Source organism: Pinus tabuliformis, chromosome 1_2, assembly GCF_031772625.1.
Source record: "Pinus tabuliformis cultivar Carrire ecotype Pingquan chromosome 1_2, CPIR1, whole genome shotgun sequence".
Classification (NCBI taxonomy): Eukaryota; Viridiplantae; Streptophyta; class Pinopsida; order Pinales; family Pinaceae; genus Pinus; species Pinus tabuliformis.
The window spans coordinates 877,654,521-877,798,699 of record NC_142298.1 but is presented as its reverse complement, the minus strand read 5'-3'; the positions used below and the strand labels follow the sequence as shown (position 1 = coordinate 877,798,699).

Sequence of the window (144,179 nt, the reverse complement as noted above, 5' to 3'; positions counted from 1 at the left end):
AATATCTAAATTTTTACCACATTATCAGTGGGATTTACCTTAAATATGGAAAAAATTTCAACTTCTAATATGCCATAGAAGAAAAGGTATAACAGATATGATAGAAAGATCTAAAATTTAACCTTCGTTCTTGATTTCACCTATGATAGAGCCCATCCAGTCCAAGTGTTTGAACCTGAAAGCTCTGATACCACTCTGTAACACCTTCTGGGGTAAATTTGCATATAAACAACATAATAGGAACAAAAACACAATAAACATATCAGCCATCAAAATCCATATATACATCAATACACTTGCACATGAAAATCAAGGGAATGAATTTTTTTCATTAATAATGCAATGAACCAACTGGTGATGGGACTACCACATTCCACCTGACCATATATTGGCTAAGCGAAGTCTCTCTTCAGCCAATCACCCCCATGCCATATTCCAAGCATGAGTGTGGGACTCATAAAACACATCAAAAAACACCAATCAATGTGGATGCCATCGGAGTTCTCCACCTACATCGTGAGGAATTTGAGTCCCTCCTAGTCTCTCAGGCTTTACCGTGCATCCGCAATCTGATCCAGGGATCACTAGGCCCTACACTGAGACATACTCTCTAGGCTTTACCGTGCATTCCATCCCAGAATCACTAGGCCCAATGGAGAGAAAATCCACCTCTTGGCTTTACCGTATATCCCGTCATTCACCGGCAAGGATTCCTAGGCCCACCAAGGCACACAATCCGACTTTGCTGCAACCCAAAGTCTGATTCAGGGTTTACTAGGCTAGTGGATTCATGAATCCTCAGTTTGGTTTAGGTACCACTACCACCATGTGTTTGTAAATTCGGAGATCCACCCCATTCAGCTTCGAATCTAATCTAGCCATCCCCCACAAAACGCATGAGAGAACCCATCTCATCAATGCTATAAGGAAATGGCAAGGCTAGGCTGAAAATACTGTCACACATGGCAAAACCCATTCCATGGTAGCAAAGAAACACATGCAATCCCATGCATGCCAAATCTAGGAAAGGAAAATACACATGAAATCCCATGCATGTGAAATCTAGCAAGGAAAATACACATGCAAATTGATACCTGCAATGAAGTCTATTGTAGCTGCTTGATCCTTCCTTCCTCTTTCCTTCTTTTCTTTTCTTGCTCCAATTCCAAAGTGCTCCAAGAAAACTCTAAGTGTCTAAGGGCAGGAGAGAGAGAGAGAGAGTAATGAGAGAGCTCCAAAACTGAGCTAACCATCTCTTGCCCACTGATCCTCAAAAGACTTTTTATTAATGAGGCCTCTATTTTCTTCATTTTCAATTATTTTCCTTCATTTTTATCCTCACATGCAACCTATGACCTTTTACCTTCCTTTTCTCCTAATTTCCATTATTTTCATAAATAAATGTGCCAAAACACCTTTTTGCCTCTTTAATGCCTTAGCCATTGCATTTGCAAATTTCCTTAGCCATAAACAACCAAATGAACACCCCCTAGGATGTCTTGCCCACCTTCCAGCTTGTAATACGTGTCCCATCATTCGTGGTATTTATATATTTTTACATGGAATTTTCACTAGGGTTGTTACACGAGCAGCGGCTTCGACATCCCACCTCTGGGGTTATCATGTATGGTGTACTGATGTGTCTTGGAACTTTTGCTTAATTCAAAAAACGGATAACCAACCATCATGTTTTCACACATGTATTTTAGTTTTTTGTAAGGCTATCTTGGAACACTTGTAATGCATGTTGCTTTAACCTATGTTAAAATAGTTGAACTCTTTCAGTTGTTCTAATACATATGTTTATGAAAATGTGTTGTATAAGTTGCTAACATTGTTTTGCCAACATGGGCTGCCTCACTGGACATCAGACAAAACCTTTCCCATAAACTTGTTATAACGATAATCACATTCACGCAGACTGCTCCACTGGGTGTTGTACCTACTATCTTCCTTTGTGTGTTTTGACTAATGCATCCATGTGGACTACTCCTCTGGAAGTTGTGCATCTCCTAATGTGTTGTGTGTCTTTGATAGAGTTGGGACTTCTTCCTTTTCGACTGGAGACTCACCTCCACCCTCTCCCTCTATGGTGAATGAACCTTCACACAAGTAAAAATAACACTCACCAAGCATGTGAACCTCGTTGTACAAAGACAAAGCATACCATTCTCACACACTGACAAGCAAGAGCTAAGGCATATATTTAAGATAATGGAAATCAAGCCATCATACCAAATGGGACTCTTACACCAAACGGTATGAGGTCAAGTTGGGACTTCATATTAGGGAGATGCCCTGAATGTTGGTGGGTCCAGAACCGTCAACATTTTGGCACTAGAAGGAGGGCCAGATGACAAGTTGAGTCCTCACAATCTGTGTTGAATCTTTGCACATCTATCATGGAGTTTGTTATATTTCACCCTCCGAAATCTATGTCCAACAGACATATCTTTCACGTCGAGAGGGATTTCTAGGATGACTTGTCACAAATCAAGTATGATGTTGAAGGTAAAGTGGCCTGGCCTGAGCACTTAGATGACTTCCATGTGCTCATGGAGAATTTGGAAGGTTTTGATGAAACAGAGGTTTGTTCGATACTCGCACAGACACTTTGCGACCACCCATTGCGATGGTGTAGCATACTGTCTCATAACCCTGTGGACTCATTCAAAAAGTTCAGTGATCTAGTTGAATCTATTTTTCACCATTTTGATCTTGAAGCACTTGATAAAAAAATTTTTAAACAATGGAAGGCCTCGCATGAATCTCCTATGGACTTTTCTTAGCGCTTCGGTCTATTCATCTTTGAAGCTCCGAAAAGTTAGATGAAATTCCAATATCTTATGGACAGACTTGAATATTTCCTTACCAAACCACTCTGTCCCAAGATGAAGTTGAATTTCAAACCCCACTTAGCATACTTTGGTGATGGAGTTGCCAATCACAAGTGGACACAGTCATTGTCTTAACTGACTGTCTGCCTTCCCCTCATCAAATAGCTCCACCATTGCAAAGTGATGTGGTGAAGTATGTGCACACATCTGTTCAACTGTCACATCATCCCACCCTAACTACTTTCAATATCTACGCAGATTTGGTTGGGAAGCCCATGGGTTTTCATAAACACGTGTTACCTCCATCTCCGTGTTCTGTTGATCCTCCAGATTGCACTATCTTATGTTCTTCCATTCTGGACTCTATAGCTATTCTCAACGAGGATCAAGCCATTGACAGAGTTGATGTTGCACAACTAACCTGCACTATCATTCACGAAGAGTATGACTGACCATCTGAGCATGAACCCATCGTGAAGGATGACCTCCTTCTATCTGCGCCTCCTCCGCTCTTCCCTGACATCATTGGTGATTATGTTATCCCTGATTGTCTTTGTGTTAATCCATCAACATATGCATCTTCTTTTGATCATTCACATAACACACTTGATGTCTTTCCATCATTTGGTAATGGAGAGGACAAATCATTCATTAAAAATCCACTTGATCTTTCATCTACTTTTTCCAGAAACGCAGAGGGTGAACATTCTTGCTTCTCATCTACCCCTTTGTATGATTCATCAAATCATGAGGATGCTGAAAAACATCCTGAATTTTCTGATCATGGTTTTCATGATCTTTGTACTTCTTCATCTGATCACTATGTTGATTCACTCATTGTTAATCTACGTAAGCCATTAGCCTATAATGATTTATCTATTGACGAAGTAGAAACCCCGAAGGCTTTCGAGGCACTTTAGCTTGAGTTGATGATTATGTCAGGACTTCATAGTCTTGAGGTTAGTTCCACTTTTGATCAAAAAATTTGAGAAACACTCGAGGCTCCTCATCACTCATATGTATGCACTAAAGATCAATCCAACGCACATATTTCACTTCCTCCACCAGAATCACATGATTCCATCACCTGCGCACTGGAGGAATCATCTGGAGTAAGCACACTTGCAAAGCGTAAGTTGTCTCTTTTTCTCATGTTTTCTTGTCTACCATAGTCAAGAGAGTGCATATGTTTATCATTTGTATGCAGAGTGTCATAGCACCATGGAAAATCCATACAGAGTTTTTCTTGCACTTTCACTCTCTTCTTTTCTGTGAATGCGTTTAAACTCGGAGTGTTTTGGTCTTCATTGTTATATCTTTTATGTTTTCTGGTTCACTTGACTGTGTTTCTCGCGAACCATGCCTTCACCAACATGGGCCAACCAATGCATCAGTGGCTACATTGGAAATGTCACTTCACGTAAGTAGGCCCATGCACTATTAACATAGTTGTAGGAGTAGTTTTTTTTTCATGCTTGTCCTTGTTTTCTGGTTTGCATGTTTGTTTACTTGTTGACTTGGTTTGATTTGTTTGCTTTCTCACTTTGCTTGATTTTTTTCTTGTTTTGTTTGCTTACTATGTTTGTTTAGTTTTGTTTTTTTTTCTTGGTATCATTCTAATTTTAGTTTTGTAAATAAGTTATTCTATCTAATGATTTCTGGCTTGTGAATGAGTATGTGGCTGAGGACCAAAGAGTCTTGTGACACTACAACACTTGGCTAGTCTCGTTTCCATCTTCTATGTCCTTGGTTATCAGCTTCAACCGATGAAGTCTTGACAGAAAATACAAGCCATCTACAAGGGAAGCTTGGGTCCAACCATGAACCTATGTCCACATTGGGAAAACCCATGCCTATATTCAGCCTTCTACTCTGTGTGTTCAAGCTCATCCAACTAGTAGAAACGGAGAAGGGGAAAATCAAAATGAGAAAACCTATGTTAGAGGTCTTACATGCTTCTCTAAAGGAACAATCTCTTCTGCTCTCAATAAGTTGGGATCCCTCTTCCACCCCAAAAATAAATAAGTGCCTATGCACAGTCCTCTTTAAAAAATATATACAAAGGAAAAAGAAACACAGAGAGGTGAAGCATGCAAATCCACCGGGGTACTGAGCAGGCTTGCTGGCAGGAGCAATGCGTGTGTTCCTACATGACTCTGCCGAGGTACTGTCTAGGCCTGCTATAAGCAGAGAAACAGCAAAGATGAAAACTTATACTCTTAATTTTTTTAACTCATGAGCCAAACTACCCTTCCCGATTTCGAGGCACTATGATCAAGTTGAAACTTGTTGTTGTGTTTGACTAAGTTGGCGAAAGGTGAACCATGTCTATCCATGGGGTAAATGGGGAGGCCTAAGTAACCCACACATTGATTCAATACTCTCTAAAATACCAAGGTCCTATGCTATCAATGGACCAAAACAGAGAAGCTGGAGTTCAACTAGTGTGTCGCCAAGTGTTGTAGTGGTTGCAACACCCTCCAGAATTTTGGCCTACATTGAATTTCCAATTTCAGATCCTCCCTTAGATTTTTAATTAATGTTTGCAATCACTCGGGCTCACCCCATGAGCTCATGTTGAGTATTTGCACCATCCTCGCTTGACCGTTCAATGAATATCCTTTTTCACGTTGGTCGAAATGTCACGCTTGCATCCATGTTTTGGTCATGCACAAGGTGTTTCTTCATTTGTACAAGTTGTATTTGCTATATAAATATCAATCGCACTCACACATGAACTTGTATGCACTGTCGTGCAAGCGTCGTCGCGGTCATTCAATGATCTATCACAAGCGTCCTGTTTGTTGCTCGCATCATCGGTCAGTCACAGTGAATATATGCTATCTTGATGGTTTGAGGCATCTTGTCATCGAGTCATGTTAAGTGTGTGTTCGGAAGATCACATATGCCCAAGTTTACTCACTCACACACTTAGTAATTTTGCTGAAGTTCTAACAACCAGATCTCTCTCCAATAGCTAGACCCTCACTCAGCTCTAATATTGCCTAGAATTGTGTAGAGCTTGAGGTTGTTTCCCAGACATCCTGCACTATGCAATCCTAGAATCGACCGAACCTACTGTCACCCAGAACAATGCAGAAGTTTATCAGCAAGCCATATCAATCTGCATTTCCCGCAAGTGAATTAACCAATCCTCCAGCTGGTCAACTAGAGAGTTTGACCGAGCAGTGACCCCGAGACTCACTCCGCCAAAAATTTGCATGAAAGTTACAGACCTTGCCCACTCCACTAACTGAAGAAATTGCGCTAACATGTCAGACAAACACCTTGTGTCTGTTCGTCTCTCCCTCAAAAAATTGCGCAGTTTTTCCAGCTAGTCACCTAGATAGCTGGTCTGCTTCTCACCTAGAAAACTGCATAGTTTTTATAAGCAGTCACCCAGCTACCCAACATCCTGCTCAACTCAAAAAATGTGATGGGATGTCTAGTAGCTCAACATCCCGCTCAACTCAAAAATTGTGATGCGATGTCTAGCAGGCCAACCTCCTAGCATTTGCATAGTTTTCACCAGCAACACTCCTATAGCCCGGTGCCAGCCCCCTAAAAAAATGCACATTTTTTCTCGGCAAGCCTCCTGCAACACACTGTCAGCTCCATGGAGGAGTTATGCAGTTTTTGTTGCCTCAATGGACATGAAACATGGCCTTCCCCATAAAAATTTTATAACGACCATCGCACTCACATGGACTGATCTGCTGGTTGTTGTACGTGTTATCTTCCCTTGTGTGTTGTGACTGCTGCATCTGTGTGGACTGCTCCTTTGGAAGTTGCGCATGTGATGTTGTGTTGCATGTCTCTGAAATAGTTGGGATTTCTTCCCTTTCGACTGGAGATTCACCTCCACCCTCTTCCTCTGCATTGAAAGAACCTTGACACAAGTAACACTAGCACTCACCAAGCATGCGAACCTTGTTGTTCAAAGACGAAGGATACCACTCTCACGTGCTAACAAGAAAGAGCTAAGACATATATTTAAGATAATGGAAACCAGGCCATCGTACCAGATGGGAATCATACACCAAACAATGTGAGGTATAGTTGGGACTTCATACTGGGGAGATCCCTTGAATGTTGGTGGGTCCAACACCATCAACACCAACTTAATTGGCTTGCTACAGTATAGGCCAGTAAGAGCAGAAGGTTGCGCATAATATACTTTAAGCATGATGTCAGAAGTCTTGACTTTGGGGGTCCTATTTTCCTCCAAACAGATTTGGACTGATACTGAAATTTGGAAAGAAATAGCTGATGGTAGCCATGGGGTAACTTTATCGAAGTCGAATACCATTAGGAGATAATCGTCTGGGTCAATTGCACGAAGAGTAGAAATTAAGGCTTTCCATTGGGTTGGGCATGTTTGCAGGACCTCTAATGTTGAAATAGCTGATGATGATTGTGCGAAGTCATCGATTATGCTCTAACTATGAGAAACATTTGAGTTATGTCTTGTGCGCTGTAGAGGTCCATTGACTAGCTTACGCACATGTTCTATAGAAGTTCAAGGGATGGTCAATGACCCTATAGGTATTGTTGTGGTTGAGGTGGACAGATGGGGCCCCACGGGAGCTTCATAAATTCTATTTCTTGTTTCCAAGAGGACATTTTCTCCTGCAATGAAAATTTCATGATTATAATTTTTATGGGGGTTCCCTCTAGATGGATGAGAGTGGGGTGACTGTTGCTGAGTGTTAACCACTCCCTGATGGGGGAAATGGTCTTGCATTATTGCATTTTGTTGATCTCCTTGCCACGTATTTTCCTGTATCCTTTTTAACTCATGGATTTGAGGACAATCATGGTTATAATGACCATATTCCCCATAGATAGCACATGAATGATTTTTCCGTAGACTTGTGTTCTTGCTTTATTTCTATGGGTTATTGTTGGTTGCTCCCTGGTTTTGATTCCAGTTATAGCTACCCCTTCCTGGCGCCCATGGGGGTTGCTGGTGGTTGCTTCCCCCTTGTTCAGATTCTCCCTTTGGCTTTCTTTTAGATTTTTTTCTTAGAAACATTAGGGGGCTTGTTGGATTCAGTTGCACCTCTGATTATTGTTATGAAGCGAGATAGGGTTGCACTAGATTAACCCTCATGTTATTTTGCATGGGTGGTGATGAGGCTCATCAATGGGTAAATTATATGGACCTTAATACAACTCTCCAGCTTACTAAAATCAATTTTTTTCATAATTCTTTACATGTTTTATTATACTTTTCTTAATGAGAAGGGTAGACATGAGATGTCATTTCTAGTGGTCTAATGTGCATTGATTGCAGGTTTTGGAGCAAATTTTGGCTAATTAAAGTGAAGGAACTCGAAGGATACAAGAAAGATGGATTTTAGCAGATGGGATCTCCCTCCTTAACTCCTCACTCACTCGAAGATTCCTCCATCGAATCTCATCAGGTCGGAGTTCCAGGCAATGGAGCCATTAAGATCATTGGCATCCAAGCCAATGATAGTTGAAGACTAGTTGATCTCGATATTGGTAGCCAATCCTCCCTAAATTTAAGAAAGTTGTTCGTAACTTCAGTTGTATAAATAAGAATGCCTAGAGCCTCATTAGGATTCACAATTTTTTTCATTGTAGCCAAGAATAATTTTCGAGTTGAAACTTTGTGACTGATCACTCTTGTGTATTTTTTATATCTTAATGAAAATGAGAATTATTCCCTTGATCTAGCACTGAGTTGACTCAGAGGGCTGAAGATCTTGAATTAGGGCCCAAACCTAGAAACAAAGGTTCCTCTTCTTCTATATGTATGCTTAGATTACATTCATTGTTAGCTGTTGAACTGGTTTTGGTGTTGTTAATTTGTAAGTATTGGTATGATTAAATAGTTCGCTTCCATTTGCGGATAGTTGCAACAGTGGTATCATAGTGATAGAAGGCATTTGAAAAAAGCTGGTAATAGTGGTTTTCACCTCATCTCAATATTTTGGGATCATGACTTGAGGAACACTTCCATACAGTCCAAAATCAGAGTTCTTACTTTACTACATAAACTAGGGTTTCTTGATGAGTATGTCATTATCTTTAAGTTTCTTACGATAAGTTGAAATTTTCATTTATGATCTCTTAGGTATTGTATTTATTTCAAATCACTTTCATTCATGCACTTAACCATTAGATGGTAAGAGTTATGTTTTCTTCGATTTAATAAATATTTCCCATGTAAGCTACATTTGTGTATAGATGGAGACAAGAATGTGTGCTTATGCAGGAGCTTCTACATTACAGGGAGATATCATCTTGATTGCCTCATCTAGACCTTATCCATCCATTTTTCCAAAATCCACTAAAATCTCAATCCGAATTCTTGTTTTATAAGCAAAAATTTCCATTCCCATTAAGAAAATCCAACCATCTTGAAGTACTTGCTTGAGATTTGGGTAGTTTTCACCCCCTTGATGCCTTATTCTACCATTATCTACCTTTCCCAAGATTCATTCCCCCTTCTAAAGCACTTCCTAAGATTTCAGCCTATTCCTGTAGTAAAATAGGGGAGCCTGTAGGAGAACTGGGACATCCTGTAGTTTTCCTTCAAGAAATCTTGTAACAGTCTATTTTGAGCCCGAATTGAGAAAAATCATCACTGAAGCTAGGATTAGGCCTCTACTTGACCTCCATGCCATCAAGACCATTCTAACCCTTTTCCTTCGTGCCTGCCTCCCCTGCCAAAGGACAAGGAAATATTAGCATTTTCATTCATAAAATGAAAAGATAAATAAAAAGAGTTCGTTTTTATTTCCTAATTAGCACATGCATGCAACAATTGATACTCCCTAGGTCAGATTCCATGCTCAAATAGGTTAAATCATCACATGTGATAAATAGGGTTAAACTAGGTTTCTTTTGCAAGCAAAATGTGTCAATGAGTAGATAAAGGATTTCATGTTACTTTACAAGCATCTTTCAATTCAGTCTTTCATTCTTTAAAATAGGCAGCATTTCTTTTCTTTCATTTAGGATAATTTTCCCTTCTCCAATTAGTAGTCAGACTTCTTCTAGTCAATAGAAGACTGGTTTGAGAAACCCTAGTGGTATATCACCCTAGTTGAATAGTGACAAGGGTAGAGTGTTACATCTATTTGCGTATACAACAATGCAGGGGAAATTTTAAGAACCACCCTAAATTTATATGTATAATAAATGGGCGAATCCACATGATACATAGGAAAAAGGGGAGGCGATTTTATCACTAATATAATATATATATATATATATATATATATATATATATATATATATATATATATATATATATATATATATATATATATATATATATATTTTGGTGAATCTCTCACCAGATTATATTATCTTGTAAAGTCATGGTGAATCTTTCACTGAATTATAAAATCTTGTAAGATCTTGGAAAATCTTTCACTGAATAATAAAACATTGTGAAGTCTTGGTGAATGTTTTGTTAAAGTATGAAACCATATATGATAATAATAAAACATATTCATTAAACTGTAATATACTGACATACATGTTTGGAAAAAAGAAACACAATTTTCACTTCCTACAAACAATGTTGCAAGGTTTAGTGGCCATGTTTGTCATGGTAGGAGAGATTAATGTTTTCTCTACCACTTTTGTCAAGCTACCACTTTTGCCAAGCTATCAAATTTCTTTCTTATTCCATAGACTCCAACTGCGAGATAAAAAAAAAAAAACACATAAATTTTGTTTACCCCAACACGCCAACAAGTAGCAAGCCCCAACTATACAATATAATGAAGTAGTAGGTATCCCAAAGGCCTGAAGGGGATCTAATGGAAATAAGTGACCGTTGTTAGAAGCCTTCCAATCAATATATAAATATATAAATGTAGATTTATTATTATTTTAACTGGAAATCTTCAGTTAAATAATAAAATTTAATTACGTCTCTCCCAATCTAAATTTCTTATTAGCATAATTCACTACCTTCATAACATTTTTAACAACGTTGTAACATGTGGATTAATTTCCCTTTTGGTGTACAATCTCTGCCTTTTAGGACAACATGTGGATTAATTTCCCTTTTGGTGTACAATCTCTGCCTTTTAGGACAATATAGTGCAGTGACCCAACCCCTACAGATCATTATGACAAACTAAGAATAGTAGAGAAGATGTAAGGTTGTACAAACCAGCATATTTTTCAAACAACTAATCCATGATCAGTACCTTAACTTTTTCATGAAGATATCATATTGAGAATGTTTGAAAAATGGTGGGAAATCTGGGTAGCGACTATCTCTCTTCTACGAGGGTGATGCGAAAAGAGTTAAGATTTCATTGTTTTGATTTTTTTTGTTAAATCAGAAAAACCAATATTAATGGAGATATCAGTATTTTTTACTAAATTTTGTGAAGTGAGTAAATGTAGCTTTAACCATTCACCTTAAGATTTTTTTTACAATGTAATTTCCTAAGTCTATTTAATATATTCATTATCATAAAAACCAACCTATATCCATCTTTACTCCACATCTACCACTCTTAGAGAGATGAAATCTATTTATCCCTCCTAGCTCTTGGTAGACCTGGAATTAAGATGGATCTAAGTAGATAGAATTTCCCCAGTCTATGCTCACATGAATACCATGGGTCAATACCATGGGTTATCATAAACCTAGAGCTTAAAAACTACTATTAGTAATTTATAAAAATTAATAAAATTAATAATTGATTTTTATTTTATTTTTTTATTTTAACCAAGTTAAAATGTTTAAGTGACATTAAATTACAAGATCCATTTTTACTCTTGATCTACCAAGCCCCGAGAGGGATCAAATATTTTTTCACTCTATGTGAGTTTCATATCATGATATTTGATGCAGAGTAAAGATGGATCTATGCTAGTTTAATTCCCCCATTTAAATAGGTTGCATTCCATGTGAGTACCATGGGTCAATACCATGTGCCATCTTTATTTTTATTAATACTAATATTAGGGTTAATAATGGTTTTTTGCATGGTATTAATAATAATTTGGCCCATGGTATTTGGCCCATAGGCTTCACCTAAATATAACACATTTTTTGAGTGTTCGTAAATATAAGGTGGGTTATGGAGTAAATATAAAAAATGTTTTATTTATTTACCATACCTCTCATTTATTTATATTTTTATTAATTTACAATACCTCTTTTATAAATATGGTATTTGGCCCATAGGATTCAATTAAATAAAACCTCTGTTTTGAGCCTTCTTAAATAGAAAGAGGGTTATGGACTAAATATAGAAAGAGGTTTTATTTATTTACCATACCTCCACTTTATTTATATTTTTATTTATTTACACACTTGCGTGTTCATAAATATAAGGTGACATATGGAGTAAATATAAAAAAATGTTTTATTTATTTACCATACCTTTGGAGTAAGTATAAAAAGAGATTTTGTTTATTTACCATACCTCCATTGTATTTATATTTTTATTTATAACTATCATAAATACATTTTCTTGAAAATGAGGGCGAATGGAAGATTGTAACTCCTAATTTCAAGGGCTAAATTTACTTTTTTTACCCTCTCCCTTAACATAAGGTGGGATAACCTCCATACCTATTTTTTTTATAAAAAAATTTGAGGCGATTTGTAACAATGTACTATGATACAAAATATTCGCCCAATAAAAATATAAAACCCCTTAATTTAGCCCAAGGGCAAAAATTCGCCCCTAAAATTTTCCATGCAACACTGTCACCTCCAAGTTTGTATGAACCCTCGGTTGATGAAGTAAAGTTGGTAGCCCCAGGATTTGCAACATTCTTGCTGCAATATTGCTGGTAATCAGGAGGGTTATTTTATTGTTGTGCGGGGAAAGGAGAATACTATTTTCCTTGTCTCTGATGGGTATAGGGATTCTGGGAAGAGCACATTACATCCATATTCCTAAAGGATTATTGGTTTCCTTGTGGGGGAGGGTATGATCCTCCTTGAGGGGGCTGATATTGGTTAACCCTACTAACTGTATTATAAAATAGTTTCGGTTGATCATGGTGGTATCCTACATGTTGCAATGGTGGTACGTTTTGTGTAGAATCATTTTTTCTCCGTTGAACAAGTATCCACGATACATGTAGTTATTATTGAGTTGGTTTTGGGTTATGGACCCAATCAATCCATCAACAACATTGGATGCTCATGGTGTCTCTTTATAAGTTTTCAGGTGTGGGGCATCTAGATGCACATGATAAATGTATCCAGACTGGGTGTATATAAGCTCCAACTATTGAGCTTTACTAATTACTTCTTCCTCGTTATGCCGGGATGAATTTTCTATGTATTTTGAGACTTCCGTTGTGAGGGATCTCAAAAAGAAGTCAAGGAGGACTTTATGTTCAAATTGAGCTTTACAAAAGCTATGAAATATCCACCATTCATATATATGATCCGATATGTGGGTAGCCGGTGTTTGTTTGAAGTGAGTGAGGAGTTCCATTCCCAAATCATGACGAACTGGGAGCTGAAAGAAGGTGTGGAAAGTTGTAGCTAGTGAGCTAAAGTTTCCATGTGACATAGAAGGCTAGTCAACATACCGTTTCATTATAGGCCCAGTAAGGGTGCATTGCAATAGTTTTAATATAAAAGTATCATCGATGATACCATTAGATGAACACCACAGGTAAAAATTCATGACATGGTTTCCTAGGTCTTCGCCCTATTTCCCTTCGAACTTTGTAATGTCTGAAGAGAGCTTGGTGGGAAATGCTAGCCAATTCTAGCCATGGGCGATTAGATCATTATTTAGATTTCTTGGATATGGTAGGTTTAAATAAGCTAAGAACGAGATCTGTGAGTTATCCACCATTGTAAAACAATTTTGGATAGCTATATGCAAAGGGGTCCTCTGTGAGGAAGCCTCAGAAGAACTACCTCGATGGGTGTCTTGCGGACTATCTGGAGGAGTGGTGTGTGGGCTCCCTAAAGGGGTAGCATGAGGGGAACCTTCTAGGGTGGTGAAGCATTTACTTTAATGGGGAGGGGTCTTGAGAAAAGATGCACCAATAAAGGAAGATCAAATAATGGTGGTTGCATGATGTCCTCTACGCCTAAATGGCAGGAGTCCTGGCACACCTGCCAGTAATGGGGGGAGGTTTAAAAAACATCTAGATCGACTTGGAGTTGTGGGGTCCCCTATGGTGTCAATTAGAGTGTGTGAAAATTTGTGTATGGTGAGGGAAGGAGATAAATATGAATGCAATAATATTACATACATAAAACAAAAGTGAAAATATAAATGGTTACTTTCCTTTTACAATTAAGCTATGTGATCAATCAAACAAAAAATGGTTTTTGTTTGTTGCGTACGATTAAAATCCTATGTAGAACTAATCGTCCTTACCACTCTCAAAGTAATTGTGCCTTGTGAAGATATCTTCTTATGGATCCTAGGGAAAGATCCTGAAATAACTGGCAATGCCTTCTAGCAGCTGAAGAATAAACCAAGGTAATGGAAATGAGGGTCAAGTGCTACCTCCACCATCACTTATAGGGAAAGGATGCCCTAGATTTTTGCTACTAAAGCACCTTCATCCCAGGTGATCATTCGAGTCTTTAGCTTCTTGGTAGTTAGTTACCATTACGAAGTACTATATGGGTTAGGTATCCCCAAAGAGTACTGCATGCACTGAACCTCAATTGAACCCCCTCTGAATCGAGTCTCTGCCATGCTCGGGTATTCCTTTTTGTGGGAAGATTGAAGTATTTTAAGCTCCCTGAAAACAACTATGTTTCAAAGGTGTAACATGACCATGGCGGCTTATGAGATGCCTACCCCCAATGGTCCTAACCTGAACTATAAATTTTTTAGTGGCCCTTGTGGGGAAACTTAGTTGGTTGAATTTATGGTTGTTTTTAAGGAGTCTTAATTCACTTATGGAGTGATTTTGTAAGAAAAAATAAACTAAGTACACAAATATTTGGAAACTTGATGCTTTTTAGTACAAAACTTATGGAAGCTTATTTTGTCATGCAAGTGAGAATATAAAGTTTGGTAAGATGCGGATATGCAATGATCCTTTACAATATCCTTCTAATTACACTAACTGATGATTGTTCATGGAATTGAAAAATTAATATGTTGTGGATCATGGGCCACTTACTCTTTTCCTATTAAATTATGTGAATTTCAACAAGGGAGATGGAAATTGAAATGTTTTAAGAAATTTTTCATATGCAAACCCAGGTTCATCTAAGAGACGCAAGGGAAGCAGAGATTACTTACTTTCTATAATAACACCTTCTCCTAGTCCCAAAAATGAAGAAATGAATGGTTTGGTTAATAGCAATATTTGTGGGTGATGGGCCACTTCTTTACTAATTAAGCTATGTGATTTGCAGAAAACTTTAGCAAAATAGTTTGAAAAACATATGTGGAATTTGGCCACTTACTTCTCTCCCTAATTAAGTTATGTGTGTATTGCAAATACAAATGAAAAATACTATAATTTATCCACCAATTAAGGTTAGTAAAGAAGCGAGACATACTAAACAGAAAATACAAAATGCATAGGTGAAGGAAATTCACTAAAGGCTACCAATCACAGGAGGAAAGAGAAAATACAAGGCTCTTTTTTTTATTTCTAGTGACCATGTGTGTTTAGCCACACAAAGATGCGCATGCACATCTATGAGAGAGAAAGCCACAAGTGCGAGAAAAGAAACTGAAAAATCAATTTTGTCGACTCATAATAGGTCCTTGAGGTCCTGCAAAAATTCCATAGAGGTGTTGAGCACCTTGTAGAATAGTTATGAAAAGAGAAATTCCTACAAACACATTCTTTAGATTAATAAAAATACAACAGTATGGTCGCCATTCTTGTAGTAGTGCTTTTTTGGAGATGGTGTACCAAAAGACGCCTCCTTAATACTTGATTGTTCCCTGCAAAGGATCACAGGAAGAACTGGAATTGTTAGTGGACAAACTTAAAAAAACACAACATTGTAAATAGTGGAAACAATACATACATAAACATAAACTAAAACAAAGAGATAAATACACAAATAATTCTCAATGGAGGAAAAAAGTCAATAAAATAATGGAAAAATCTCCCTTTATTGACTGGTGGTAGTAGAGCTTGAATACAATATATGAATCTTAGACACTTGAAGAGAATTCTTTGATCTACGGTGCTAAAAAATCCTCAGCAAGGGGGTTTTTTTCCTCAGTCTCTTTTCAAATTTCTCCTCTCTCTTAAATAAGTATGAAGACTCTCCAATGGTTGATTCCTCTTTTCTCACTAATATTATGGATTACTTAGAATAAATATTCCCAACATGTTAGTACTCTTCCCTTCTTTGGCTTTAACAATGGAATGGTAGTTTGCTCTGATAGCAATTTGGCCAGCATAACAATGTCTCATATTTTGCCTCTCCCATGGCCTGTTTCTATATAATTTTTGAATCCATATTCCCTCTCTTGGTTCATGTATGATAATGACAAATGAGTAGGACCAGATGATTCCATTGAGGGTTGCATATCTTTAGGGTGACTTGAAATTTGGTTGTCCTTGACTGAGATCATGTCAGAGAATTGACTCCAAGTGTGTCGAGTGGTCCTGAATCACAGAGTCATCCATTTCTTTGACCGCATAACTTTTGAAGGATATTTCGCGCGTGCATAGCTATCAAAGAAATAGTTGCAATGAACTCAACTATTTATCTTCATAAACTTTGGACCTTAGGAGAAATTAGGGTTTTTAAACTTCATGATGTATTCAACTAGAAAATATTCACTTGTGCATTCTGATGGATGTCATTTAGCGTCTTCTCGATTGTTAAAACATGTGTACGATTTTCTGGTGTTAATAGTGTGTGGAAAACTACCACCAATTATTTCAACTAGACCATTACTATCCAGATATAAGCTATCTACATCATTGGTTTGGTCAAAATTTACATCTTCAAAAAATAGATTACCCAAGTAATAAGATTCTTCTAACTGAGCATCCAAGGATGGATAGATTGGACAAATCTCATGAGTAACCTAAATAGTAGATTTTTATTGATGCAAAATTTGAAATGATAAGGAATGGAATGGGTACATGATAAGTTTCTTACCTTCTTCTACATCACGGATGACCTTACTATATTTTGTCAATTCAAATTATAACTCATTAGATGATGAACTTGAAGAGAATGGAGTATCTTCTTCACAATTTGGTGCATTACAAAGAATATAGTGCAAATAATAGTGACATGAAGATGAATTTTCCATAAAAACATCTTCTTTGACTGAATCAAGCTTGATATGTAAATCTTCCAAAAAATAAATTTTGAGAATCTAAAAGATCTGTAGGTGCACTTTTGCATTCATCACCATGCACATGAATAGAATCATCACCAATTTGATGATGGTTGCCCAAGAATTTATATTGATTAGGAAAATCGATTTCAATTGATTCATCATTGATATTGCTAGATTCAAAATCGACTAAGGATGGAAGAACATAATATTGACATGGAGGATTTTGGAAAGAAAAGAAAGTAAAAATAATCCTCACTTGCTTGCTCCTCTACATGTGACGAGTGATTTCCTTGCACCTGATCACTGTTTGAATTTGAAATAAGTTGATCAAAAAAATCACGGGGCAAGGGATCATGAGAAAGGGATGATAGAAGATGACATGAATTCAAATCAAATTTAAGGCTAGAGTTATGAGTGTGAATACCATCTTGATAAATCAAGGGATCAGCCTTCACCTTGGGCTACATCAACCACTCCAAGGTTTCCTCCATTGGATTTGAATCATGAAAAGTGGGAGAAGGTTGAGAAGATGGATTAGGAATTTGATTTGTAGATCTCCCAACTTCAACATTATCACAAGGAGGCACCCAAATTGGTACTGGAAAAGGAGGAAAAAAAGGGAAAAAATGAATATTAGGTTCCTCGTATGGAATTATAGGTGTCTTACAATTTACAAAAGTTGGGGGAACATAAACATGAGGGGGTTTATATTCGTCATGTGAAGAGATTCGAACCAAACTTTCAAACTTCCTTTTAAAGAAACCAAAATCAAAATCTTCCCACGGAAACTCACAACATAAGTGAAGGAATGTATTAGAAAATTTCTTAATTAATTCATTAGGATTCATTCTAAGATGGTTGATTATTCTGAAAACATCTCAGTAATCATACCGACTAAAATTTTGATGAATCTCCTCGAGGAATTGATCAAAAGAATGGATGGAAGCATATGGTAAGGTACGACACCATCAATTAATAGGACCTTCGAGGGTGAGGAAGAAAATCACAGAAGGAATAAATTCATCTTCAATTCCATGAGATTAAGAAAACTTGAAAAACTGAAAGAAATGCTTGACTATGGATATTTTACCCTCACCATCAAACTTGAAATGAGACAAGTCATAATTTTTTTTCTGCATAGATGAAATGTTTACTAGGCGATAAGGTAGAAAAAAATTCCAAGATTATGATTTGAGGATAAGCCATTAAAGATAAGATATTCAAAATTGACTCAATTGGGGCAACTTGTCATGTAGCCCTCCTCTTAGTGCTAGAATGTTGACAATGCTAGATACCTCTGACATATAGGGTGTCTCCCCAATGTGAAGTCCCAATTAGACCTCACACCATTCGGAGTAGGAACCCAACATAGAGTATTAGCTTGGCCACCATAACATAAAGGTTCATCTTGGTTTCAACGGATAAGATAAGAGATTATATAAGCAAGCCTTAAATAAGCAAGTAAGTTTACATTGTGAAACACAAATTGTAATGTCTAAAAGAAGACCTTCACAAGTGGGTGACAAAAAGTGAGTCTTTGGAAGGAAGTAATAATACTAACCTAAGAGAGATGCGTGAGAGAATAAAAATATTCATTAGCGAAATAGTTTACATAATGATTCTAAAAAAAATATAGCACACATTCAACAAGATAAGTACCAAATCTACTGAAATAGTTCAATTTCTCCAGTACATATGAACACAATATATACTGTAAGCATCCCAAGAGTATTCCTAAAACATTTGCGATACATGCATGAATATGTGTTGGCTCATCGAATTCAATTATAAGGTGAAAGATCCAAGTACACAACTACACAGATGAGACACTATTTCTAATAATGGAACATTAAGTCACTTCTTACTTCTCCAAAGAATAATTTTCTCTCCTATGCCAAGTATAGAAGCCAAGATTCTGTCTCCAAAGATTAAGCCTTCAAAAGCCTGTTTCTTGAGCTATGAGGTTGCTTTTATATTAAGGGGAATGACCTTTCATATCCCCATGAGTCTTGAATTATGCTCATGAATATTGGACTTCTAATATGTCCTCTGGACTTCTGAACAACTCTTGAACTTTAATGATTTTTGGACTTCTCCTAAAGATATTTTGTCAATATATGACTAAGTTACTTTTCATATTCCACGTATGACTCTTGGAATTTCACACATTACATTTTTCCCTTTTATTGATAATACATCATTACATTCCACATGATAATGTGGCATAACACATGGATGCATATTGAATATTATCATGACACTTATAGAAGTTACAAATTGTCAATGATGGCATGGACTTCATGATGAGGTGGCAATGCCAAGTTATCTTCCTTGTTTCTTCATCTTGCATTCTTGATGATAGATTTGGTCTATAATTCATTTTCATGAAATATCCACTTTGTTGCTCATATTCACCCCCCAAAGGGCCTTTGTTCAATATCAAAATCCTTTGAGTCATCTTGAATTGCCTTCTTTCTGTCTTGGTCCATGATCTCCTTCATGTCTCCATGATAACTTTCATTTGTTCTTCTTATCCACAAGTGTTTATTTATGCTTTATCCTTGATATATGCTATTAATCATCACCTTTTCATTCTAGGAAGGTATTCCTACCAATGAAAACCATTCGTGAAGAGGAAAAATCAGTCTAAAAACATCTTTTCTATCAGTACCTAGCTCATCGAATCATCTACTCATAATAGGCCTGTGAAAGGGTCAAAAGAAGAAGGCTTGATTAGGAGAGTAGTAATAATCATCAAGGTTCACAAGGGGCCTTCAAGGTGCATTTTCACACTCAAGTAAGAGAGCGAGAATTACAGGAGTAGGGGCACACTCTAAAGAGACGAAGGTGTGATAATAGTACAAAATGGCTAATTAGCTACTAAAAAGATGACTAAAATTTGCATATAAATGACCATTTTTCAGTCGGTGACCAATAGTAGCTAATTTACAGTATCTTATAACGCGACCAAATTTTATTTGCTTTTAGCTTGATCATTAATTGGTTGTCTTAATTTTACTGTCTACTAGTATATTTAGGCATTAATTTAGTCATTGATTTAGTCATTAGTTGTCACAATTAATAACCAAATACACAAAATATATTATTATATGATCAAACAATGTAAACTTTGAAACAGGAACTATAAACTCAAAACAGGGACTGTAGCCGAAAAACCCAAAAAACAACATGAAAAACAATGCTAAAAATGAAAAGTGTTGATGCTCAAATAACACTTTTTTTTCAAGGGTAAATTTTCAACATATTTTAAAAATGGCAGTGAAAACCAATTTTTTGTGCAAAAATTGTGGAAAAAACACCCTCAAAATGAAAGTGTTCCGCCGGAATAACACTTATTTTTTCTACAGTAAATTTTCAACATTTTGAAATAATGGTGTAAAATATTTTATCATGACTCCGTAAAACATTAAAATTTCAAAAGAATAATGAAAATATAAAATTAAAAATTAAAATAATGAAAAAAAAAGGTTAAAAAAAAATAACAAAACGTAAATAAAAATATATATTAAAAACAAAACATCAAATTCAAAAAAAAAAACAAATATATATAAAAAAAATGGTGAAACACCAAAAAAAAAAAAAAAATCAATCATAAAAATATTAAAGAAAAAGAAAATTAACATATAAAAAAAAAACAAAAATTAACCTATAAAAGATAAGAATTAAAAAACTAAAAAAAATAAAAAAAATATAAAGAAATAAATAATAAGAAAAACATATTTTCAAAAGAAACGTAAGAAAAAAAATTAGCTGGTAAACCATAAAAATATTTGGAACAAAAAACTAAATTTAAAAGCAAACTAGGTTAAAAATAATAAATAGAAAATTAACAAAAAAAAAATGAAAAAAAATTTAAAAACTACTAAAATTAAGATTAAAATCAATTAAAAAAAACCTAAAAAGAAATAATATACTCAAAAAAAAAAACAACCAAAAAACAAGTAAAATTTATATATATATATATATATATATATATATATCATATATATATATAAAAAAAGACAAAGGAAGCATTTAAACTTTATATATATATATATATATATATGATTTTTGTTTTAAAAAAACATTTAAAATTTCTCTTATGTGATTTCTACCAAAAAATTTTGCTTAATAAATACATATTTTTTTATTTAAAAAATGAATAAACTTTGTGTGCCCCGCCGACTGCCTGCGGGGGCGCAGCCCTGGGTAGCGCATGCAGCTCCACCACCTAGGGCCGCATCCCCACAGACGATTGGGTGGCGGCAGGCCGATTCTCAGAATCGGCCTGCCATTGCCCACCCACCCGTGGGGGTGTGACCCTGGAAGGCGAAGTTGCACGAAGCTCTGCTGCCTAGGGCCACGGCTCCACAGGCGACCATTGGGGCACACAATTTTATTTTATTTTTTAAATTAAAAATATATATTTAAAAAAAAATTAATGACGATTTTTTTTAAATAAAAAATATATTTTATTTTAAAATTTTAAATGTTTTTTTTTTAACTGAAAATATATAGTTTTATAAAATTTTTAAATGTTTTTTTTTTAAATAAAAAATATATGTATTTCTAAAATTTTAAATGTTTTTTGGTTTTTTTTTTTTAATTTAAAAATATATATATATATTTTTTTAAATTTTAATTAATTTTTGGTGTTTTTTTTTTTTTTTAATTTGAGTACATTTTTGTTTTTTAAGGATTTTTTTAAATGTTTTAAATATTAATTTTATTAGTTTTCAATTATTTTTTGGCTTTTTTTGTTAATTTTTTTTTTAATCTAGTTTGTTTTATTTTTATTTATTCTTAAGTCTTTTGTTAATGCTTTTTAAAAATTTTCGATTTTTACTTAATTTTATATTTTTTATATTTTCTTTTTTTTTTCCAATTCTTTTGTGGTTTACAAGATAAATTTCTTTTTACATTTTCTATGTTTTTTTTGTCTCTTTTTATATATTTTTATATTTGTTTTTTTAAGTAATCAACATTTAAAAAGAGAGAAATAAGACAACTAGAAAATTTGTTAAGTAATCATGATTTCAAAAAAAATTCGACATAAAAATTTTAAAGTGTCAAAATATGTAACATTTAAAAAAATATCCATATGATACAATAAAAAATTTGAAGTTCCAAAAATAAGCCATCTAAACAAAAAGGTTGATGCTGCATCAACACGTTTCAAAATCAACATGAAAATCACTAACATTTAAAAGCAAATATTTATATTTGATACATAAGAAAATTTAAATTGTCAAAAATATTATCCAGAAAAAAAAGTGTATTTTGCATCACCACTTTTCAAAATCAATTGACTTCTTTGCTACCTCAATGAAACAGGTAATCATATTAGTTCCCGTTTCAAAGTTTACATTGCTATCACCCAAGAAAACCAATTAATGACCAAAGAATTCTGATCAAAATGTGGGTCATGTTATAAGATATTATAAATTAGCTACTAATAGTCATATATATGCAAATTTTAGTCATCCTTTGAAACCAATTAATGATCAAATAAGTATGACTAAATTTCATCAGTGTTATAAAATATTGTAAATTAGCTACTAATAGTTGTATATATGAAAAATTTACATATCATTTGTAATCACAAAATTAACATTCACAGTAGTCATTTACCATTTTTGGTATTTTTATAATTATTATATAAACAACTCATATAGTAGTTTATATTCATTTCATTTACTTTCATTAATAATCATTATAAATGACTAATTCAGTCGTTGTATATTCATTTTATTTTTTCATCACTAATCAATATAAGCTACTAATCTAATAGTTTTATATTGATTTTATGTGTTCATTATTAATCAACATAAATTAATTAGTATGATTTTGTGACTAAAATAAAAAAATATCATACAATATGCATGTCCATTTAATATGAAAATACAAATTTTCATATTTCAATTACAATAATAAATAATATCAGTACAACTATAAATAATTTCAACTACATAAATTATATTATATGAATGTCAAATATTACATTATGAGTTTCCAACTTAATATTGGTTGGACTACAATTTACACATGAAATATTGTTTCATGACTTCAAAACATTATCATTGTGTTGCCAAGGCATTGCAAGTGAATTCACCAACTCTAAATAATTGACCATCAGTTTGTATGTGTGTGTCTCATGTGGAATATTGGCTTAAGGGTATCACTAGATTGGTTCTCTTCTTTCTCTCTTTCTGCATTTGCTGCTCCAGTGTTATTTTTCTCCTCTTTCTTCAATACCTACTTCATACCCTCTGAAAATGAAAGAAGATACAATGCAAAGTATAAGAAAATAAAGATAATGAACAATAGAATATAAACTAGACTATAAATGATTTCTATGACATATACCTCAACATTAGAAATGTTAACACCATTTTCCCCAAGAAAAGTAAGAAACTCAAACAAGTTTTGTTCGGTTGGGAAATAGTGGCCACTATGTGGCCAAATGACCTGTATAAACAAAGAAAATAAAATGTCACCATAGAAAAGAATACCTTAGAAGCTTAGTGTTAAACCTATAGGAAAATCTTAGGCACAATCATGTTAAGTAAGTTACATGCTAAAAAACGTAGGTTGTAAATAACTTATGAAAATAAATGGGAAGAAATAGGTAACATATAATAAATAATGTGCAAATTGCATCATAGAAGAAAAAAAAATTCCTATTGTTACCCATACATGTAGGTGGGTAACATGCCCCAATATGCCATGATCCTGAGGGTAAGGACCTTCCTTGGTAATCAATTAGCAGTCAGTAGAGGTAGACATTAATATTGGCATAATGAACCAAACTTAGGAAAACACTTGCTAAGGTTCCAAAAGGACACTCTTTGATCCAAAGTAGAAACACGAACGCAGAAGAGTGATGGGTCCAGCCCACCTTGACACAACAAAAATAGTCTTTAACGTGTGAATAAAGAGAAATTAATGATGATCAACAGATTAGGTTTAAGGTGGATTCACTGGCGGTTGATTGTAATGATGTGGATTTGGTCCTTGGAACCCGCATTTGTGATTGGTACTTTTTGCTTCAGTTGTTGGACAAGTGTCCTCCATTTGAATTCTCGATCCTGCCTTGGTATGGGTGATCAAACCCTAGCATGAATCGTTTGTGTGCACATTCATTTAGTTTGTAAGCTCTGCGTTCTTGGTAGGCTGTGGCGGTTTCTGTGCAAGTTTCTGCTATTATGTGCTCTGGTTCAGGGTTTTGACCTGAAAGTTTCCTTCCTTTGTCTGGTATGAACATTGTTATCACTGTAATTTTGATCTCTGCTTTATCTGCACTTGTTCTAGTATTTTACTATGTGTTTGTGGCTCGCTAGTTAACGTCTCTGTGCCTTCTTAGTATACGGTGTCAGTGCTGGTGGTTCTTATGGTCCTTGAGATTTTCTTCTGGCTGGAACTTTTCCAAGTAACAAACATTGGGTTCCTAGTCTTCTTTCCTCAGGTTTGAGTAGAATGTAGTTGCAGTTCTCTTTAGACCCTTCAACATTGCAAGGGTAAGTTTACTGGTTCCATGCTATCAACAATTACCTTTTTTCCCTCAGTCAACTAATGTCTTTGCTCCTTCGCGAGCAGGGTGACTTTATCGAACTGCCAAGACCGCAGCTCGCCTCCGTCAGGTAAATTCTAGAACTGGTTCTTATTGTTCTATGTACTCTCACTTTATTTTGCTATTTAGTCCTCATGAAACTTGATGTATGGCTATTGTTGCAGGTATGATGACCTAGAGGGTTTCAGAACCTAGCTATTTGAAACTCTGGCTAGACCTGGGTAGTGTCGTTCTTTGTTACTCTTGTTGTTTACATTCAACGCCTTAAGTTTGGGGTCACTGTAATCTTTGTTTCAGAATTTTGTTGAGCCATCGACTATATGAAGTCTTGGCTTTAGGCTTGCATAGTTGTTTTTTCTATTTGTTAGTTGTTGTGTTTCTAAGCCCGCACTGTATATTGTCTTGAATTTGTAATAAATTTTCGGCACCGAGTGTATAATTGTTTGAACAGGGTTTTGGAACAATGTATGACTGAACAGAGGTTTCTCCCGTACTTATTTTATAAATGAAAATTATGAATTTTACTCTTTAGGCATACCTGGGTACTCTGCTTGGTTGCCTGTTTGTCAATGCTTGCACCTTGTTTGTAGATTTGCTGCTCGAGGTTCGGCATTCATATGCTTGTTGATTCAGGTCCGTGGGTCTTGTCTCTGCAACACGTTCGGGAATTGTTTTTGCAACTGTTTGGTTTTGTATGCTTGTTTGGACCAACGTAACTCAAAATACATGCATGTAAATATACCTGGAGGATAGAATAAAGACAGACCTTTATTGTGAATGGAAATCAATGCAATGTCATATAAATAATTTAAACAGCTATAGGACGTTAGAGAGGAATGTATGTGTGCACAGAAAATATATTTCTTTATTCACTTCTCAAAAAGTCGAACTCCCCAATTGTGTTATGTTCCTCTTTTAAAAATGATCTTCAGGAACTATTTCTTTGGAACTGTTTTGCTTTTCCAACTGCTGTTGGTTACATCTGTTTAGTTCCGGAACTGTTATTGTCTTATAATATTATTACGAAAGTAAAACTAGTTTCTTGTAACAATTATCCTAATTAATTCTAATTCTTGACCTTCCTATTTACTGTTCGTTTATTAAATTAGACAACATAAACAAATAAAAGTAAAAGAAAAACAACCACATTGTTCACTCAGCAAATTACTCCTCTGTCCTCTTCAGAGACCAAACAAACTTTCCTTTTTGTGTTAACCTGTCAGCCAGATGCTTCTGCATCAGGCTCCCGGGGTAAGAAAATGTCATGGCTCTGTTCCATGAGTTCCTCCATAGAATAACCATCCTTCTGTATTTATGCCGTGTCAAGCCATGAACTGTCCTCAATTGGACGATTCTTCCACTTGACAAGGTATTGTAGATACTCTTTCCTGCGAGTCTTCTTGGCTACCTATGTGTCGAGAATCTTCTCGATCTCATGGGGTTGAACCGAAGGCATGTGCCTCATCCAATAACTGTCTCTGACTTGGGTGTCCTGTTCCGGCCATACCACACTATTTTCCTCTGAGTTGGTAGTATACAGGTTTCCCACATTGAAAATAGGTGATATGCCTATATTAGGTGGTAGCTGTATTTCATAAGCGTTGGCTGAGAACTTACGCAAAATCTTACAGGGACCAATCTTTTTGAACTTTAGCTTGTTATACGCGCCCTTAGGAAATCGTTCTTTGCGTAAGTATGCAAGGACTTCATCACCTATATTAAATTGGACTTCTCGCCACTTTAAATATGCTTGTTGTTTATATTTCTGCATGATGTCCTGCAACTTTAGTTTCACCTGTTCATGTAGTTCACTCATCGCTTCAGCAAAATCTTTCCCATCAGCACTTCTCCACTCCAACTTTCCCAGATCCCGCAATTCATGTATTCCATGAGGATCCATACCATACAGGATCTGAAATGGACTGTGTCTGGTGCTATGGTTTGGAAAATTGTTATAAGTGAATTCTGCCTGAGCGAGAGCACGATTCCATAGCTGTGAATTTTCCCCAGTCAAACTTCGTAACAAGTTTCCCAAACTCCTGTTCACCACTTCTGTTTGCCCATCAGTTTGTGAGTGATATGCAGAACTGAAGTTCAACTGTGTGTCCAACTTCTTCCACAGGGTGCGCCAAAAGAGTCCTGTGAATTTTACGTCCCTGTCAGAAACAATAGATCTGGGTAGGCCATGTAATCTAACAATCTCAGTGAAAAACAGGTGAGCTGTGTGAGTGGCATCACTAGTTTTTCGACAAGGGATGAAATGCACCATTTTTGAAAGCCTCTCTACCACCACCATCACTGAGTCATATCCTCGTTGTGTTCTAGGTGGTCCTAAGACAAATTCAATGCTGACTGAGTCCCGTGGTCTACTTGGAATAGGTAGTGGTGTGTAAAGTCCAGTGTTTTGACTATGTCCCTTTGCTAGTTGGCAGACTTTACACCCACTCACATACTGTTGTACATCCCTGCACATTCTTGGCCAGTAATAGAAGTGTCCGAGCTGCTCCAAAGTTTTGTCTATGTTGAAGTGGCCGGCTAGAGCCCCGCTATGTTTTTCCCGTATAATATTTTCTCTCATCGAACAATCTGGGATACATAACTATCCCCCTCTAAACAGTAGTCCCTCCTACAAGTTGTAGTCCAACCATGGAGTTGTGTTCCTCAGCACAAGATTTTGACACGCTTCAAAGGCCTCTTTGAAGTCTGTGTCAGCCCGGTACAAATCTTTCAAGTGCTCGAAACCCAACACCTATATTGTAGTTTCCTGTAAGAGCAATGCTCTTCTGCTCAATGCTTCCACCACCTTATTGGCTTGCCCGCTGATGTGTTTCAGCACAAAGGTGAAACTCTACAGATACTCCACCCATTTGGCATGCTTGTGGTTCAATTTATGTTGTTGCATTACATATTGCAGCGCTGAATTATCAGAAAATAACACAAACTCATTTCCCAGCAGGTAGTGTCTCCAATGCTTTAAGGCTTGGACGACAACATAAAATTCCTTGTCATATGAGGAATATTTCTGCCTGCTTTCGTTCAATTTCTCACTAAAAAATGCAACAGGTTTGTCTTCCTGACTGAGCACAGTGCCAATGGCTGTCCCACTTGCATCGCATCGAACCTGGAAAAGCTTATTAAAATCCGGTAGCCTTAGAATCAGCCTTTCTGTAATCTTCCGCTTCAGGAGCTGAAAGCTGTCCTCTGCTGCCTTGGTCCAACAAAAAGGCTGACTGGCCTTTTTGATGGTGTCCAGCATAGGCGTGCAGATTTCACTAAAATTTCTTATAAACTTGCGATAAAAACTCGCCAGCCCGTGAAAGCTACATACCTCAAATAAGCTCTTCGGTGATGGCCAATTAACGATTGCTGCGATCTTTTCTAGATCCATCTTCAATTCATTTTCTGCAATTACAAAGCCCAAGTAAACCAGTTCTTTTTGTAGGAAAGTACATTTCTTCAAGTTTATCAGCAGTTTATTCTGCTGTAATTTCTCTAGCACTCTTCGAACATGTTGAAGGTGCTCTTCTTTCATCCTGTTGAAAATCAATATGTCATCAAGATATACTATCACAAACTTACCGATGAACTCTTTCAACATTTCATTCATCAACCTCATAAAAGTACTAGGAGCGTTACTCAAACCGAACGGCATGACCAGCCACTCATACAACCCTTCATTAGTCTTGAAGGTTGTCTTCCACTCATCTCCTTCTCTGATCCTGATCTGATGATAGCCACTCTTCAGATCAATCTTCGTGAAATATGCTGCCCCACTTAGACAATCCATCATATCGTCCATCCTTGGTAAAGGAAACCTGTATCGAATAGTGATTTTGTTGATAGCCCGTGAGTCCGTACACATCCGCCATTCTCCTCCTTTCTTAGGTGCGAGAACTGTTGGTACCGCACAAGGGCTCAAGCTTTCCCTGATCAGCCCTTTATCTAGCAACTCTTGCACCTGTTTCCTAATCTCTTCATTATCTTTCGAGCTCATCCAATATGTTGCTTTATTTGGTAGGCTTGCTCTGGGTATGAAATCGATATGATGACTGATGCTTCTTTTGGGAGGAAATTTGTCCAGTAAATCGTCAACTACAATGTCCTTAAATTCCTGTAACATCCCTTGAATTTCTGGAGGCAATTCAGACATTTCCATGTGCAACAGCACAGTCTTAGTCCTCCTCATGACAGCATAATTCACTTCGCTTTCCTCGATCTATTTCATAAATTGTTTTCCACCTACTAATAATGCTTTTGTCCCGCTTGCTTCTGCTTTATCCTCTACTTTGATGGGTAAAAGCGTATGCTTGACTCCTTCTTTAACAAACTTGTAGCAATTCGTCTTCCCATCGTGTACCACCTTCCAATCATACTGCCATGGTCTTCCCAGCAGTATGTGAAACACGTCCATTGGCATAATATCGCAGACAACCTCTTCCTTGTATCTGCCAATGTGAAATTCAACCTCACATTGTTCATCAACCAATAGCTGGTGACCTTTTTGCAGCCATGACATCTTGTAAGGGGTGGGGTGCTTAAGTCACCTCAATCCCAACTTCTCCACCATCTCGGTGGCAACAACATTATCTGTACTCCCCCTTTCTATGATCAATTTACAACACTTTCCGTGTGATTTGAAAACTGTCCGGAACAGTATTTTCTGTTGGGTCTGTTCAATAGTTTCCTTGGCTGGCTTCAATAGTACTTTGTTTAGAACCAAGGCCTCCCCTGTTTCTGCCACATTTTCTACTTCCTGCGGTAGTGCCTCAACTTCATTAGGTTGTGCAACAAATGTTCCCCTTTGGCCAGCTTGCTCTGCTTCATGGCATTCAAAAGATCTATGCCGCCATTTGTGGCACCTGTAGCGCTAGAAATTATCTCCCCTTCCTCGGCCATTCCCTCTTCCTTGCTGATAGGGCTGACTACCTCTAGTGATATCTCCTTTCTCTGCCATTCCTGAAGCCCTGGAGCTGCTGCCTTCTTCGCTGTTACTGGCAGTTCTCCCTCTGCCGTAGGACTGTCCTCGTCCTCTGCCATTTCCCCGTCCTCTCCTATTATTCTATTTTCTATTAATCTTTTCTTCAACCTTTACAGCACTCTAATAGGCTTCCTCTATGTTTCATGGGGAAAGAATACTGATTTCATCCAGTATTTCCAGCCTCAATCCATTTACGTATCTTGTTGTCTTCTCTGGAGTATCATCAGTATAACCAGCCCTCAAGTTCACACGGTAGAATTCTTCCGTATATTCTTTTACTGTCATGCCTTTCTGTCTTAAGTTCTGTACTTGTCGGTAAAGCGCAACCTGATAATCCTTAGGCAGAAATCTGCCTTTCAGCTTGGCCACCATCCGTGCCCACTTCCTTATCAGTAGCTTATTCATTCTCCTTTTGTCTGCTTGGACACTGTCCCACCACAAGGCAGCGTGTCTCATCAATTTGGTTGCAGCGAACCTGATCTCTTTGTTCTTAAAATACTTATCCAACTCGCTTATCCAGTCCAACAGAACTTCTGCGGACAGACTGCCATCATAGTTAGGAATTTCCGGTTTGGGCTTGTTGCTGGCTAGCAGCACTGACCTCAACAATTTTATCTCTGGGGCTTCCTCATCTGATCCATCTATAGCAGCTACTGCCTCCTCCTCGCTGTCATCTCCGAGTTCTAGATCTCTTCTCCTTCCTGCCTCCACTGCCTCTAAGCTAGCAATAAGGGTCCTTATGTCTTCCCTCAATCCCTCATCTGCTGCTCTGCGCACACCTCTTCCACGTCCTCGTCTTCTAACCTCCATATCCTGGCTCTTTCAACTTCTTTCTCTGATACCACTTGATGGGTCCAGCCCACCTTGACACACCACACACGGTCTTTAACGTCTGAATAAAGAGAAATTAATGATGATCAACAGATTAGGTGTAAGGTGGATTCACCGACGGTTGATTGTAATGATGTGGATTTGGTCCTTGGAACCCGCACTTGTGATTGGTACTTTTTGCTTTAGTTGTTGGACAAGTGTCCTCCTTTAGAATTCTTGAGCCCGCCTTAGTATGGGTGATCAAACCCTAGCATGAATCATTTGTGTGCACATTCATTTAGTTTGTAAGCTCTGCATTCTTGGTTGGCTGTGGCAGTTTCTGTGCAAGGTTCTGCTATTATGTGCTCTGGTTCAGGGTTTTGACCTGAAAGTTTCCTTCCTTCATCCCATATGAATGCTATTATCACTATAATTTCGATCTCTGCTTTATCTGCACTTGTTCTGGTATTTTACTATGTGTTTGTGGCTCACTGGTTAACGTCTCTATGCCTTCTTAGTATACGGTGTCAATGCTGGTGGTTCTTATGGTCCTTGAGATTTTCTTCTAGCTAGAACTTTTCCAGGTAACAAACATTGGGTTCCTAGTCGTCTTTCCTCGGGTTTGAGCAGAATGTGGTTGCACTTCTCTTCGGCTCCTTCAATGTTGCAAGGGTAAGTTTACTGGTTCCATGCTATCAGCAGTTACCTTTTTTCCCTCAGTTGACTAATGTCTTTGCTCCTTCGCGAGCAGGGTGACTTTATCAAACTTCCAAGACCACAGCTCGCCTCCGTCAGGTAAATTCTGGAACCGGTTCTTATTGTTCTATGTACTCTCGCCTTATTTCGCTGTTTAATCCTCATGAAACTTGATGTATGGCTGTTGTTGCAGGTATGATGACCTGGAGGGTTTCGGAACCTGGCTGTTCGAAACTCTGGCTAGACCCAGGTAGTGTCGTTCTTTGTTCCTCTTGTTGTTTACATTCAACGCCTTAAGTTTGGGGTCACTGTAATCTTTGTTTCAGAATTTTGTTGAGCCATCGACTATATGAAGTCTCGGCTGTAGGCTTGCATAACTGTTTTTGCTATTTGTTAGTTGTAGGGTTTCTAAGCCCGCACTGTATATTGTCCCGAATTTGTAATAAATTTTTGGCACCGAGTGTATAATTGTTTGAACAGGGTTTTGGAACAATGTATGACTGAACAAAGGTTTCTCCCGTACTTATTTTATAAATTAAAATTATGAATTTTACTCTTTAGGCGTACCTGGGTACTCTGCTTGGTTTCTTGTTTGTCAATGCTTGCACCTTGTTTGTAGATTTGATGCTCGAGGTTCGGCGTTCATATGCTTGTTGATTCGGGTTCATGGGTCTTGTCTTTGCAACACGTTCAGGAATTGTTTTTGCAACTGTCGGGTTTCGTATGCTTGTCTGGACCAACGTAACTCAAAATACATGCATGTAAATATACCTATAGGATAGAATAAAGACAGACCTGTATTGTGAATGCAAATCAATGTAATGTCATATAAATAATTTAAACAGCTATAGGATGTTGGAGAGGAATGTCTATGTGCACAAAAAATATATTTGTTTATTCACTTCTCAAAAAGTCAAACCCCCCAATTGTGTTATGTTCCTCTTTTAAAAATGATCTTCAAGAACTATTTCTTTGGAATTGTTTTGTTTTTCCAATTGTTGTTGGTTACATCCTATTTAGTTACATTTGTTTAGTTCCGGAACTATTATTGTCTTGCAATATTATTACAAAAGTAAAACTAGTTTCTTGTAACAATTATCCTAATTAATTCTAATTCTTGACCTTCCTATTTACTGTTCGTTTATTAAATTAGATAGCATAAACAAATAAAAGTAAAAGAAAAACAACCACATTGTTCACTCAGAAAATTACTCCTCTTTCCTCTTTAGAGACCAAACAACCTTTCCTTTCTGTCTTAACCTGTCAGCCAGATGCTCCTGCATCAAAGAGTAAGATTGGAGACAAGAAGCACATAAATTAATTTATTATAAAATCCTAATAGAGGCCCAATATAATAAGAATGTCAAGTGTGCTTCGGTATATAACTTGAACATCCTAATTCATATAGAAATGGGGTCATCTCAGGGTAATTAAATGGTGTTAAACTAATATTTAAATCTTAACTACCCTAACAAAATATTTATTCTATCTATTGCCTTTAGATGTCACAACAATTACTTAACATGTAAAGTGATTGACATGTGAGTCTCTTCATTAGATGTAGCATCATTTTATAATATTATATGTGAATCTCTCCATTAGAGATTGGTTACGGTTTGAATTTTTTTTTACGTTTAATATCTAGTTCATGTGAATCATAACAATGTCTTATAAAAGAACATATATCACTAAAAGAATGCCCAAAACTTGCAGGAATAATTAGACTAAAGGCACCTAAAAAGGGGTTGAGTACTCCCAAACCTTGAAAATTAAAATTCTATTTAGAACATAATAACTAGAAATGGTACATATAAACTCTATCCTAGAGTTGTCAGAAAAACACTATATCCCAGAGAAAAAGATTATTTTCATCAGGATAGCTACAAGAACCACATTTGAGATTGTGTACTCCTAGAAGCTTGAAAACCCAAATGCACATGTAACAACATAACTAACATTACGAAACACAATAAGATAATAAACGAACTAAAGATTACAAAATCCAGCTATAAGAAGAAGTATCTAGTGTACAAGAACTTAACTGTGTACTCTTTCTAAGTGAAAGGGTGGGAAGAAAGGAAAAGAAATATAGATATCTTCCATCTAGAAACCATTATTGGAAGATGTTCTCAAATAAACAAGTATACAAGGTATTTAGCTCGAATGTACAAAAAAGGCACTGTTGAAACCCCTTCAAAGATTTGAAAGGAAAGACTATCAAAATGATTGAAAATGTATAGAACATATCACCTTTTTCAAAATAATCTTGCTAGAGGTCTTTGGCGCCTATTTTTCATGGGAGGCTCGGTAGTGGACATGTGTACTAAAAATGACATTTTCACAAAAGGATGATTGAGGAGCTCAATTGTTGATGATGATGTACAGGCTCAATTTTTAAACAACATTGTATAAATTCCTTGGCATATGTAGATAGCGCATCAGCTATAGGTGGTATCTCCTGATGTCCAAATTTTCAAAATGCACGATGTTATAGGATCAACACCGTCGTCATTTTCAACTTGTCAAATCATAAACCAGATATCTAACCAAATTCAAGCAAGTAGAAATGAATACATATGTTATCTTCACTAACCCAAACTAAATAATTTGTACAAATTTCCATTATTTTCGTATTGTGGGTGGGCATGATGTCATAACAATCCACACTAAGGATTGCATTTCTATTGGAACACTTTTCATGCATTAATAAATTCAAAAGGTGGAAAAAAATGAAGGTTTAAAGGACATGCATTTGAAACTAATTAAGTTGAAATATCAATATTAAGGTGCATAAGTGAAAAATAACAAGCCAAATCAAACCAATGAGTTGTATCTTTCTGGGATTTGCTAACGAATGTAAGTTTGTTGACAGGTTAATTTTCATAATATGACATTGAATATTCAACTGAATTTCATTCACAATTCTGGCCCTACTTATATCAACTAGTTCTGTTGTATCCTCATATATATTTAGATTCTGGAAAATAAGTTTATCAAGAGAGGCATGAAGTTATCTTGATGACATAATGCACTCTTACACCAACCTATTACAAGCTATAACTCATTTTTATCTGCAACAAATAAAATAAGCACAATGATAGTACTCGTGCGTAACAGTGAGAAAATTTTCATGAACTATAGTTGCAAATAATAACTTCATCCTTCAGTTAGTATGTCCATGCAACAACCCCAAAACTTAGGGCATCTATTGTTCTACACTTAAACTATAAGTTTATCTCAGTGACTATTTTCTACTATATTGAGTACATGTTAAGACTTTGGTTGTACTCCTCAAACACATTTGATGAAGTAAATGGGGATCAATACTGACCATGGACTTCTGATTCATAATAAAATATTCTTTTACTACCAAACAAAAATAATGAGAAAAATGTAAGAAGGTTTAAATTTGAGAAACACCAAAAACCTTCGTCCAAAATATGCAACCTCAGTCCATCAATAAAAATATAAAAGTGATTTTTGATAGAAAATCCAACTATACCAGAGCCAAAGGATGTGATTCAAAGGGGCAGATTGTGTTGATTTCCTTATATGTTGATGATTTAATTGTTACTAGAAATTCTAATGAATTGGTTGAAGAAATTAAAGTGTAGATGTCACAGGTAGTTGAAATGAAGAATCTTGGAGAACTGCATTACTGTTTGGGTGTTGAAGTCTAGAGGGATTCTAGCCTGACTTTTGTTACTCAAGGAAATTATGTCAATGAATTTTTAAAGAAATTTAGAATGGATCAGTGTAAAGCTGCTTCAATACCTATACAACAAAATGTTAAATTTCAAAGTGATGATGGTCCTAAAGAGGTGGATGCTACATTGTACAGGAAACTAGTTGGAAGTTTGATTTATTTGACTATAACTAACCATGGCTTATCATATTCAATCAATGTGTTGAGTCAGTTCAAGACAAAACCTCTTGAAAATCATTAGGTGGCAGCAAAAGGTGTCCTAAGGTATCTTCAATGAACCATAAATTTTGGCATTAAATATTGATTCTTTTGATGTTAAATTGGTAGGCTATTCAGATTCAGATTGGGCTGGAAATCTAGATGATAGAAGATCTATAACTGGGTATGCATTCAATATGGGGTCTGAGGTCATTCCTTGGAGAAGTAAAAAGCAGAGTATTGTATATTTATCATCAATAGAAGCAAGGTATCAAGCTGTATGTGGAGCCACTTGTGAATAATTTGGTTAAGAAGACTTCTTCATGATCAAGGAGAAGAATAAAGGGATGCTACAATGATTAAATGCAATAACCAAAGTTCAATCAAGTTAGAAAATAATCTTGTTTTTCATAAAAACACAAAACATATAGATACTCAATTTCGTTTTGTTAGAGAAAAAGTTATGTCCAAAGATATTTTTATTGAATATTGTAACACCTATGAAAATGCAACTGATACCTCCACCAAGCATTTTGGAGAGATCAAATTTGAATTATTTAGGGAGATGTTAGGTGTGCAAGTGATTCCTTTCTCGAATAAGGGGGAGAGTTGAAATTGATGGAGAAAGTTTGCTTCACGGTTGTGTGTGTGTCTTATGTTTAGACTTAGTTCCTATTTTCTAGGAGATAGTTTTGAGCTCCCTAAGTTGAATGTAAACTTATTTATTACTAATTTTATGATTAATGGAATAGAGCAGTACTGCTTGGGCAATCTCCAAGTGTAGCTTTGTCACCTGTGAGCTGTTAATTTCAGTTTGTAAGTTTATTTCTAATTTGTCTTTCCATTTTTAACATACAATCATTGGTAATTTTTCAGTATAAATAATTAAAGGCGCTAGGAAATTTGATCAGCCTCTATGCTCATGGACCCAACTTTGCATTGTTATTACAAGAAAGAAAATAACTTGTAGAAACTCGAAACCTCTCGAGGACTAAAAAGCATAAATTGTATCGTATTGTTTCATGTTCCGCGTCCAAGGATTCTCTACATCAATTCCTGAAACGTGGTTGTGTGCATATCTCACACCATTACCTTATCGTTGGTTGTGTGTACTAGGAAAAAATATACTCAATTGTCATAACTCAACTCTTCTAAATATTCGTATAACTAAAACATTAATTAACAACAATAATTACAATATTTCAAAAAAATTATAATAAATTTTTTTTTTGAATGAAAATTACATTTTTCATTTCTTTTTAATATGTAAAAATGGTTTATATTGGAATTGGGCTTAAGATTTTTTTTATTATTGATTAAGTTGTAGAGATAGTGTATATTAGAATTGGGCTTAAGAAATTTTAACAAATTTTTAGTTTCAAATTAAAGATAACATATTTCATTTAAATATTATTTTTTTCATGGAGTGTTAAGCCAATTAGAATGGAATCGTTTAGGTTCTTTTTGTTTAGGATCCTATTCTATTTTCTAGGTTTCGTTTGGTTCATTGTAATCATAGATTAAATGACAACTACAACAAAAGTAATATTAATGAACTATGGCCATAAAATCATTGCATTCTTTATCTTAATTCTTGAGAAAACTTAATGGATGAGGCACCATTGAGTTATGTTCATAGTGTCTATAGTATATGAAGGAACAACCAATCTAATTATGTTTATCAATATATATTTATGCTTGAATAGACTAGCTTTTAAGGGTGCTTTGTGTGCGTCTAGCTATGAAATTTCCAATAGCATATTATTTTTCTCTACATGATATTATATGTCATTATTGTTAATGTAGCATACTTAGAAGTAAAGGAAAATTGATCCTCAAATCTTCAGATCACCAATATTTTTAGTACTCTCCCTACAACTTTCTTGGTTAAGGTAAAGCGGGCTAGTCAACTTATCATCACTATTCATTGTGAATACAATTTCTTCATTATGAAAAACTAGGTTGGTCAACCTCTAAGGTCTCTCACATACCTACAATTGATTAATTTGACTATATATTATGTGAGTCATCAATCCAACTATATGTTTTTTTTGTTAGACCATGGATGTGATTAAGATAAAACTATTTACAGTATCTGCTAACATGCAATTCAGGAAATTATTGTGAAGATATTTACAACTACTACGCAAGATTATATGTTAAATGGAACTTAGAGTAAGGAACCTATAATTCGTTCCTAGGTAATGGAAAAAGTTCCATATGCAAGTTTTGATTCATCTATGAAAAAAAATAATTATACCTAATACAACCGTTAGATGCACCTACATGTTGGTTCCACCTCATCTTGCACTAAAAACATAGTTATGGATCAAATGGGAACTATTACCTCAAAATGGGTACTCGAGCCCAAAAATCCTAAAAAATCATGACAAAACACCTTGAAATCAGAAAGTGTTGATGCCGGAATAAAGGTTTTTTTTTTTTAGAGTAAATTTTCAATATTTTTAAAAATAATAGTAAAAAACAATAAAAACCATTTTGTTTGGTGCAAAAAACACCTTGAAATAAAAGAGTGTTGATGCCAGAATATATTTATTTTTTTTTTATTTTTTTTATATATTTATTTATTTATTTATTTATTTTTTTTTTTTTTTTTTTTTCAGGGTACATTTTCAACACTTGTTAGTAATGACGTTAAAAAAAAATATTGTGACTTTGAAAAACTTTAAATTTCCAATGATTTTCAAGCATGACATTAATGATAAAATATCACATCTTTGAAAACCCTTAGAATTCCAACATTTTTTAAGCATGGCATTAAATTTAAAATATCACTTCTTTGAAAAACCTTAAAATTCCAACAATTTTCAAGCATGGTGCTAAGAAAAAATATTTATAATTGTTTTCAACCATAACATTAAAGATAAAATATCACGACTTAGTAAAACATTAAAAATCTTGACAAATTTTCAACCATGGAATTAAAACCAAAGATTATGTCTACAAAACAATCTTAAATTTTTAAAATATTTTAAGCATGACATTATGGAAAAAATTGATGACTAAAAAAACTTTAAAAATAAACACCTAAATGAAAGAGTTATTATACCAAGAGTAATTTTTTAAAAATGATAAATATATAGCGATTTTGAAAACTTAGCCTAAGACGACTTGATACATTGCGAAAAAAATTAAAAATCAACTATCAAATTGACACGTAGTGTAGGTGAGCTCAACCCATTGTAATGAAAACTTAAAGACCAATCATGAAATTAACACGTTGTGGGGCAGACTCGATTCATTATAACGAAAAATTTAAAATCAACTATCAAATTGCACATAATGGGATCGGGCTGCCAGACAAGCATCGACACATACCCTAGATATATATATATATGAAAACAAAAATTCAAATGTTGAAAAATAAAAATAAAAAATACAAGTAATAAAACATATTGAAATATTGAAAAAAAATTAAAAAAAAAAAAATAATAAAACATAAAAGACATGACAAAAAAAAACAAATATAAAAAATATATAGAAATGAAAATTTTCAAATATTGAAAAAAATAAAAATAAAAAATAATAACAATTAATAAAACATAGAAAAAAGCATGGCAAAAAAAATGAAATATAAAACATATATAGTAATGACATAAAAAAAAAAAAAAAAAAACAAAACAAAACAAAACTATAAAATGTAAAAAAAATTAACAATACCATGTGAAATTAAAGAAAACTAAAAAGAAAAAAACCGAGTTTATATATATATATATATATATATATATATATATATATATATATATATATATATATATTTAAAAACTTGAAAAAAAACAAAAATCCATGGCGACCCCAAGGCCCAACTAGGGGTGGCAAGGGGACGATTCATGAAAAAAAAAAAAACTAAATTTCATAAAATATATAACACAAAATAAACAAAAATAAAATAAACCATAAAAATGTAAAAAAAAGTCAAAAATAACTTGTAAAAATGAGAATTTTAAATAAAAAAATAAAAAAATATAAAAAATAAACACACACAGACATATATATATATATATATATATATATATATATATATATATATAAAAAAAAAATATTTTTTAAGTTAAAAAAAAAAAAAGATTAAAAAAATAAAAACATCATTTAAAAAAATGTTGAGTAATTATCAAAAAATAAAATAAAATTAAAATTAAAAATAAAAACAAAAAAATTCAACACAATTAAAAAATAAATTTAAATTAAAAAAAGTTTAAGTGTATTTAAATTAAAAAATTAAAAATACTTATATTAAAATAAAAATTTAAATTTTTTAAATTGCATTTTTTTTAAATATTATATTTAAAAATTTATATAATAAACAAATTTAAAATTAAAAAAAAAAAATTACAAAATAAAATAAAGTTAAAAAACAAAAAAAAACAATTACATAATTCAATAAATCTACAACCCCATCCTCCTCTCCTCTCCCCTCCACCAACTGGCCTTCCCTCCCCTCCCCTCTCCCCCACTCGGCCCCCACGCCGACCCCCTACCTCACCCCCCTCCGCTCTCCCTCACCCACTTACCCCCCTCCCCCGCCTCCTGGCCATGGGCTGGGGGCCCGGGCGGGGAGGCGAGGAGGGTGACGAGGTGAGGAGGAGTGGAAGGGGGTGAGCAAGGGGGTAGGGGTGCGGGAGGAGATAGGGGAGGGGAGGTAGAGCGAGGTGATGGAGGGCTGAGAGGAGGGGAGTGGGAGTGTAGGGAGGGAGACGACTGAGGGTGGCATGGGGTCGGCTAGGGGAGGAGAGAGGAGAGGGGGGTGCGGTTGTGGATTTATGGAATTATGTAATTGTTCTTTATTTTATTTTATTATATTTGTTTTTTGTTTTTAATTGTTTTTTTCTATTGTTTTTTTTAATTGTTTTTTTTTCTAATGGTTTATTTTTAATTTTTTTTTTTAATTTAATTTTTTTTAATTTTAAATTAAGTTATTTTGGTTTGTTTTCAATTTTTTGTTTTCTTTTTAATTTTTAATTTTTATTTTTAAATTTAAATATTTTTAATTTTAAGTTTTAAATTTACATATTTTTTAATATTTAAATTTAAAAAAAAAAATTATTATTTTTTTAAATTATTTTTTTTTTTACTTGTTTGAATTTTTTTTAATGTTTTTTTTTTTTTTTTTTTTTTTTTTTTTTATTTTTTATAATTTAATTAATTCATTTATTTTTTGGTCATTTCTTCCATGCTCTTTATTTATAATTTATTTTTATATTTGTTTTTATAATTTAATGTTATTTCTTTATTTTTGTAACTTTAATTTATAAAAAAAAAAATTCTCAAATTTTATTTTTATTTTATTTCTAATTTTTAATTTTGCTTTATTTAAATTATTTAATTCAAATATTTCTTATTTCTTATTTTAATTAATTTTTTTTAATATAATTTTTTTCCTTAATATTTTTTTTAGTTTTTTTTGTGTGGAACACTTTGTTTTTCTTTAAATTAATTATATATATATATATATGAAATCAACATTTATATTTATTTATTTTTTGTGTTTTTATTAATTTTTTAATTTTTACGAGTTAATTTTGTTTTTTTTCCTTGTTTATATATTTTTTTGTATTTGATTTTTTTTGTCCTTTTTTTACTTTTATGTTTTATGTTTTATTACTAACCTGTTTTATGTTTTATCTTTTTTATTTTTTTTTTCTTTTTTTAATTTTAATTTTTATTATTTTTTTATGTTTTTTATTTTTATTATGTTTCATATATATATATATGTTTTGTTACTAACATTTTTTTATTATTTTTATTTTTGTAATGTTTTATGTTTTATGTTTTTTTACATTTTTATAAATTTTGTTTTTTTTTTTTTTTTTTTATTTGGTTTTTCTTGTCATGGTTTATTACTATCATGAAAATCACCAACATTTACAAAAAATCATCCACACTTGATTCATTAGAAAATTTAAAGTATAAAAACAAAGCCCTCTAAACAAAAAGGGTTGATGCTCATCAACACTTTTGAAAATCAAATGAAAATCACTAACAATGAAAAAAATATTCACGCTTGATACATAAAAAAAATTTAAAGCCTAAAAAATAAACGCTCTGAAAAAATGTGTTGATGATGCATGAACACTTTTCAAAATCAGCATGAAAATCACTAACATTTAAAAATTTGTGTTGATACTACATCAACACTTTCCAAAATCAGCATGAAAATCACTAACATCGAAAAGAATGTTCATACTTGATACATAAGAAAATTTAAAGTGTCAAAAATATGTTAAAAAAAAAAAAGTGTATTCTAACATCACCACTTTTCAAAATCGGGTGATTTTTTGCTACCTCAAAAAAAAGAGTAAGAATTCACTTTCTCTTTTGATAGGTAACTATGTTTAAATCCACCTTAAAAGATAATGTGCTAATAGATACTTAGAAAACATATTGAAATCACTTGAAATAGTGGGTGACCCTTAAAGGATAGAGGGGAGTGTGGATCTTAGAATGTCTTAATTCTAATCTCTACACATGTGTATGATATTTAGTTGTTATACATGTCTATCACATTTAGTTGTTTTATGAGAAAATTTTCGTAAGATATGTGAAATATGTCCTAATGAATTTGAGATAAAAACATGTTAAATATATTATTATTTACAAATCAAATATTATAAAATATGAATGATTAATAAATAATTATATTTAATTTAATTTTGTAAATTTTTTAAAAAAATTATTAACCTTTCAGAAAAAATAATTATAATTAAAATTATAATATAATATATCTTTCTAAATTTATCTTTATCTATTTTAATAACATTAACTATTATTTATTTTAATTTATTTAGTAAAGAGGTTCATTCCACATACCAGTGTGATGTTTAATGATGTCCCTATCTGTCTGTCATCAAACTTGAAATTTTAGTCAAAATAAAAATTTTAAAATATTAAAAAAAAATTAACTAACTATACGAAACATATAAATAATGTAGACTCATAAAAAAATTACCTATGAAGAAATTGGATCCTTCTGGACTCATGTTAGATTCGTATTTATAATAAATGATGAGACTCATTCCACAACGAGTGGATTTGTATTAAAATAAATGACGAGACTCATTCTACAACCAGTATGATGTGTAACGATGTCTGTCATCAAACTTGAAATTTTGGTGAAAATAAAAATTTTTAAAAATCCAAAAAAAAAAAAAAATTAACTAACTATACAAAACATATAAATAATGTAGACTTGTAAAAATATTTACCTACGAAGGAATTTGATCCTTCTCGACTCATGTTAAATTCGTATTTAAAATAAATCTATAATGATATTAATTAAATTTAAAAAGAAAACCAAATTCCTCACAACCCAACCCCAACTTTTTTAGACGTTACATTATGGAAAAAAATAAATTGTAAAAAAAATAATAAGTTTAATTTTTTTTTTAAACATTTACTAAATCTGGAATTAAAATAAGATGTAACCCAAATATCTCTCTGAAGACAGAATGATCACTTTTCCATGTTGGTAATCCTTGGGAGAGTACTCTAAGCAAACTGTTTTTTCATAAGGAAATTTTGGCAATTTTGGCAGGAGTTTGACAAAATTTTATGGAAATCTTTGCACATCTCAGTTAGAGTTGTCCAGTTTTAAGATGAGATTTTGGATAGCGAATGTCGAATTCATTTCCAATATTTTTCACGTTCAAACACGCCCACATTTAGATTTCCCAAAAAAACTTCTCTAGAAATTCACCCTCTGGGAATATGATCAGCCTGTGTGGTCACGCACCAACTTTTCATTGTGCGCTGGGGAATATGATCAGCCTGTGTGGTCACGGACGCAACTTTTCATTGTGCGCTGGGGAATATGATCAGCCCTTCTGCCGATGGACCCAACTTTGCATTGCTGTTACGAGAAAGTAAACAACTTTAACAATGTAGAAACTCGAGACGTCTCGAGGACAGCAAATCATAAACTACATTGGTATCGTTTACTGTTCCCCGTGCAAGGATTCTCTACTACGCCAGTCACTTATCATCTGCTTTGTGCATATCTGACGCCATTACCTTATCGTTTGCTGTGTGTACCCTTGACACCATTGGTTGCATAAACTGCTTTTGCATCGTTTCGTGTTCCCCGGAGTAAAGCCCGGTAGGCCATTAGGTTGTGGTTTGCCGGGTGCATATTCAAACGATGTGAGGACAACATGCGAGTGCTTGTCTATCGGTGGGTAAAGATGTTTTGATTGCCAGTGAGGTGAGCATCCGGATGAGACTAAAGATGAGAAAATGATAAAAGCGTATCAATTATTTGCCCTTCAGCGTGGGCGCACGACGCATCGAATTACACACCTAAGTTTCTATAATCCCTTGTTATTTCCTTTCAGCAAAGTCGACTTGTCGATTCCATTCTAGTGGTTTGTGCGTGCTCTGTGTATAAATATCCCTCTTCCCTTTCCTTCGTTCCAAAATGAGACGTTATTCTATTACTCTGGCCGTTCGATCTGATTTAGTAATAGAGCTAATTCTAAAGAAATTCGTGCAGGCTCTTGCATGCAGAGACAGAGAGTGTTACTCAGCCAAGAATGACTTGCCCGCATACAGTTGTGAATTATTGTTCATCATGCCCATTACAGTCTTGTGGGCAGGTTGTTCTTAGGCGTAGCATCGCTCTCCTCTTTTCATGCGAGGAGCTGCACGATAACGGAGTCGCATTGACGAATCAGAGATGTTCATAATTTATGGAAAAGTGGCTCCATGTGGTTGGCCTCTCAAGATCATGAGTGGTTCCTCAGCACCAGGGAATTTCTAGCATTCTGTTGGTTCATGTGTGATTTGAAGTTAGAATTTAGCATTTTTTGATATATAAGATTTCAATTTCACAGTGATTGTTAATCAAATCGTCCCTAAAACTACATTGCATATTCTATTAATAGGGTTGCATTAATAAGCTTGTATAATAAATATTGCATATTCCATTTAATTGAGTAAGAATTTCTACATATTTTCTTATTTCATTTTTAAATCTATCCATATCAACACCTATTTCATAAAACTTCATTTTCACAGTGCTTGTTAATCAAACGGTCCCTGAAACTACATTGCATATTCCATTAATAGGGTTATATTTCTGTTTATTTTCTCAATTCATTTTTGAATCTATCCATATCCATATCCATATCAACACCTACACCTACACCTATTTAGTTCGATAAAATTTTTAGATATGTTAAGATATTTATACATAGCTATCTGACTGGTATACGTATATGCATACAACTAGCACAACAACAGTGGGAAGGTAAACTCGCCATGACCATGTCTTCGCGTCCTTCAGAAATTGGTATCGAACTTAGCGCACTGTGATACATGGATATTGATTTGAAATCCATTAAATTCACTTAACGTTTTAATTTGATTCAGAAGAAAAGTCAATTTACAAACATCTCCGTTACTATCATTTAGCTTTTTTGTTTTATTCATATTACTATTTTATTAGTGAAATATTTAAAAGTAAATTATTAAATATACATGTAATGCCAGTCTTTCATTTAGATAAGTAAAACGCTTCACAAGATGTGAAACTATAGTTACCAAGTTTAAGTTTGAATTTGGATTGGAATTATATATCATAAAAAAAAATTAAATTAAATTAATATATATATATATATAAAATAATGGTTTGTCATATTTTTTTTATTTATTTTCAATTTTTAATAAGTTTAATTAATATAAATAATTTTAAAAATGTAATTTACCAACCAAAACTATAACCACACTTTCTTTGTTATCTTCAGAATCTCTTTCTTTTGAAAACTCAAAACTTCCTTCTCTACTTTCAAATTTTATCTAAAATCTTTTAGTATTTAATATTTATTTAAAAATTCAAAACTCAAAACTACATTCTAACTTATTTTCAAATTTTATTCAAAATCTTTTCATAATTAATACATAGTTAAAAATTAAATATTAAACTATTTTTATAAAATTCCCTTAATAAAAATATATTTAAAAAAGCTATTACCTTTTATAAAAAATTTAGATTCTTATTTCAACTACTTCAAAATCAATTATTTTTATAAAAAAATTCAACTTTAAAATTAATACTCAAATTCATTTTTTCCTTTATTATCTCAACTTTTTGAACCCTTCAAAATAATTCTAAAATTGAGAACTCCAAAATTTTCTCGGCTCATAGTTAGTTTCTATTTTCCATTTCCTCCGTGCCATCCCATAGCCTTTCCATTTCCTACCCACTGCGATACCGCAACCATACATATATTATGTGTTTAGAGGCTGTTGCACTTACCATTCTAGGCATGCAAATTAAAAATCCATATACTAAATTATAAACCATGGGTCATCCACGGGGAGTTACCATGAGCTGAATTAATTTTTTATCGAATTATTGATGTACGAATCGAATCCCCGAATTTCTGAATTTTTATCGAATTATTGATGTACGAATCGAATTTCCATATTTTTTTCGCGCTTCGATTTCTGTATTTGGCATCTGCTATTGTGATTTTTGGTGCTAATTTGCAGCTAGCTCAGTGCTTAAAGTGCAGCTATGAATATCGGCGGTCATTTCAGATAACAAATTATATTTGTTCATGGGAATGTATTTCGCTCTGATTCATGTTGCGGAGTGGTGCTTAACTGTTAAGAAATTTACTGCATAACATAAATAATTACTAAGAGGAATAAATATAAAAATAACCAGCAATAACCATAAACACATAAACACAAATGTTTATCCTGGAAAACCCCAAATCCGGGGAAAAACCCAACCTAATCAGATCTTATTAGCATTGGCCAAAACTCTGGCCAATCCGACTAAATGAACCTTCACCGCTCACCTCCAGGGCTTGCTTTACAATGAAGTCCTTCCAGCTTTTTATAAGCTCCATTACATATAATACCACGGGCAGAATACCATGGGTGCACAATACCATGTGCTCCAAAACCATCACTGTTTAACCTGGTCAACTTTGACTCTATCTCAAGTCAAGTTTACCTAACAATTCCCCCCTTAAACTTGACTTGGGGTTTCTTGACTAACTCCAGCCAAACCTGCTAAGTGAGACAATCCCGCTCACTCTAGCCCTTAACCCCCTCAATGTTTTTACCCGGGGTATTGTTAACCCGACATCCCCCCTATCACCTAGGTCTAACCGAGACTTTACCGATGATCACCGAGGGGTACACATGCCTTACCAGGTCTTACAACAATACTTTGAAGCTGCATTGATCTTATCAAGCACTATAAACCCGTGGCATCAAAGAATCCCTTTGAAGCCAAAATCGGTTCTGATACCAGTTGTTAAGAAATTTACTGCATAACATAAATAATTATCGATGATCACCGAGGGGTACACATGCCTTACCAGGTCTTACAGCAGTACTTTGAAGCTGCATTGATCTTATCAAGCACTATAAACCCGTGGCATCAAAGAATCCCTTTGAAGCCCAAATCGGTTCTGATACCAGTTGTTAAGAAATTTACTACATAACATAAATAATTACTGAGAGGAATAAATATAAAAATAACCAGCAACAACCATAAAGACATAAACACAAATGTTTATCTGGGAAAACACCAAATCCGGGGAAAAACCCAACCTAATAAGATCTTATTAGCATTGGCCAAAACTCTGACCAAATGAACCTTCACCGATCACCTCCAGGTCTTGCTTTACAATGAAGTCCTTCTAGCTTTTTATAAGCTCCATTACATATAATACCACGGGCAGAATACCATGGGTGCACAATACCATGTGCCCCAAAACCATCACTATTTAACCTGGTCAACTTTGACTATATCTCAAGTCAAGTTTACCTAACATTGACCAAGTGTAGTTTATATAACATATTCTTAGTGTTGTAGAATTGTTTGGTGTAGAAAAGGGCATGTTCTTATTGTTGTTAAATGAGTGGCATTTGACTTAGGCTATTTCTTATCTTAACAAACAAAAAATTCATCAGGTGATGGCAAAGCCGTAGTCTAATTAGCCAGAGGAATTGCCCGGAAAGTTATGGAAATTCTGGTCATATTTACAGAAAATCTAACAAAGTTTTTTGTAAATCCAAATTATAGTTGTTAAACTTCAAAATTTTAGGTGACCTAGATGTTTTGGATGGTGATGAATCCATTTCTACTATCAAAAACACAATTCAAACACTACCACTGTTGGCCCTCTGGGAAATTCCTGCGCCTCGGTGGACGACTCCGATGGCAAATAAGAACTATTACTAAAATTTATTAAATAATGTGGGTCCATGAATATGGAATTGAGTAATGATTCTTATCTTGTGTCAAAATTTTATGGAAGAAAATTTATCTTGAAGTTTAGAATTATTGGAAAAATATATTATTCCATATTATGCAAAAGATAAAAATGTTTGGCAATTTTTTTGTAAAAATATTCAAATTGGGACAAATTATTTTTAGAAAAAATGGAAATTGACAAATCTTTTTCCTCCTTTTATAAAAAGCATAGATAATGATCTTATTTATTAATATTATCCCCTTACTTAAACCCATAATTTTTACTTTATAACATTTGAGAAGAATTTTATACTTGGATACCACCACTCAAGCTACCAATTGAATCTTAATTAAACAAATTTACATTAAAAATAAAACACAAAATGTTGTTCAACACAATATAGTAAACTTACATATTTCTAGGAAAAAAAGAATCCTTTAGATGTTTTAGGGTCACAAGAGCAAGAGCAGATGGATAAACTTGATATAGCACTATCCTTTTTTATAAAGCAACATATTGCATTCTTCAACAATAAGCTAGAAAATTAGTCCAATTGAGCTAAAATTTAACCCTATACTTATTTCCTTGGTTAATAGGAACCAACAACATTATTATTATGATTTGAATCAAGTAAAAAATTGCATAAACTACTAGATCTCGAACTTGAATTTGTCCTGGATTAATGTCTCTTTCCTTGGATGTTTATTTTAAGACACAACCTAATTTGACAATGGAGATGAGTGATTGGACCTCATCAAACTACTTTGATACATCAGCCATGCTATGATACAAATTTGAAAGAGAGAGCAAGCAAATGTGAATAGTTACATTTGTATTAACACGTGATAAACATACAACTCAATAAAATAACAAGTTATGGCTCAATAAATAAGATGTCAACTTGAAGATGATTGTTCATTGATTCAATACACACAAACACAAAATTTATTCAGAAAATTGTAAGATAATCTTTTAAAAAGATATAGAAAAAAATGGTCAAAAACTAGATTGGCTAATAAAAGGTAAAGTTAATATCCACAACTCAAGTTTTCTAAATATTTATATAACTAAAAAAATTAATTAAAAAAATAATTAAAATATTTCAAAATGAAATTATAATATTTTCATTATTTGAATGAAAATGTGTAGTAATGGTTGCATTTCTCATTGCTTTTTATTATGGATATATAATCCAACAAAAACTAAAAGGTAGATGTAATGACAACTACCCAGAAAAAATAGTATTTACAAGTGTGGTCATAAAATCATTGCATTCCTTATCTTAATTCTTCAAAAAACTTAGTAGATGAGGAACCTTTGGGTTATGCTTTTATTTTCTATACTATATGAAGAAATAACGCATATAAATATGTTTATCAATACATATTTATGTTTGAATAGACTAGATTTCATTTGTGTTTTTGTGTGTTTCTAGCCATGAAATTCCCAATAGCATATTAGTTGCTCTACATGACATTATATGTCGTTATTTTCAATGTAGTATGCTTAGAAGTGAAGGAAGGATTCATCCTCAAATGTTGGATCATCAATCTTTCTAGAACTCTTCCTACAACATTATTCGTTAAGGTAAAGTGGACGTTTTCATTACTATCAAATAGTGAATACAATTTCTTCATCAAGATAAATTTTGTTAGTTGACTTCTCTAGCATCTCACATATTTACAAATGATTAATGATCTATTATGCAAACTTGAAGGTGATGGAAAAATTGCAAGTAAAATTTAATGTATTTTAGGCAATGGATCACTTTGTGAACACACGTAAAATAATCATTTTTAAACTTAGTTAACAACATAAAACAGATACAAAACACCATATTAGAAATACATGATAGAAAAATGATAAAGGAGTTCATCCCTCTCCTAAGCTACGTCTCCTAGTCCAACTTTTAATGTTGGGCTTCTTTCATTAAGTTCTTAAATTTGTGTTTACAATGATTAAAGTGCTTAGAATGTAAATATTATGTCTGCAATGGCTTCAAATAAGTCAAAAACCCCTAGTTGGTCTTTTTTTGGGCTCAATATGGCCAAAAACTAAAGAAGTTATGTTATTTACAACTTTTCTCTACTGACTGATCTACAAATTGGATTGATCTGCTATCCATCCTATGAATCCACCATTTCCACAACCACTAAGCAACAATTTCATCGTGTGTCGGCGAGATTTGCACCAAATTGGGTGCATTTTGTTTCCTTGTTTAAATTCCCAATAAGGCATATGGCAGAAAATATTGGCCACATGGGGTCATGCGCCCGAAAGCTAGGGCTAATTGCCTGCACCCGTTGGCATAACCCCCATGCTCGTTGCATATGGTTCTGTGCAGACCATAAAACCGAGGTCGTTCCCATTTTTCTACGTTTGACTGTCGAGCTCTCCGGTCTGACTGTTGTGGTTATATGGCTCCATGGTGACCATGGGTTGGTTCCCAAAATTCCACCCCACAAACGTTGGCTCTTCGCTTTGCCCATGCACTAGGTCACATGGGCCACCATCGAATCTAGGGCTAGCCTCCCAAAATTTCATGCCTACATTTCAGCTCTCCATGTCGTCTACCACCAATTATATGGTGTGTAAGAAAAATTGTAGGTTGGGCTTGACTCTAGCACCCCCCTTGCGTGTACCACTCTTCTTATAATAATGGTCCAATGGGTTTCATCTTGTGGCGTCAAAACCTGGTGTCGGGGCTAAGCCATAGCCCTTGGCTCCTGCTGCCTGTAATGACACTGCAGTAAGGTGACTGGGGGACAGGCCTTAGCTTGGGCCTTGTTCTCTAATACATATCCACATAAAGTTTAAATAAACATTGGCCACTACATATGTTAAGTAATACCCTTGCAGCCTAATGGTAAGGTGCTATATTGTTAGTCCATAGGTCTCACTTTTGATTTCAGGTGGCCTCTGGCTAACCCTTGCCAAATTTTATTTGACCCTAGGGTACCACGTGGCAACCCATGACTAGGCCATGTGGCATCTCACCATTGGCCCAATTAAAAACTGAACCACCAATCAAATGCATCCATTAATCAACGAATCAAAAGAAGACACTTGGCGACCTGTGAATGATATGTACCATGCCCAGTCACCCTTGTTAAATCAACTGTACAAATTGCCTAGTGAGTAGTGATGCATCCAATCTGCAAATGTTTTCCATGTTTGAAAAAATGATGAAAACACGATATCAGAAACATATAATATGCAGTGTTGAGCGATTCAAGTTGTGTTGGATTCAAGTCGTCGAGATCTACATTTTTAGTATAAATTTTAAACACTTTTAAATACTTTTAATTTAAGCACTTCACTGATCCCTACATCACTCAACCCCTCTATATATGTGAATCATGAACCCAACTACATGTTATTTGTGATGTAAACCCAACTAGATGTTATTTGTGATGTTAAACGTTGAGTGTGATTAAAATGGCACTAAGTATTATATCTTATAACCTGTGAATCGAAATATTATTGTTAACATATACACAACTACTACCAACGAATATATTCAAAATGGAACTTATACTATCATTCTTTCATATGTAATCCGGTCATGTGTGGAGAAAATAATTGTGCATATTACAACCATTTAACTGCACGTACATGTTGGTTCCTCTTCGTCTTCCACTAAACCAATCTGAGAGGGTAATGGGTGAATGGATAGGAGAAAATACACACTGGTCACTTGAATCGGTGGGTGACACTATATTAGAATGAAAATCTATTTAATTGTTTTATGTGAAAATTTTATAGTTTATTTTATTTATAAAAAGAGGGTAAGCAAAATATATCATAATGAATTTTAGATAAAATATATTAAACATATTATTATTTATAAATTGAAGGTTAAGAATGATAAAGAAATATATATTTAGTTTTGAAAAAATAAAAATTATTAATTTTTGGAGAAAAAAAATTAATAATTTATTTATATATATATATATATATATATATATATATATATATATATATATATATATATATATATTATATATATATATGTGTGTGTGGGGTGTAATTTAATTTATAGATCAAATAGTTTTTTTGACGGTATATTTTTTTAGTTAATTTTAACAAAGATCATGTAGAGATTTTTAAAAACTTAAATTAAGTTGTTTAATATGTAGATTTCGAGTGCCCAAAGAGTTTTTCAAAGCACTGAACTTATCTAAATATTCAAAAATATATTTCAAATAAGGAAAAATCACATTCTTACTTGACATTTTGTTATCAAATATAAATTAAAAAAATTATTTCATCTATAAATGAGATTATACTATTTTTAAATCCATCCTCATCTATTTTAACCACATTAACCTTCATTTATTTTAATTTTATTATAAAAAAAAATCAAATCAAATGCTTGGCCACCAATCCCAATCCGAATCCGAATAAAAAAAATCAGATTCCTCAAAACTGATCCCATCCTAATCCTTTCTTTTAAATATTACATTATGCTAAAAATTACTGTTAGAAACATGATTTGTACTGTTATACGAGAAAGAAAAGAACCTGTAGAAACTCGAAACCTCTCGTGGACAGCAAAGCATAAACTGTATCGTATTGTTTAACGTTGCTGTGGCCATATCTGACGCAATTACCTTATCGTTGGATGTGTGTACTAGTAAAAATTAAAGTCAATCTTCACAACTCAACTTTTCTAAATATTTATATAAATAAAATATTAATTAATAACAATAATTACACAAATATTAATTAATAATAATTATTATAAAAATGTTATTTAATAATAATTATAATGATTGAGAAAAAAATTATGATAATTTTATTTTATTTTAATAATAATTTTATTTTTTAGTTTTTAATTAATATGGGTTATATTGAAATTAGATTTGACCAATTTTGATGAGTTTTCACTTTGAAATTAAAAATTACTTTATATATTATATGTTTTTCATAAAATGTTAACCCAATAAGAATGGAATACATTAGGTGTTTTCTTGTTCGCCCTGTTGGCCGATTAAATGACAGCTGCAACAAAAGTAAAATTGGATAACTATGGCCATAAAATCATTGCATTCGTTATCTTAATTCTTGAAATAACTTAGTGGATGAGGCACCTTCCGGTTATGTTCTTAGTGTCCATAGTATATGATGGAACAACCAATCTAAATGTGTTTATGAATATATATTTATGTTTGAATAGAATAGTTTTATGTTTGAATATAATAGTTTTCAGGAGTGTTTTTGTGTGCTTTTAGTTATGAAATTTCCAATAGTATATTATTTTCTTAACATGACATTATAGGTTATTATTGGTAATGTAGTATACGTGAAAGTGGAGAAAGAATTGATTTTCAAAATTTCCAGATGATCAATTTTTTTTAGTACTCTCTCATTACAACTTTTTTCCTTAAGGTAAAGTAGGCTACTCAAATTATCATCACTATCCAATAGTGAATACAATTTTTTTATTAAGACCAATTGTGTTGGTCTAATTCGGAGGTCTTTCCCATACCTAGAATTGATTAATATAATTAGATGTTAGGTGAGTCATGAATCTAACTATATGTTATTTGTGTTTGTTAGGATATTCTGACACATACGAAATAATTAAGTATAACTTCGTCTAGTGTAGAGTTAGGTAAAGTATGTTTCTTTACGATGTACTTTTGTAACTTACAATCTGATGATCATGATATGCTCTAGACATGAAGTGATCTGACAGTTCATTCTCTCCTCGGTATTACTGACACTTGATCTGTGGCTTAACACTTGATTGTCCATGATATATGTTTAAAGAGCATGGACGGTTATGTTGAAGCCTTAGATTTTGGTTGCTCCAACATGGGGAATAACCACCTGGTCCGGACCTTAGAAAGTAGCTCCATTTTAGTTTGGTGTGGTGGCTTCGACTAGGGATGATGGGACTAATTTCCCAAGTCAGAGCCACCACACCAAATGGAAAAGAAGCTACTTTCTAAGGTCTGGATTGAGAGGTTATTCCCCATGTTGCAGCAACAAAAATTTGAAGCTTCAACATTGTGGCGCTAGGAGGGCCATCCGATTGTGAATTGCGTATAAATCTAAAGATCAATTGAAAAACATTCATAAGAGTCAAAACCGCTTCACAACTTCTACATCTTCTAGATCTCGTTCAAAATCTCCAGATCAGAAATCTGAAGTTGTAGAAACCTCTCCCTCGTCTCCTGAAGTATTAAGACAATCACCTTCTTCATATTACACTATTGAGTCCCTCGAAGTTCACTCCTTAATACAGAAATTGGAACAAATATCCATGTTTGTTGAGAAACCTAAAAAACCCGAAGCTTCTGAAGAAAGTGTCACTTCCCTATTACGAGATACTGGTGTATTAACTCAATTACAAATTGAAAAGCTTGGAGTAACCCCTTTTGAGTTTCCCATTCATTCATGACGCAATAATTTGTGACAACAAAATCTGAATAATATACCAGCGAGATCACATCACCTTTCCCTCCATTTTCTTCCCCATTCACTTCTACTCAATCCGCCTCTTCTCAACTATCAATTTTTTCGACTGAAACAATTAATGCTGCTACGAGTAGTACTAGTCTAGTAGTAAGTTCTTCACCATCCCTAACTACTTCTAGATCTACCTCCTCATCTTCGCAACCCTCAACACAAGTTATGGTCAATCAACCTCCTCAACCTTGGACAAACTCTGGTGCTGTACTGGTTGCTAACCCAAATGCTCTCCCAACAAACCCAGAAAAATGGTTACCTAAGTATAGTCATGATGATGGTCTTCATGCTGAAAAACATCTAAATAACTTTATGTTAGCCATGACCCTTAATGGAGTTGCACATGAATATGCTGTTATCCGATTGTTTCCTTATACTTTTCAGGGATCTGCAGGATCCTGGCACTTTTCCCTTCCAACAGGCTCAATAAGAACTTGGGACTCTTTTGAAGAAATATTTCTTGCAAAATTTGGTGATGATAGAACTATGGCATATTTAATCAATGATCTTTCCAACCTAAAAGCATGTTCAGACGAAAGGATCAAAGACTTCAATTCTATATTTAACAACTTGCTGAACAAAATCCTAGTTGCCTCTAGACCTATAGTAGATGTACCAATCGAGTGGTACATATCCTCCCTTCCCTCTAATATTGAAATTTTTGTAGATAGAGCCACTAAGGCTACCTGTGTAGAAAACATGAAAGATGCGTTGTCTATAGAAAGAAGAATTATTTCCTTAGAAAAGAGATCACAGATAGAAGAAAGGAAATCAAAGAAAGTGACATTCAAGGAAGATTCAAAAAAGAAAGCTCCAAAGGACCCTTTTGACCTTGAAGACCTTCAAAAGGTGCTAAAGACCATGTCCAATGAAATGGTCGAAATCAAGAAACAGGTTGTACAATCATCTGCTCCCAAGAAATATTTTCGTCCATTGAAAAGAAATCCTTCTTCTACATCCCAACCACCAAATACTATTTCAACTGTTGAATCTGATCAAGAACCAGAAGAAGACTCATTAACCGAATAAGAAGCAAAAACTGAAGAAGAAGTTGAGTTAAATGGAATGTGGGATTTTATTCTTCCAACTGAAGAGGAAGTAGAAGTTGTGCCAGTAACTACAAGAAATAAAAGCTCTACTAATACGTCAACAACAAATCAGAAACAAAAAATTGCTACTCCTGTAAAGGAGAAAACAATAAGTAAGAAATCTAAGACTACTCAAACTCATTCTATTCCATTAGATCCTCCAGCTACTTCTAAAAATTTAGTAATCTTAGATACAGTGGAATATATATAGTCGAAGATATGAAAAAGATGAGAGAAAATATTTAATTACATGAATTGACCAAACACAGACAACAATAGAAAATCTTACTTAGAGAGTTAAAAACAGTTCTTGTAGCTCCTTTACCAGCAGCTGTAGTTACTCAAGATGCTAAAGATATGGGTAAGCCTCCTTCATCTTCAAACAAAGGAAATCCCATAGACCTAGTTCTAATAGGTGAAAGATCTATCTCTCATACTCCTCCATTTCTCCTTATGAGATTTTTAACAAAAATGTCCATAATTACCTCATTGATTCAGGAGCCTCTTCAAACATCATGCCAAGAGCTCTGTGCACTAAATTAAATATCACACCTCAAAAATCTGTTGTACACATAGTTCAACTAGACCGGACAAAATTAGAAGTACTCAGAGAAATGATATCAGTTTCAATCAGGCTTTCCTACAACCCAAAAGTTTCACAGCTAATCGATATTCTAGTGACTGATATCCCTGAATTCTATGGTTTAATATAAAGTGGGGATTGGTCTGAAAAGTTACACAGATACTTTGCAACTGATTGGTCTCATATGTGGTTGCCATACAATGGTAAACCTAACCAAATAAGAGTAACCCGTGAGAAATTCATGAAGTACACAGTCACTGATCTCGAGGGGAGCAATGAACCAGTAGCTTTCACGACTAATATCATCAAAAATTACTCAGCTGAGTCATTCATGGGATCCTTTAACGCACAAATATCTCCATTTCTGGATAATGTTGTAGTACTCAGATAGAAATTTTTCCCAAAAAGATTCTTTTAAGTGTATAGATGTAGTTGATAAGATTGTAGATAATTCATTATTCTAGACTCTTTATTTTGATGGTTCCAAGGCTGAAGATGGCACAGGTGCTGGATGTATCTTAATCATCCTGTAAGGAGAGAAAACCATGTTAACTTGCAGGCTTGAATTTCAATGCACTAGGAATACTGCAAAATACGAAGCATTAATTCAAGGGTTGTACAAAGCCATTGGTCTTGATGTCAAGTATTTGCAAGTATATGGAGACTCTGAAATAATTATTAAACAGGTAAGAAACACAATCGATTGTGTGTCTAGGCATCTCAAACATTATAAGTCCCTATCCCATAATCTTACTTCTCACTTCATTGCTTTTAACATTTCTTCAATCCCTAGATTACAAGATGCAAGTGCTGATTTACTTGCCAATGTAGCATCTAAGCTTATACCTTCAGAGGAATTTAGTCCAGATATATTTTCTATAAAGTTAATTTTTAGACCATCCATCCTTGATAATGTAATGAATTGGAGAGTGTTTAATAATGATGCTGATATAATTGATTTCCTTACATCAGAAGGATCTTATGAGGAACAAATCATAGATAAACATGAACATGATGTGCAAATCAACCATGAACAAGATCAAAATCCAATTCCAAAGTCTATAGTCAAAATGGAAGATCTCTATGATTTAAAAGGCAGATTCAAAAAGATTACCAACCCCAAAATTCAGAGTTCTACTTTGAGATTTGAAGTGGTAAACCTAGGCACATTTGAAAAGCCTCCAAACATCAACTCATGTCTTGGTTTATCATCCGAATAAAGGATATCGTTCATGAAATTATTGAAAACATATAAAGATGTTTTTTCCTGGGATTATTCAGATCCCAAGACCTATGATACCTTTGTAATTCAACACACTATATCAATGATCTCTAATGAGAAACCAGTCCAATAGAAACTTAGAAAGATTCATCCAAACCTTGAAAGTCAAATCAAATCTGAATTAAACAAACTTCTGAAAGCGAAGATAATCTTTCCCATTAGACACTCAAAGTGGGTATCAAATATGGTTCCTGTTAGGAAAAAGAATGGAGATATTAGGATTTGTATTGACTTTAGGAACTTAAATAGAGCTTGTCAAAAGGATGACTTTCCTTTGCCTACCATGGAGCAAATATTGCAATCAGTTGTAGGCTCTAGGTTAATGTCTTTTCTAGATGGATTTTTAGGATACAATCAAATTCTTGTACATCCATATGACAGACTAAAGACAACATTCAAGACCAAGTGGGGGACATACGCTTATCAAAATATGCCTTTTGGACTTATCAATGCAGGTGCTACATTTCAATGCGCCATGGATATTGCTTTTAAATGTCTGATTAATAAATTAGTTGTTATTTACCTAGATGACATTACAGTCTACTATAGGAACAAAAACAATCATTTGAATTACCTAAAGAATATTTTTGAAAGATGCAAGAAATATGACATTTCTCTAAATCCCAAAAAATAATACTTTGTGTTAGTAGAAGGGAATCTTCTCGGATTCATAGTGTCTAAGAAAGGAATTTATATTGATCCTGATAGAATCCAAGAAACTGAAAAGATTCCACTTCCACATAACAAAAAGACCATGCAATCATTCCTAGGCCAGATTAATTTTGTTAAAAGATTTGCTCCCGATTTTTCACAGATTGTTCTATCCCTTCAATCAATGATAAGAAAGAATGCAATCTTTAAATGGGGTAAAAATGAAAGAGAGTCATTCGAGTTAATAAAAAAAGCCATTATCAATGCTCCTTCTTTAACAACTCCAGACTTTCTCAAACCTTTTGTATTGTACACATTTTCATCTAATACATCATACACAACAGTTTCAACACAAATAAATGATCAAAACATCAAGGCACCTATCTATTTCCTCGGTTCCAATTTACAGGGTGCTGAGTTAAACTACTCAGCTGTTGAGAAATAAGCTTTTGCAATAGGAAAACTATTGATTCAACGAGAAGTGGGGGAGAAAAGAGAAAATTAGGTCACTGCACTTCAAGAGTATGATGTAGAAATCCGACCAGCTAAAGTTGTTAAGGGCCAAGGTTTTTTCAAAATTCTAACTGGAGCTTCCCATTTATCAACAAAAGAATACCAAGGTAATGAAGTGAAAATATCATGCGTAAGCCTCAACGACACACAATCACACTATGTTGTTTTGAAGTTTTATTCAAAATAATGGATATGCTCCTATGCATCTCAATTACAAAACAAAGCGTGGTTTAAGCTTGAAATCAAATTAGTATCAATTAATTGATGATGTATTATTTATAAAAAATTATGATTCAATATTATTAAGATGCCTAGAAAAACCTGAAGTTTAAAAGGTTATGCAGGAGTTACATGACGGACGAGCTGGAGGTCATTTCGGAGGAAACACTACAACTCACAAAATCCTGCATGTAGGTTATTATTGGCCAACACTATTCAAGGATGCACACGACCATCATTCCCTTTACAGCCAAATTGCAGTTGGAAAAAGAAACCATCATTCCCTTTACAGCCATTGAATATCTAACAACCATTTAAACAATGGGGATTAGATATAACTGGTGAGATTGTTCCTAACTCTTCCAAGCTACACAAGTACATCCTTACAACTACTGATTATCTCATCAAATGGGTATAAGCTATCCAACTAAGGGTAGCTAACACAAAAAGTATTACAGACTTTATTGATCAGTACATAATCACTAGGTTTGGATTACCTATAGCTTTAATGTTTGATAATGCATATTATTTTTGTGGAGATACTATGGTAGAATTTGCCTTAAAAAGAGGTTTCAAATTGAAATATTCAGCCAACTATTATCCACAAGGTAATGGATTAGTCAAATCAATAAACAAAAACCTTATCAGAATCATCAAGTGGACTATAAACCAAAATCATAGGAATTGGCACAAAGCATTGACATTTCCTCTTTGGGCAGATAGAATAACACAAAAGGCCTCAATGGGTTCTTCGCCTTTTGCTTTAGTTTATGGAAAATAAGTAGTCCTCCCCACAAACATAACAATCCCATCTCTCACCCTAGTGTAATTTATTAATGAAAATCTTTCCTCTTCTCTTCAAGCAAGACAATTTCAGATCCTTAAGCTTGAAGAAGAAAGAGAAAAAACTAAAGCCACCCATTTCCATCATCAACAGATAGTCAAAGCCTCTTTTGATACAACCTCTGCCAGTCATACAACCTTTGAAGTAGGTTATCTGGTTTTGAAATGGGACAAAGCACATGAGGAAAAGGGCAAACACACCAAATTCCAAAGACTATGGCTTGGAAAATTTCAAATCATTGAGAAAATTGGTCCATCAACATTTCTTTTACAAGACTTGTCAGGAAGAATAGATTCCTTTCCCGTTAATGGGAAAATTTTGAAAAAATACTTTTCCTGGAAAACAAACTCTTCTAATTTCGCATCATATTGTCTTAAAGATTCTTAGGAAAAATAAAAGTTAAGTAGTATTTACTTTTGGCTTCTCAAAATAAAGTCTCTGACAATACTTCGATTTTTTGCTTCTATAAATAGGAAAATTTAAAGAAATAATTAGAGCATTTGAGTATCAAAATGAACCCTATCTCTTTGGAAAAAATTGACCCTGCTAAAAAAACTTATTCAATGAACAAGCTCTTATCTTTATAAAGTATAGATGTTTTGTTATCAATCAAGAAAAGAATATTTAACCTAGTAAGGACTTTCTATAGATGAGTATGTCAAAACTCTATTATTATCTCCAAAAACTCTTAAAAAGAGCCACTGATTCACCCCATTTGATAAAATTTTCTTTTTTCATAGTGTAATTCAAAAATATGCAAAACCTAAAAGATAATAAGTCTCATTACAAACTTATTTACCTTGATCATAGGGGAATAATTAAACTGATATTACCAATACTGCATATCAAAACAGGGTAATAGCCAATGATCTAATCAATCAAAGGACAAGGGGTCTCACCAAGAGCCAACTTGTTCAGTTTAACTAAAACCAATGAATGGCGTTGTCATTATTGGGCTACCAAGCCTAGATAATGTCTTTTAAGAAACTTAAAAAGAAAATTACATATGAGAAAAAAAAACGAGATCCAAATAAGAAAGAAAGCAAATGAATATCATTTTGAATTCTGAAAATTGCTTTGGATGGGACAATGAATCATTTTTGGTTAAACGATAACCCTGCGGAGACTATGAACACCTGTTGGTAGGAGAGGCTCTATCTATGATAAATGAGTAAACAACAAAAAAAATTTGTAGAAGACACCTAATATATCTCTTTAAATCTTAGTATAGATTGATGCAAACATTTATATTTTTATCATTACAAGAGTAAAGTAGTTGAATAATTAAATTGAGTAAGTGATTATGATTTCAGAGAAATGTTGTTTAGTTTGTAACTCATGTAATTATTATTCATATAACTCTTCTAATTTTGAAAGTTTTAGAGATTTCAAAAGACCAATCAGAGATAGCTAGTTCTCCCAAGTGAATCACCTATTGTTGTACAATGTAACAACTCCCCCCCATTTATAGGGATTAATAGTTAGTATTTGACATATAATTGGGGACCCTTTTAAATTTTTAGCTTTTGAAAATAAGAGATAAATCTAAAATTTGCATTAAGCCTTTAGAATGCAACCCATACTTAAAACTTTATCACAAATCGCATCTCACAATTTTCCATGTGATAATTATAAACATCCTAAAGAAAATCCCGAAATGCAATATGTGATAAAGTCTCCACTGTGACTTTCTGATTGTGACACTCTAAGGATATGTGATCGCACTTCGCAAGTCACGATTTAATAAAGCATGCCATTGTGTTATCCCTAAAAGACTGTGAAATGCGATATTACGATGAGTCGCAATCACATTTCGCATTACCTCTGAAACAACGCTATATTGCAATGTTTGAAAGTCGCGATGTGGAAAATTAGGCCTGAAGTGTGGGAATTTATTGAGTTTTAATGAAATATCAAGTGGGTTGGCAAAGAAATTATTGTTTATTAGCTCGAGGAGAGATGTTAATGTTTTCAAGTCATGGCTAGTTAATATAGAGATTTCATTCAAAATGTTCCCATGATTCAAGTCATTTCAAAGATCTTTTCAGCCTTAATTACCCTCTATTGTTTACACTGATATATCTCTCTTTCATTTCAGGGAAGCTTCAAAAGAGATATCCTTATGGAGAGTAATGTAAAAACAAAAGCAACAAAGTGTTTCAGAATCTGAGGTTACAGAGATGTCACCCACATTTGTTGATATGGTTTGCAATGCTGATGGAGGAGAAATGACATGGGAAGTTATCTATAATAGAATTGAAGATGACAGGCCTAAAATTATTGTTACCAAGGCAACAACAGATTCAATACAACCCTCAGGAGTTCAATTCAGAGACGCTTCTTTCTCTTTTCTTCACACAATAGGAGCAAGAGCCAAGGTACTACCATACACGGATATGGTTAGATGGGTGGTGAAGAATGTCAATATTGAAGACAGGAAATTGAAGAATTCAAAGATGGAACTGATGGGATCCTTTAAAGACTAAGATTTGAAACAAATGTATCATCTTCCTGAATCTCAAGATATATATGACAGACCATTCCTGGCCAATTTCGTGAAATAGAATGAAGAACCCTTTAAGATGATTAAGGGGTGGAGAGTCCTAGAAAACAAATTCAAATATGATAAGATAGGTATCTACCCCATAGCTTCTTTAGCAAATCCCCATAACTATGCAACCTCCATGTTATGTAGATTGTATGGAATGCTTAATAATACCAAGTTATCTATAGAATGGATCCCTTTAATCGATGCATGTATCAATTCTCATATAATGAATTGGGCTACTATCCTATCCGACAACTTAGCTACGACTATTTCTGAATATCGTCAAAAGAGATCCACCTCCACAGAAAACTTTCATCCATTTTATATGAGTGCTTATATCATGGAATCTATCTACTTCTATACTAAGTTTCCAATTATGGGTTGGAAATGGACCTTGCAAGACCCATACCCCATCCATCTCAGTCACAAACAAATGTGGGAATCCCATTTTATACCCCATTTTTACAAGATATGCCATGGTGTTATCCTACCATTACATCAAATGATTTTTGATAAAAAGGCCTCGAGATTTTCTAAGGAAGATGCTACAAACCTTCTTGTAGTAGGCATGTAATTTGTAGAGCAATGGTTCACATATATCTGAGTTTATGGCAGTACAATAGAACCACATGTACTTCCTTTGTATGTCTCTGACAAGCTATTAGCTAGAGAATAGCTCATCAAATTGTTGGAAAAGGCTTAACCAAGACTTTGAAAGATAGCGAAAAATCACTATGGCCACCCTTTCCCATCCAGTGTGGTTCTTTTTCATTGGCAAACTTCAACCAAGCAAACAAAGAATTACTAAACATAGAGAGCCTCAAGCTGGCTACTATGTCAAAGAGGAAATTTGATCGAGAGAAAGTAGCACAAAATGTTACTACGACACTAGAGGTCAAACCCTTTATCCATGAAGCTCATCAATTTGAAGATTTATTACAATCAACTGAGTCATTTGAATAAGAATTCAACTGAGCAAAGGTGAATTTGAATTCCGATGACTTCCAAAGGTTTTAGGAATTGAGAAATCGGAGGCTTGAAACAATCCCATTGCATTTGTTAAGAACTGATGACAAATCTATGCCCAGTCTGACCATTAACAGAAAGGGACCAAATTATCGCATAAAATCTCAGGTGAATACAGCCCAGAACATAGGGAAGACATAGGAAACAGAGGTTATGGCAGAATCTAGCAAAAGGTAAGCTGAGGAACAGGTCAAAATTGACCTAACTTAGGATACCGGTCCTAAAGGCGAAAGCAACGATATGGAACAGGAATGGGACCAGTTTAATAAAAAATCCAAGACAATGCCAAATCATCAAATGTGCAAGAAACTATAGGATATCATACTCCACAGCAAACTTAGAAAGTTTTAGAGTCTAAGCCAATGAACAAGCAAGGGACAAGTTCATATAATGTAGAAATCATTCCTACATTTATGACATTTGAGATTATTCTAAAGGTTACAGAAATACCTCCTTTAGATGTATTCTACAGCCCATTGCATAAGGCTATAGTAAGAAGATAGAGGAAGAGAAGGAGAGTGGAAACACTTGAAATCCCACCAGGGAATGAACCAATGGATATAGTCTAGAATGATATTCCTTCAAATCCAACTGAAAATTTAACCAAGTTGTCACAATTTGCAGGGGCATATGCTACTGCCACCATTGATAAGGCTACTAAAGTGTCTATTTTGTTAAGGGAAAAATGAGAAAGGATAACATAGCTTGAGCAACAACTCAAAATCGATAAAACAAATGGGAACAAGAAAGCCACAGAACAAATAGTCCAATTGCGGCAAAGTATGGAAGTACTTAGGATAAGCCACGAAGCAGATATCTTAGCAAAGAATATGAAAATCCAAGAATTGCAAGAGCCTATGGTGAAATATAAATATGTCCCTACTATTGATGAGTTCATCAAAGAGGCATTGGAGCAAAACTTCATTCTATCAAAACAACAAGATCTATTCTTCCATAAAATGTTCCATATCACCCCTTATTTGAATATTAGTAATCAATTAATAGACAAGGCAATTGATTAGAGAACTGATTTTGATGACCTAAATACTAAGATTGTTGTCTATATTGAATTGTAGGAAACAGAAGAGTAGTAGGAGTGGCAAAGAATATAATAAAGACAATCCATCATACTTTGCACACCAACAACTTGATAAAAGAAGGTAATCTAAAGTCATAGCCAGATTTGAAAGACTTGGATAAAAACTGGAAAGCAAAGATGGAAATCCAAAGAGAGGCGATAAAAAAATTATCGAAGACCAACTGGGAGGCATATTGACAATTCCCTGTCAAACCTCATAGCCAAATTATGATAGTTGTTCACTTAATTTTAATGCGAAGAATGTTGCCACCTCTTACATATGCCATCTTTGCGAGACAGGTCAAAATGCAATTCAAAGCACCTCCTCAAGTAAAACCAATATCCGACATATGCGACCTCAAGGAAAAACTGGCAGATATCAAGACATTTTCATAGCCTCAAGTCGTCAAATCAATTTCATTTTTAGAGTTAGTTACTAGTTAAGAGGAAGGTTGTTTGAAACCTCCTCAGATATTTTGTATAAATCTATTTTTAAACTTTAGTTAGATAGTATTTATACACTTCTCATGCATTTAGAGAATGGTCCAAGATTTTATCAAAAAAAACATTTTGCAAAGAATACACTTTTGTAAGTTTGTAAATGCCTTCATGAAATTATGGAACATGAGCATTAATTTTGAATATCAAACTACTTTCCTTTGTTGATGCACTTCTGTATGCTTGGAGAATAATTTGGTTGGAGCTGATCTATGTCACTACTGAAATGAGTAGAACCTCACACATATGGTACTTTTATCTTGTATGATTAGTTCTATTTTATTAAATTAGTGATAACATTTCATTTCATGAATTATATATGGAGTATTTTCTTTCTATTATGTGTTAATTACACTATTATGTAATACTTAGCTCAAAGCATTTTTTTTTCATATATGATCATTAAATATATGCCACATAATTTACACATTTCTTTGACTAACTATTTAGTGAAAGAAATTTTCTTTACATGTTATCATCTCTATTTAACACATGAATGATGTTTATTACCACGTACCAAATAGATATCTTTTTAGATCGCATATCGCACAAAATACCTCGGGCTTATATTAGATTAAGTTAACTAGAGATTTGCATACTAGAATAGATCATTTAGTTATCATTATTCTTATTGCAATCGCTTGAAAAACAACAATTGTTACACAACATTTTTTCATTGTCCCTGTAATCCCCATCCACAATCCTGGAGGACCTCTAAAGTGAACCCTACATGCTTTCCCATCATGAAGAAACTCTCAATATGTCCCTCTTCATGAGCAGAATAATTCCCCTTTGCATCATTTCCCAAGAATCTTCCTTTTACCCTAGTTTACAAGACTAGCGCTACTGACCAGTTTCATCCTCGTGCCAATTTGCAGATATTAAAACAAGGACTAGAGGCGTACGATGCTTCTAAGCCTTTTCCCAGTCATGCCGATCCTCTTTTGGCAAGTTTTTTAAATATGGAGTCGAAGCTTCGTAACAGAAGTCTGGTAAATGGTTGGGTTGGATGGAGCCAAGGAAGTCAGTTTGGGCTCCTTTCCCCTATTAGGATGGAACCAACGCAGGAGATAAAGCATTCTCCCATGATAAGAGGAACAATCTCCCCTCTATCCAAGCTATATAAACCCCTCTTTTTACAAGCTTCACTAGTTTTCAGTATTGGTATTTTTGGGGCTTGAATAATCAGCATGACATATATAGCTTGTAGCATTCTAGTGTATGTTTGAGGGAGAATAGCATGTTTGGTTTGGTTTGAGACTAAAGCGAAGAGGCCTTAAAACTTCCATTGTTGGGGCTATCCATGAGACGCTAGCAGAAGTGTGGGAACCTGAATACGTTGGAGGAGACCAAAAATGTCAAGGCATTGGTTGTAATCTCTTTCTGAACTTATATTAATACAACTATTGATTGATTTCCTACATTGAAGTGTTATCTTGCATTTGATGGCTTAATGTTCCTTGACCTGTTAAGTAGGATGAATGCAATATTATATGTTATCACATTTGTTGTTGTTGTTTGTTTGCTTGTTTCAGGTATTTGAAGGAAGGAAACGGAAAGTAGCTAGAGTGAGGAAGCATGCCCATCACTAAGCGAAATAGTGTTCTAAGAGGTTGGCCCTCTTATTTGAATCTAGCTTAAGGAGATTTTCCATAGATTGTTTGTTTGTGGCTAGACCCGCTCTCTCGAGCTAGAGGAATTGTTTGTGTCTGCACCAATAATTTACTTGCACCACAAATTGGTGACTCCACTGGGGAGCCAATCCTTATGTTTGATTGATTGTCATTTTATGGTTTTGTGTGAACTTTTCTAGTATCACCATTTCCCCTTAGTGTTCTCTACTTTTCCTAGTTTACTACTCTGAGCTTGAAATTTACACTGGCAAGTCTGGTTTTAGCCTTTGAAATTTTTTATTTTTTTTCCTTGAATCCTAGGTCAACGCATTTATTGTTCTGATAGTCATGCCGATCAATGCGAGTTTCTCAAAAAAAATGTGCCAACCCCCTTCTGGTGCTTTTTTTTTCAGTTAGGAAGTTGCGCTGATTCCTGTAGGTGAAGATCATGGTTTCTCCTGGATCATAACCAATGTGTCTTGCCCTCTTAATTTCTTCCTCTTAACCCATTTTTCCTGTGTTCTCCCTGACTGGAAAGCTTCACTGGCTTTGTTTGTGTGCTTGTTTGGTTTGCCTTCTTTTACATGATTTTTTGAGTCTTTGGATGGTTTTTGGCCCTAGGGCATCTAAGTCATCATCCATTCAGTGTTTGTGTGCTCAGCAAGTCAAGTTGTTGGTTAGCTACTCCATACATTTTCATTTTTTAGTCCTTTTATCGCTTTGATTTCAATTAAACAAGTTTGAAAAAAGTTGTTTGTTCTTCTCTTGATTAAGTGTCCTTTTTCTGGCATAGATTACATTGCTCATATTGGTTTGGAAGGAATTCTCTTTTCGTGCTTTCCATTTGATTGATGTTGATATTTTTGAAAAATTTTCATTGAAGTGTTTGTGAAATATTCATTTTATCATTCCATTGAAAAATACATAATTCTAGTTTGCTTAATCAATATGTTACACTAGCTAGTATCATTGAAGACTGGAGTTGCATCATCATTTGTATTCGAAAAGAAATGAATTCTGTTTACTATTAAAAGGACTAGTCGAAGTGCATTCGATAGGAAGATTCAGTGCGTTTTGGAGATATATTAGTGAAAGATTTTATTCTTTGATTGTTGCATTGATTGTGTGTTCTCTATCTCTCAATTAGTGTTAACTTGCATCGAAGACAAAAATTTCCTTTCTCATATAGCTTCTTGTAGGAGTTTTTACAATTGACAGCGATAGGGCCTTGTAATTGAAACCTAATTCAAGATCAACCATTAAAATCTATTGAATTAACCTAAGGAAGCATTGAAAGTTAACGCTTATATTTAGAGGTATAGGCTAGAGACATGTTCTGGCATCTTTAAACCTAGCAGTTTTCGTTCGCTTCGGCATTAGATAGTGCTAGTACGGACTTGTGCTCCCCATGTCATTGCGTATATAGAGGGAGACCCTACTAGGTTTGTAATCCTTTATCTGTAGGAAGTTGAGTCTACCACCTTGTAAACATGATACACCAAAGACAACATTCATGGAGATTGCCTGCTCATACTTTTCGGTTCACTAAAAGGTATCCTACAGTTCACAGCTACCTGGTAATCCATTTTTCCTAGATTATCCTGAGTAGCCATTTTGGTCTTTTTTGAAAGGATACTGAGCGCTTGTCCTTTCGAGCTCATTTTAAATGTGAAAGTGAATAGAGTCACCTTTCGTCCTTTTCTTGACTCTTAAAATGTGAAAAGGAAAAGTTTTGTTTCAATGTCTTAAAATTATCTACCAACGAAATATTCCTGGTTAAAGTTATCTTCCTCAGTGATTCTTTAGGGTCGTTTCCAATGGCAACATTTCCAAAGTCTACTAGTTAAGGATTCCCCTCGAATGGGAATCCTGGTCCTTTTCCTTCTTTTGGAAATGCTGGTGGTCCTTATATGGAAATGTTTTCTGTCCCTGGGTTAGCCATTGGTTTACCTATCTCGTTATTTTCGACCTCAGTGGTCCCGAGTGTCCCAACTCTTGTCCAGCCATCTCCTTCATCTCAACTAGATCACATTGATTCTAAGGTTGAACTCTCACCTTCTTCCCCTGTTTCTTCATCTTCCCCTTATACTTCGCTTGGCGAAAGTTTGAATTCTAGTAACCAGGAGGCTAAGAAGAAGAAGAAGATGATGAAGAAGAAGAGGAAATTAGATAAGTGAGAGGCCAACCATGCTGCTATTACTCCAAATGCACCTCCTGTAGACAAACCTTCTGATCCTCCATGGAAGGTCATATTCCATTGCAAGCTATGTAAGGATGACCATCTCCTTCGAGACTGCCCTTGCATTCCTAGATTCTTAGAGGTATGGTCTCAAGACCTGAATCGATCATCCTCATCGACCTTTGGAGATCTTGTCAATGCTACACCTTCAGCTAATGATGGTAAGAAGAAGGGAAATATTAGATTCCCTGTAGGTTATGTGAATGGAAGCATCTCCTTCACCTTTGTCTTGTTATGGATAAAGATTCCAAAATTTTGGAAAATGTTACAGCTCCTCAACCCCAACTTCTTGGTTGTTGTTAGAGGCTTTCTTCTAACGCTCTCCTAGTTGGGAAAGAGATTGACTTGGATTCATCTCTTTCCCATCCTGCTCTTACTGAGAATGACTCTCTTGTGTTTGTTCTTAACTGACCATTGGTCGAAAAGAGTGTCGAATTGGCTTTGCCTTCAGTTGTTCATTCTGTTCCCGAAGAGAGTAGTGATCATACTGCTTATGTTCTTCTCATCTCCTCAGATTCTCATGAATCGAATAGTGACCCTCCCATACCAGTTGTTCAAGGCAGTCCTTCTCCTTCTTCTATAGGGCATGGGGGCAATCATATGATAGTCACACTAATTAGTTTTTCGTTTCTTTTGATTAGAGTCAATTGACTTCTTTTCGCGTCCCATCTTATGTGCCTTTCCAGATCACAGTGCAAGCTGTTATCGGGAAAATTAGTGTCCATTCAGAGCTGCTAGTCCCACTAAGACAGGTAGCTATCTTAGAAACAAACAGATTAATGTTAGTTGTGTTTGTCTTTATGATATATGGATGAGAGAGAAGCAGAGAGCACCAACCTCAGTCCTTCGCTAGTCTCCTTGCTTGTTTCCTCTCTCCTTTGATAGAGCTTTCACCACTCCTTTCTCACTTGTCCCGCTTCAAAGAACACCTGTAGAGCCAAGGCACCAAAATACCATCAAAGCATAGAGATCTATAACCATAAATAATGTAGGATCAGATGTACATTAACCATGTAAATGCATACATAAACAAGATTCAGAGATATACAAGCATATGGAGGAAAACTCAAATAGATTTATTGATAGAAGTAGTAGAAGAGAGGATTTCAACCAGGCTATCTGATCCAGCATCATCCTCCCAGCATGAAAGCCATCTTCACCTAATACAAAGCAAGATCACCCAACAATGTCTTCAAAGAGAAACCAACAACACTTCCTTGCAAATTACAAAATTCCAGCCTCTGGATCTCTTGGATGAGGGATCCATATATAGATGTTTTCAGGAGAGTGAGTTAGCTTCTTTGATTTTGATTAGTGTCATTTCACTGATATTTCTTGGTTCCACTTGTATATTTCAGATCTCTTACTCATCCCTAGGAAAATTCAGAGAGGCAAGTGTCATATGAGTAGTTTCTAGAAGATTCTCTGGGTTTCCACCTAGCACACTACTTCTAACATTTGTCTGTTCTCACTCATCAACCCCTACAGAAGGGCTTTCTAGTATGCATCACATCCCCCGTGTGTAATAGGTGAGATGTATCATACCCTATGCATGGAGCAGTCTGTATGGTCCTGTTTTGACCAGTTCTGAGTAGTTTTTCATGGAGAACTTCTAGGAGATGATGTAATCATCTAACCTTGTTCCTTTAGGGTATGAAACAAAAATTTTAGGGGTTTAGAATCCCTTTGTTCATGGACATATGTGATTGGGGTTGCAGTGCCCAAATATGTCTATAAAAGTTTCCCCCTAAAGCATGAGGTCATAAATCATTTTGATGTCATGTGAAATGCTTTATAATGAGGATCTGAGGTTTTTCGAACTGGAAGGTGACTTGTAACAAGATACAACACAATACATTATCTTCACAACATTTTCATGATCTAGATGAGGCGGGCATTCCCATGCTTAGCTTTATAAATTCATATTCATGTACATAAGACAGACAACCGTCTATGTGGTAGAATGATGATTCTAGTACAGACATCATCCTTTAGTTTGGATGATTATTTGTGTAGCTGTGATGTACATTTCATGTATTTATTTTCCTGAATATATCGTAGCTCGAATGGATGAAACTAGATCCACGGTCCTCAAACTTGTTCAATCTTCGCCCAAAGTACAAGTCGATGCATGTGAAAAGATGTTTTGATGTCGAACATGGAAAGACATCGCCTGATTACCAACCAATAATGTAAACTATTAATAGGTGTGAGAGGAATCACTGATAATGATGATGACCCTCAAGTTACTGCAGTACAATTCGTGTGGTGTGAATACTGACCTGATGTCGAACACCATGTAAAATCGTTTGGTTGAAGGCCGTTGATGTAAACCTTTCACCGGAAGTGAGAAGCTTGCCATTGAGGCATGCAAGCTTCAAAGTATTGAAAGGGTTGTCCCTAAGTCAACTTCTTGGATAATGAGTTGATGTCGACAAGAAGTGACCCGTCATAGGAGGGCCTTAATGAATCCCACATCTAAAACATGGAACGGAGCAAATGATTTTGTGGAGGTGAAAACGATCTGATGATACAAGGTTTAGGGTGGCGGTCATGAAAAATGGAGAGTGAAGTTATTGCAGTGGATGAGACGTTAGCTAGGTTGGTGAATTTTCTGAGTTACTTCTCTCGAAAATATCAGCGACACTGAGATGGATTGGTAGCGTTAACCCCAAGGTGGATGGTACAGTGGACCAATGGTGATGTGACCAGTGAATGGAACAACCCAAACTGACTCAATCATGGTGACAGAGTGAAATTGTCATGTTCAAGAGTGACCTGCTACCAATGAAGCTATTCAAGTTTTCTTCCCTTTTTCCCCATTCATCGCTGACCAATACCTCTTTATTTTTGTCAAGCTTGAGGAGGATAACATATGGTTGTTCTATAATTTTCCCTTCAGGCAAACTTGTTGCTATGTTTTAACGAGCCTAGAGACAATGAAACTCACTCTTGTCTGCATGGAAAAGTTTGTTGCTATTGTTTTAACGAGCTTAACAACAAAGATAACTTGTTCCTTTTCAATTTTAGAGAGTCTAAAAGGGACGTAAAAGCAACTCCAGTGGTCCTTTTTCGTAATGTAATCCCTTATGTCCAAAAAGTGTAAAATAATATGAAAGGGATGACTTTTCAATAGTTTTAACGAGCCGAATAGGACAAGCGCTCAATATTTTTGTGTAAGAATCGCTCATGTAAAAAGATTAAATTCTAGAGGAGGGATAGTACTTTCGGTCGCTTTAACGAGCTGGAGAGGTCAATTGCTCAACAATCTTTTCATATTTTACGAGTCAAATGAAAAGAGCTTAAAGGAGACTCATTTTTTGAGGAATGAGTGATGTTTTGGATAGCAACTGGTTCCAGGTAAGGTTTGGAACATTCTAATCATGACAGTGTAGAGAAGGTGGCTAATAGAATCACCCGTCGTAGTTGTTCCGCAAAAGGGTAAACAATCAAATGGAAGCGTATGATCGGCTAAAAAAGAGTGGAGGTGATGGTAAGAACACGACCAAGGTTCAAAAGCTGATAGTCATGCGATCAAAATGGTTACTTACCGAGGGTGGGGTTCATTTTTTAATGAGCTTGAACTCTATGGAAACACTTGCTCATTACTAGGTTTATTTTTTGATGAGCTTGAACTTTGCGTAAAATTGCTCATGGCGAGGTTTATCTTTTAACGAGCTTCAACTTTATGTAAAATTGCTCCTTCCAATCAAATAATAAGGATGTCTCATCAATAGGTTTAGTTTTTAGGGAGCTTGCCCCATTCGAAACTTTGCTCCTGAGCCTTTCGTTATGCAAGCTAGGAACGACCAACCTACAAGTCTAAAGGGTTGAGAGCCTATAAACTAAGAAAATAAATGGTCGCTTTTCAATTGCATGCAAAAAGGTTTCCATGCCCCTAGGTATAACGGAATAGAGTTTCCAGGTTACCATACGAAAGTTCTTACATTAGCAAGAATGTTTCATCCACATATGTAGGCAAAACACTTCCTTGGATCTGTCCATCAAAATGGACGAAGGTGATTCTAGCTCCAATCACCTAACCTTTGATGGAGGAATCCTTTTCCAGACTGATCCATTATCCTAAACGGACAATATTGTTAGACTAGTCATATTCCTACGCCGAAACCTATCTTATATCTGGGGTTTTTTTGCAAAAGCAGACCAGGGCGCATGCCTCCTGGGTTTCAGTCACAATCACCAAATTACTCGCGATCATCAGGTGGATGGACTGGAGATTGATGATACATTCCTTGTGCGAAGATACTAGTTAGGGATGGCATTTGACTAATAGCTGTGCTTGAACCAGGGAACAAAAGCTGGTCTACGAGCCAGACCACTCTGCCTTCATGTGGAAAACACATCACTCGAAAGAGTGAAGAAATGATAGCTCCCATGCTATAAATGTAGTCACGCCCAAGGAGTATATTGTAATCTAGAGGTCATTGGACTACCATCATGTTTAGATGAACAATTTTCCTTCTCAATGCTATAGGCAAATTTGGAAGGATCCCTAACGGTCGACTGGTTCCTTTGTTGAAACTTGTCAGATTTCAAATCTCAGGAAGAAGCGATGGTGAACCATGCGCTATCCAAGTAGTTGAGGAAAGGATACTCACAGAATCCCCTTCATCTATAATGGTACCGACCATGATCATTTTGTAAGCTTGTACTATGATTTAGAATGGTACATTAGATGGTACGTGGGGTCCGCCTAGAAGATTCCAATTGAAGGAAATGACTAGATTTCTTAGAGGTGGGACCGAATAAATGGTTGGATACATCTCTAATGAACTTCCTTCCTATGGTAAAGGAATGGGTAGATTTCCCCCATGTTCATCAGAGTCTGTGTTTACGAAAAGAATTTGAATGGTGTTGTTCTCATTCTCTTTGGCGATAGTATCATCTAAAGATGGGTCCTCTGAAGACAAGATTGAGTCGATTGTCATCTCAACCTGTTGACTTTGGTCTGGTGTGGACTCAGAGGATCTATCTTCAATGATAGGTGCTTCGACCGACAAGAATGGTGTGTTAGTTGGATTTTCAACTAGCGATGGAATCGGCAAGAGTTTCTTGTATCCAGGAGGAAGTTTCTGCGGTGATGTAGGATGGTTATCCAAGACTCTTTTAGCTTCATCTAAGAAGGGATAATAGTGGAGGGCATGATCGCCTTCACACAGTCTACAAGGAAATTTGGATCTTCCTTTTTGTCCATTGACTTTGTTTTCACTAGTTGGCGGTGTGCTTTCAACATGATCGTCAGCAGTTGAAGACACCGGATTGTACAAGCGGGGAGACTAGTCCCTCAAGATCCATGGGATGCAGGGACAATCTCAATGATAGTTGTCTCCCTTGCAAATGACACATGGAGATTTAGGTTTGGAAGGTGCAGTGTGTGGATTTTCGCCAGATGATGTACAGTTGCCCCCTTTTACTGTTGGGTTCTTCTTCTCCTTCTCCTTCCCTTTCTTCTTCTTCTCAGTTACTTGGTTTTACTAGCTTCACCAAGCGAAAAGGAAGAAGCAAAGGGAGAAACAAATGAAGTAGAAGGTGGGGAAGAAACTTCATCTGGTTGCTGATCTGATTGCTGAGGAATTGCGATGTTTTGAACGACAGAGGTTGAGAAAATCCATACTAGCAGGCCAATTGTGAGTCCTGGAAGGGACAATGTGGCCATGTGTGGAGCACCAACATTCCCCCAAGAGGAGAAGGGACTAGGATTTCCCCCAAGGGGAAATCCTTGATTGGTAGACTCCATTTCCCAGCCTAAAGACCAACAAGGGGACAATGATGTTATTCCAATTAAAATAAATTTTATCATGCTTTGACACAAATTACTTTTTCAATTTTTAAGAGTCGAGAAAAAGTTAAAGATTACTCTAGTCGCCTTCGGTTTTTAATGAGCTTGAAGTGACAAGTGCTCAAATAGACCTTTTCTTTTAAGGAGTCTGAAAAGGAATGAAAGTGACTGCTCTAGAAATCTATACAGAGGGATTACCAAACCAATCACAAAACTACAGAATACTTTTTATGGTACGGCAGTCAATCTTCCCGAATGCTGTGTTTAGTGCATTGCAATTGATAGGGTGGCGGACATGGCTTCCTAAGGATAAAGGATGTAGCCTATTGCGGTCTCTCAATATATACTTGACCGTACGTGGGAGCACAAGTTGGTACTGACACTTGTCGTCTCAAAGAGGAGGACTCACCCAATCTACGATGAAAGTGATAGTTGCCAGGCTTTACGGCGCCGGAATACGTCTCTAGCCTAGACTTCTAAATGTTGTGCATTAGGTTCCAAAGCGTTTTTATGTTCATTGAAGTTTATTTTATAGTTGATCTTTCTTAAGAAGTTTGCCTTTAAGGTTCACCACGTGATGTAGATATGCAATTCCTAAATATACAATCTAAGATGATAAACAATCGTTTATTTTCTTTTTGCAATGAAAATCCTAGCTACTAAGGAAAGAGAAATGAAATTCTTTCAACATAGAGCAGAGAGCACACACTAGATGTACATTTCCTAAATCAACTTCAGCATGCAGTCTTAATGCAAATTCACATGCATGTATTTGGTTTCTGCTTTCTTAATGTATGAATGACAAAAATAATGCTAAGTACAGATCTGAACTGTTCTTCTTTCAAAGTGACAGTACTAACAATTTTATTTTCAAAAAATGAAAGTAGGGTCAAGAAGACACTTTGCGATTTTTAATTCAAACTGCTTTCAACACTTGAAATACTATTGATTCAAATCAAATACAATGGAAAAAGTGTAATCGACTATCAAAAAGTGGAATACTTTTTTCTTTGACTAAAAATGACACTTGCAACACTTTCAAATCAGAAGACAACAGTTCGATTAAGCTACTGTTTGTATAAGATAACTGTAAATGATGAAAAATACATTAAAAACATTCACAATTCCTTTTGATGGAGGCTAAATAATGCAAAGGAAGGTGGTTTCAACAGAGATATATTGATCATAGACAACAAAACTACTGAATAAAGTTGAAGACAATGAAGAAAAAACCAAAATCTAGAGGGAGAAACAGTCTCATGTGATCATCGCACCTGTAACGCAGGGAAACAGGGATGCATCTCACCTACAACACACGGGAGGTGCGGTTCATCTAGACTACCAAGAAGAGATAGTGCGATGGTCCTGGGACGAGACTGAGCTTTCTTTCTACTCACAGTTTGTAGCTAAGTTCAGGGATTTAGGCTGAGCTAATGATTGTCAGTAAACAGAAAGTATAGGGGCTGATCTAATGAGGTTATTTGAGCTACCACCAGGGCACTTAGGATGTCTGCGAACCAAATGTTTAGTTCATAAACCAACCCAGAGATTGACTAAAGCAGCATTGATCTACTTTGCAGTTGCATAGCAAAAGCAATTTGAAGGCTAGCTGGCTTGACTTCAGGCTTTGTCTGTGGTTTATAAAGCAAACAACAGTAAAAAAGCAAGAAAAATATTGGCTCCCTAGTGGAGTTGCCATTTTGTTATTGGGAAAACGAGTTTCCATTCAGAGCTGCTAGTCACACTAAGACGGGTAGCTATTTTAGAAACAAATAGATTAAAGTTACTTGTGTTTTCCTTTATGAGAGATGGATGAGAGAGAAGAAGAGAGAACCAACCTCAGTCTTTTGCTAGTCTCCTTGCTTGTTGCCTCTCTCCTTTGATAGAGCTTTCGCCACTCCTTTCTCACTTGTCTCGCTTCAAAGAACACCTATAGAGCCAAGGCACCAAATGCCATCAAAGCATAGAGATTTATAACCATAAATAATGTAGGATTAGATGTACATTAACCATATAAATGCATACATAAACAAGATTCAGAGATATACAAGCATATGGAGGAAAAGTCAAATAGATTTATTGATAGAAGTAGTAGAAAAGAGGATTACAACCAAGCTGTCTGATCTATCATCATCCTCCTAGAATGAAAGCCTTCTTCACCTCATACAAAGCAAGATCACCCAACAATGTCTTGAAAGAGAAACCAACGACACTTCCTTGCAAATTACAAAATTCTAGCGTTTGGATCTCTTGGATGAGGGATCCATATATAGATGTTTTCGGGAGAGTGAGTCAGCTTCTAGGATTTTGATTAGTTTCATTTCACTGATAGTTCTTAGTTCCACCTGGATATTTCAGATCTCTTACTCATCCCTGCGTGAATTCAAAGAGGCAAGTGTCATATGAGTAGTTTCTAAAAGATTCTCTGGGTTTCCACCTAGCACACTACTTCTGCCATTTGTCTGCTCTCTCTCATCGCACCGTACAGAAGGGCTTTCCAATATGCATCGCATCCCCTGTGTGTAATAGGTGAGATGCATCGCATCCTATGCATGGAGCAGTCTGTATGGTCCTATTTTGACTAGTTCTGAGCAGTTTTTCATGGAGAACTTCTGGGAGATGATGTAATTAGTTGACCTTGTTCCTTTAGGGTATGAAACAACACTTTTAGGGGTTTAGAAGCCCTTGGTTTATGGACATATGTGATTGGGGTTTCAGTGCCCAAATATGTTTATAACACAAGCCTATAATATGGTAGTAAATGGAACTATATTACATGAAGGCACATCTGTTAGCATCATGTATTCTACTACTTGGCAAGCTTTGGGCTCCCCATATCTTGTGCCTATCAATTAGAATCTATTGGCTTTCAATAGAGGAGCCAATCAACCCTTGGGGGTCCTTTCGAAGTTCCCTATTACTTTGGGAGGAAAGACCATCTATATAGAGGTGATGGTCGTTGAAGGTCCTTTATATTTCATTCTTCTCCTTGGATGCGACTATGTTTATGTCATGGGAGCTCTTGTTTATTCTCTTTTCCATGTGGTCTTTTTTGCGCACGAAAGGAGAATTGTGACCATTGATCAACTATCGTTCATTGGCCACTAGGCACCTCCTTTGTAACCATCATCACCTATTGGCTCTTGTTTACAAGCAGTACCTTCCCCACCATAGTTTAATTATGTGGTTACCCTTTCTATCTTCGCATCTTCTAATGCTCACACAGATACTATTGTACATTATGTACTGGGGGCAGTGAAACCCGATTTGTCTTTCGTACCAAATGACATGTATTCCTCTCAGAGCATGGTTCTTTCATCTAGTGAAGATCTCTTGGGAGACATGTTCCCTTATGGGTCATGAAGATATGTCGTGAGGATAGTTCCTAGTTTTGTGTAAACCTCATTAAAAAATGAAACAAGGAGTCATGAGGATGGTTCTTTTTCTTGTGACAACCTCGTTAAAAAATGAATCAAGGATTGCGAACATAATTCATTGTCTTGTGTCAAGCTCGTTAAAAAATGAAGGAAGGGTCTTGAGGATAGTTCATTTACTATGTCAACCTCATTAAAAAATGAAGCACCTCCCTTTTCCAAATTGAGTCTTTGATTAAGATCTCGTAAAATCTTAGTCGAGTCTTTCCTGGATCTCGAAAGTGAACCTTCATTCCATTCACCTAGTTGAATGAAATGAAGCTTGGGGGGCATGTACCTCGAATTGAGTCATTATGCCGAGGGCATGAAAACTTATCTCAAGCATAGTTTTCTTTTCAATCTTGTGTAAACATGAAACTAAATCCAAGCAAAGTTTTCCATGGTTCAAGCTTGTATAAAAATGAACACATGACCGATTTACATCTTGTGATGGCCATTTTTATCAGCTAATTTCTGCTAAATGAGCCTTGGTTTTCTCCTTTCCTAAGGAATCGGGGAAATGAGTGGTTTTTCTAGCTAACCTCTTGATCTTTCAATGTTTTGAGTAGTTCCCCCATAACTGGAACCAATTGCTACCCTTTATACCACTCGTTCCTCCAGGACGAGTCACCTTTAAGTTCTTGCCTAGACTCGTAAAAAATCAAATGAAAAGAATGCCAAGTTTTTTCCCTTTTTGGCTCATTAAAAAGAATAAAAATGGGGGTTTTGCTTTCAAGCTCTTTTCCGACTCTTTAAAAACGAAAAGATTGCTGAGCTATTATCGTTTTGAACTTGTTAAAGGCTATGAAATGTCGTTCACCTGGTATACGTTTACCTCTCTTTCGGGCTGAGATAAACTATTTAAGAAAAAGGTACTCCTTGACTGAAATGGTCAAGCGGTTCTCTCAAGTACCATTTTCTACCTTTTTAGGCTCGAGAGACACAAATGTATGAAAAGGGACCATGTGGAGTTTTCCTTTCCATGTCTTTTTCAAACTCTCTAAACATGAAAAAGATACCGAGTTACACCTTTGTCAGACTCATTAAAACATTAAATGCCATTGCATTCATTGTCGTGATGAATGTGAGCTTGTCCTTCCTAGGGCTCATTAACCTTACTATGTTGGATTTGTCTGAAGGATGAACTTATAGTGCAAGAACATGTTATCCCCTTCAAGCTTGTGATAAAAAAAAAATTGGGGTACATGCCATAAATGGTGGGGGAAAATTGGAATTTCTATCAATTGTGTGGGTAGCTCACTCTTGAACATGACAATCTGCTTCGTGTCGGGTTGGGATATTGTCCTTTTCATCATTGACCTTCATGGGTTGGGCCATTATTTTTTGCCTTCCATTTGATCTCTTCCACGTCATCATGACCACTAATCCTATGGACCCAAAGCTACCAAAACTCTCGAGTCGTGTTGCCGATATGTTCAAGAGTTAGTCTTTATGTAGTTACAGATACTCCCAATTCTCTGTATCATCTGAAATCATTTACATCCCTTTGTCTCATGTCAGTGATGTGGGATACATCACAGCCCTCCTTCGACACGATCGCTTCTTGTCGATTTCAGCTCATTATCTAGGAAGCTGGCTAAGAGACTCCCTTCCAGTACCTTAGAGCTTGCATGCCCTAATGGCAAATTCTTTCCACTCGACGACAAGTTCACATCATTGGCTTTCGATTGGGTGATTTCATGGGTGTTCGACTTCAGTTCCTTTATTCACATTCCGTGAACTATGTTGCGAGTACCTTGAGAGCCATTGTCATTATTGGTAGTTTCTCTCTTTCTTGTTAACGGTTCACATCATTGGCCAGTAATCAATCGACTTTCTAGCATGTCCAACTTCAACACATTCATTCGTATGTTAGGATTTGTACTTTGATTGGGTTGTTTAGAGCGCAAGACCCTGGGCTCATATTACATAAGTCCAAGTTGCGAGGTAATGTGACATGATCATGTCGATATACATGTCTCTTTTAGATGGATGGTTGTGACCATACCATGAGTTCTTATATTTGATCCTTCTCATTATTGGATGGTTGTGACCATACATTGGTTTCGTTATGATCCTCTCTATTGGATGGCTAGCCCATGCCTTAAATCCATTTACATGATCATTCTCTACATGGTTGTGTCCATACCGCGATTCATGTATCATTTATCAGAGGCTTCAGTGATGTATATGTATTTGTGCTTTCTTGCAGCTTTTCCGATGACCGACTCTCGTTACCCACATCCACTTGTAAAGGATTTCATCCCTCACTCTAGTTTGGCCTTCACACTTTAGGGGGCATCTGTTACACAACATTTTAGCACTGTCCCTGTAATCCCCGTCCACGATCCTAGAGGACCTCTATAGTGAACCCTACATGCTTTCCCATCATGAAGAAACTCCCAATATGTCCCTCTTCTGAGTAGAATAATTCCCCTTTGCATCATTTCCCAAGAATCTTCCTTTTACCCCAGTTTACAAGATCGACACTACTGACCAGTTTTCTCCTCGCGTTGATTTACAGAGACTAAAACTAGGACAAGCGTCGTACGGCACTACTGAGCCTTTTCTCAGTTGTGTTGATCGCCTTTTGGCAAGTTTTTTAAATATGAAGTCAAAGCTTCCAGGTCTAGAAGCTTCGCAATGGAAGTCTGGTAAATGGTTGGGCTGGATGGAGCTGAGGAAGTCAGTTTGGGCTCCTTTCCCCTTTTATGATGGAACCAACCCAAGAGATAAATACTTCTCCCATGATAAGAGGAACCGTCTCCCCTCTATCCAAGCTATATAAACCCCTCCTTTTACAATCTTCACTAGTTTTTAGTATTGGTATTTTTGGAGCTTGAATAATGAGTAAGACATGTATAACTTGTAGCTTTCTAGTGTATGTTTGAGGGAGAATAATGTGTTTGGTTTGGTATTAGAATAAAGGGAAGACGCCTTAAAACTTCCATTGTTGGGGCTATCCATGAGATGCTAGCAGAAGTGTGGGAACCTGGATACGTTGGAGGAGACCAGCAATGTGAAGGCATTGGTTGTAATGTCTTTCTGAAGATATATGAATACAACTATTGATTTATTTCCTACATTGAAGTGTTACTTACATTTGATGGCTTAATGTTCCTTGACCTGTTAAGTAGGCTGAATGCAATATTGTATGCTATCACGTTTGTTGTTGTAGTTTATTTGCTTGTTTTAGGTATTTGAAGGAATAAAACAAAAGGTAGCTACAGTGAGGAAGCAGGACCATCACCAAGAGAAATAATGTTCTAAGAGGCAGGCCCTCTTATTTGATTCTAGCTTAAGGAGATTTCCCATAGAATGTTTGTTTGTGGCTACACCCGCTCTCTCGGGCTAGAGGAATTGTATGTGTCCGCACTACGAATTTACCTACACCACACCATCATCATTTTCAAACCCACATTGGGAAATTTGTCCCCTCATCCCCAGTCGGAGCCACCACACCAAACAGAAAAGGAGTTTCCTTCTAAGGTCTATACCGGGTGGTTATCCCCCATGTTGGAGCAACATAAATCTGAGGCTTCAACAGATCATTTGTAAGGTAATTGTTCATGAGATAAGCTTATGTAAGTCTTATTTATTTTATTAATAAATTGCATGATGTGGCCGCGTTGGCTCAAGCCATGGACTGTTTCCCTCTTTGAGGGTTTTAACCACGTCGAGAATACTGGTGTATTGATCTGTGATTTGTTTTTCAGTGGTGTCCTTCGGTGTTTTATCTGAGGAACTTACCATTTAAATTCCTATATGGTATCAGAGCTATTTGAGAGCCGCATCCATTGGTGATCCAAATTCGAAGTTGGTACAGCTGCATCCAACTATCGTTTTCTAAATCTACTATTTCTGACTTCTTTCAGGCCAAGAGGACTGCTCTATTGTGTTAAGAGCATCTGTTTTAGTGAGGAACCCCTTTTGTTTCATGCAAAAATGTTTCAGGTAGCCCTAGCTACGTCATTTTTAAGATCTGGAGGTATAAAGTCTTTATTTGCAGTTTTAGTTATTCATATGTCTGTTTATTTTGGTTTATTTAGTTCTCTATTTTTAATTAAAAAATCTATACTTTTCATTTCTGCGTATGCTCTTTGCAACATGACTTTGTGTGATCTCGGAAGATCAGAAAAAAAAGGAAGGATTTTTCTTATGCGTATGCTCTTTTCCGCTGCAACTTAGTGTGATCTCAGAAAATCAGAAATATTGAGGAAAATGTTTACTTTTCGGCAAAAGCTAACTTCAAGCCATAATGTCTGGTTTTCTTTTGCATGTCCATGTTGGGTTGTGTAGTTTTTTTTTGGAGAAAAAAAGAGCTTTTTCAAGTAAGCACGTACTCCAAAGCTTCAGTGACTAAAAAAATAAAAATAAAAACCCCTCATCTTTTCCAAAAATTACTTGAATTTTAAACTAGCTCGCTTGGTCCAAAGTTACTTTATGGGAATAGAGGTCTTGGGTTCAAGTCTTTCTTTTTGTTGAGCTAATTTTTCAAAAAGTACATATAACTTATGTTTTAAAGCTACTTTATATAAAAGTGTTCTCACCCATTATGAAAAGTGAGTCACCTATAATTCTAAAGTCTCTATGTTTTATTTAAGTTACAATTTAGTGAGTAGCTCATAAAGTACCATTGTAAAAGTGACTGACTTATTTATAAAGTGGGTCACATATATATATATATATATATATTTTAAAGTGAGCTAATTATATTAAGTTTGGAAAGGGGGGAGATCTTTTTTAAATATAACATTATCATTCGCTTCTGCACATTCACCTACTTCATCGACATCTTCAACAATGTTTCTTCAGAAAGCCATAACTTCTTCATCTGGAAGCCGTTTTCAGAGCCATTTTTTTTAATCGGCCTAATTTCTTGAGATCGTTCCATTCGAACACTTAGTTTTAACATCTACAACTTCATTTTCTGTTAAAATGGAAAGTCCATGCCAAGTTATTCTAGACAACACCAATTACTTCCAATGGTTATCCTACATTGTGGACTTACTTAGAAGTAAAGGTCTTTATAGAATAGCCTCAGGCCAAGAATCTAAAGCTCAAGATGAAGATAACGCAGCCAAATGGGAAAATAGGCAAGATCAATCACATGGGTTGATAGGGATGTCTATCCAAACCGTAGATTCCATATCACAGAACTTGATACCCCTATTGAAGCACTGAAACAACTCAATAAAGTTTTTGGAATTAAAAATGAAATTAGAGCCCATCAACTTGAAAATGAGTTTTTTACATTGGACCCCAATAATTTTTCTTCCATTGAATATTTTTTGTCGAAGTTCAAGACCCTTAGACTTCTCTTGGAAGGTGTTAAGGTTAAGAAAGAAGATGGTAGCCTTATCTATTCCATTCATACAAAGTTAGGACCAACCTACTCTGTGTTTGTTTCCACCTTCCATTCTACTAGAGAAGACTTTATTTTTCAAGGAAAAGCCTACAAATCCCTGTCTTTTGATGTCTTTTGTAATTCTTTAATAAGAGAACAAGAAAAAATCTTACATCGTGGTCTTCTTAATCTTAGAAACTCTTCTACGAAATCCTTAGCCGCTCAATAGCAACCAAGTTCAAATAATCCTAAGAAGCAGCATCCTAAAAAGAATGGTCATAAACCAACCAAGGGTCCTAAGCACTTTCAGTCTCAAAATGAAAAATCAATTCAACAAAATGGTAAGGCAAATAAAAACAAAGGGAAGAACATTGATAGACATTACAACTTTTGTAATTGAGATGGCCACTTATAATCCAAATGCTTTAAGAAGATGGATGCCTTGGAAGAAGAAATGAAAAAGCATAACATCCATTTGGAGCACCCTTCAACTTCAACTTCATCTTCAGGAATAACACTTTCCGCATGTGGTTTTCAAGCATCTTGGTTTGGTTATCCACTAAATGTCTCTTATTCTTCTCATTCTCATGAGTGGCTCATTGATTCTGGAGCTTCTTATCGCATGGAAAAAAACAAACCCATGTTTTCTTCTTTAAATGATTGTAACACCAAAAATATATGTGTTGGTGATGATATATCTCTTGGTGTTGTAGGGACTAGAACTATTCATCTAGACAATGGTCAATTTAATGATGTATTATGTGTTCTAACCTTATCCTGCAACCTTCTATCTGTATATCAAATAACTCATTCAGGTGAAGGTAAAATTGTTGAATATTCAGCTCATGATGTTGTAATTAAGGACCTAAAAGATCCTAGACAAATTTTAGCTACTCGCATTGCTGATGATTCTACAAGGTTGTACAAGTTTAACAACTTTGGGTCATCAACTCTTCCCTCGGTATTTTTTTCTCATAATGATGAAGTAAGAAAAATTTGGCATGAGCGATTTGGTCACTTAAACTATCTCTCCCTTCAAAATCTATGTAAAGAAAATATGGTGACAGGTCTTCCTTTGGTATCTTGTAGAGATGTTGTTTGTTCTAGATGTGTACTCAGAAAACATCATTGGGATAGTTTTGAAAAACGTGCCTCTTGGCATGCCTCAGCTCCTTTACAACTTGTCCATAGTGATTTATGTGGTCCACTTCTAGTTGTTTCATTCTCTGGCTACAAGAATTCCATAACTTTTATTGATGATTTCGCTAGACACACTTGGTTATACTTCTTAAAACTCAAGAGTGAATTATTTAACATGTTCTTGGCCTTTATGGGCTTTGTTGAGAAACAATCTAGACATCAAATTCTTAAGCTAATATTTGATAATGGCGGAGAATATGTTAACACTAAGCATGGAATTCAAATGAAACATACTGTTCCATATACTACACAACAAAATGGTGTAGTTGAAAGGAAGAATCACACCTTAAAGGAAATGGCTAATTGTATGCTTCAATCTAAAGGACTTAGTCTTAATTTTTGGGCAAAAGCAATTAACTATGCAAATTACATAGTAAATCACACTCCTACTAAGGTTTTAAAGAATATCACTCCAGAAGAAGCATGCAACTCAATTAAACTAGATGTAAGTCACTTCCGTGTTTTCAGAAGTGAAGCATGGGCCCATATTCTCGATGAGAAACATAAAGCCTTAGAACCTAAGAGTGAAAAATGTATTTTTGTTGGATATTTTGAAGATGTCAAAGGATATAGACTTCTTTCACCTAAATCCAAAATTGTTATCATTAGAAGAGATGTAAAGTTTGCTGAAAATATATCGGCCTACGAGCCTACTTTGGTGGATGTGCCACCTCTCTCTATCCCTTCTACTTCTGAAATTATTTCTTCTTTATATGATGACAATGAGGATTCCCACCATCTTAGGATCCTGCTGTGGCTCCTCAACTTCCAAAATGGGTCCGCACTACTCGGGATGCAGTAGGTGCTCTTGCAAGAGATCCTATAGATCAACGTCGCACACGTTCTTAGTTTGATAGAGCCTCTTCTTTACTAGCTCAAGCTTCAACAAATTATGATCCTGACACCTTTGCAAAAGCTTCAAGCCATCCAAATTGGGACACAACTATGAATGAAGAATATCATTCATTATTGGCAAATGATACATGGGATCTTTTTCCTCTTCCAAAGGGACGAAAACTTGTTAGATGAAAATGAGTTTACAGAACCAAGTTTGTACCAGATAGAAAAGTTGATAAACATAAAGGTCCTATTCTTGCTAAGGGTTTTTCACAAGTTGAAGTCATTGACTATACTGAAACCTTCTCTCCTATTTCCAAGATGAACTCTATCTGCCTTGTTCTTTCCCTTACTACCTCTTTCAAATGGGAAGTCCATCAGATGGACGTTAAATCTGTCTTCTTGCATGGGGATTTGCATGAAGAAATATATATGGAACAACCTCCTAGATCTATACAAATAGACTCTAGCCTTGTATGTCAGCTTAAGAAATCCCTTTATGGTCTCAAGCAAGCCCCTCCGGCTTGGTATGTCGAAATGGATAACATTCTTTTAGATACTGGCTTTTCTAAGTGTCATTCTGACAATACTATCTACACCAAGAAAGTGGGTAAGTCTCTTATAATTCTTGTTATTTATGTTGATGATATTACCCTTACTATTAGTGATCCCAACCTTATAAACAATGTGAAGTCCAGCCTTAAAAAGTAGTTTCAAATGACAAACATAGGACACTTGCATTATTTTCTTGGTCTTCAAGTCTTGCAATCCAAGGAAGGTATTTCACTTTCCCAGTGTAAGTATGCCTATGATCTCCTATGCCACTTTCACATGGAAGAATTTAAGCTAGCCCCTTCTCCCTTTTAGTCTCGAGCCAAACTTTCAGTCACTTGTACTTCCCTTGAAGTTGATGCTACCTTATACCATCAGCCTATAGGAAAACTTTTGTATCTGACCCATACTCATCGTGACCTTTCTTTTGATGTTGGCCTTATTGCTTGGTTTATTCAAAACCCACATGAAGGTCATTGGAAAGTAGCTAAAATAATGCTTCGTTATGTTAGAGGTACAGTTTAGTTTGGGATTCATTACAGTGCAACCCAAATATTGATTTCTCTCAAGACAGAATGATCACTTTTCCAAGTTGGTAATCCTTCCGAGGGTACTCTAACGAGGCTATGTTTTTTCATAAGGAAATTTTGACAGGAATTTGACAAAAATTTAGGGAAATCTTTTCACATTTCAATCATAGTGCTTAGGTTTTAAGATTAGATTTTGGATACCTAATATCGAATTCATTTCCAATATTTTTCACGTTCAAACACGCCCACAATAAGATTACCCGAAAAAAAATCTCTAGAAAATCGCCGTATGGGAATATGATCAGCCTGTGTGCTCGTGGACGCAGCTTTTTATTGTGCGCCAGGGAATATGATCAGCCTGTCTGCTGATGGCCCCAACTTTGCATTGTTATCACTTCAAGGAAAACCACTTTACCAATGTAGAAACTCGAGACGTCTCGAGGACAGCAAAGCATAAACTACATTGGTATCGTTTAGTGTTCCACGTGCAAGGATTCTCTACGCCTGTCACTTATCCTCTGCTTTGTGCATATCTGACGCCATTACTTTATCGTTTCCTGTGTGTACCCTGGACGCCATTCCCTTGTGCGTAGTCTAACGAGCGGAAAAGTTGTCCGGAAGGTGATAGAAGTTTCGGTGATATTTAGAGAAAATCAGAAATTTTTTTTTGTAAATTATGGTTGTTAAACTTCAAAATTTTAGCTGTTTTTTTGATGGTGCTGAACCCATTCCCACCATCAAAAATTCAAACACTACCTTTAAAAAAAAATTGATGGAATTCTGACCACTTTTAGTCATCTAGCCATTCCTACCTCGTTACATGACTCCCATTGCATAAACTGCTTTTGCATCGTTTCGTGTTCTCCGAGTAAAGCCTGGTAGGCTATTCGGTTGTGGTTTGCCAGGTGCATATTCAAACGACGTGAGGACACCATGCGAGTGCTTGTCTATCGCTGGGTAAAGATGTTTTGATTACCAGCGCGGTGAGCATCTGGATGAGACTAAAGATTAGAAAATGATAAAAACGTATCAATTATATGCCCTTCAGCGTGGGCGCACGACGCATCGAATCACACACCTAATTTTCTATAATCCCTACTTATTTCCTTTCAACAAAGTCGACTCGTGGATTCCATTCTAGTGGTTTGTGCGTGCTCAATGTATAAATATACCTCTTCCCTTTCCTTCGTTCCAAATTGAGACGTTATTCTATTCCTCTGGCCGTTCGATCTTATTTAGTAATAGAGCTAATTCTAAAGAAGTTCGTGTAGGCTCTTGCATGCAGAGAGAGAGAGTGTTACTCAGCCAAGAATGACTTACCCGCATACTCTTGTGGATTATTGTTCGCCATACCCATTATAGCCTTGTGGGTAAGTTGTTTCTGGCAAAGCTTCGCTCTCTTCTTTTCATGCCAGCACCTGCACGACAACGCAGTCGCATTGACGGATCGGAGGTGTTTACAATTTATTGAAAGGTAGCTCTCCATATTGTTGGCTTTTGAGTTTTGTTGGTTCACAGATCCCTGTATTTGCATGGATTTCTAATGATTAGAAGTATCTTCCAGTAATTGAATATGAATATGTGCAAATGTTGCTAATATCGTCGGACAGTATTGTCCAGAAAATGCTTCATTTGACTCAACGGCTTGAAAGCTTATTTTTATTTTCTTCTATCACAAAATGCTTGTACAGTGAGATACTGCATATTCCATTTCTGCATATTTTCTGAATGCACATTTCAATCTATCCATATCAACACTCATTTCGTCTCCATATTTATATAGTTAGTGAGATACTACATATTCCATTTCTGCATATGTTTTTAATGCACTTTTCAACCTATCCATGTCAACACTCATTTAGTTTCCATATTTATATGGGTAGCTAACTGAACCTAATGCATATAAACCTGTAAGGCCGATACATAGAGATATTTGTCACTCAAATGTCACCGAATTTGTAGAGGTATCCTTACTCGAGAGTTCTGAAAATCTTAGAAAAATCCAAGACTGTTATCTGCACTTCATGTACCCATCCGAAGCTCTGAAACACTGTGATCTCATCCGAAAATATCAGATGAATTCAAGATCTCTCTCTGTGATTTGTGGATACCCTAGCTGGGTATTTATAGTTGTTTCGTCCCCATATTTAGCCGACTTATCAGTGTGTTCAAATGTGTCTCCATTTGCAAGCCGAAATGGCTTTTATTTAGATTTGCTGGTCGACTTCATCCAGAGGATTGTGCTTGCATTGGAGGGTTGTTCTAGACATTCAGTTTGACCCATATACAATACACATAGGCTCAAGAAGAGCTCTTCATTTTTCTTTTGAATCTTTGACTTTCCTAGACCTATGGAATGAGCAATAAACTCATTTATATAATTTACAAAATAACATTTATTTTTATTAACAAGTACAAAGATAGAAATTATATTGACAAATATCGAACCTAGTCACACTTTTCTTCAATGCTCCCTCTCAACTACGAAGGTATTTACAATGGTACTTAGTTATTATCAATCTAAATAATTTCTCATAAGAAGAATCGTATTGGTAGCCCATTTGTATAACATCATAGCAACCAACATTGTTTCCATTGGCGAGACCAATGACTATAGACACCTTCGTCATTGTCTCTCACGGTACATACCCACCTGGGTGTTCACTGAGTATGACCTTCTAGGACTATTCTTATCTTGGGTTCCCAGCCCTTAAATAACATTGGTCCTCTTGCCTACTCTTATATTAGATGTCCTACACATCCACAAAGAGTATCTCATGCCAGATGATTTCCCAATTCTCCCATTCTTTCCTCCGAGGTGAAGACAAGAATTTTGTGTTTATCTCTCCTTCTCAATTAGGGAGGATACATCCACCATGTGTCGACATTTCTCTTCATGGCCTTCACTAAGGCTTATAGATGTTAGTCCTGGTCTAGTGCATGACACATGAAATAGAAAAAACAATTGTCACTCCTTTGTAATGAAGGGTGATCTAATTCAAGCCCCATCTTGATAAGGACCTGTCATATCTTCCTCTAAGATAGGGACTCTTCTATACATCACCAACTTTTTCTTCATGGGTCCTTCAATTGCTTGATCAACTTATTCCCTTGATGTCATAAACTTCAGCTGAGCTTATTTCTTGTAAGGCATCAATCATCGATCACTTTCCTTCTTGGTTCGTCATCTCATTCATTTCTTTATGGAAAGTGGACTTGATACATATATGGAACCTTTTTCATATAGCTACTTCTTCCCATCATGCCTCTTCCAAGAATTTCCATCCACCACATGAATGCCTGTTGTACTTCTACTTACAACTCTTGTTCCAGTATCCCTGCATGCACTCATCTAGATATTTTTTAGGAAATCAAAACATAACATTAAATCAAATTGTACCTTACTAGATGGCTCTTCATCATGACATCTTCTTGTAGGTATCAACATACTCCATTCATGTTGACACATATCTCAAAGATATCCATTGTCAAGGGTCTCCATATTTTTCAGACTTTCATCAAATTCTTCATATCCTTCTGGGAGATTTCCTAGTCAAATCTACTTTGTCTATCGGATGTTGTTTACCTTCATCATGGTTGCATATCTCACGATCTCTTCCTTCCTCACTCATTCCATTCCAGGAGATTTATATGAGAGTTTATTAACTGTAGTCAACCACCTCATACTTCATATGCAGACATATTATGTTTATTTCATTTTAGTGTGACTTTATGCCTTCCCACATCGATCCTTTTTCTCTTAATCATGCTTCTTAAGATAGAAGTAATGATCCATGTTACCTACAACCATATGACATGACATTATAATATTAAACATAAACATACATACCTCATTTTACCTTTAGGTCTTCTACACTTCTTCCAACAGCTTTCTTGATTGAAAAGATCTTCAAACCCTTGATCTACTTTGTTTCTCAAGTCATCACACCATCATCCCATGAATTCCATAAGTTGGAGTTTCTGATGAAACACTTGCTTCTTCTCTAGATTTGGTAACCCTCCAATGAGGATTCCATTAGAGAACCTTGAGGATCTTGCATATCCCCATCTGGAAAATGTTTCCTTCTTGATGTATGATGACCCTTGTCTTGGATGACTTCTTCCTTTCCCGTAATGTGCAATGAGGTTCCCAAGAGCTATATCCTTCAAGTTTGACTGCCATGGATTTTTTCCTTCATGATTCTCATGGTGGTGTCATGAAATCTTGTTCCTAATGCTTCCATGATGCCACGATTCATCTTATTATCATGGTCATATCTATAACACAAGATTTAGGAGCTTAAGATATGACCCTTTTGTGAGGGGTACTATCTCAATCATTGTTACTCCCCCTTTTCTTGGCGCTTTTCTTCAACTTCCTCCATCTTTTTGGTGATATGAGCTTCTTTTCATCATCTTTCTATAGCATTGAGTCTTAGATATACAATTTTGTCATGTTTGAGGACCAACCTTCCATTTCCTTTCTGCACATGCTTGAGTTCCTTCACCTCCAATTCTTTTTCCATCGACTTATCTTTCTCTATCTAGCATAGAGACCAAAAATTATCGAATGAGGTAGACTTCTTTGTCTATGGACATTTGTTACCTTTCTTATGATGATCATATTCTTATCATATGTACCATGTTTCCCAATTGAGATCTTATGAAGATATTCCTACATCCTTTGAAGCCTTCAATTAGGTCTAAGTGATATGACCTTCTTAAATTCATTTGAGAGAGTATGTCTTCTACATTTCATATATCTATTTTATGTATCCTTTCTTACTACATAGGCATGACATGACTTTAAGAGTTCCCTCCCCTGAATTCAAGGGATACCTATTCATTGACTTCTCTCATCTATGAGGATTGTGACAATCCTCGTTATTCCATGCAAGGAACTTTGATGACCCATTTAATCCATAGATCTCCTTGCAATCATGAAGTCATTTAACCATTCTTGATTATAAAAATAAAAGATACTTATTTGACAAGTGAAGATAAACTCTTCTACCTGATCAATTTGATGTTGGTTGGAGAAGATGTATTGGAGTTTCGTCTTGGATGATCTTCTCTTTTATGGAAAGCCTTTCTTCAATGGAAAATGTTGCTTCCTTTCTATGAGGATGATCTGTTGCTTCCTTTGGATGATATTCTTATACGACAAGGAAATGATCCTTGTTTTTATAGCTTTGAAGGTGATGACAATTCTTTTTCTTCTTCAATATGATTTTCCTTCTTTAGTAGTGTAGATCAGGATTTATGCTAGGGTTTCAACCTGTTTCTATGATTTTGAGATCCTTTGAGTTACCTTTATTTGTAAACATCTTGATGAGGGTCTTGGTGGCCTTTTGATGATGGATTCTGGAGACAAAAGTTCTTGATGTTGTAGACTGCTTGTTGTAGACTTGATCCTAGAATCTTCACAAAACCCTTTGACTTGCTTTGATTCCCTCGATGACTGATCCTTGCATGTCTCTTTCATTCTGTTCCTTTGACTTCTGAACCTTTTCTCTACTACCATGTTAAAGAATCTAGGGTAGTGAGTTAATGAGATTCTTCTTTCATGATAATTATTTGTGAGGAATTTTGTATTTAATTTATTAGCACAATCTTTTTCTTATTATCATTAGTGTGTTTATTTCTTACTTCAACAAACAGCTATGCAAGTAAAGTGATAAGAGAACAAGTTATGACATTCTGCCAGGGCCAAAAATTCTCCCTCTTAGAGAGGAAAACCATCACAATATTCTTCCTATAGAGATTCCAATTGACGAACACCACAACCATGACTCTTGACCTTCTAAGCCACTCCAAGACCAAGACACCAATCCTCTTCACTATTGTGATCATCATCATCATTTCTCCTTAGTAGGGTTAATATTTTTGTATCACTAAAGACATGAAAACAACATCATCATTGAAACAATGACTATGATTTCACTGAGATCTACTACATCCTTCACTAAGATCATTGCTACATTCTTGAGATCATATTTTATGTCTTCACTGAAATCACCATCACACCAATGAGATCTATATGTATATAGATCCATGAGATTTGTACGGATAACCTTTTCATGATCAAGACCTCATGACTATGTTATTATCAAGCTCATGACAGAGATCAAGATCATGACAATTCTGGACGTGTTGCTGTGGGATCATATCAAAACATGTCACTGCAATGATATGCCGAGAGTGTAGATTTCCATTCACGAGTATGTGACTCCATTCCTTTTAGAACCAAGGTCATCATTATGAGACTGTTATTGCTATATTTCTGCTTCAGAGTAAGCCGAGACTGTAATTATTATGTTATCTTTCCATCAATGAGCATGCCGAGATTATATCACAGTGACTGTGATTTGTATAGGTCATGACAATGTTGAGTATGCCAAAATTGTAAGGCTGAGACAGAAACATAATTCTGGAAATCTCAGACAAATTTGAGACTGTTATTCTGCACTTCCTATACCCATCCGAAGTTTTGAAACACTGTGATCTCATCCGAAAATCTCAGATGAATTTGAGATCCATCTCTATGATTTTCGGATACCCTAGCTAGGTATTTATATTTGTTTCATCCCCATATTTAGTCCACCTGTTAGTGTAATCATATGTGTCTCTATTTTCAAGTCGACATGACTTTCATTTAGTTCCTTCACTGGCCAACTTCATCCATAGGATTGTGCTTATCTTGAAGGGTTGTTCTAGACATTTGGTTTGACCCATATATAATACAAGTAGGCTCAAGAAGAGCTATTCAATTTATTTTGACTCTTTGACTTTCCAAGACCTATGGAATGAGCAAGAAACTCATTCATATAATTTACAAAAATAATATTTCTTTTTCTTGACAAGTACAAAGATCAAAATTACATTGACAAATACCGAACCTAGTTACACTTTTCTTCAACAAGGAAAAGTACCAAGACCAATTTCTCCATAATATTGAGCATCTAAAAAATTATTCAAAGGAACATATTCTCCTTTTGCAGATTCAGAGAAGGTCAATTCCCCTCTCAAACCATACCTTCTATTAGCTTCATTAGAAAGCCCCCCTTCCCTTACAACAATCCTTGCATCCTATAGCATTTTTTGATCCCATTCTTTCTTGTTCAATTCAATTACTGCTAAGCCATGATTAGATGCACAAACTGATGTTAAGATTAGAAATACAAGTTCAATGTAAGTGATATAATCCAGGTGATCCAGGTTGCAAAGTTTCATGTGGTCAGAGAGCAGAGATCTCAGATATATTTTACAACGTATGGATCGATTAAAATCTGTCAAAAAAACATAAGTATTAGCCAAATTCTATTCACACATATGAATAAGAAACTTGGCCATTAGGGTAACATTTGCGAAACCTATCTCTAATCCAACCCACACTACTACTGAAGTCACTAAAGAAATCCTTTTGACAGATCATTTCAACAACTTAAATAATATTAAAGCCTAGCCTCTGTTAAAATTTCAATTCCCAGCAAACTAATTAACGAAATCCAGCTGAACTTTCAAATTGCATGTTTAAGCAAGAGCCACGAAAATATTCACGAAACTCCACCAGAACAAGGAATTTTACAGCAATTCAAGGACAGAAATCTAACTAAAATATATTAAAAAACCTCAGAAATTTTGAAACTAAATCTTCATCAAATTAACCAAAAGAACTCATTGATCATCATTTGAATTCTATTAAAAGAGTCAAAGCTTATTTTGCTCAAAATGACACTGGATCTTCATCAAAAGAACCATAATAACGCTCATTGATAATTATTTGAGCTCTAAATAAAACATATTAAAAGCATCAAAGCCTATTTTGCTCAATATAAACCTAAATCTTCATCAAATGAACGAAAATAAAATTCATCAATCATCATTTAAACAGCAGGATTAACATTTAACACACATTTTTACCATTCCATCTTATATCTTATAAATTTAAACAAAATTTGCTTAATCTTCACAATAATTGTGTTGACACCTAATCCTCATGATTGAGTGAATATAAGGTAAATAGATAGATAAGTAATATGAACAGTCTTCGGGAGATGAAGTGAACAATCTCTCCCTCATGTATATAATGAAGACCTACCTGAAGGAATAAACACGAATCAGTTTTTGGTTGAGGAGTTACTGCCTGGTCTGACATGGTATCAGAGCCAGCTCCCAAAATAGTTGTAACTCCCACTACCTAGTTAACTCTATCCTCTACCTACTACTCTTTGTCCCCTCCACAGTAGCTGTTGTGTGCTATATGCTGGCCTGACATTCGTTGAACTATCCTAATGAACTCCTTCTCTCACTTAGAGTTATTCCTACTCTACCTTCTATCCGCTGAATGCATACAGTGCTTTGTTGTATGTTGTACGCTGCTGCCAAAATTATTTTGAACCATACGCTGGTCCATTGAACTATTTTGTAATAGTGAACCCGACGTGAACGCTGGGCGCTCCCTCCATACACTGCAATCAGCTACCAGAATTTGGAGCGTTGGCTGCATTGTAATGACTGTGAGACCATGTGCTGTGTGCTCGGAGGATTGCGTGTAAATGGTATGCTGTGTCGTACCCTACGTTGAATGGAATGTTGGATTACTGCTTTGCATTTGACCATTAACTTCATTGAACTGTGCACCGGTTGTGTTGGCCATGGTTTGCGTGAAAATGGGGTGTAAATGGTACCGATGTTTGGTGTGTTGATAAATTGTGAGCGCTGGAATGGACTTTCCTAGTGAGCACTGGATGAAATCTATTCTAAATGTCGGAAGCGTGGTGAGACCGATACCTGTATTGTGCATTAATATTTGTTGTTTTTGAAGACTGTGCATTCCTGGTGTGTGGTGGTTTTAAATCCATGCTGCATTGTTTGTATGTTTAAGTAAAAACAGGGATCATAAGGTATGATGCTGTATTATTGGTGCGATACATTTTTTTTACATGAAAGCATATGTTCATATGTTAAGGCCGTATTATATGTATGGTCATCCTTATGATTAATGTGTGTTTAATAGAATGGCGTAATAATAATAATAATATATTATATGGAGTGATAATATATTATTTCGAATGGGAATAATAGAAGTGAACGTGACATGAAATTCATTAAGTTTTTGTTATGGCGATGTGTTATATGGTATTAAAAGAAACATATATGGGTATATGGAAGGAATACCATATATATTTGAGAAATGGAAGGTATAGCATACATATATTTTTCTATCAGTAGAAGTAATTTTTTTACAGAATGCATTCAATCATATCCATGGTGGGAATAGTTCTCACTAGCAAGGAGAATTATCCTGAATGGTCCCAGATGATAAAACACACCCTCATTTTCAATGAGTTGTGGAAAGGAGTGTGTGTTAGAGATGAAGACAATGAACTAGTACAGCCTACCTCAGACAAAGAGCTCATCATTTGGGAAAAGAAGAACAACAAAGCTTATGCATTAATCGCAGCATCTGTAAATGAAGAGGCGAGTTGCCATATTTCATCATTTTCATTTGCCTTTGAAGCCTTACAAAAGCTGAAAGAACTCTATGACTCACATTCTGCACTTGAAGTTGTTCAACTCATTCTTAAACTCTTCACTCTTGAACTACAAAATAATGATCCTCTTGCTCTTGCATCTGAAGTAAAGTCTATAATCCATGATATCAAATCCACTAAGGTTGAATTGGATATTCCTCTTATCACTTTTTTCAAGCTACTTTATCCTACTTACTCTAATTATCTTGAGTCATTTCAAGCAAATGGAAATCTCAACGATATCACCTTTGACTCTCTTGTGAAAAATTTTGTTGAAAGAGAGAAAGCTTTTAGAAATAAGACAGCCCTTAAATCTTCTAAAGAGGCTGTGTGCCTTGCTGACAAAGAAAAGCATCCTACTCAAGATTCTTCAAGAGGAAGAGGTGGTCGAAGAGGAAGAGGAAGATATTTCAGAGGCATGGGGGGCAGACAGTCTCAAGGAGAGAAGGCAGATTTGCACTGCATTCACTGCAAAATAAATGGATCATATGATGCCTCTACATGCAAGCTACCATGGGACAAAATTGAGCAGAAAAGAAACCAACAGAAAGGTAAAACTGATGTTACAAACAAAGGTAAAGCACCTGAGTCCACTCACTATGTTGTGGCACAATGTAATATTGGAGTAAATGAAGATTTATTTAATGTTTCACTTGCTTCTTGGAAAAATGATTGGTTGCTTGATTCAGGGAGCAACCTACAACATGACCCATAGAAAATATTTTTTTGGAGAATTTACTGAAAATTTTGATGGAGTAGTATACTTTGTAGACCAATCAAAAATCAAGCCATCGGGGATTGGCACAATCAGGATTAAACTTGCTGGTCTTCCAGACTTTCTTCTGCATCATGTTCTATATCTCCCATAGCTCAAGAGAAACTTGCTGTCCCTCATCCACATCCGCTTGCAAGGTCACTCCATTCATATGTTTGATCACAAGCTTGAGGTAAGCAAAGCATTTGACCAGTCACTTGTCATGAGGGGAATAGAAGAAGAAAGGCTTCTCAAGCTGCAAGGAACCTCTACTCGTGCACAACATTTCTCATACAATTCTCATCATGAAGAAGGTACACTTCCATCAAATTTATTATGGCATGCTAGATTTGGACATTTGAACTATGACAGTCTCCGCTTGTTGAAGAAAAATGGTGTTGCTGGTTTGCCTACAATTCCTAGGAAACTTATGCAATGTGATGCTTGCATCCTAGGAAAGCATAGAAAATAATCTTTTCATGATTCACATTCAAGAGCACTTAGAACTTGAACTCATTCCTTCAGATTTATGTGGTCCAATGCCTGTTCCTTCTTCAAATGGAAATAAATATATGATGACATTTATTGATGACTACACTAGAATGTGTTGGGTTTATTTATTGAACAACAAATTTGATGCTTTTCAAACATTCAAGAATTTTCATAAATGGATCGAAAATGATGCACAATCTCATATTGGGTCTATTTTCACTGATAATGGAAAAGAATACACATCAAATGAATTTGAAAACTATCTTCGCCAACATGGTATCAAACATCAAACAACTGTACCTTATAATCCCCAACAGAATGGTGTAGATGAAAGAATGAATAGGACAATCTTAAATATGGTACGATCCATGCTCTTCTTCAAAAATGTAAAGATAATTTTTTGGGCTGATGTTGTTCTATGTGCTGCATATATAAAGAATATATGTTCATGTAATGCTATTAGAAACAAGACTCCTTATGAAATGTGGTATCCAAATGTTCCTTCGGTAAAGCATCTCAGGGTCTTTGGTTCCACCTGTTATGCCTTGATACCAAAGGTACATAGAAACAAACTTGGTGCTAGAAGTTGTAAGTGTATCTTCCTGGGGTATTCAAACACCTCCAAAGCATACCGTCTCTATGATGAAGTAAATAAAAATTTTGTTGTATCTAGAGATGTAATTTTTCTTGAATCATCCAAAACCAATGTTTTTGAGCAGCAACTTGATCTCTTGGATAGATTCGCAAAAGAAAAATCATTTCAAGAATTTGATAATCAGATTCCACATCTTGAAGGGGGGATTCCTATATTAGATCAACATGTGGAATCTTCTTCTAAAGAACACTCTCCCCTGCATGAAACTCCAACAACAGATGATGCTTTAAGTGATGTGATTGATAGAATTGGGAGAATCAATCTTGATTCAGTCCCAACACAATCAATGGAGTAGCCTGGACCATATGAGAAAGGTACCCGAAAGTGGCTGACAAAGACACTTGAAAGTGTTCATCCTAATGAGGTTGGAAAGACATGAACTAGAAATTGAAACTGGCAAAATGGAGTTGATGTGGATGACTCTAATTCACCTGTTGATATGGATGTTTCTTATGATTGTGAATTGAACTTGTCTATAGATTTTGAACCAACTTCCTTCAAAGAAGTTGCTTCTCATGATGAATGGAAAGAAGCGATGCAAAAGGAGTATGATGCCCTCATAAAGAACGACACTTGGAAGCTGGTTGATCCTCCATTAGGAGCCAAATGAATTGGCTGCAAGTCGGTCTACAAGAACAAGTATAAAGCTGATGGCTCACTTGACAAGCACAAAGCTAGGCTTCTGGCAAAAGGTTTTGCACATAAGAAAGGGGTCGATTATGAGGAGACTTTTTCCCCCACAGCAAAATGGGCTACCATCCGGACACTCTTTGCACTAGCAGCTCGGAATGGTTGGAAAGTCCATCAAACAGATGTAAAAATTGCTTTCTTAAATGGAGATCTAAAAGAGAATGTTTTTATGTCTCAGCCTGAAGGATTTGCTATGAAAGGACATGAACATAAAGTATGAAAACTTGCGAAGTCCTTGTATGGCCTCAAACAAGAACCATGAGCCTGGTATGAAAAACTAACTGAGAATCTTCTGAAACTCAATTTCAAACATTATGATCTTGATGATGCAACTTTATTTTTCAAGAAAGTTGGAAAAAAAGTTGTATATCTTTTGGTATATGTAGATGATCTTTTGATGACAGGGAACAATGAAAGCTACATTGCATCCATAAATAAGTAATTGGGGAAAAGTTATGAAATGACTGATTTGGGCTATGTTCATTACTATCTTGGCATTGAAGTAACCCAACATCAGAAGTCCATATTTCTTTCTCAAAAGAAATACATTGGAGATTTGTTGAACAGGTTTGGCATGATAGAATGCAATCCTCTTACGACTCGAATGGAACAAACTTAAAGCTCACATTTATTGAATGAAAAGAATTTGAGGATGCAACAAAGTATAGATAGCTTGTAAGAAGTCTCAACTACCTAACTACTACCAGACCATACATTTCGTTTGCTATTGGAATCCTCTCCAGGTTTATGCAAAAGCCTTTTGAGGGACATTGGTCTATTGCAAAAAGAGTTCTAAGGTACTTGAAGGGAACTCAAGACTTCAAAATCAAGTATACACAGGTGGATGACTTCAGCTTGATTAGATACTCTGATTCAGACTTCGTTGGAGGCAAAGAAATTAGGGTATATACTTCAGGATATGCTATGAGTCTTGGATCAGGAGCTGTCTCCTGGAGATCACGAAAATAATCAGTTCCAGTAGATTCCACAACAGAAGCAGAATATGTGGCAGCAACTGAAGCAACAAAAGAAATTGTGTGGCTTAGGAAAATTATTAAAGATTTGCAGGTAAAACAAGTACAATCAACTCCACTCATGATTGACAACACCTCTACAATAAAGTTGGCCAAGAACCCAAAATTCCATGACCAAACGAAGCACATCAATACTAAATATCATCTGATTCGACATCATGTTGAGGCCAAAACAATCCATCTCTGTCATTGTTCCACAAATGAGCAAATTGCAGACATCTTCACCAAAGCGCTTGGAAGAGAAAAGCTTGAACGATTCAGAATGATGCTTGGACTCACCAACATCCCTTCAGATTAAGGGGGGGAATGTTGACACCTAATCCTCATGATTGGGTGAATATAATGTAAATAGATAAATAACTAATATGAACAGTCATCGGGAGATGAAGTGAACAGTCTCTCCCTCATGTATATAATGAATACCTACCTGAAGGAATAAACATGAATCATTTTTTGGTTGAGGAGTTACTGCCTGGTCTGACAAATTGTTTGTTTAAAATTTTTTATAGCAAATGGTTCATCAAAATCATACTCAAACATCAAATTCCGTGACAGGGCCTTTAAACCATAAGAATGACAGAACAACTCGAATTTAAAAAAATATGAATATTCCTTAATCAAATTTTCCAGACTCCGCCAAGATTTTATTTGAAATGAAAAATAAGAAAATAAATAGAACAACTGAGGGAAATAAATTCAAGGAAAATCTCCATATTAACTCCAAAATCCACGGATACACAAAGATAAGAGAGAAATTTTGTTTACTCAAAGATTCATTTATTTTGATTTGAATTGATAGTAATGAATTTTATTTAATGTATGCAGATTAGCACTATAAATTGTATTTGTGAGTTAATTTGAATTTGTTTATTTAAGTGAGGTTGATTGATAAAAAAAATTAATTGATGTGTAAGAATAAAAGTATATTTTAAAATCATCGAAATTTAGTTTCAATTTGAATTTATTATTTCTAAGTCATATTTATTAATAAAAAAATAATGGTTGCATAAAATTGAAAGTATTCTTTAAAATCATTTAAATAATCTTTAATCTGATAAGATAAAGATGACTATTCAATAATCAAAGTTAAATCATAATTTTAATTTATTTTTTATGATTATTTAATTAATTAAAATAATTAGACTTTCATGTGGAATTCTATTTTTCTCCTATTAATGGAGTTAAGAGAATTTTCTTGCCTTAAAGAAAAGAAAAAGAGAAATGAGCGCTTCACAATTCACGAAAATAAGCCATAATTAAAAAATTTACTAAGACAAAGCACAAAACTTATACTACCAAAAACTTATTTTTATACTCACAACCAAAAAACATGTAATACATTATATTTAAGTGATGGGTAAAAATAAAATTGAGGGCAATTTTAAAGAGAAACCCATCATAAAAAGATTTCATGTAGAGAGATTGATGTGTGATGAAACATGTGCAGTGAAACTTACAAGGACCATGTCGTTAGCTTCTTCAAAATTTCATTAAATATTTTGAGTGATGAAGAAAGTCCTTAAATATTTTGAGTGAGGAAAAAAATCCATTTACAAATATCTCCACAATAATATAATTTTTTTGTTTATGTTCTTAATTTTGTTAAACCCACACATGGTAGACACAAAATATGAATGATAAACATTTAGTTGCATATCTTATTCACAATGATATGTATTTATAATACATATGGGTGACCCTTGGTTTCATATTCCAAGTAGTCCCTTGGACTCCCTTTGGCTGTTCAGCTTCTACATTGACCCTTAGAGGATTAGGTGTTCAACATTCGCCCCCTTAATCCGAAGTGGTATGTATGAGTCCAAGAAGAGAGTTGTAATACAAAATGTGAAAAAATGCATGACAGCACTAGGCTAAATGTGCTCTCTGAAATGTTGGTAGAAGAGGGGTGGTTTAAGGATTACCACCAACACTGGAATGCTTAGCGCAGTTCACGAAACTCTTCCAAGTCTGGCAAGAAACTCAAATCTTCTACAAGAGGAAGTGTCCTTAATTCTTTGGAGAGGGAGGCCTTCAACCTGAAAAAGGGAGGTCTACAACCTGTAGTGGTTTAAGGATGACCACCAACTCTGGAATGCTTAATGCAATTCGTAGAACTCTTCCAAAACTGGCAAGAAGCCGAAGTCTTCTACTAGAGGAAGTATCCCCAATGTTATGAAGAGAGGTATCAACCACACATAGATGGTTTAAGGTTGACCACCAACTGAAAGCATGCTTAGGGGCATCTTTGTCTCTAGCTACAGCTTTGAATCTGGTATGGTAGGTTGTAGGTCAGGCTCGCTTGATGTGGCTTTGAAACTTGTAGATGACCATCACTTCCCCCCTATCAGATACAAGGTGAGCTGATGGAGAAAACTCGAGTGCAAAATTGTTCATTACTCTAGAACAAGTTATGGCATATGACTGAATTATCTTCTTGGTTATTGAAGCCCATTTCCAAGAATCGATCCATCGAAGGTGAATCTTTGTTCTTTAGGAGGCTTTTTTCTGAAGCATATCTTTGAAGAGTGAGTAGTTTTATGACAATGCTCACATGTATGAAGATCAAAACAATGATCTTTCATATGGAAAACTCGGTCACAATGTTGGCATTTAACAACTTTTGACTGTGAATGTGGAGGACCAGAATCTGGAATAGGTGAAGGTGAACCACCATGAAGAAACCCAACACTTTGAAATTGAATGGGCTTGGAATAGTTTGGAATATTAAAAGACGTGTCCTTGTCAAATCCAAGACCTATTTCGTGCTTGTTGCAGACAAGCTCTTTCGAGGGTCTAATGATTTTCTTGGGAAGTGGATGATGAATTCGGCTTCTGCATGCTATTTTTCTACTTCATTGTGTACTGGATCTAAATCAACTTGCTGCTTATAAGAGTCTGTTTTAGTCTTCTGAATAGAAACAAGTTCATAATTATGACTACACTGTTGTAATTCTTCTTGTTGTAGCTTTGTCTCAAGCTGCAAAAAATCAATCTTTTCTTGTGCATCTTGTAAACATGTTCTAATGTCAGCAAGAGAAGCTTTGTTCAATCTTGTTGTGTGTTTAATAGTAGACAAAATTAGAGTTCTTAATAATTCTAAAAACTCAGCTAGTTTGGCCATATTTCAATCTAAAGAATCAAACTTAGCAAAGAATGTTAGCTTCAAGAAATGAACTAATGTTTGAAATATATCTCCTCCTTTCATATCTAAGGAACATAAAAGCCTAACACAAATTTGTAAATCATAGTGCACTTAGAATCTCAATACCTTTGGGCTTTGTCACTAGTGAATGCGTTGAATCTCTATGGTGGTAATGGATATCAACATGTTTTTGTGACTAGAGGCTATCGTTTTATCAGAAGCCACAACACCGCAATTTCCACATAATGATCGAAACAGCAAAGACTGAAGCAGTTATTGGAAAAATTGATGAAGCCCTCTTGAACTTTGAAAAGGTTCGAGCTCTTGATCAGTACAATATAATTGTCATGGATAAGTATGCTATGCTGCTACAGACAAGGACATACCTTTCTAAATTGAATAGAGTATTGAATGACTTATTGACTATTGATCCTAATAGGATAGAATTTTGGGTTGTGTTATGAGAGTAACTCACAAAAAGAAAGAAAGGATAGATAAACGCCTTAGAAATAAGCCTCTTTGATGGGGCAACCTCCTTTACATTACACAAATGAACAATTCTTGGATTATACAAAGGATAAGACCTCCTTTCTATATATAGGAGTCTAAGGGGTCATAATATTATCAGAGCCGACATAACAATAATAATGTAAGGGCACAATAATAACAATAGTGAGCTTCTATGGGACACAATAATAACAATATGGGGACTACATGGGCACAAAAATATAATAAGGGGGTTATACTAATAACAATAAGTTGTTACACTAATAGTATAGGGACATAACACGCCCCTCTCCTTCAAAACCTATTGTCCTCAACACTTGAGTAGTTCTTGATGCTTCTGTATAAATGCTTGTCCTCCCATGTGGAATCTTCAGTGGGTAAGTTCTTCCACTTGATGAGATACTTTGAAATTGATCTATTTCGTAGTTGTCAATTTCTTGGTTCTGTGACTGCTTTAGGTTCCTATATGATTTTTCCTTCCTTGTCAAGTTCTCGCAATACTGTTTGAACCGAGATCTTCTACAAATTTTGAATGAGTTCCCACTCGTTTGGGCATATGGATATCTGTAAGGCCTAATGTTTGGAGGAACACTTCCTGGAATCAAATGAATAGCATGATCATGATCATGAATAAGTGTGAGGCCTTTGGGAGTCTCAAATACCTTGGAATGATTGTCCAAAATGTTTTGGAGTTATGGAGAAATACATGATTTCAATGTGGGATCCTCTAGTGAACATAATTTTGCAATTATGCCCCATTGTTTTTTATTTAGAAGTTTTGTCATGTTGTTAGTGTTGATTATCTTTCTATGTTTCCCTTCAATACCCCTCAATTCAACTTCCTTTCCTTCCCAAAATTTTTTTAAGAAAAGTTCTTGAAAATCAAAAGCTATCATACCCAAAGATGGTAGCCATTAGACTCCTAGCAAAACATCAGTACCACTGATTGGAATGGAAAGAATTGGGCTATTCAATACATATTCTCCCATGGATAGCTTGATATTATGGTACTTTCCAGAGAAATTTATGGTTCCTCCACTTGCAACCATCACTTGACACTCTGGTGTTGGATATAGGAAGAAATTCAATTCCTTAGCTATCTTACAATGAATAAAATTATGGGTACTTCCCAAATCAATCAACACTATTACCTTTTTCTTCTTGATATTTCCTTCTATCTTAATAGTTTTAGGAGTGGTAATTTCTTCCAATGCATTACAAGATATGGTCAGATTCATTTCTTGATGCTCGATGTGATATTTCAATTCTTGAACATTTTTTTTCTTGATATTTCCTTCTATATTGATAGTTTGAGGAGTGGTAATTCCGGCCAGTGCATTACAAGATATGGTCAGATTCATTTCTTCTTTCTCGATGTGATATTTCACTTCTTGAACCTTTTTCTTCTTGATATGTCCTTCTATCTTGAGAGTTTGAGGAGTGGTAATTCTTTCCAATGCTTTACAAGATATGGTCGAATTCATCTCTTCTTTCTCTGGGGTGGCTTCCTAGTGTATATCCTCTTCTTTTGATGTTTCTTGATCCTTTTCTTCCTCCTCTTCATAATCTATGTAAAATAATTTCTTCTTATCACACTTATGACCTTTAGTGTAATTGCCATCACAATTGTAACAAAACACTTTTTCTCTTTTTTCTTCCAATTGTTGTGGTGTAAACCTTATAGGTTGTGGAAGGCTAGGAGAAAAAACACTTCCATAATTATAGTCATCAGTGGTGGGATTCCTTGTTTCCATAATTTCACTTTCAATTTTTCTTACCAACCTGAATGCTTTCTCTAATGAATCAGGTTCCCAGAGATGAACCAACCATTTAAATTCCCTATGAAGACATCAACCCTTTTCTTCTCTGGAATATCATTTACCCTTATATTCAATTTTTGGAAGTCGCCAATGTGCTCTGCCATTGAACCATTTTGTTTGAGACTTATCAATTGGCTAAAGAAGGTGTTTCTCTTTGTATCCTCATAATGTGCTATCATTTCCTCCATGAAAATTGACCACGTGACAAGTGGTTTACGAGAAAAAATCCCTTTATACCATAAAAATTGATTTGATTACAAATAATTAGATGCAATACGTACAATTTGTAATAGTGGTACACCATGTAGATCAAAATATTTCTCCATATGTAGTATCCAATTTACTAGATCCTTGCCATCAAAATTCCTCATCTCATTTTTTCTTGATTTTAGGAGCTCGATCTTGAAATTACTGTAACTGTGTACTTTCAACTCTTTAAGTTCTAAAATTTTGGTCTGTAATAGCCCTCTGAGTCCTCTTTCTAATGCCCTGAGTCTAATCAAGATTGGATTATGAAAGGAAGAGTTATGTCAAATCTCTCATGCTGACCTAACTATAAAATCGTTCAATAGAGAGAACTTGTACGAAGTGCCACGTGTCATTGTTTTCAACCTTAGGACCTTCAACCAATAGAATGAAATCTACATTCCATCCTCTCTCTGCAACTTCTTATGAAATTTAAATTTGATGCTCAGAGAGAAAGTTATGATGATTTTCCCAAGGTCACCTATTTAGAATTTAATTCGGGACCCTGCAAAAACCCTAAATATCTTGGACTGTATCACCAAAAATATAGGAAACCAGGATCTAAATTTCAAGCCCGAGCATCACAAAAAATGTAGCTCAAGTGGGTTTTAAGTTTATAGTCTTAACCATTGTGTAGAAAATATTATAGCGAAAATTCCACGATGACCTATTTGAGATGAAATTCTAGATCTTGAAAAAACCCTAACTTCCTTAGATCATAGCTATGAAAATATAGCAAGACAAGACCAAAAATTCGGATCCAAGGTTCAGCGCGATTTCGTCTCAATTTTTTTTTTTTTTTTAGTTTTTGAAATGTTGCAGAAAAAAATTTATAGCGAAAATTCTACGATGATCTGTTTGGAGTAGCGAAACCCTAGAATCCAAAGCTATGATACCAAATGTTATGAAACTAGGTCACAAAAAGATAGAAAAGATTGATAAATGCCTTAGAAATAAGCCTCCTCAAGGGGGCAGCCTCCTTTACATTACACAAATGAACAATTCTTGGATTATACAAATGACAAGACTTCCTTTCTATATATGGGAGTCTAAGGGGTCATAATATAATCAGAGCCGACATAACAATAATAATTTAAGGGCACAATAATAACAATAGTGGGCTTCTATGGGGCACAATAATAACAATATGGGGACTACATGAGCACAACAATATAATAAGGGGGTTGTACTAATAACAATAAGGGGTTACACTAGTAGTATAGGGACCTAACAGGTTGCGTCAGTTATTTACTGGGATAAGTGAGATGATAAGAGTTGTGATTTGATAGATGCAGAAAGGAACCCGTGGGTTGATGAAAGACATATACCAGGTTACATTGTTAAGGGGAACCTATTACTATCCTGCATGGCAATCTCTACGGTAATGGAATAGGAACTTTCTTGAAGCAATAGGTTGTTTTCTTTCTTGGAGCATATTTCATTTCATTTTGTTGGGAGCTCATACATCACCTAATTTAGGTAGTGCACACTTGAAGGTGTGTCTTTGCCCCACCTCAAGGCTCAGATGCTGCAGAAACAAATCCAACTGATCCACTACTTGTGGCATTGGAAGAGAGTAGTCGCAGATCTTTGGCTCAATATCTTGCTTATCTTGATCTGTGTATGGTCTCTGAAAATAATGTGGACAGCTGGCGTCGGGTTGCCTTCTTTGAAGAGATTGGAGAAACCTACAAGAGAATTATATCAGCTTGTTTAAGACCTTTGGAACATATGGCAACGAAGCTTCGTAAAGGCTTGGACAATTCATCTAGAGATAAGATAACAAATATTTTGTGTCAGCAGATGCGGCTGTCATGGAATTTGTGAGAGCTAAACAATTGAGGATTTTAAATAGTTAAATTTCCCAGAGAAGACTTTAGTAGGAATGAAGATCAACCACATTCTGGAACTTAGCCTGAGAAATGAGTGAAATTGCTACCCATGCGAAGTTGTCGAGAGGAACAGAGGATTTAGATGCCCACGTATTATTTATCATTACGGAAGGTGTCCCATTCTTTCTCTCTGTTCTTGTGCCATCAACAACTCCACGGAAATATCCATACCCATTGGGTGCTTTGAGGGGGAATCCAAGTTGTTTGTGGGTTTTACATGGTGACCAAAGGCTTTGAAGTAGAAGAAGAGTTCCCCTAGAATGGAGGAGGGGAGTCCCCTATTACCAGGCAGCAGGACTACGATTTTATATTGCCCTGCCATTCCAATGACAATGGAGAATATTACAAGGGTGATTCACGTGATTCTATTAGGAGCACGGTGGTAGCACCGGGAGAGGAGTTGAATGGTATGGTCCGAGGAGGTATGAGTTAACGTAGATGATCGGGTATTATGGAAGGGCCACTAAGTGATTCTGCAACACAGTATTACAATATTAAAACTAGGAGTTGAGAGACGACTGTACATATACCATTCAACTTGAGTGGAGAGGTCTGACTGTATGGGATCTGACTTTACACATACCATTCACCGCACCATTTTCTTCAAACCAAGACTGCTCCAAGGCTACACCACAAACACGCTACGCAAGGACTTACCAATTTGATCCATTTCTCCATAGAAACCATGGTCTATCCTTTTTTTCAGAGAAAATTTGTCGGTGGTGATGTTCAACATCCACTGTAAACCTCCTGACACTTCCGTTTCTCTCTGTTGTGCTCTCATTTTTCTTACAATCTGGAACGCAAACAATTATTTTTGGTAGTAAACAGAAAAACTGTGTGATAGGTAGAGATATAGATTTTGAAATGGTCTAGTGTAGGTCTACAACTTCACAATTAAGGAATGAAGTGGGACAGCGTGCAACAAGAATAATAATGGCAGTTATGGCACAGAGGAAGGTGGAAGGAAAACAGAGCTAACATTTAGAGAGTCCACAAAATATGTGGCTCAGATTAGTGTAGGCTACAAATTCAACTACAGCTATGCTACCATGTTAAATGCACACATGGAAGACATAGATATAAATGATAACCATTGAGTTGCATATGTTATTCAAAATGATACATATTTATAATACATAGGAGTGACCCTTGGTTTCACTTTCCAAGTGGTCCCTTGGACTCCCTTGGTTGTTCAAATTCCACACAAACCCTTAGAGGATTAGGTGTCCAACAAATTTATATTACTGGCATAGCTCCATATTTTTAAGCGCAAATGTAACATGAGTCGAGAGATCAAATTTCTTCTAGTGCAAGAAATAAATTTTTTGAGGTGCAAACTTATTTTAGAGTGCAATTTTTTTGTTGTTGTAATTTTTCATTGTTTATGTTGTATTTTTGAATGTTATAGATTAAATAACATGTATATTGAACCAATTTATTAGCATTCATTAAAATGGTTTTTTTTATTATTAAGATGCTTTTAAGTATGTGTCAATATTAATTTATATTAAAATATTTTATTCATAACCGAACTTAGATATTTTATTATATACAACATTAAAATATTTTCTTCATGAAGTTGATATTACATGTTAAAATATTTTTGAAAATCATAAAGTTTAAACATTTTATTAATATATTTTTTTATTACTTTTAATTACATATTTTATTTTTATTTTAATATGGATGGATGGACATACTTACACATCACCTTCACACTAAACTAGAATGAGGCTCTCAGCTCAATTATATTATAATTTTTTCAAAGTAAGATATAAAACATACATGTAATGCTGGCCTTTCATATATATATATATATATATAATGTCAAATTCCTTAGATATCTAAAATATGTAAAATTTATCTTCCCTCTTGCATCTAAATATTCTTTATATTCTTCATTTTATATTAGGATTGTGTTTTCCCTTAGATTTTTGTATTTTCCTTTGTAATTATTGGTGCAAGAGGACGAGTCCGTAAATTTGCAGCTACGAACATGGGCATATGTGGTGTCACCAATGGATTTTCTTCTGAAGCATGTTGCATAGTGGTGTTGAACTAATTGTTGTTGAAACTCATGAAGGAGAGCTTAGAGACTCTCTAATAGAGCTTATTAATTGCATTAAACTTATATAAATTTATACACGCAGACAATCGTATATTCTACAACAATCTGCCAATGTAATTTATTGTATAACCGACTTCTGCCTACTCCCCATCGACTAGTCATCATGGGAACAAAGATGGACAACGTGATTATTCTAATAAACCTCACCTTAGTCACAGCGACCTAAATTTTAAAGTTTCTTTTGGTCTCGATCTTAGCTAAGGCTTACAAAATAAAATAAAAAACTTGATAAGGGGGTTTCATTCCTATTGTTGGTTTCACACAGCACAACCCTCTTTAGCAGACACATTGTCATAGATATTCCTATCTATAAAAATTCCACCGAAAACTCTCTACGATCTATTCCACATAGGTTTCACGGTTGGCACAACCTTCTTCAACGGACACTCGGTTGTAGACACTCTTATCTCCCAACACTCCACTCGATACTATCTATGCCACATAGGCTCATGATCAACATAACCTTCTTCAATAGACATTGGTTTGTAGACACTCCTATCTGTGAACACTCCATTGGATACTATCTGCGTCACACAAGCATCACGGTCGACACAACCTTAATCAGTGGACACCTGGTTCTAGACACTCCTATCTGCCAACACTCCATTGAATCTATGCCACATAGGCATCATGATAGGTATAATCTTCATCAGCAGACACTCAGTTGTAGACACTCCTATCTACCAACACTCCACTGGATATTATCTAGGCCACACAGGCCTCACGATAGACATAACCTTCATCAACAGACGCTCAATTGCAGACAATTCTATCTGCCAACACTCCACTGGATTATCTATGCCACACAAGTGTCACGGTCGACACAAGGTTCATCAATGGAAACTCAGTTGCAGACAATCCTATCTGCCAACACTCCACTGGATAGTATATGCTCCACATAGATGTCACGATTGACACAACCTTCATCAGTGGATAGAGATTTTCTCAATATGAAAATAAACCATGGTCCTACGCCACATTGTGACAAAGATTGTCTTGATATGAAAATCAATCATTCTCAACCATGGTAAACCATGGTCCAATGTTGCATTATGACAAAGATTGTATTAATATGAAAATGAACCATGGTCAACCATTTTTATTTTAGAGTTTATAATATTTATGATATAGTTCATATACCTTGGGTTTATAATATTAATCATAAGGTTTAATATAATTCCCGTAGGTTTATAAAAATGGTCAACCATGGTCCAATGTCACATTAGGACAAAGATTGTATAAATATGAAAATCAACCATTTTCAACCATGGTCAACCATGGTCCAACATCGCATTGTGGAAAAGATTGTTTCAGTATGAAAATAAACCATGGTGAGCCATGGTCAACCATGGTCCAATGTCACAATGTCACAAATATGGTTTCAATATGAAAATCAACAATGGTCAACCATTTTCAAGGATCATCAGACATGGTCAATCATGTTCCAATGTTACATTATGACAAAGATTGTCTTAATATGAAAATCAACCATGCTCTAACGTCACACTGTGACAAATATTGTCTCAATATGAAAATCAAACATGGTCAACCATGTTTATTTTAGACTTTATAGTATTTACCTTATGGTTTATATATACCTTGGGTTTATAATATTAATCCCTTGGGTTTACAGTGTTAATATCTTAGTTTTATTATTCCCTTCGGTTTATAATATCAATCCTTTGGGTTTATTAATCTAAGGGTTAATATTCCTAGGGCCTAATATTATTCATAGGGTTAATAATATTAATCCTTGGGTTTAATATAAATCTCTTGGGTTTATAATCATGGTCAACCATGGTCCAACATCACAATGTGACAATGATAGTCTCGAATGAAAATCAATTCTGCTAAACCATCATCGATCAAGGTGCAAAATCGCATTGTGACAAAGATTGTCTTACTATGAAAATGAACCATGGTCAACCATGGCCAATCATGTTTATTTTAGGGTTTATAATATTTATCTTAGGGTTTATATACCTTGGGTTTATAATATTAATACCTTGGGTTTAATATTATTCCCTTGGGCTTATAATATCAATCCCTTGGGTTGATTAATATAAGGGTTGATATTCGTAGGGTATAATATTATTCATAAGGTTTCTAATATTAAATCTATGGTTTAATATAAATCCATTGGGTTTATAATCATGGTCAACCATGGTCCAATGTCACATTGTCACAAAGATTGTCTCAATACCAAAATCGACCATTGTCAACCATGGTCCAACGTTGCATTGTGACAAGGATTGTCTAAATATGAAAATCAACGATAGTAAACCATGGTTACCCTTGTTTATTTTAGGGTTTATAGTATTTATCTTAGGGTTTATGTAGCTAGGGTTTATAATATTAATCCCTTGGGTTTAATATTATTCCCTTGGATTTTTAGTATTAATTGATTGGGTATATAATATCAATCCATGGGGTTTATTAATCTAACAGTTCATATTTCTACGATGTAATATTACTCATAGGGTTTATAGTATAAATCCGTTGTGTCTATAATCATGGTTAGCCATAGTCCAAAATCACATTATGACAGATATTTTCTCAATATGAAAATCAACCATGGTCCAATGTCGCATTGAGACAAAGATTTTCTTAATATGAAAGTGAACCATGCTCAACCATGATCAACCATGTTTATTTTATGGTTTATAATATTTATCTTAGGGTTTATATAACTTGGTTTTATAATATTAATGCCTTGGGTTTAATATTATTATCTTAGGTTTAAAATACCTTGGGTTTTTAGAATTAATGCCTTGGGTTTATTAATTTAAGGGTTCATATTCCTATAGTATAATATTACTAATAGGGTTTATAATATTAATCCTAAGGTTTTATATAAATCCCTTTCGTTTATAATCATTGTCAACCATGTTCAACCAATGTCCAATATCACATTGTGACAAATATTTTATTAATATGCAAATCAACCATGGTCTACCATGGTCAAATGTCCCATTGTGACAAAGATTATGTCAATATAAAAATCAACCTTTGTAAACCATGGTCAACCATGTTTATTTTAGGGTTTATAATATTAATCCCTTAGGTCTATAATCCCTTAGGTTTTTAGTATTAATCCATTGGATTTTTTATTCTCTTGGGTTTATTAATCTAAGGGTTTATATTCCTATGAGGTAATTTTATTCATATTGATTATAATATTAATCCTTGGGTTTAATATAAATCCTTTTGGTTTATAATCATGGTCAACCATGGTTTAGTCTCACATTGTGACAAACATTTTTTGAATATGAAAATTAACCATGGTCCAAGGTCGCATTGTGACAAAAATTGTCTCCATATGAAAATCAATCACGGTCAACCATGGTGTAAGGTCACATTGTGACAAAGATTGTCTCAATATAAAAATTAACCATGATAATCCATGGTCGATGACGATTATTTTAGCGTTTATAATATTTATCTTGGGGTTTATATACATAGCTTGTATAATATGAATCCCTTTGGTTTTATATTATTCCCTTGGGTTTATAATATTAATCCCTTGGGTTTATAATATCAATATGTTGGGTTTATTAATATAAATGTTCATAGTCCTACATTATAATATTATTCACAACATTTACAATATTCATGCTTGGGTTTGATATAAATCCTTTGAGTTTATAATCATGGTTGACCATGGTCCAATGTCACATTGTGACAAAGATTTTCTCAATAATAGGTAATTAATTAATATATTAATTAGCAATAATTAATATAATTAATCAAATAATTAATATAAATTAATATAATTTTTTTTTCCTCTTTTGTCAAGTTGTCTATGATCCTCTGGGCTCGACCTTTGGCTTGAGACGTCATGACCCAGAGGCATCTAATCCGTAAAAGTAACCCGAGGATCGTACTTTGTGTGGGCCACACCAGCCCTAAACTGACCACATTTTTTAGCATGTCTCCTCCCCATAGCACATGGCATAACCACTCCCCATGATGTTTGATCTTGGGTCACCTTGCTAATGAGGTCCATCCTCAACAGGTTCAACATAGAATTCTTATGTACAGGTCTACTATCTATTGCTTGTCTATGATTTGAATTGATGTTGAATATTAATTAATGTTCTCAAAATATTAATACATTACCAATCAATATGAAATATTGATTCAACCCCTTATGAGTATTTCCAACAATTGCTATCAGAGAAGGTTCCTTCACTAGTGTTTTAAAAGCTAAAAAGAGAATATGGACTTGAATAAGTCAGGAATTCCAATACTTAATTGGAGAAGCTATGTTTGTTTAGTATAAAGATGAAGGAATATCTACCAGCACAAAGACTTTAGCATTTAACTTCTTTGGAAGTGATCGTAGTACCTTTCAAAAGATTGCATTACTATCGATTAGTTCTCCAAATGCTTCTATAGAATTGACTATTTCATCAACATAGAGGAACTAAGCTGCATTATTTTCCTCTTCGTTCAGTGTTTACTGCTGAAATTAAATAAATATTTCATATTGATGAAGCCACTTGTGATCTAGAATTTATCCAGGATAAAAAATTAAAGGTATTACAGACCTATGTGCATGGATGTACCTATGTTACTTTGTGCAATGGATCGATAAGATTGCGAAACACATAGACACTGAAGTAGTTAGAGAAAACATAACATGCAAACACATAAACACAATAAGTTTAATAAGGAGTTCACCCAATTCTCATGGGCTATGTCTCCTAGTCCAGCCTTAAGTGGTGGCCTCTCTATTATGTTTTCAAATCAGAGTTTTACAACAGTGAGCCCAACTTGAGTCTCACTAAACAGATTTAAATTAGTAGGATTGGACTTGGATCCCCCAAGTCTCTGGAGCACATAGACTCCCCTTAATGAACTCGACCTCTGTTGGTCACAAGGGTATGAGCCCAATCTGAGACTCATACATGACAGGCTATACACAGAGGAGTTCACTTAAATCTCTTAAGCCTTCCCTGGAGCTCACAGACTCTCTAACCCTCTCTGGCACCGTCTAGCTCGATGCGACCCTTGGGTCAGCTCGGCTTCTTTTGTTCTCTACTCGCGGCTTTCTGCCTTCACTAACTCTCCTTGCTTGCCTGTCTCTGTCAGTTCATGGCTCTAAAGAAATTTTGCTTTCTGACTGTTTGTTTCCGCTTCCCGGCATTCTTGTTCTCCTGCCTCTCATCCGTTGGAATTCCCCTATTCTGTGTCATCATCACTGTGTAATGCCTCATAGGGAGATGGCCACCTATTTCCTAATGAGCTGAGCATGTTAGATTCCTTGAATCATATTTGAATGGTCGTTATTTCCATTTGCTTCAAGATCGCCCACGAACACGAATATTTTGCCAACTCATCATCCACGTCGGACTTCAAATCCCTTGTAATCTTGCTTTATATCCTCGCCAAATCTGATCATTTGTCAGGATGTGCCTCCACCATTGATCTGGGCCCCCCAGATCCTATGTTCATTGTTCATATCGGGCAGGCAAGTTGTGTGACGTTTACCCATCCGATGCGGGGGGTTTTCTCTCTCATTCACTGGACGCATTTCACTCGATGTGTGGCATCAGGCGGGACTTAGTCTAAACCACTTATCGCCTCGAGGCCTTCCGATATCCTACCGGTTTTGTGGAATCCCATGCTATGGAACTGGACGCATTAATTTTTTGCATTTCATAGTCATTTCGGGTCTGGGCGCTTCGAGGCTTTCCTTCACTGAGGGGTAGGCCCTGCGATATGTGATTAGAGCTTAGCACTAATCGTGTATTAGAATCCACCTCTATTTCCCGAATTAGCCTCTAGTTTTTCCAATTTTGTGCCATTGCACTTTACCATGGACCAACGGTCTATGCGCTTGACCAAGGGTCCCCGTTGCTCCGCTCTGACCACAACCGTAATTGTTATGAGGATTCATTACGATAGCTTTGATCTTTTCTAGGACTTGAATCTTTTAGCATAATTTTAAATAGTCATGAAAACTTAGAGAATTTCTAGGATCGCATTTGGATCATGACCTTCCCACTGAAAAAACTTTTGGACCGCAAAAATTTGGTTTTCTTAAGCATCAATGAAATGAGGATATTATTTCCTCACTTGCCCAATTTATACCCATTAGGCACTGCTTGGTTTTGAGTCCAATCCTTAGGTACTCAACATCCCCTCTGCGAGTAATTCTCACTTTCCTGTCCAGGACTGTATCTTCCTGCAACTCGTTGAGATATTCAGGTAATAGATCATCAACAGAAGGCAATTGACTCTACTCTTCGGGATCTTCAATTAACAAAGGTTCAAATAGTCTCAAGCTGTCTACATTAACCACTAAGTATATGTGCATGTAAGCTGGTAAATCAAGGCGAAAAGCATTCTCACCAATTTTCTCAAGTATCTTGAAAGACCCATACCTTATTGGTTTTAGCTTCTTACCTTGACCTTGCATTCTGTCTTTGTTGATATATAGCCAGACTTGATCACCAACTTGGAAACTACGCTCAATTCGATGCTTATCATGCCTTGCCTTATACTTGGCTTGCTTCTTTTCCATCTATTCCTGTACTGCCTGGTGAATCTCTTGGATTTGTTCAATGAAATTGGTTGCCTTGTCCACATCATTGTGTCCATCAACTACTATGTCTTTACCAAAGACAAAATCCAAGGGAGACCTTGGTGTGAAACCAAAACAAGTCTCAAAAGGAAATTTTTGTGTAGAAGAATGTTTAGCTTAGTTGTAAGCATGCTACACATAACACAAATTTTCATCCCAAAGCTTGGGATGCCTGTTGAAATAGCCTCTAAGTAACTCGATCACTATCCTATTGACCACTTCTATTTGAACATTTGTTTGTGGATGAAAATATGTGTTCTTCTTTAGTCTGGTGTCCATTAGTTCTCACAGACTCGACCAAAATTTCCCAACAAATCGAGAATCTCGATCAGATATAATGGAAGTGGGTAACCCAAAATGAACCCATACATGTTGAAAGAACAACTTGGTAGTTTGTTCAGCTGTAATCTGTTTGTCACAAGGTATTAAAATACACATTTTGCTAAACCCATCCACAACAACATATAAATAGTCATGACCTTTCCTAGATTTAGGTAGTCCTCCAACGAAGACCATGGACACACTTTCCCAAGGATGAGAGGGTACTGGCAGTGGAGTGTACAAGCCTAGTTATCTATTGCTAGGCTTTCTTTTAGCACACATGGTACACCCTCTTACATATCTAGAAATGGTTTCATTCATTTTTTGCCAACAACAAAATCTTTGCAGCTGTGCAATTGTTTTACTTATACCAAAGTGACCTGAGATTAGAGAAGTGTGTGCTTCTCAAATTATCTTTACTCTTTCAGTTTGTGAAATGCATAACTTTAAAAAATGATACAAGAGTTGGTCCTTTATGTGATAATCCAATTCTTCTACTTGTTTGCCACGACTTAAAGTTGCATATACATCTTTAAAATATATATCTTGAGCATACTATTCAATGTAGCTTTCATGTAGTACTGAATTATGCTTAAGTATAGTAGATGATTTTATTATTGGTCTGGACAACATATCTACAACTTTATTGTGTATGCCCTTTTTATATCTGATGAAAAGATGAAACTATTGTAGAAAACCCATCCACCTATAATGTCTTGATTGCTACAACTTAGTTTGTGAGTGAAAATATTGAAGTGGTTGATGGTCAGTATGTATAACTGTCTCTTTGCCCATTAAATAATGTTTCCACTTTTTCACACTCTATACTAAATCATACAATTCTTTGTCATATGTGGGATAATTTACTACTGCAGAATTAAATGTCTCAGAATGATAACATATGGGTTTACCATGCTGCATCAACACTGCTCCCATGGCATAGTCACTGGCATCCGTTTCAATTTCAAATGGTCTTTGAAGATTGGGCAGTGCTAGTACTGGTGTTGTACTAATCTTTTCTTTCAAGATGTTGAAGGATTTATGTTTTTTGCCTCCCCACTGAAACACCTTATTCAATCCTTTTAATGCATGTAAGGGCGCTGCAATCAAGGAAAAGTTAGAAATAAACTTTCTCCAATACTGTGCTACTCCTAGGAAGCTTCTAACTTTTGTAGCAGATTTTGGTTTAGGCCAATTAGCAATGATTGCCACTTTAAAGGGATCTATCTTCAATTCACCACCCCCTACAATATGACCCAAATAATTCAAAGATGTTTTGCCAAATTCAGATTTTGAGAGCTTAACATGAAAATTCTCTTTTCTCAAAACATCTAATGTCTGCTTTACATGCTTCAAATGTTCTTCCCATGTTTTACTAAATACAAGAATATCATCCAAGTATACAATTACAAAATAATCAATAAAAGGTCTGAGTACATCATTCATTACTCTCATGAAAGTAGCAAGAGCATTAGTTAAGCCAAAACGCATCACTAACCACTCATACAATCCCTACTTCGTTTTGAAAGTAGTCATCCATGCATCTTGCTCTGCAACTTTGACCTAATGATAGCCACTGTGCAAGTCTAATTTGGAAAAATGAACAACTTCTTTCAACTGATCTAATAGATCATCTATGTGAGGAAGAGGATAATGATTCTTGATCGTTATTTTATTCAATGCTCGATAATCAATGCACATTCTCCATGAGCCATATTTCTTTCTCACCAAGACAATTAGATACCCACATGGTAATGTGTTAGGCCTTATGAACCCTTTCTCGAGTAGCTCCGATACCTGCTTCTTGATTTCTGCATTCTCTAAAGCGGACAACTTGTACATTTCGATGTTAGGAAATGAAGCATCTTCCTGCAAATTAATATCATGCACTATTTCCTTTTTGGGTGGCAGACCTTTAGGTTATTGAAATACTATATCATATTCTGAAACAACTTTTTCTAACTTAGCTTGCTGTTTAGCGTTAGAACCCTCAAATATACTAGTTTTATCAGGTTTCTTTTCCTTTACAACCATCAGTAACAATTGTTTGCATGAATTTACAATTCTTTTCATCTTCCCTGAGTTGATGAGAGTATAATTATTTTTGAGTTTATGAGCTCTTACAAAATATTTGATTCCATCTTTAACGAGTAGATACTTTTTCTCAGTCCTATAGAAAATGGCTTTCCTATCATACAGTAAGGACATCCTAAAACAATTCCACATATATCCAAAGGAATGATATCCAACTCAACCTCATCTACAAATGCTGACCCAAAAGAAAACTTAAGTTTACATTTTCTAGTCACTTGTAGCTATGCTTTATCACATAACCAACCTAATGGATATGGTTTCTTGTGAGTTGTACTTAGCAATCCCAACTTCTTTACAATTGAATTAGAAATTAAATTTACTTGTGAGCCACTATCAAACAAAGTATCAATCTTTTGATGCTTGGAAATAACTCGAATATGCAAAAGCTCATGTCTTTTCCTCTCATTTTCTTCGTTATCAGTGGATTGTGTAGAATTACTAGTAGATGCTTTAGAATTCTTACCTTTTATACCTGTGTTTGCAATCGTTGTTTCATCCCCTGAGTCTGAGCCCAAATCCTTTTGAATAGCTATAGCGGTCTTCTTCTTCTTGCCATCGAATTTCTTGGGTTTTTGCTGCAGATGCAAAATCCAGCAGTGTTCATCATCATGCCCATCTTTCTTGCAGTGAGTGTAGGACGGTTTGTTCTTTTGTACAGTATTTGTCTTCCTCTCTTTCCATTTTTGTTTTCTATTTTCCTTATTTTTTCTTGTAGTGGGTTTGGATGATTCCCCAACTTCTGGGTTCACATTCTTGCCTCCAGCTTCTAGATGTGTAGCCTAAATAGATACATCATCTATGCTAGTGGGATTAAACATGAGAATGTTGTACTTTAAATAGCTATGTAGACCACCTATATACTTCAACAAAGTTTTAGGTGAGTCTAAAGAAATTCCTAGAATCAAAGCTCTTTTCCTAAATGCTTGAGTGTAGGCTTGTACACTTTTCCCTTTCAATTGGCAAAGAGTTTTCCAGCTCATCATGGCTTGCTACATATAGGCTAGTGGATAAAATTTCTTTTTGATTGCAAAAACAAATTCACCCCAGACAGAAAGAATTTTACCATGTTTCTTCAAGTCAGCTTGGGTCCTGCCTTCCCACTATTCCAGGGTAGTGCCTTCCAGGCGTAGGCCAGCCAGTTGAATCTTGTTATTGTCTGAATCAATATTATGTACTCTGCAATACTGTTATGAAACCAGCTCACAAAAAGATAGAAAAGAGAGATCCACGCCTTAGAATTCAGCCTCTTCGAGGGGGCAACCTCCTTTACATTACATAAATGAACAATTCTTGGATGATACAAATGACAAAACCTCCTTTCTATATATAGAAGTCTAAGGAGTCACAATATAATCCAGCCGACCTAACAATAATAATATAGAGCCACACAAATAACAATAGGTGGCTTCTATGGGGCACAAAAATAACAATATGGGGGGTAATAGGGGCACAACAATATAAATAAGGGGTATAACTACAATATTAATGGGGTAATCACTAGTATTATAGGGACCCAACATGCCCCTCTCCTTCAAAAAAGTGTTGTCCTCAACGCTTGAGTAGTTCTGGATACTTCTGCATAAAATTCTCATCCTCCCATGTGGAATCTTCAGCGGATAAGTTCTTCCACTTGATAAGATACTCTGAAATGCTGTCGAGTTCTTGTTTCTATGACTGCTTCCGGTTCCAATATAATTTTTCCTTCCTCATCAAGTTCTGGCAATATTGTTTGAATTGGGAGCTTGTCACCTATAACCTTCTTTAAACATGAAACATGGAAAACTGGGTGCAATCGAGAAGATGCAGGAAGCTCCAATTTGTATGCCATAGTACCAATCTTTTGCAACACCTTGTACGGACCATAATACTTTGGTGATAATTTATTATCCTTCTTAGCTTGCTTTAGGGACATTTGCTTATATGGTTGTAGCCGTAGGAATACCCAATCACCTACATCAAAACTTCTTTCACTGCGATGTTGATCTGCCTGTTGTTTCATTCTATTTTGTGCCAACACGAGGTTATCCTTTAAGAGTTGGAGGACTTGTTGTTGATGTTCGATGTGATGTTCCACTGCCTGAACCTTAGAATTTTCTCTTAAATATGATGTGATGGATGGTGGTTGATACCCATAAAGTGCCATAAATGGGGTCATTTTTGTTGCTGTATGGAAGGAAGTGTTATACCACCATTCAGCCAGAGGCAACCATTTGACCCATTGTGTCTGTTTATCAGATACAAAGCAACGAAGATATCCTTCCAAACATTTGTTTACTATCTCAGTTTGCCCATCAGATTGAGGATGATAAGATGAGCTATGAGCTAACTGAGTACCAAGACAAGAAAATAATTCTGTCCAAAAATTTCCAGTGAAAATGGGATCTCTGTCACTTACAATAATCTTTGGGTTTCCATGTAGCTTTTGAATTGTTTCCATAAATGCAGTAGAAACTGTACTGGCTTTAAATGGATGTGATAATGCACAAAAGTGTGCATACTTGGTAAGTCTGTCAACTACCACCATGATGACACTCTTTCCCTCAGACTTGGGTAAACCTGTGATAAAATCCATTGAAACCTCCTCCCAACGTTGGCTTGGAATGGATAAAGGTTGTAATAGACCCGGTGTCTTAATTGTTTCAACTTTATTTTGCTGGCAAACCAAACATTCCGCCACAAACTTTTGAATATCTGATTTAAGGCCATCCCAAAAAAATTCCTTCTTAACCCTGTGGTAAGTTTTTAAAAATCCTGAGTGCCCTCCTAAGGGAGAAGTGTGCAATTCCATAAGAATCTTTTGTTTTAGCTGGGAATTCTTACAGAGGTATAAGCGATCTTTGTACCATAACGAATCATTTTTCCAGCTAAATGTATCAGAAGTACTGGAATCTTGTTGTAGCTTTCGAATAAGTGCCCACACTTCTTCGTCATTCTTCCATTCCTCCCTTGCTTCGTTTATCCAATCTGGTTGGATAATAGAAATGGCACACAACAATGCTTCCACATCCTCATCCTTTCTTGAGAGTGCATCTGCCACCACATTTTGCTTCCCTTTTTTGTAGATGATTTCAAAGTCATAACCCAACATCTTTGTGACCCACTTTTGTTGCTCTTCAGAGGATAATCTTTGTTCTAAAAAGTATTTAAGGCTATCATGATCCGTTTTTACCTTGAAGTGTCTTCCCATTAGGTAGGGTCGCCATTTCTTAAGTGCATGGAGTATTGCCAACATTTCCTTCTCATAAATAGCTTTGCTTAAAAACTTTCCCTTGATTGGACGACTTTCAAAAGCAATGGGTCTTTCATCTTGCATTAGAACAGCACCAATTCCATTTCCTGAAGCATCACATTCCACAATAAAGGTTTTTGTGAAGTCCGGTGTAGCTAAGACCGGTGCTTGGCACATTGCCTCTTTAAGATGTTCAAAGGCCTTTGTTGCTTCCGGAGTCCATGAAAATGAATCTTTCTTCAATAATGTTGTTAGAGGTGCTGCTATTCTCCCATAATTCTTAACAAACTTGCGATAATACCCTGTCAACCCAAGAAATCCTCGCAGATGCTTTATGGATGTGGGGATTTTCCATTCCTTAATGGCTTTAATTTTGCTAGGGTCTACCTTAACTCCTTCATGAGATACAATATGACCCAAATATTCCACCTCCTGGACTCCAAAGAAACATTTGGATCTTTTTGCATATAATTGTTTCTCCTCCAATAGTTGTAGCACCCTGTCAACATGTTCAACATGATCCTTCCAAGACTTGCTGTAGATTAGTATATCATCAAAAAATACTAACACAAATTTTCTAAGGAATGGTTTGAAAATTGAATTCATCAAACCTTGAAATGTTGAAGGTGCATTGGTAAGGCCAAAAGGCATGACCAAAAATTCATAATGACCCTCATGAGTTCTAAATGCCGTTTTTGGAATGTCTTCAATCTTCATTCTGATTTGATGATATCCCGAACGAAGATCCAACTTGGTGAAGTAAATTGATCCATGCAATTCATCCAGTAATTCATCAATGACAGGAATGGGGAACTTATCTTTAATAGTGAGCTTGTTGAGCTCCCTATAATCTGGACACATGCGCCATGATCCATCCTTCTTGTGCACCAATACTACTGGAGCTGAGAAAGAACTTTGACTCGGTTGAATTATACCAGCCTCTAGCATTTCTGCAACCATACGTTCAATTTCACTTTTTTGGACATAGGGATATCTGTACGGCCTGATGTTTGGAGGAACACTTCCTGGAATCAGATGAATAGCATGATCATGATCACGCATAGGTGGGAGACCTTTGGGAGTCTCAAATACCTTGGAATGATTGTCCAAGACTTTTTGGAGATCTGGAGAAATAGATGATTCCAATGTGGAAACATCTAGCGAACATAATTGTGCAATTACACCTCTTTGCTCCTTTTTTAGAAGCTTTGTCATACCATTAGAGCTGATTATCTTTCCTGGTTTCCCTGCAATACCCCTTAATTCAACTTCCTTTCCTTCCGAAGAAAATTTGATGAAAAGTTCTTGAAAATTAAAAGCTATTGTACCCAAGGATTGTAGCCATTGGACTCCTAGTACAACATCAGCACCTCCCATTGGAATGGAAAGCATTGGGCTAGTCAATACATATTCTCCCATGGATAGCTTGATATTATGGCACTTTCCAGAGCAATTTATTGTTCCTCCATTTGCAATCATCACTTGACACTCTGGTGCTGGATATAGGAAGCAATTCAATTCTTTTGCTACCCTACAATGAATAAAATTGTGGGTGCTTCCTGAATCAATCAACACTATTACCTTTTTCTTCTTGATTTGTCCTTCTATCTTGATGGTTTGAGGAGTGGTAATTCCCGCCAATGCATTACAAGATATGGTCGGATTTATTTGTTCTTCATCTAGGCTTTGTTCCTGGAATATATCCTCTTCTTTTGACCTTTCTTGCTCCTTTTCTTCTTCCTCTTCACAATCTATGTAGAATAATTTCTTCTCAGCACACTTATGACCTTTTGTGTATTTGCTATCACAATTGTAACAAAGCCCTTTTGCTCTTTTTTCTTCCAATTGTTGTGGTGTCAACCTTGTAGGTTGTGGAAGACTATGGGCAACAACACTTCCGTCTTTATAGTTGTGAGTGGTATGCTTCCTAGTTGCCATAATTTTGCTTTCCATTTTTCTTGCTAACCTGAATGCCTTCTCTAATGAATCAGGTTCCCAAAGGCGCACATCATGTTGGATATTATCCTTTAAAGACCCTATGAACACATCAATCCTATGCTCCTCTGGAATATCTTTTACCCTTATGTTCAATTTTTGGAACTCCTCAATGTGCTCCATTATTGAACCCTTTTGTTTGAGACTTATCAATTGGCTAAAAAAAGTGTTGCTTTTTGTATCCTCATAATGTGCTATCAATTCTTCCGTAAAAATTGCCCAAGTGATAAATTGTTTACGAGAACAAAGCCATTGATACCATACAAACTGATTTGGTTCCAAATATAAAGTTGCCATACGTACCTTTTGTGTGTTTTGCACATTATTGAGATCGAAGAATTGCTCCATCTGTAATATCCATGTGGCGGGATCCTTGCCATCAAACTTCCTCATATCGATTTTTGGAACATGGTGAGTCTTCGATCCAACATTAGAGTCTATGGAATCATGATTAACATTTCTTTTGTTCTCATCATGAGTTTCCTTTACTACCTTTTCACCATTAGTGACCCTTTCTTGTAGCAAGTTCTTCAATTCTTCCATGTCTGTCTTCAAATCTATCTTCAAATTTACCATCGAATCCTCCACCTTAGTTTCCATGCCCTTTATCTTAGATTCCACACCATTTATCTTAGATTCCACGCCATTTATCTTAGATTCCACGCCACTTATCTTAGCTTCTGTTAGCTTTTGTGAGCGTGACATTTGTTGCACTTGTTCTTGTAATTTTGATATATCATGTAGCATTTCTTCCTCTTCTTCATGAGTCATGCTAGAGCTTTCAGGTTCCTTACTAGGTGTTTGCATTTTCTTTCCTCGGGGCATCAGTTACCGATAATAATGCTTTACTATGCCCTTTGAATTCCGTTAAACCAAGCTTACATAAAAATTTAAAAAAAAACTACACACCTTTTTTCACTTTATAGAAGCCTGATATTGAATCTGATGTATCTCTGTAATTTTGGATCATCCAGTTCTGAAATTGCTACCTGTAGTAGCCTTCTACGTCCTCTTTCCAATGCCACAAGTCTGAGCCAAATTGGATTCTCCAAGGAAGAGTTATGTGAAATCTCCCACAGTGACTTGCTTTTAGACTGATTCAGTAGAGCGAACTTGTACGACGTGCCACGAGTCACTGTTTCAACCTTTGAATCTGAAACACACATACAAGAAACTACAGTCCGTCCTCTTTCTGTACCTTTTTACGAAATTTCAATCTGATCCTCAGAGAGAGAGTTATGACGATTTTCCCCAGGTCACCTGTTTTGAATGTAATTCAGGAGTCTGCAAAAAGACCACTTCCTCAGATCATATCTCTGAAAATATCACGCAAAAAGATCTGAAATTCGGACCCAAGGTTCAGCGCCAATTTTTCTCAAATGGGTTTTTTTTGCAACTTCTGAAACGTCACAGAAAAAAAGTTATAGCGAAAATGCCACGATGACCTGTTTGGAGCAGCGAAACCCTAGAATCCAAAGCTCTGATACCAAATGTTATGAAACCAGCTCACAAAAAGATAGAAAAGAGAGATCCACGCCTTAGAATTCAGCCTCTTCGAGGGGGCAACCTCCTTTACATTACATAAATGAACAATTCTTGGATGATACAAATGACAAAACCTCCTTTCTATATATAGGAGTCTAAGGAGTCACAATATAATCCAGCCGACCTAACAATAATAATATAAAGCCACACAAATAACAATAGGGGGCTTCTATGGGGCACAAAAATAACAATATGGGGGGTAATAGGGGCACAACAATATAAATAAGGGGTATAACTACAATATTAATGGGGTAATCACTAGTATTATAGGGACCCAACAAATACACATCAATCTTTCTGATCCAGTTATCTAGCTTCTCTGCATTCAACTCTCCATCATAAATAGGAAAATAAAATTTAACATCTAATTTAACCAAGGGTGCTTTATTTTATTTTTAGGACTTCCAAGAGGAGTGGGCAGTTTTTCTTCTTTCCCCTTGCCTTTAGAATTGTCATGGAAGAAAGATTCTTCTGATTCTTTATCTCGTTTTGATGAATCTTCATCTTTACTTTTATTAAATTCTCTATAAATTTCTTCTACCATGGCTCTCATGGTCATTAAGCTTTCCAGGAACTAAGGGTCTGATTCCAGGGGAACTTTTTCTTCCAACATTTTCCTTCTAGTATAGACCCTTCCTATTTCTGGGTTAGCTTCAACCAACTCTCCTTCTCCTAATTTAAGCTTTGATCTAGTTAGCATTCAACAATAAATCTAGCACAACTTGTATAACCTTAATAAAACTTAAGCTTTGATACCATTTGATATGGAATTTATCCAGGATAAAGAATTAAAGGTATTACAAACTTATGTGCATGGATGTGCCTATGTTACTTTGTGCAATGGATCGATAAGATTGCAAAATACATAGACACTGAAGCAGTTAGAGAAAACATAACAGGAAAACATATAAGCACAACAAGTTTAATAAGGAGTTCACCCAACACTCCTGGGCTACATCTCCTGGTCCAACCTTTAGTGGTGGCCTCTCTATTATACTTTCAAAGCAAATTTTTACAACAGTGAGCCCAACTTGAGTCTCACTAAATAGATTTAAATCAGTAGGATTGGATTTGGATCCCCGAAGTCTCTGGAGTACACAGACTCCCCTTACTAAACTCGACCTCTATTGGTCAAAGGGGTATGAGCCCAATCTGAGACACATACATGACAGGCTATACACAAAGGTGTTCACTTGAATCTCTCAAGCCTTCTCTAGAGTTCACAAAGTCTCTGACCCTCTCTGGCTCTATCTCGCTCAATGTTGATCTTGGGTCAGCTCGGCTTCTTCTGTTCTCTACTCTCGGCTTTCCGACTTCACTAACTCTCCTTGCTTGCCTATCTCTGTCAGTTCATGGCTTTAAAGCCATTCTGCTTTCTGACTGTTCATTTCCACTTCCCAGCATTCTAGTTCTCTTGCATCTAAGCCATTGGAATTCCCCTATTCTGCATCATCATCATTGTGTAACACCTCACAGGGAGGTGGCCACCTGTTTCCTAACAAACTGAGCGTGTCAGATTCCTTGAATTGTATTTGAATGGCCATTATTTCCATTTGCTTCAAGATCGCCCGCGAACATGAATATTTTGCCAACTCATCATCCACATCAGACTTCAAATCCCTTGTAATATTGATTTATAACCTCACCAAATCCGGTCATTTATCAAGATGTGCCTCTGCCATTGATCTGGGCCCCCCAAATCCTACGATCATCAGTCATATCGGGCGGGAAAGTTGCGTGATGTTTACTTGTCCGATGCGCGCAGTTTTCTCTCTCATCTGCTGGATGCATGTCACTCAATGTGTGGCATCGGGTGGGACTCGGTCTAAACCACTTATCGCCTCAAGGCCTTCCGATATCTCACCAGTTTTGTGGAATCCTGCGCTATGGAACTGAATGCATTAATTTTCCACATTTCATAGTCATTTCAAGTCTGGGCACTTCAAGGCTTTCCTTCACTAAGGGGGACGCCCTACGATACGTGATTAGTGCTAATCGCATATCAGAATCCACCTCTGTTTCCCGAATTAGCCTCCGGTTTTGCTAGTTTTGTGCCATTGCGCTTTACCATGGGCCAACGGTCTGCGTGCTTGACCGAGGGTCCTCGTTGCTCTGCTCTGACCACAACTGCAATTGTTATGAGGATTCCTTCTGATAGCTTTGATCTTTTCTAGGACTTGAATCTTTTAGCATAATTTGAAACAGTCATGAAAACTTAGAGAGTTTTTAGGATCTAATTTGGATCAACTTGGGAAGTAGAAAAGTACATGAGATAAAATTTCCATATGTTATTACAAAGATGAATGGAATTTGGAAACATAGAGGATGGTGTCCCTTTAAGGGAAGGTAAGGTGGGATGCTCCTGGTTGAATGCCTACGATTTATGGTTTAATTTTTTCATTATGAATGAAATGTTTTGAAATATATATATATATATATATATATAGACACACACACACACAGAGAAAGAGAGACAGAGAGAGAGATGATGGTGGTATAATGATGTATGACTATAATAGTGACTACCCAAAAAGCAGATCCGCATATGTGAGCGACTAACCTAAGTAAACCTGACATACATATCTGAAATCACTGAATTATACTTTTGCAACATAACACAACATCTTTTGAACCCAAATATCAGCATACACACTATTACAACCACACATCATTATACCATCATCATAGATCTATCAACCATGAACAAATTAAGTAATATGTATACATTTCATATCTATCAGATTTGATCCATCTCCATACTCCTTGGTGCACACCTACTTTAGATCATATTACACATTAACAACCCATAAATTGCACACATAACACTTTGATCTTCATCTCCCTATATATATTTTTCCTTAGCCAATACCTTAGGTCAATCCCTTAGTAATGTCATTGGTATTCTTTGACGGGATCAAACGACCGTTGGCACACCCATTACTCTGTGCCAATACCATGGTAAATACCCTTGGTATGAAGACTAACATGGCGCATATTATGTACGCGACTTTTCTTCTCAATACCTGCATATGAATGCAACCTTTCTTTATAGGACCCGCATATACTTTCTCAAACTTTGTCTTTTCCATCCACAGGTTAGTGAACTATCCTTTCTCTATTCATACCAGTTGTGGCATACGTATCACTCTGTATAAACATCTTTTTATCATAATTTTGAAAACTTTATCAAATAGGTTTCCATGAAGGACAACGCATTAGTCATAATGCTAACAATCACCCCCTTTGGACTTGATGGCAACCATTTTGGTGTTTGGTCACCGCCTGTAAATACCTGTAGACACATCTCTAAACACACTAAGATTCTCTTTTGATATTTTTCATCAAGCCTTATTTTCCAAACAGCAATCTTCTCTTCTCCTTTGGAATCAAGGGAAAATGGATGACCAATTTCAAATAAAGACTTATTTTCCCCTTTGTAGAAGGATCACTTGTATGGCTAATATATTGAATATAAAATTTTCTTAGTGACCATGCTTCCCCGAGCATATGTTGAAACATATGGAGATATACAATAAAAGAGAAACACATTATGACTCAATAAAATATGACCTTTCCTATCATAAATGACTCATGATTACATCAATCACCCAACACAATGGGGTTACATATTTACCCAACATTACATCAATATCCCAACATAATTGGATTACATGACTTGATGTCAATATCCCATACATGATGGAATTTTATAATTATTTACAACATGGGTCTTTATATGACCTTTACATAAAGAGACCAAAATGAAATTAAAAAAAAAAACCAAGAACCTCGCTCATGAGGTAGCAAGACCATGATAGTCAGAAACAACCATCATACACCATATAGGAATCTGGAACATGAACATCTAATCAGAACAACATAGATAGAAACATAAACATCCTCATCACTAATATGTAAGATATGACAATGTAGCTCCAATATCATTAACGTTTTATGAAGAATTCATTGTCTCCAAGCATCACCAATCAGTTGAAGCAACAACATATCAATAAACATCCTCTTGACTTCATTTATGATGCTTTTTACACATATAGGAAGAGATATAATATGTAGTCAGAAATATCAACCTTTTTCTTCAATCATCCATAAAATATAAGGAGAACCTTCAATATCAATGATGATCATAGCATATACTTCATCATGTATATCAAGTAGAGTTATCACATTATAAACATCTTCACAAAAATGAAACTCAAGTAATCATCCATAATGTAGTGATAATAATTTGTATATATCTTCTCATAAATTAGAGATGCAAACAAAAAATGAGTAAATAAAGGAGTCACCATCATCAACCAATCTCATAATAAGATTGTGAAATCAAGCCTTATTAGTAACTCCTCTCCTTGATCTCATATCACCAAAGTCAACATGGTCGTTGTAGGAAGAGCCACAATCCATGAATATGAAAAGAAACATAACATGATAAGAAACATACCTTTCCAAGCATCAACAACATACGCAAGAACCAAGAATATCACATAGAACTATGCCACAACATCATAACAACTTTGCACATGTAGCTTATAACCTACAATATATAGGCATTATCCATAACTTCACCATATGCAACCTATGCATCATTGAATACATAATGATAGAAGCATATAAAAGTCAATAAAACATAAGTGAATCATACAATCATCTTCATCAACCGATGTTAATAAGTACAATAGCATGCACATCCTCTTCATTAAGTGTATCACGTAGGATCAACTTCACTAACTGCAACTTAAGAAATATATAGACATCATCCAGGATTTCAGCAACATATGTGTCTTTAGCAACATCAACTATACATCACCAATCATATATCAATATGAAATAAGAAATGTTATAGACATGATAATGCACTATTAGAAGCATAGAAGATGCTCCCCCTAAATTTGTACTAGTTATTCAGTATCAAATCTGATCATATCCAACTCATCAAGTAGAAAATCTATGAAAAGAAGCAATAAAAATTTGCAATATCTGATGAACCATCATTCCTAACCATAATTAATAGTCTACAGCAAGAAATATCAGAATCAGAAAGAAAAATAATAATTGATTGAATCATATCAAAAACTCCCTCTGAGTCTATCCCATTTTTTATTCATCTTAGAGACACATACATTACTTTCTAGATAAAAAATCATGTATATACGTAGTTTTCCTTTGTAGTACCCATCTACAGAAGGTAAAATGCTATAATTTTCATGACATCAACTCTCCCTAAACATATAATACATGTTCTTGTTCATTGTTTTCTCATCAATGCAAAGTTAGCAGTATAAGCATCACAAAAATATCATCAAAGTAATATCTAACCAAACTATAGAACTATCACCAAGATACTCATGCGTAGCTCCCCTTGAGATCATATATGAGTGATCATCTGGACTTGATAATCATCATCTACTTTAACATCACTTATGTAGTCACTATTAGAATTATTCTTTAAACAAATAGAGTGTAATGGGACGAATCTTCTTTTATTTTGAATCTCAGGAGGAAGAGGAACTATACCTCTAACCTGAATTATTCTCTGCTATCACATAATTTGTCTAGATTTATGTATCCTCTTGCGATAAGCTTTCGAGTTTCTTTGTCTATAAAATTGCATCTAGTTGATGTAAATACAATTATTCTTCCTTTGTTTTGCATTTGACCTACACTTAGAATAATATGATCTATCCCTTGAACTAATAATGCATCAACTTCTTTTGCATACTTCTCAGGCTTGATTCTATGTTTTCCCATGACTCTTATTGGAGCTCTATTTCCAATGATAACGTTATCGTCTTTTTTTTCTTGAGTGACTCAAACTTGTCCTGATCTCTAGTCATGCCATGAGAGCATCCACTATCTATGTACCATTCTTCTTCATCTTCAAATGAGCACAAACAAAGATAACACCTAGTTTTTTCTTCTCCTTTTTCCTTATTATGATAGGTGTTGGTGGATCCATCCTTCTCAGGAATTTTGCAAACAATATTTTTATTTGATTTATTTTCATGTTGTATGTGGAGGTCCATTGACTTGTTCCTGCATTCTTTTTCTACATGCCCAAACTTGTTACATGTATAACATATTATATAACTAGAAAATGGAGTGAAGCAATTATAATGTTTTTGTGTCATATTCCTCATATAGCAACTAATCACTTAAAAGGAACCTGAGTACCTAGGAGTTCATGATCTTTTAGTGAAGTGACTATTTCCTTGAGATTGAAAAAATTTTCTTCTGCAATTGACTGAAACATGTCCATAATTGTGACATATAAAGCATTCAACATTATTGATAAGATGAGAAAATCAATTAATATTTCTATTATTAGGAGAAAATAATTTCCTTTCAAAAATCGTCTTTCTTGGATGTTGATCTGGTTGAATTCTTATCTCTTTAACAATAATTTCAGATTTCGTATTGTTATCCCTCAATCTCCTTGCACAAGCCTCTAAACTAGATTCTCCTTTTATAGTTTCATGAAAACCAATGCCAATTTTAATGAAATGAGACATTTGACTATCAATAATGTTATCCAAAATCTTACTGCTATTTTGAAATTTCAAATGTTTATCCTTTTCTTCTAATTTACCTTTTAGATTTTTTACGTCAACCTCCATTCTTTGCTATTGTTATTCCTCTTTCTAATATTTCTTCCTCATTCCTTCCTCAACCTTTCTTACTCCTTCCAATTTCTCTTTTAATTTCATAATTTCTTCCTTCAACCAGTTCTCTTGTTCTTCAAATACTTGAATAAGCTTTTCATTCCACTTGTTTGACTTTTCAAGGTTTTCTCTTAGAGATACGATGTCAGCTTCAAGTCCTTCACAATATTGCTTATATTCTGATGTACCATGATCCTTGTTATCATATTTCGGAAAATTATCCTTAATATTGATAATCCTTTTCAAAGAAAAATCGAGCTTTCTTCTAAGATTAAGAACTTCCTCTAACTTGTTGTCTTTTGTCAATGAATCCGCCTAACATAACAAAGGTTGTTTTATCATCATACTCATAATTTTACACATATTTAGAAATACGATTACCTGATGGTTTTCCTGATGAATAATATTCCTTTAATTTTCCTTCATGAATGACCTACAAATTATCCCATTACTTCCTTGCAATTTCATAGTCCATAACTTCTCCTAGTGTTGAATATGTTACCAATGATTTCATTTAATTCAACATTATTTCTTTGTATCTCTTCACTTGATAGAGGAGTGTTAATGAAACCATTACATACTAAATTCCAAACACCGTATCCTATATTTACTAATTGAGGCTTCATCTTTTATTTCCATTCCTTCTCGTTATCATCACTTAGCATAAACATACATTTATTATCCATGGTCTCTGAATTGCCTTGTTCTTCTACTGCAATTTTTTTTCACCCAAAAATGCAACATAAGATTCTTCATTGTTAGTGTTCTTCTTAAATGACTTCTTCCTTTGAGTTTTTTTCTTCTTTTGATTCTTTCCCATTGGCCTTGATCCACTTGAAGCAATTAAGCTTATGTTGAAGTGCCTTGCTCTCTTACCAATTGTTGGGAAAAATATTGAGAGGGGGGGGGGGGGGGGGGGGGTTTGGGCGACTGGGGATGGGGGAGTGAATCATTATTTTTAAATCACTTCAAATTTTAAATTTCTTATTTTTATTTATGTACTCTATTTTCATTTAGGAAACTAGCATTGTATGCAACTGTGATGAATACAACCAACGTATACCCAATTAACTACTTTTCTTATATTTCATCATTTGTTAATATTCTAACCAATGTGTCATTACTTCATTATTCATCCATTAAGTGGAAACCATGAGAAGTAAGCAATATATAGTATCATCAACACACATAAACACCAATATTTTTAGGTGGAAACCCAATGTGGGGGAAACCACCATTATCATTTTCTTTGTCTTCTTTTTACTATAAAGAACAACTTCATACAATATTGTACTAGTGCAGATTCATACCAGTATGTAGGAACCCACCGACAGAAGGGTACAACCTTCTCTCATTCTCCAACACCCATTAGAAGGGAGCTTCAACCCCTTGATTGCGTTTACCAGCTCCTATTGGGAGGGACCTCCTAGCCCCTACAAAAATTCTCCAGCTACTACTTGAAGGAATATTTGACTCCGTCACTGAAGTCTCCAACCCCCAGCACTTGTGTGAACCATGTTTCATAATGTTTCATATTGGATCCATCAACACATCAAAGATTTAGGCCGCCTTTCATCATATTTTTAGACTAGACCCACTTTCAACATTAAGCCCAATACTAAGTAACAATTCTGAATACACACACTAAACATAGTCATCCAATCATTGATCCAATTGAATCATCAAATCAATCATTGAATCTTAGACAACCAATGAAACTATATCAAACCAATTCATATCAAATCATATCAATGGAAAACCCCTCATAAGTATACTTGACCATATATTGTTCATCACAGAAACCAAATGATGTCACTATAAACCCTGATCAAACACATGTCATAATTTATACGCTACTTCTATGAAGAAAACCCACGTACGTATGTGTTTCCTCTATAAAAAAACATGCATACATATCACAAAATATTGAACATTGAATCATCAATCATTGAACGATACTTAGATCACTGCATCTGTTATCACTGAAAATGCTGTTGTCAAAAATTTTTAGTCTAGCTTAAAGTCAGGGTGTTTTCGCAGCGCCTGAATTCTGTTTAGCAGTTTCGCAGCGCCAGGATTCTTTTTAGCAGTTTCGCAGCGCTACCTGTTTGAGTGGTTTCGTAGCGTGCTACGAAACTGGGGATTTGATTGAGTTTTCAGTGGAGGCCTGAATCATAGCATGTCTATTGTACACTGACTGCAACTGCTGTAGATGAGGTTGATGTGCTTAAAGGTCTAAGGTTGACTAAAGAATATAACTCTGGTGTTGTTGCATATGATACTCTGATCTATGGATTTTGCAAAATGGCCAGAGCAATCTGAAGAGCTATTAGGGTTGATTGTCGATTCTCTCAAGGCATTTGATGGTGTAGTTCCTCACGGTGGCCAAAGAGCATCGCACAGTAACATTCCTTCATACCAGCTACATAAACAACATAGGAATCAAGTTGTTGTTTCAAATCTTTGGAATTGAGAAATATGGAGATGAATGTCGGTGATTTCTCCTCCATAATCATAGTTGGAGTATGCGTAATGGAAAAGAAGGTTCCTTCTGCTGCCAAGAAGTACATCCTGGATTGGCTGAGGGAATTTGGTGAATTTGAGATCATAATATTTGGAGACATCATCATTCTTGAAGAAGCAACGATGAAGTGGTCAATTTGTGATTGTTTTTATTAAACCAGCTATCCTTTTGAGAAAGTTGAAGCTTATGCTACTCTTTGAAAGCCTTTCCTTCTGAATGAGCTTAGATCTTAACATCCTCTCCATGATAATCGAACGGTATATGAGCGCCTTCAAAATTTTGGCATTCCCACTCCAAGTATGCACTTGTAAACGGGGATTACCTCTATCAAGAGTTGGACTATTTTGTGGAGCAAGGGATTTTGTTCAAGTCCATGAAAAGTGAATTATGAAGCCTTTTGTGAAAAAAACAGTTCATGGATATGATCACAGTGTTATGATTTACTACCCAAGTTCTGCTGGTGGAGGAATGAAAAAGCTACTTTAAAGGGTTGGAAATCATTCATGTGAGTTTTGTCAAGATTTTAGAAATGTACGATGGAAGGGTCAGCCTATTGATTCCAGTTAAAGGGAATGATAAGGAGCGCATTTCCTGGAGTTGATGTGGAACTTTCAAATTATCCCTCCACCATTATCGAAGTGTGGGCTCAGCAAGTTTGTGCCAGTGTTACAGATAGGCAGCATTGTGTTTATTGCTGGCAGAAGAAAAAAGGGACACCGAGAATTCTGTTTGGAATCGGTGTAAGAGATTTGTTTCTTCCCAGCCATTGAGTAACATATATTAAAGTTCATCTATGCATTCTATGAAACATGAACTTTTCAGCCAGAAAACGAGATATTAGAGGCCGAACTCTTCTGGTGTTGATTTTATAATTATTGTGCATTGGTAACGTGGTATGAGGCCAGAACTTTTCTCAACAACCATAGCCCCTGTATTTGTCATCACAATGGTCCGAATGGTAGCAATGTAGAGGAAGAGTTTAGTAAATGAATTCTTGAAGGACGAATGGTATCGTTTGAGAATTTGCGAGCCAAGCTTTTGCTAGAAAAGGGATTTATCTGTGATTTAAGTCACACCCGGCTACCTAAAAAATCAAGCAAATCCTCTTTCATGGCTTATGCGAAATGCATTGCAGCCGTTTCTTCAAGGCACACGGGCTTTTAAAATAACTGATATAAATGAAAATGGCGTGAATGTTATTAAGCACGTTGTTTCATTATTAATGAATATATTGAAGGCATGAAAGTGCTCTTATGAAATGCAGCGATTAATGCCAAGTGTCAAGTAGCTTTATAAAGAATTTGATTGCCATAAGGCCGCCATGGTTAGTGACACTGGGATAGAGATGTGGCGCAAAAGATGGAATGATATTGATTGATGTCGTTAAAAGACAAGTGCGCATTGAATAAACACAGAAGGAAGGTTGGATTTGGAGGAGAGATAGAATGGCGCTTTTATAATTTGCAAGGATTAGTTCAGGGTTTTCTAGAATCCGTCTTTCGGGCAAACTGTTAATATTGATGAATATTTGATAGATAAAAGAGTATCATAAAATCGCTGCTGTCGTAGTGTTGCTCAGGTGCGCGCTATACATTTCATTCTGTGGAAGATAATCAGATCAGAGGATTTTTGTTAAGATCCTTCAATCTTGTGAAACACATATGATTAGAGTTCTTTTAGATATGGTAAAATAAAGCTCGTTTTTGGGGGTTTCAATTGTGGATTGAATCGTGCAGAAGTTGTGAATTTTGATCTTGTAGATTGGCTACCACATGGTGGGTTTGCAGTGGAAATGTTTCTGATATTTACAATAAAGATTTGGATCGTTGGTCAGTAAGCAGGAACCCAAACGCTCCCAAGGGAACAGAAGGCTAGAGTTTGCATGGTTAAATTGTTGAAGCCATGAAGCCACATTTAATTGGAATGACAGGTCTCGGGGAAATCCATTGCCGTTGTATCATTCCCCTATTTCTGCATTGAGCTGCCATATTCACTGGTATGCTTGGGAATAAGTTGGGAAGGTACAACATTTATAAAGGAATAACTTTAACTTATGGAATGGAAGGTCACCGTGCTAAGATATGATTTAGAACTTTCATCTTTCTTATTCCTTAATTGAGAGGGTGTCATCTTCACAAATTTGTTTGCTAACCAATCTGCCATCTGTAACATGTTTGCAATCTTCATAGTACTGTCATGGAATGTTGCTTTCTATCCTGGGATGGGATTCAAATCGTGCTGTTAAGAAATCTCGTTTTTCAGAGGATGAAGCACGTTTCTATATTGCAGAGATTGTGGATGTCCTTGAATACCTTCACAAAGTAGGACTGATACACCGAGATGTAAAGAGAATATACTTCTTCAAACCAATGGAAAACACCTCAATTTCAATTATTCCGACTACTTCAAACGAGAAGACCTGCACATTTGTTGGTACAGCTGCTTGCGTTCCGCCAGAGGTCCTTAAGCATGCACCTCCAACAATTGGAAACGATCTATGGGCATTGGGTTGCGCGTTGTATCAGATGCTGTCTGACATATTACCTTTTAAAGATGGCAGTGAGTGGCTCACATTCCAAAGGATCATGGATAGAGATTTCAAATTTCCTGAATATTTTTCTTCTGAAGCATGGCACCTTATTGATTGTTTGCTGGATATGGACCCATCTAAAAGATTGGCTTCTGGCCCTGAAGGGTATGCTTCTCTCTAGAGTCATCCTTTCTTCAAGGGAGTTGACTGGGATAATGTTAGGAGTATGCTGGCTCCAAAGTTAGCCCCACCATTAACTGTGACTCTAAATGGGAGAAATTTCTAGATCCAGGGGAGTTCATTGTGATGGTTTCATTGGTTAAGAAAATTCGGAAACTTTACAACAAAAAGATGCAGCTGATTCTGACAGACAAGCCGAAGTTGATATATGTAGACCCAGTTAAATTGGTACAGTAGGTTGAGATAGTTTGGTTTGATAATCCTAAGGAGCTTAATGTCCAAGTGTTGAATTCTTCCAACTTTAAGATCTGTACTTTGAAAAAGACCACCTCATTTGAAGATTTGAAGACAGCAAGGAATACTACAGTGACTTTATGTTCCAGTTGGGATTTATGAAGCTTTTTATTGGTTTGATGCTAATCAAGTTGGCTGTGATATGTAATGACAGAAGCAAGCTTCATCTTCTTAAAACTATTTAGGTTCCTAATAGCTGTACAAATGTCTGAAGAGATCATGAATCTAAGCAGAAAACGCTTCAAAGATACATAGGTTCTGTTTTGACATCTACAGCAGTTTCGTAGCGCGCTACGAAACTGCTGTAGAATGCTGTTTTGTGGAAAAACAATGAATTTTGATGATGAGGTCAGCTAACGGTAAAAAGAAGGTCTCAAACACAGGCAGAGAGATCATACATGGATTTCCTAACAGCTCAAACAAGTGACAGGTGTAGGTCTTGAAGAGAAAATAAAATATTTTGTTTATTTTCATAAAGTTTTCTCAAAGGCAATTTATGATCGAGCTACTAGGGTATTGGTGGGGTTACCAGAATGTTCGGTTGATACACCTGTTTGGTCCTTGAAGCATCCAGATCATATAACATATGGTGGTTATGCGTTGTTAATTAAAGGTTCAAAGAACTTGGAGTGTGGTTTTTAAATGATGAAGAGGAATGGAAGACAGGGGACCGTGGATATAGGGTGATTAATTTTATCAATTAATAAGCTGTCTTACAGCTAGCATCCGAGACCAGCTTGCTCGGTGAATGCTCCCTTAACATATCTTAGCCATAATGGAAATCATACAGCTGTCCAGCATCCAAGAAGAATCATATTACGAGGAGAAATGAATTAGTGTTTTAGTTTGATTAGGACTTTATGTAATCATAGCTTAGCACTTTTGTAATTAATGCATTAGTTAAATAGCATGTAGGAGTAGTTAATAGCCACCTTCGAGGCTCCCCTCATGCTGGAGGAGGAAGCTCGAGGTGGGTGAGTTTGCTTTCCTATATAGGGATCAGATTAGAATGTAAAAAGGGTTGGATACTATATACAAAAACAGAGTTTTTTGAGCCTATGTAAAGACTGTTACAGTAATGATAAAACAGGTCGTTTCTTCTCAAGATTCTCAATGGATTATGTTGTTCAAGTGTAATAGTGTTTTAGTTTCTTAATGTTCTTTTTTGCAGCCTTGTTATAGCACAATCACTCAGAATTCATATTGTATGCTCTGACTTCCTGTGTGTTTGACTAGCTGTGGGTTTTGGTGAAGCCTGTTTGAACATCACTCAGAATTCATTTTTAATGCTCTGACTTCCTGTATGTTTAGCAGGCTTTGGTTTAGGTAAAATAGGTTTGAACATCTGATGCAAAGAGCCTTGACTTCCATGAGATGACTGTGATTTTGTTTATTAAATGTGAGAGACTCCATAGCCCAATGAAGACCAATTTGATGTGTGTCCAACCAGCTTTATTTTCATAAGTGTGTGAAGAGTTAGCCCTCTGTTGTTGTGATTAATTCTCTATCAAAAGCCTGTGAGAGAGCCCTCTCTGATTAGGAAGGCTAATTCCTAGTCTAAAGTATGGTCTGAAAGAGTTACATGAAATCTTGCTTGGTTGCAGCCCTCAGTAGTGATTTTGTGATAACATTTTGGTGCGTCTGCCGGGAGCTTAAGATTGAATTTCTGAAGGTAGCAGGAGTTCAAATGATTTTCAAGGCTGCAGAACTACCTTGGCGACTCCACACATCAAAGAACAAATTAGAAGGTGACTCCACTGCTAGAAGATCAGTAGCTTGATGAAGTTTCAAGATGGATTCCACTGCAAGAAAGAATGCCAGGTATGCTCCTATGAATCGGTCTCATATCCCTGGTTTTCCAAATCCTATGCCAAAGGTTGATTGGTTGGATGATCTTCCAATATTCAAAGATGAAAAGAAGGATGATGCTGCTCTCCATTTGGTTAAGTTTCACATACATGTACGCAGTCTTAAGGTTCATTTCCCTGAAGATTGTCTCATGAGGATGTTTATGGCTACTTTAGAAGGAGAAGCATGGTCTTGGTATAAAAGTTTGGAAAATGATTCATTATCTTCTCTTGCTAATTTCCATGATGCGTTCTGTGAAATGTATAAAGAATGTTATCCTTCTTTGTTGCAGCTCAAAGATTGCTGTAGGCATTCTTTGAATCTTATTCAGTACTTGGAGGATTGTTATGATGATGATGAATTTACAGATGAAGAAATTTTAGAGGCTCTTCATAGCAATGTTTTTCAGCATCAAGGAGAAGGTATAATACTCCATGAAGCACAGCATGAGGAGCAGCAAGAGTTTACCTGTGAAAACCATGTTTTATCCTTTGATATTGATGTAGAGATGCAACAGATTGGTCCGGCTTCAGATCATGATGAAGATGAAATTGATTGCACCCAGCAAGAAGAAATATTGGAGGAAATTTTCGATGACCCCCAGGCAGAGGAAAAGCTTGCTCAATTTTGTAATTCCTTACAGCAGCTTACTTCAAATAATGATCATAGTAGTGAGGAAAATTACATTGTTTGTGAGCATCATTCAGATAGGCAGTTGGATAGTATATCAAATAAATTTGGTGTGGCTGAAGATAAATTGTCTAAAGATACAGAAAGTTTTGAGAATCAGCAAACTAAACATGTGTTTTTTGACCCTATAGCTGAATACATGGATAAGATTTACTGTTCAGGCGGCTTCCAGTTATATTTTCATGTTGAAGAACAGTTACACCTCATGCCGCCTCGGTTACTTCAGTATCTGATTTATTTTTGTTTCAAGCACAGCCAAAGGACTCAAATGTCAGATAAGATGAATGATTGGCTACATTGGAAATATCATGTTGCTTGAGCTACAAGTGGAGTTTGCAGCTGGTAGGGTAGGTAGGTAGAGGTAAATGCAAAATAAGCTCAAGGTCAACTGAGCATTTCTCAGTAGATATAGTTTTCTTTCTCCTACAGTCATGCTTATAAGGCACTGGAGCTGCATGTTCTTAGTGTACCACAGGGGCACACTATCCCTAGTGGAGCCACTGTTATCACTGAAAATGTTGTTGTCAAAAATTTTTAGTCTAGCTTAAAGTCAGGGTGTTTTCGCAGCGCCTGAATTTTGTTTAGCAGTTTCGCAGCGCCAGGATTCTTTTTAGCAGTTTCGCAGCGCTACCTGTTTGAGTGGTTTCGTAGCGTGCTACGAAACTGGGGATTTGATTGAGTTTTCAGTGGAGGCCTGAATCATAGCATGTCTATTGTACACTGACTGCAACTGCTGTGGATGAGGTTGATGTGCTTAAAGGTCTAAGGTTGACTAAAGAATATAACTCTGGTGTTGTTGCATATGATACTCTGATCTATGGATTTTGCAAAATGGCCAGAGCAATCTGAAGAGCTATTAGGGTTGATTGTCGATTCTCTCAAGGCATTTGATGGTGTAGTTCCTCACGGTGGCCAAAGAGCATCGCACAGTAACATTCCTTCATACCAGCTACATAAACAACATAGGAGTCAAGTTGTTGTTTCAAATCTTTGGAATTGAGAAATATGGGGATGGATGTCGGTGATTTCCCCTCCATAATCATAGTTGGAGTATGCGTAATGGAAAAGAAGGTTCCTTCTGCTGCCAAGAAGTACATCCTTGATTGGCTGAGGGAATTTGGTGAATTTGAGATCATAATATTTGGAGACATCATCATTCTTGAAGAAACAATGATGAAGTGGTCAATTTGTGATTGTTTTTATTAAACCAGCTATCCTTTTGAGAAAGTTGAAGCTTATGCTACTCTTTGAAAGCCTTTCCTTCTGAATGAGCTTAGATCTTAACATCCTCTCCATGATAATCGAAAGGTATATGAGCGCCTTCAAAATTTTGGCATTCCCACTCCAAGTATGCACTTGTAAACGGGGATTACCTCTATCAAGAGTTGGACTATTTTGTGGAGCAAGGGATTTTGTTCAAGTCCATGAAAAGTGAATTATGAAGCCTTTTGTGAAAAAAACAGTTCATGGATATGATCACAGTGTTATGATTTACTACCCAAGTTCTGCTGGTGGAGGAATGAAAAAGCTACTTTAAAGGGTTGGAAATCATTCATGTGAGTTTTGTCAAGATTTTAGAAATGTACGATGGAAGGGTCAGCCTATTGATTCCAGTTAAAGGGAATGATAAGGAGCGCATTTCCTGGAGTTGATGTGGAACTTTCAAATTATCCCTCCACCATTATCGAAGTGTGGGCTCAGCAAGTTTGTGCCAGTGTTACAGATAGGCAGCATTGTGTTTATTGCTGGCAGAAGAAAAAAGGGACACCGAGAATTCTGTTTGGAATCGGTGTAAGAGATTTGTTTCTTCCCAGCCATTGAGTAACATATATTAAAGTTCATCTATGCATTCTATGAAACATGAACTTTTCAGCCAGAAAACGAGATATTAGAGGCCGAACTCTTCTGGTGTTGATTTTATAATTATTGTGCATTGGTAACGTGGTATGAGGCCAGAACTTTTCTCAACAACCATAGCCCCTGTATTTGTCATCACAATGGTCCGAATGGTAGCAATGTAGAAGAAGAGTTTAGTAAATGAATTCTTGAAGGACGAATGGTATCGTTTGATAATTTGCGAGCCAAGCTTTTGCTAGAAAAGGGATTTATCTGTGATTTAAGTCACACCCGGCTACCTAAAAAATCAAGCAAATCCTCTTTCATGGCTTATGCGAAATGCATTGCAGCCGTTTCTTCAAGGCACACGGGCTTTTAAAATAACTGATATAAATGAAAATGGCGTGAATGTTATTAAGCACGTTGTTTCATTATTAATGAATATATTGAAGGCATGAAAGTGCTCTTATGAAATGCAGCGATTAATGCCAAGTGTCAAGTAGCTTTATAAAGAATTTGATTGCCATAAGGCCGCCATGGTTAGTGACACTGGGATAGAGATGTGGCGCAAAAGCTGGAATGATATTGATTGATGTCGTTAAAAGACGAGTGCGCATTGAATAAACACAGAAGGAAGGTTGGATTTGGAGGAGAGATAGAATGGCGCTTTTATAATTTGCAAGGATTAGTTCAGGGTTTTCTAGAATCCGTCTTTCGGGCAAACTGTTAATATTGATGAATATTTGATAGATAAAAGAGTATCATAAAATCGCTGCTGTCGTAGTGTTGCTCAGGTGCGCGCTATACATTTCATTCTGTGGAAGATAATCAGATCAGAGGATTTTTGTTAAGATCCTTCGATCTTGTGAAACGCATATGATTAGAGTTCTTTCAGATATGGTAAAATAAAGCTCGTTTTTGGGGGTTTCAATTGTGGATTGAATCGTGCAGAAGTTGTGAATGTTGATCTTGTAGATTGGCTACCACATGGTGGGTTTGCAGTGGAAATGTTTCTGATATTTACAATAAAGATTTGGATCGTTGGTCAGTAAGCAGGAACCCAAACGCTCCCAAGGGAACAGAAGGCTAGAGTTTGCATGGTTAAATTGTTGGAGCCATGAAGCCACATTTAATTGGAATGACAGGTCTCGAGGAAATCCATTGCCGTTGTATCATTCCCCTATTTCTGCATTGAGCTGCCATATTCACTGGTATGCTTGGGAATAAGTTGGGAAGGTACAACATTTATAAAGGAATAACTTTAACTTATGGAATGGAAGGTCACCGTGCTAAGATATGATTTAGAACTTTCATCTTTCTTATTCCTTAATTGAGAGGGTGTCATCTTCACAAATTTGTTTGCTAACCAATCTGCCATCTGTAACATGTTTGCAATCTTCATAGTACTGTCATGGAATGTTGCTTTCTATCCTGGGATGGGATTCAAATCGTGCTGTTAAGAAATCTCATTTTTCAGAGGATGAAGCACGTTTCTATATTGCAGAGATTGTGGATGTCCTTGAATACCTTCACAAAGTAGGACTGATACACCGAGATGTAAAGAGAATATACTTCTTCAAACCAATGGAAAACACCTCAATTTCAATTATTCCGACTACTTCAAACGAGAAGACCTGCACATTTGTTGGTACAGCTGCCTGCGTTCCGCCAGAGGTCCTTAAGCATGCACCTCCAACAATTGGAAACGATCTATGGGCACTGGGTTGCGCGTTGTATCAGATGTTGTCTGACATATTACCTTTTAAAGATGGCAGTGAGTGGCTCACATTCCAAAGGATCATGGATAGAGATTTCAAATTTCCTGAATATTTTTCTTCTGAAGCATGGCACCTTATTGATTGTTTGCTGGATATGGACCCATCTAAAAGATTGGCTTCTGGCCCTGAAGGGTATGCTTCTCTCTAGAGTCATCCTTTCTTCAAGGGAGTTGACTGGGATAATGTTAGGAGTATGCTGGCTCCAAAGTTAGCCCCACCATTAACTGTGACTCTAAATGGGAGAAATTTCTAGATCCAGGGGAGTTCATTGTGATGGTTTCATTGGTTAAGAAAATTCGGAAACTTTACAACAAAAAGATGCAGCTGATTCTGACAGACAAGCCGAAGTTGATATATGTAGACCCAGTTAAATTGGTACAATAGGTTGAGATAGTTTGGTTTGATAATCCTAAGGAGCTTAATGTCCAAGTGTTGAATTCTTCCAACTTTAAGATCTGTACTTTGAAAAAGACCACCTCATTTGAAGATTTGAAGACAGCAAGGAATACTACAGTGACTTTATGTTCCAGTTGGGATTTATGAAGCTTTTTATTGGTTTGATGCTAATCAAGTTGGCTGTGATATGTAATGACAGAAGCAAGCTTCATCTTCTTAAAACTATTTAGGTTCCTAATAGCTGTACAAATGTCTGAAGAGATCATGAATCTAAGCAGAAAACGCTTCAAAGATACATAGGTTCTGTTTTGACATCTACAGCAGTTTCGTAGCGCGCTACGAAACTGCTGTAGAATGCTGTTTTGTGGAAAAACAATGAATTTTGATGATGAGGTCAGCTAACGGTAAAAAGAAGGTCTCAAACACAGGCAGAGAGATCATACATGGATTTCCTAATAGCTCAAACAAGTGACAGGTGTAGGTCTTGAAGAGAAAATAAAATATTTTGTTTATTTTCATAAAGTTTTCTCAAAGGCAATTTATGATCGAGCTACTAGGGTATTGGTGGGGTTACCAGAATGTTCGGTTGATACACCTGTTTGGTCCTTGAAGCATCCAGATCATATAACATATGGTGGTTATGCGTTGTTAATTAAAGGTTCAAAGAACTTGGAGTGTGGTTTTTAAATGATGAAGAGGAATGGAAGACAGGGGACCGTGGATATAGGGTGATTAATTTTATCAATTAATAAGCTGTCTTACAGCTAGCATCCGAGACCAGCTTGCTCGGTGAATGCTCCCTTAACATATCTTAGCCATAATGGAAATCATACAGCTGTCCAGCATCCAAGAAGAATCATATTACGAGGAGAAATGAATTAGTGTTTTAGTTTGATTAGGACTTTATGTAATCATAGCTTAGCACTTTTGTAATTAATGAATTAGTTAAATAGCATGTAGGAGTAGTTAATAGCCACCTTCGAGGCTCCCCTCATGCTGGAGGAGGAAGCTCGAGGTGGGTGAGTTTGCTTGCCTATATAGGGATCAGATTAGAATGTAAAAAGGGTTGGATACTATATACAAAAACAGAGTTTTTTGAGCCTATGTAAAGACTGTTACAGTAA

General features: G+C 35.6%; 1 protein-coding gene and 2 pseudogenes across 1 annotated transcript; 2 read left to right on the top strand and 1 right to left on the bottom strand.

Annotated features, from left to right (window-relative positions):
• Positions 1–26,082: 26,082 nt before the first annotated feature.
• LOC149208759 (uncharacterized) lies at positions 26,083–29,628 on the bottom strand. Its single transcript, XM_089398413.1, has 5 exons — positions 29,601–29,628; positions 29,219–29,489; positions 28,938–29,119; positions 27,617–28,076; positions 26,083–26,830 (listed from the first exon to the last, which is right to left on the bottom strand). Exons 1-5 carry the CDS (start codon positions 29,626–29,628, stop codon positions 26,083–26,085), a joined length of 1,689 nt encoding a protein of 562 aa, XP_089254539.1.
• A 1,561-nt stretch (positions 29,629–31,189) lies between these two features.
• LOC149208758 (3-phosphoinositide-dependent protein kinase 2-like) lies at positions 31,190–136,609 on the top strand (annotated as a pseudogene).
• A 4,864-nt stretch (positions 136,610–141,473) lies between these two features.
• On the top strand, positions 141,474–143,202 carry LOC149208757 (3-phosphoinositide-dependent protein kinase 2-like; annotated as a pseudogene).
• Positions 143,203–144,179: the final 977 nt, after the last annotated feature.

Coding starts and splice junctions, on each gene's coding strand:
- LOC149208759 (XM_089398413.1), bottom strand. CDS start 29,628: ATGGCAGAGAAAGGAGATATCACTAGAG. Junction 29,490..29,600: donor GAAAGGAGATATCACTAGAG/GTAGTCAGCCCT, acceptor GCCATGAAGCAG/AGCAAGCTGGCCAAAGGGGA. Junction 28,077..28,937: donor AGAGGATAAAGCAGAAGCAA/GCGGGACAAAAG, acceptor TTGTAATTGCAG/AAAATGAATTGAAGATGGAT.